General features: G+C 46.9%; 4 protein-coding genes across 9 annotated transcripts in view; 2 read left to right on the top strand and 2 right to left on the bottom strand.

Moving 5' to 3' along the window:
- The window catches only part of Nf2 (neurofibromin 2), a 94,093-nt gene extending 90,160 nt beyond the window's left edge, over nucleotides 1-3,933 (bottom strand). For 2 of the 5 annotated variants that reach the window (XM_038318997.2, XM_038319013.2), the window contains exon 1: nucleotides 3,356-3,933. In XM_038318997.2, coding sequence (XP_038174925.1) covers nucleotides 3,356-3,469 — 114 coding nt within the window. In that variant the 5' untranslated portion in view covers nucleotides 3,470-3,933. The remainder of the gene's footprint in view (nucleotides 1-3,355) is intronic. The other 3 variants (XM_038319004.2, XM_038318978.2, XM_038318987.2) reach the window with 2 other exon arrangements.
- A 23,684-nt stretch (nucleotides 3,934-27,617) lies between these two features.
- Nucleotides 27,618-52,444, top strand: Nipsnap1 (nipsnap homolog 1). The gene is made up of 10 exons (XM_038319959.1): nucleotides 27,618-27,763; nucleotides 40,915-41,042; nucleotides 41,260-41,305; nucleotides 41,576-41,670; nucleotides 47,172-47,242; nucleotides 47,385-47,525; nucleotides 47,791-47,822; nucleotides 48,139-48,233; nucleotides 49,993-50,076; nucleotides 51,406-52,444. Exons 1-10 carry the CDS (start codon nucleotides 27,666-27,668, stop codon nucleotides 51,468-51,470), a joined length of 855 nt encoding a protein of 284 aa, XP_038175887.1. The 5' UTR covers nucleotides 27,618-27,665; the 3' UTR covers nucleotides 51,471-52,444.
- Nucleotides 52,445-53,186: 742 nt separating this feature from the next.
- Nucleotides 53,187-89,957, top strand: Thoc5 (THO complex 5). Of its 2 annotated transcripts, none has more exons than XM_038348434.1 (20): nucleotides 53,187-53,255; nucleotides 55,577-55,695; nucleotides 59,477-59,620; nucleotides 61,065-61,178; nucleotides 61,305-61,402; nucleotides 62,955-63,101; nucleotides 71,140-71,254; nucleotides 72,958-73,090; nucleotides 75,117-75,194; nucleotides 76,458-76,498; nucleotides 76,725-76,824; nucleotides 77,386-77,494; nucleotides 79,753-79,854; nucleotides 80,482-80,578; nucleotides 81,191-81,305; nucleotides 82,233-82,336; nucleotides 82,459-82,546; nucleotides 85,479-85,594; nucleotides 87,059-87,249; nucleotides 89,769-89,957. In XM_038348434.1, exons 2-20 carry the CDS (start codon nucleotides 55,600-55,602, stop codon nucleotides 89,830-89,832), a joined length of 2,052 nt encoding a protein of 683 aa, XP_038204362.1. In that variant the 5' UTR covers nucleotides 53,187-53,255; nucleotides 55,577-55,599; the 3' UTR covers nucleotides 89,833-89,957. The 2 variants fall into 2 exon arrangements, with proteins under 2 accessions (XP_038204362.1, XP_038204363.1); XM_038348435.1 differs by lacking the exon at nucleotides 53,187-53,255 and adding an exon at nucleotides 53,309-53,459.
- A 6,354-nt stretch (nucleotides 89,958-96,311) lies between these two features.
- Nucleotides 96,312-105,819, bottom strand: Nefh (neurofilament heavy chain). The gene is made up of 4 exons (XM_038317752.1): nucleotides 104,937-105,819; nucleotides 102,758-102,957; nucleotides 101,750-101,874; nucleotides 96,312-98,346 (listed from the first exon to the last, which is right to left on the bottom strand). Exons 1-4 carry the CDS (start codon nucleotides 105,817-105,819, stop codon nucleotides 96,312-96,314), a joined length of 3,243 nt encoding a protein of 1,080 aa, XP_038173680.1.
- Between the last annotated feature and the right edge of the window lie 16,681 nt (nucleotides 105,820-122,500).

A 122,500-nucleotide genomic window follows, 5' to 3' on the forward strand; every position in this document is an offset into this window, starting at 1 on the left:
CTCACTAAAACCTAGTACTCTCAAGACTGCCTTCAGGCATGAACTTTCCCACTGTGTTTCAGGTTGTTGGACCCTGAAGTTCATCTACTAGGAGGAGTCACCCCAAGAGACCACTCTCACACTGCAGTTGATGTAAAAGCAAGAGGATTTAATTCTGTCATGACAGGGTCTTTCAGCATTCGAGAAGCCAAAAGACCCCAAATAGCTGGTATAGGCTACTTTTAAAGTAAAAGCCATAGAAACAAGGGGAGGGGGAAACTCGTCTGAGGCACAGCGAGAGAGTGGTTGCTAGATGGGGGGGGGGGGGAGAACATCTGTACATCTGTGAGTCATCCTAACCATATCCGAGGAACTGAGTCAGTATCCCCTAACCAAGGACGAGGAACTGAGTCAACATCTAAGGGTTATCTTGCCCCAATTCCAATAACTGAGTTCTATTTGGAGAACATTCACAAGGACTCGGGGAGATGGAAAGTTCCCAACATTCCAGTACGTGCATGTGTAGTTGTTAGGTCTTTGGTTCCCAGAGAAGAGGGGAGCACTACTGCTGAGAGGCCTTAGAGTTGTCCTAGAGTTTTTCATGGTGAAGTTATGTCCTCTGGGGTAAGATTAGGACAATCTGGGTTTTGTGTGTTTGTGGGTTTGGTGCTAGGGGTTTAATCTGGGCCACTTGCAGCAGCTTTATTAGAGCTATCCCCCTAGTCAACAACTCTGTTTAAGTCCAGCTCCCTCTATTCCTCAGGCAAAATCTGAACCAGGATTCTGGAGATGGGGAAAGGGATAATGGCAAGCTTTTCTCTGAGATGTCCCTTTCCCCACCAATTCAGGACCGAGTTTTTGGTGGAAAAAAACACAACAGGGTGAGGTTTCAAGTTGCCTTTTCTGAGGTCAATAACCGCCTCACAAGTCAAGGTCAAGGAAAGAGCAGTTAGGTCCTAAACCTGAATATGCCACACCCTGTTACACGGGTAGGGGCTGGGTAGAAAAAGGCGGCTCCACTCTCCAGGACACCTTCCTAAGACTCAGCCAGCCTCAGCAACAAGGACGGAACCTATCTAACTCATCCGAAGGGGGAAAGAGGCCTTGCCAGTCTTGAAGTCTTTATTCAAACTACTGCCTCTCCTTACTGAATTTCCACTGATTCCTTGCTGTAACAGTTGTTCACCCTTACAACTATTTCCAAAGCGTGTTTTCAAAAGAATGTTCTCTAGTTTTGGAGTAGAATATGTCAGTGGAACTCCTGATACAGTCAGCTAAAACCAAAGCTTAAGAGCTGAGTAGTTTGTTCCAACAGTTCCAAGAGCCTGTAAAGCTGAAATGACTGACTACTACACAGCCATGTGTACAAACAATCTGGTAACTCCTGACTTACTGTCACTCCTACTAATGTTGCTGGGTAGCAGAGACTAAATTAAGTACCATCCTGACTAAAAGCTTAGTCTAAAGCTCAAAATCTTGAGGCACTCTACATATATAAGAAGGAAGGAAATATTAAAGGTTTTTTTCCACTTTTTTTTTTTGGTTTTGATTTTTCACGACAGGGTTTCTCTGTGTAGCCATGGCTTGGCTGTTCTGGAACCGTTTTGTAGACCACCCTGGCCTCAAACTCACAGAGATCCACCTGTTGCTGCTTCTGAAAGCATCACCACCGCCCCTTTCAGAGGCTATTGCCACATTCTGTAGCCCATGCTAGCCTTGAACTCTTACAATCCTCTGGCTCAGTCTCCTAAGCACTGGGTTTACAGGTTGTGAGCTGACACACCTGGCCAAAAATATTTCAACAAACTGTTAAACAATAAAAATTAAAAAGTTAAATAAGATGGGGGCAATATCAACCAATCAAACAATTCTTTCTTTGATCAGATACCAGCTGAGTGTCCTTTAATTGAATTCTGACACACTATTTGGAATTAAATCGCGGGTTAAAGTGTCAGCCACACAAGTTGGCCTCCTGTGTCTGATGCCAAGCACAGGCTTCTGACTAGCAACAAACTGAGGTGCCACACTCCCTCTTTGGGTTCAGTTTGTTTAGTAGAGCACCTCACACTCATATTTACCTATTTTTTTTTAATCAGAGATATTACAAGGGACACAAGATATTACCAGCTTAAAGTAAGGCATGTGGGAAAGGGTGCAGAGTTGTATGCCCACTCCTAGTACACATGTTCAGATGGAAGCTCTATAAACCCCTTCCTTTCGGGAGTTTATGGAGACTTAATTATAAAGGCATTATTGATTAAATCACTAGCCTTTGGTGATCAATCTAACCATCAATCCCATCTTGAGTGAAGAATTGAGAAGTCCCAACTTTAAGGATGCTAATTAAGCCTTTCTGACAACCAAGCTGAATCCTAAACTAAAGCCAACTTATTAGCACGCAAAAAGAGACTTATTACTTTGGAGATTTCAAGGGTTTTAGAAGCAATGAGCCAGGAAAACAGATCAAATATATTCCAGGGTCATAATCCTGACTGATTTTTTGGTGGTTGTTTTGTTTTTTGAGAGTTAAATGTATAAATGTCTGTGGATATAACCCAGGGATGGAGTGCTTGCACAGCATACACACACACACACACACACACACTTTCAACAAATGATAGCTATTATCACCATGTTAGAAACACAAACATAAACACACACACTTTCAACAGATGATAGCTATTATTACCATGTTAGAAACTACGGAAAATAAACGTCACTTTTTCCTCACAGTTTTTCCTAGAAATTTTAAAGTTTGGGACTGGGAAAAGTACAAACTTTCAACAAAACTAGGTGCAACATTTTGTTTTGTTTTTGTTTTTCGAGACATGGTTTCTCTGTAGTTTTGGAGTCTATCGCGAAACTAGCTCTGTAGACCAGGCTGGCCTCGAACTCACAGAGATCCGCCTGCCTCTGCCTCCTGAGTGCTAGGATTAAAGGTGTGCACCACCACTGCCCGGCTAGATATAATTTTTAAGATCTAGCGTACATAATAATTCCTAATGAAAACCTCCCTGGAATATTAAGCGCAAGCCCTACACACTGTAAACTAGTGCGTTACTATGGAAGATTCCAGTTTTTTCCAATAACAAATAAATGAGAATAACTTTCAAGAAGTGCCAAAACCAAGAGACCTACGTTTTGTTTTAAAAAGGCAGCAACTAGCTTTAACTTGTGATCTGGGCCTAGAAAGTCCTTTCCGGTTCTGACCATCTCCACCCTTGCCCAGAGATGGTATATACAAAATCCCTCAAGCTTCCACCTCGACTGTCACTGCAGCGAGGGCGCCCCGTGGGTGGGGACGCGCACTCTGGCCGGATAGGCAGGGATTCCGCGACTCTCCGCTCATAGTCCGTCGGGACTGGCGGCCGGTTACCTCGCAGTTGAACTCCATCTCGGCGTCCATGGTGACAATCCTCACAGTGAATGTCTTGGGCTGCTTCCTCTTGAGCGAGCTGAAGCTCATGCGGGAAGCGATGGCTCCAGCCATGGCGCAGGGTTCTGGCCTGGGACCCTCTCACCCCTAGGCCCGCGCTCTGGGTCTATTAGCCCCCCTGGAGGAGCTGCACAGGCCTCAGGGCCACCATGGTGGCCGGCTGGCCGGCCCGAGACAGACCTAGGCTGCGTGGGTCCCCAGCGGCCACCATGGGCCGCGAGGACCCGGCCCTCGGAGCGGAGAGGCGAGTTAAGGGACAGTCTCTGACGGCAGCGGGGACGGGACGCGGGCAAGAGCGGGCGCGGCCCGGCGCTCGGAGCCTCGGGCTGGGGACGTCCGGGGACGCGCTGGGTAAGAATCCTAGACGGCTGCGGCGCGGACGCCGCGCGCCTCTCTGCGGCCCGACGGGGGTCGCGGGGCCGCGCCGGAGTCGGGAGCGCACGCAGGCGTGCGCGTCTGTCACCGGCTCGGCTCCGCGCGCCCTCGGGAAGAGTCCTCCAGCAACCCCCACCTCAGCGACCCGCCGGGCCCCCGCCCCGCCCTCAGGCCGCTCAGAATGCTACACACGGGTGCAACCTAACCATGTCTCAGACGCTGTGATTGGCTGAAGTGCCAAGGAAGGCGGGACTTCCCCTCCGTCCCGCCTCCTCCAGGGCCACTTCACCAATTGAAAGTTGCACTGAGCCAGGGGCGCGGGGTTGTGCTCGGAGTTGAGTGGCTACAGAGGCGGTCATTCCGAACGCTTTTGTTCGTAAAGCGTACGCCTACTCTAGCAAGACTGGTGGAGAAGGCGCAGGCCTTTCCCGGGAAACCTGTAGATTTCCGGGCCGCACCTCATGAGGTGCTTCGTGGATGGAGACCGCCCCTAGAGAAACGCGTGGTCCCGCCGAATTCCTTTTTGGCCCCCACTTTCCTGCCTGATCCTCCAGCTTCTCTTTACGAGAACTGCAGTTACCAAAGGGATCGTGATTGCCCTTCCTTACCTTCTGGAGTAGTTGAGGAATTTGAAGCTTGTTTTAATACATACAGCAAGCTTTTGAAAGGTGTCTGACACCTACTAGATTGAATCCTATGAAACTGAGATACATCAAAAAGGGTGAGAAAAATGAAAGCGTTTTCATTGTGTCCTCTGCATTTTTTGTTTTTCCACACTACATACAGGTAGTACTTGTGCCTTATTGTCATCAAATGTTATGTATGTATAGGAGAATTTCAGCTTTCTAGGAGAGTTGTAGAGTTTTGTTTGTTTTAAAGATCTATGTCCCAGTTACTGTCCTGTTGCTGTGAAGAGACACCATGACCAAGGCAACTCTTCTAAAAGAATGCGTTTAACTGGGGGCTGGCTTACAGTTTCAGAGATTTAGTCCATTATCATCATGGTGGTGTTCATGGTGCTGGAGCAGTAGCTGCGAGTTATATCCTGATCTGTAGGCTTAGAAAAAACAGATGCTTGGCTCAGATCTTTTTGGTTTGGTTTGGTTGGTTTGGTTTGGTTTGGTTTGGTTTGGAGACAGGGTTTCTCTGTAGCTTTGGTGACTGCCCTGGAACTAGCTCTTGTAGACCAGGCTGGCCTCTTGAAATCAGAGATCTGCCTGCCTCTGCCTCCCGAGTGCTGGGATTAAGGGCATGCTCCACCCCCATCCCCCAGTGGGTGGCTCAGATCTTGAGAGATAAGGCTAGAATGGATCCTCGGTCTGCTCTAACCCAGAGCTGCTTGCTGACTGGTGTGCTGCCCTGGGTGAAGCTTCCAACTTTTCCTTGTTGACGGTTCAAAATATAGGGAGTGGGAGCCAGGCAGTGGTGATGCACACCTTTAATCTCAGCACTCGGGAGGCAGAGGTAGGCAGATCTCAGTGAGTTCGAGGCCAGGCGATCTACAGAGTGAATTCCGGGACAGCCAGGACTGTTACACAGAGAAACCTTGTCTCGAAAAAAGCCAAATACACACACTCACTTGGAATGGGGCTAAGAAGAACAGAATATAAGAATTTATATGTGGGCTGAAGAGATGGCTCAGTGGTTAAGAGCATTGCCTGCTCTTCCAGAGGTCCTGAGTTCAATTCCCAGCAACCACATGGTGGCTCACAACCATCTGCAGTGAGTTCTGGTGCCCTCTTCTGGCCTGCAGGCATACACACAGATAGAATACTGTATACATAATGAATAAATAAATATTTTAAAAAAAGAATTTATATGTATGAAAATATCATAATGAAACCCAGTTTTGTATGTACAGAAAGTTTAAAAGGCATTATATAAATAACAAGATTGGATTTCTGTAGTATTCAGCAGACTTTGCTGTTATAACTGTACCATAGCATAAGTCTTGCTCTTCTAGAATAGACCCCTGGAAAGAAATTGTTGTATGGACCCACCGGAGAGGATGCCACCAAAATGATCCTTCAGGGGACTGTGGGCTTGGTGTGGGAATATATTTTTATTGCTTCAGTTTTTCTCTGCTGATGGGAAAACCAGGTTGGATTCTTCCCTGGGCTTCCTGCAGAGACAACAAATAACCCAGGGCCAAAGATACTGCCAGTGAATAAGTGATTTGGGGAAGCCACTGAGGAGAAGCAAAAGGAAGTAGCTCACACAGCAGGAGCTAAAATATAATGTTGATGGATCAATAATAGTTCATTTTTATAGAAGATTTCCTAGGTGCTAGACTCAGGGCTAATCTGCAAAATACTCTATTCAAAGTGCCTGGGAAGATGTCCAGATAAGATAGGCAGTTGTGAATCTCAAAAGAGAGGGTCAGGAATGAAAACAGATATAATGGGGGCTGGAGATGGCCCAGTGATTAAGAGCATTTAGTGCTCTTCCACAGGCCCAGAGTTCAATTCCCAGCACCCAAGTGGGACAGCTCACAACGGCCTGTAAATCCAGCTCCAGGGGATCTGATGCCCTCTTGCTGGGCTCCTCAGGCACCTGCGCACACACACACACACACATGCACACGCGCACACACACACACACACGTGTGCACATACACACACAAACCTAATTACAAAATAAAATGGGTGAGGTGGCTAAAGAGATGGTTCTGTGGTTAAGAGCACTGGCTCCTCTTCCAGAGGACCCGGGTTCAATTCCCAGCAATTATTTTAGCTCCCAGTCATCTGCAACTCTAGTTCTAGGCCATCTAAATGTGGTACACAGATAAACATGCAGGCAAAACACCCATACACATAAAATAAAAAATAATAGTTTTAGAAAAATAGGAGCTGCAGAGATGACACAGAAGGTAAGAACACTAGCTGTGCCAAGTATGATAGTGCATGCCTTTAATCCCAGCACTGGGAAGAAGGGAGGGGAGGGAGGATCTCTGTAAGTTTGAGGCCATGTCAGCTAAATTGTGAGTTCCAGGGCAGCCAGGCATACATAGAGAGGCCCTGTCTCAACAACAAAACAAACAAAAAACAAAAAAAGAGAACACCACTAACAACAACAAAAGAGCACTGACTGCTCTTCCAGGGTACCCAGGCTTGTTTTCCAGCGCTCGTCTAGGGACTCACAACTGTCTGTAACTCCATTTCCAGCAAATCCAATGCCCTCTTCTACGAACTCAAGCACCAGGCACACAAGTAGTGCACAGACATGCAAGAAAAACACCTACCCACATAAAAAGTTTAATTATAAAGTATCTTTAAGGAATTGGAGAGATGGTTAAGCGGTTATGAGCACTGATTATCCTTCCTGAGGACCCAGGTTCAATTCCCAGAACCCACATGGCAACTAGTTAATGTCTGTAATTCCAAGATATGACACTCTCACACAGACATACATACAGGTAAAACATCAATGCACATAAAATTGTAAAAATCTTTAAATAAAATAGATATGGCCATTTGTTGTGGAATATTATTTTAACTATGTAAAGATGTGTTACATTTATTTATGCTGTGGAATACTACTTTAACCGTGTAAAGGTTATGGGACATTTGTTTAACAATGTATGAATGTGTGTTTAATTATGTAAAGCTGGGTTGCATTTGTTTCACTTTGTCTGCCTAAGACACCTGATTGGTCTAATAAAGAGCTGAATGGCCAATAGCTAGGCACAGAAAGGATAGGCAGGGCTGGCAGGCACAGAGAATAAATAGGAGGCTCTGGAAAGAACAAGAACGTGAGAGGAGAAAGGAGGAAGGAGAAGAGAGCAAGGGACACACCTGGGCTAAGACGCCAGTAAGATGTACAGAAGGAAAGAAAAGTAAAAAGCCCCGAGGCGAAAAGAAGATAAAGAGAAACAGGCTAAAATAAGTTAAAAGAGCTAGCCTAAAAGGAGCCTAAATTAGGTCCGGGTCATGATTTGGGAGCCGGTTGGTGAAAAGCCTGGTACAGCTCTTCTTGAGGTGATGCACACCTTCAATTCTGGTACTCAGGAGGCAGAGGCAAGTGGAGCTTATGAGTGCCAGGCAGCCAGGGCTGGAATGAGATGAGATAGCAAAAGTACACACAGAATCCTTTCAGTGGAAACACATAGAATAAGTGTTTTTTGCAATGTTGATGATGTAGCTCAGTTAATTCTTTTTTTTTTTTTTTTTTTTTTTTTTTTGGTTTTTCGAGACAGGGTTTTTCTGTGGCTTTGGAGCCTGTCCTGAAACTGGAACTAGCTCTGTAGACCAGGCTGGTCTCGAACTCACAGAGATCCGCCTGCCTCTGCCTCCCGAGTGCTGGGATTAAAGGCGTGTGCCACCATCGCCCGGCTAGCTCAGTTAATTCTGTGTTTGCCTAGCATGCACAAAGTCCTGGGTCCATGGTGCTGCAACCCTATGATGCTAGCACTCTAGGTGAAAACAGGAGGTTCACAAGTTCAGGGTCCTCCTCAACCATGCCGTGAATTTAACGCAGACCAGTACTTGTATTTCTAATGACCAGTTAAATAACATATTGTGATTTACAGCCTTTTAAAAGTAAAGTAATCTGTATACATCTTATAAAAATTGAAGCCAGGTTTGATGATGCACGCATATAATTCTGTCACTCAAAAGGCTGAGGCACTAAGGATGGCAGGAGCTTTGAGGCCAGCCTGTGCTACATAACAAGAGCTTGTCTCCCAAAGGGGAATGGGAAGGGAATGAGTTGGGCAAGTCTGAGGAGAGAAGTGAAGAGTTGGGGCTGGATATGATATCAAATACATTGTTTGCATGTATGAAATTATCAAAGAATAAATGTAAAAGGAGTTTTAAAAAATCTCTACTTGCCGGGCGGTGGTGGCGCACGCCTTTAATCCCAGCACTCGGGAAGCAGAGGCAGGCGGATCTCTGTGAGCTCGAGGCCAGCCTGGTCTACAAGAGCTAGTTCCAGGACAGGCTCTAAAAAAGCTGCAGAGAAACCCTGTCTCGAAAAACCAAAAAAAAAAAAAAAAAAAAAAAAAAAGAAAAAGAAAAAAAAATCTCTACTTTTGGAGATAAAGGCAGGTGGATCTCTGAGTTCCAGGCCAGTCTAGTCTATGTGGTGAGGCCCTTTCTCCAAAAATGAAAAGAAGCTGAGGAGGTGGGTCAGTTAGTAGAGTGCTTGCCTTGTTTGCATAATGCCCTGGGTTCAATCCTCAGCACCAAGTAAACCTGTGCCAGTAATTCCAGCATTCTAGAGGAACATCACAAGTTTTTTTTTAATAATTTAATATTTACTTATTATGTATACAATATTCTGTCTGTGTGTACAGCTGCAGGCCAGAAGAGGGCACCAGACCCCATTACAGATGGTTGTGAGCCACCATGTGGTTGCTGGGAATTGAACTCAGGACCTCTGGAAGAACAGGCAATGCTCTTAACCTCTGAGCCATCTCTCCAGCCCGGAACATCAGAAGTTTAAGGTCATCCTCCCTAACACAGTTTCAGGCCGACTTGGTATATATGAGTTCCTGCATCTGAAAAAAAAAAAGGGGGGGGGGGGGGACAGAGGATAGGAAAGAAAAGAGGAAGGGAATGGGGCAAAGATAAGGCTGCAGTGTAAGGGTAGAGGACTAAGCTAGTGAATATGAGGTTAAAGCCTATCTCTGCAGCAAAATAAAATCAAAAAGAGCCAGTGAAATGGCTCAGTGGGTTAAAGCCCCTGCTGGCAAGCCTGGTGACCTGAGTTCCGTTCCTGGGACCCACATGGTAGAAGGAGAAAAGGAAGTCCCAAAAGTTGTCCTCTGACCTGGGCAGTGGTGGCACGTGCCTTTAATCCCAGCCCTTAGGCAGATTCCTGTGAGTTCGAAGCCAGCCTGGTCTACAAGAGCTAGTTCCAGGACAGCCAGGGCTGTTGTTACTCAGAGAAACCCTGTCTCAAAAAGTAGAAAAAAGAAAGTTGTCCTTCTGACTTCCACAGGTGTGCTATGGCATGCTCAGACTCTCTCTCTCTCTCTCTCTCTCTCTCTCTCTCTCTCTCTCTCTCTCTCTCTCTTTCTCTCTCTCACACACACTAGTAGGTAAAGGTAAATAAATAAATGTTAAACAGAAAACTATCTCATTCTGAAATGGCCTCCAGTGGTCCATGGCCTTAGATAATACACAGCTTCGAGTTGGAACAAACCCTATGAATTTGGCAGGATAGTAGTCCTCTTGTTCTTTTTATGACAAAGGGATTTCAACATGTGCAATCTCTAATCTTTTGTGTTTATCGAAAGAGGCTGTGGTAGTGCCTTTGGTAGGATATGCTGAAGAGGCAGAGGCAGGAGAATCACTAGTTTGAGGATAAGCCTGAGCTACACACACACACTTTAGGCTGAGAGATGACTTAATAGCACTTGGTGTTCTTTCAGAGGATCCACATTCAATTCCCAGCACCCACATTGTAACTATAGTTTCAGCGGATCTGAAACCCTTTTCTGACTTCCTCAAACAGGAAAAATGCACGTGGTACACAGACGTACATGCAGGTAAAACATTAATATAAAATAAATCTTTTTAAAATGTCTTTTTTTTTTTCAAAAGGTGTGATAGCGCATGCTATCCTGGAACTGCTGACCAGGCTAGCTTGGAACTTGGAGATCTGCCTGCTTATGCCTTGTGACAGCTGGGATTAAAGGCATATGCCACAAATTCATGCAAGCCAGCCTTTCTTTTCTGTTTTTTTGGTTTGGTTTGGTTTTTGTTTGCTTGTTTGTTTTTTTTGCCTGTGTAACTCTGCCTTGGAATTCACCCTAGAGACAAGACTGGCCTCAAACTCCCAAGTGCTGGGATTAAAGTCATGTGCCATCACTGCCTGACTCTCTCTTCTTTAAAAATTATTGCTAGGTGGTGGCATATGCCTTTAATCCCTCCCTCAGGAATCAGAAGCAGGCAGATCTCTGAGTTCAGGCCAGCCTGGTCTACAGAGGGAATTCCAGGACAATCAGTGCCACACAGAGAAACTCTATCTCTGAAAAGACAACAATGTATTTCTGTTTTGTGTCTGGGGCCTGAGGAGACAGAGAAGTCAAACTCCTGGAACTGGAGTTACAGGTACATGAAAGCCTCCATGCAGGTGGTAGGAACTGAACCTGGGTCCTCTGCTAAAGCATTCTTAGCCTTTGAACCACCTCTCCAGCTTCCCGAACTAACTTTTAAAGGGATCTAGAAGTAGAAGAAGAAAGAAGCCAGAGTAACATATTCCTGCTGGCTGGGAAGAGAGCAAACATTTAAGTTTTGATCTTTCTATGGGGCCTGAGAACAAGGAACTCTGGGTGGCCCCAGGGACCCAGGAATTGTCCCTAGCCAATAGTGAGAGGACACAGACTCTCAGTCCTGTAGTCATGAGTAGGTGGTTTCTCCAATAATCTGAGTGAGTTTCACAAACCGCCAGGAGCTCCAGATGCGAACTGTGGTGTCGCTGACACATTGTGTCAGTCCTCTGAAACCCCGAGTGGAATTCCATGTTAGACAAGTGGATGCTTGGGTGCTCATAGGTTTAGATGCTACTGAATATGTAGCAACTTGTTACCTAGCAATAGAAGCTTGAAGTGGCCAGAAAGCACAACAGACTTGAATATGTATAATCCACTGGCATTCACGAACTGTTTATTGCTTTATGGTTTGCTGATTTTCTATTCATTAACATGCAGAGCTGGGTGTGGCGCTGTAGGCCTGTAATCTCAACACCTGGGAAGCCAGGGCAGGAGGACTGACAAATTCAAGGCTGGCTTGGTCTCCGTCCGTGGCAAGTCAGAGCCCAATCAGAGCTACAGAGTAAGACCCTGCCCAAAAAAAAAAAAAAAAAAAAAAAAAAAAAAAAAAAAAAATCAACCAGTAAACAATTTTTTTAAAAAATTTATTTTTTTTTTATTTTATGTGCATTGGTGTTTTGCCTGAAAGTATACCTGTATAAGAGTGTCAGGCTCCATGGCACTGGAGTTATAGACAGTCATGAGCTACCATGTGATTGCCTGGACTTGAACCCAGGTCCTCTGGAAGAGCAGTCAGTGCTTTTAATCTCTGAGCCATCGCTCCAGCCCCAGTAAACATTTTTTAAATGTCACAAATATATTCCATATTATTAAATATTCTATGATATATTTTTCCAAGAGTTGCACAGAACTCATGTAAGCAATCTTGTTTTCTTCCTAGAATTTGCTATTAGGAGACTCAGGACCTCTGGCAGTTTTACTAGGCTTTCCTTATGTCTGGCTTCACTCTGTTCCTTCTGCCCTTGTTAAATTTGTGATGGCTTTCCCCTACCCATTTTACTGTTTATTCATTGTGCTAGTTTTATGTCTAAATTTACAAATCTCTTGCTTTAAGACTCTTTTGGGTTTTTTTTCTTTTTCTTTTATTGAGACACGTAGCCCAGGCTGGCCTCAAACTGAGGATGACCTTGAACTGATCTTCCTATCTCCACCTCAAAAGTGCTGGGAATACAGACTTGTACTACCACACCCTGTTTTATGTGGCCCAGGTAATGGAATCCAGGGCTTTGTGCACGTTAGGTAAGCACTACTCGCCCATCCCTTGTTTGTATTTTTTAGGTTAATTCTTTATACTGTATCAATAACTAAGTGATTTTTTTACTTGGTTTTTTGAGATAGGGTTTCTCTGTGGTTTTGGAGCCTGTCCTGGAACTCCCTTTGTAGACTAGCCTGGCCTCGAACTCACAGAGATCTGCCTGTCTCTGCCTCCCAAGTGCTGGGATTAAAGGCGTGCATCACCACTGCCAGGCCGTAAGTGATTTTTTTAATGATTTATTTTTGTTTTATGTACATTGGTGTTTTGCCTACATGTGTGTCTGTGTGATGGTGTCAGACCGCCTGGAACTGGAGTTACAGACAGTTGTGAGCTGCCATGTGGATTCTGGGGATTGAACCTGGGTTCTCTGGAAGAGAAGCCAATGCTCTTAACCACTGAGCCATCTCTCCAGCCCATGATTTTTTTGAGACAGAGTTTTACTATGTAATCCTACTAATCTGGATAGCCAAGAATTTGCTGTGTAGATCAGGCTTGTCACGCAGAGATCCGCCTGCCTCTGCTTCCTGAATGCTAAGATTAAAGGTGTGCACCACCACACTCAGCGCACAGAGTTCTTTTTTACAAATACAACATGGACTGTTTACATTCAAACTAATGTTAGGAGATAAAGAAATGGCTTAGAGGATAAGAGCATGGGCTCATTTTTCCAAGAACTTGTGTTCAATTCCAGCATCCATATGGCAGTTTACAACTGTCTGTAACTCCAGTTACTGTGAATTCAACACTCTCATCTTCTGGCCTCTGATAAGTGGCCACTTATCTGCACAGATAAGGTGCACTTTTATGCATTATGGCTAAATATTTATAAGATAAAATAAATAAATGGTTTTGTTGTTGTTTTAGTGTTTGTTTGTTATGAGACATGGTTTCTGTGATACTACTCAAACTCACAGAAATCCACCTGTCTCTGCCTTGCAAGTGCTGGGATTAAAGGTGTGCGCCACTACCGCCTGGCAAATAAATACTTTTTTAAAGGAGTTGAAGTCAAATGAGTTCAACGCCATCCTGGTCTACAAAGCAAGTTCCAGCACAACCAGAACTGTTCCATAGAGAAACCCTGTCTTGAAAAATGAAAATAAACCAACAACAAACAAACAAAATATAGTGCTTTCCCTGCTACCTTTGCTCAGCTTGCCTTAAGTTTGACTTCTTACTTCCTCACAATATAATGTTCAGAGTCACAAGAGTGTTCTCCTGGAGCAGGGCAAGTAGTGCATGCCTGTGGTCCCAAATGTTAAATGGGCCAAAGTAGGGTGATAGCTTGAACCCGGAATGGGAGGAGAGCATGGGAAACATAGTAAGAACATGTGGCTTGTGCTGAGAGTGTGAAGTGCTTGCCTAACATACAGGCTGGGCTGGGTTCAAACTCCAGTGTCAGAGGTAAGTAGATGAGAAGACAGACAATCAGAGGGGTGAGCAGAAGGATGGTTTGAGCCCAGGAATTGAGAACTGTAGTTGTACTGGTTAGTCTTTGTTTACTTGACACATCGTAGTGTTGTGGAATATTTGTTTACACTATGTGAAGATGTGTTTTGCTATCGTGCCTTTTGATTGGTTTAATAAAGCTGAATGGCCAATAACTAGGCAGGAAGAGATTCGGCAGGATTTCCAGGGACAGAGAGAATTTTGGAAAGAAGAAAGGTGGAGTCGCCAGCCAGATGTAGAAGAAGTAGAACGGGCAGTATGGAGATGAGGTTACAAGCCTTGTGGAGAACATAGGTTTAAAAATGGGTTAATTTAACTTAGAAGAACTAGTAGGAACAAGCCTAAGCTAAGGCTGAATTTTTATAATTAATAAGAAGTCTCCATGTCATTATTTGTGAACTGGTGGTCCCAGTGAGAAAGTAGTGCAACATAGTAGAGTCAGCTGAGAAAGGGAACCTCAGCTAAGGGACTGCCTCTCTCAGATGGGCCTGAAGGCAAGTCTGTGGGGCATGTTCTTGGCTGATGATTGATCCAGGGAGGGCACAGCCAACTGTAGGTGGTACTTCCCCGAGACAGGTGATCCTGGGCTATGTAAGAAAGCAACCTGAGCAATCTAGTAAGCAGCATTCTGTCACGGTCTCTGATTCAGTTCTCGCCTCGAGTTTCTGTCCTGGTTTCTCTTGATGATGAACTGTAGCCTGTGCAATGAAACAAAACCCTTTCTTCCCCTGTTGGCTTTGGCCAGTGCTTTATCACAGCAACAGAAAGCAAACTTGGAAATAGTACATTGTGCAAATGCGGTATGTACAAGGAGGGGAATCCATATTGCCTCGGATAAGCCCAGGACCATGAGGTTGACACAGAGCAGGTCAAGCACATGATGATCAGTAGTGAGACAGAACATGTGAATAATCACTGTGTTACAGCCTGGGCTAAATGATGAGGTACTAGTCCCCAGATCCAAAAATAAACAATAAAACAAAGCTGTTTGGCAAAGTGATAGACATCAATAAATGGGCATTTGGGAAGAGTGGGGCTGAGACGGGATCATGTGTTCAGGGGCGGCCTGGACAAACAAGACATGGGGAGAAGGAGAGAGAGAGAGAGAGAGAGAGAGAGAGAGAGAGAGAGAGAGAGAGAGAGAGAGAGAGAGAGAGAGAGACAAAGAAAGAAAGATGGCTGGTGTCTAGCTCAAGAACCACAAATAACATTGAGATATTACATCTCATTAAAAAATTTTATTGATATTTCAACAATTTTCCACTACTGTTCCTGTAGCATTTAGTTATTTCTTTCTCCTTCCTCTCCTACAGTCCATAATACTTCTATAGTCTTTCCATGTATTTTATGACCTTGACATTTTTTTTTCTTTTGTTTTTTCAAGACAGGGTTTCCCTGTGTAACCATCCTGGCTGTCTTGAAACTCACTCTGTAGACCAGGCTGGCTTCTAGCTCACTGAGATCCTCCTGCCTCTGCTTCCCAAGTGTTGGGATTAAAGGCGTGTGCCACCACTGTGCACCCCCACTGTGCGCCACCACTGTGTGCCACCACTGCACAGCAATGCTTTTTTTTTAAAAAAAGGGTCATCCAAGTATTTGCCAAATGTCTCTCAATGTGACTTTTCTTCTATTTTCTAATATTCTGGAACTTTGTTTTGGTTTTGGAATCAGTGTCTAAACAAATAGCCCATCCTGAGCTGGAATTCAGTATCCCCTCCCTCAGCCTCCCAAGTAGTCAAGAATGCACACTCAGTTCTGGGTATGCTTCTATGAGCCGAATCCTATTACTTCGTGGATGGCATGGAGAGAGAAGCCACGTAAGGAATTGACCTGACCCTTTAAACATCCCTGGCCCAGTGATCTCTTTGTGATAGGGATGCTTTTCCAAAGTGCCATTCTGAGGCACTGAGTTGATTTTGTTTTGTTTGAAATAGAATCTCACTACGTAACCCTGCCTGGCTTAAATCTGCCTGCCTCTGCCTCAAGAGGGCTGGGGTTAGATTAAGGCTTGCATCATTGTAGCTGAGGCACTGAGTTTGAAAGAAAGCAAGCTGCAGCTAGTAACTTTCTATGGGAAGTGCTCTTCTACACTGTAAAGATTTGTCATTCATATTGGGTTAATAAAATGCTGATCGGCCAGTAGCCAAGCAGGAAGTATAGGTGCAACAACCAGACTAAGAGATTGTTTATGAATATTTATTTTCATTTTAAAAGGGTTGGTTATAAATGATTAATAGTCACAGTCAATTTTAAAGAAAAAGAAAAATAAGGGGGATATGATATAGAGGTGAATGCTTTGTGTTGGTATGGATTTTGGTCTATTGATACAAATTTGGGGAGAAAGAGAGTTAAAAACAGTCACATAAAGATGGAAAATACACAGAGAGTCTGGATGTTATCATGCTTTCTTTGAATTGTTTGACTGCTAAAGAGCAACAGCTGCTAAAAGACATTTGATTATAAATGCTCCAGGATTAATCCAACCTATATATTTTGAAAATGCCTTGACTTCAAAATTTAAGTCAAAAGATATGTTACTTTGGAGAGGAGGTTTTGCTTTTGTTTCCACAGAAAACGAGAGACCGTGGATTCATTCTGGGTTAAGAAAAATAAGGTTTGATAGAGGAAGACCCCTGAAAAATCTCCAGTGGGACCAGATGGCCCAAATGATCCAACATTTCAGAGCACCCCTGTTGTAGTTTCCTCTGAGTTCTGCATCCAGAACAGCTTCAGGACTGCTGGCTGAGACGATCAAGCCTCACGGAATACTCCAGTCAGAACTTGACCATAATCCTAAATTTTCTTTGTGTCCTTAGGAGATTATCAATCCCCAATCAGCAGGAAGTAACCTAGAAAACTACGTCCACATTCCCAAAAGTAACTTCCATGTGAAAGTGTTGGGGACTGCAGACCACCAGACACTGAATTTCTTGTAAACAAATTGTTTTCCTCTGCAGGCTGCTCAGAGCATAAGACCCTGATGGCAGGGGAGTGGCTTCTGATGAGTCTGCAGCTGAAAGATTCCTGAGATCTGGGGTGTGACCAGAGCCCTATATAAACTGCACCGAGCATAAGGTTGATACTCTTGTATCAAGGATGACCTGTGTCCCTATGTCTCTGTCTGTCTGTCTCTGTCTGTGTGCAGGCCTAGTTGCCCGTATCGCGTACCGTCCCATAGTGCAGGCGTTACAAAAGAGCAGTGGCAGGGAGCCGGTGTTGGGAATCCAGCTGCCCCTTGCTCAGTTGTGGTCAGAAAATGTTAGAACCAGGCGGTGGTGGCGCACGCCTTTAATCCCAGCACTCAGGAGGCAGAGGCAGACGGATCTCTGAGTTCGAGGCCAGCCTGGTCTACAAGAGCTAGTTCCAGGACAGGCTCTAGAAACTACAGGGAAACCCTGTCTCGAAAAACCAAAAAAAAAAAAAAAAAAATGTTAGACTCCAGACAAGGAAGTCTGTATGCCTTCAGCTGCATGCTGTTGAATACTGTGAGGGAATCTTGCTCTGTCCGGTCCTGCCCTGCCCTGATCACCTAGAAGGTGAATCATCCCTTTGTTCCATTTATCCTGTCCTGGCTCTGGGCCCACAGTTTTTTAAGGATAGCATGTTACGGGAGGAAGAAGCTACTGTCTAATCCATAATTTACTGCTGTTTCTTTGTTCCATAAATTTATATTTTGGGTTTTTTTTTTGTTAGTTTTTAAGGCAGGGTCTCACTGTTTGAAATGAGCTGGCCTTGAATTTAAGTTCTGCCTCAGGCTCTTGGGTGCTGAAATTATAGGCATTCATACGAGGCTGATACTCTTGGGTCTTGGACTGATACTGTATTACTTTTCTGGGCCAGTTGTACCAAAGCACCCTAAATGGGTCACCTAGAAAAACAGAATTTCAAGCAGATGATTTGGTCCAGTGGGTAACACTCTTACCATACAGCAGGGTATGAGTTTGAATCCCAGAACCCATGTAAAAGTCAGGCAATGGTAGGGTTCAGAACTATAATGCCAATGCTCCCGCAGAGACATGGAGACAAAGAGAGAGGAGAATCTCTGCAAGTCTGAGAGCCTCGAGAGATACTTGGTGTATGAAGCACCAAACACCAAAGAGAAGCTGCCTCAAACAAGGGAGAAGGCGAGGGCTGACACCCAGGGTTGCCTTCTGACCTCCACATATGCTGTGCTAAGCATGCACTCACATACACACCCATACAAACACAAGGAAAAGAAAGGAAGGAGGGAGGGAGGGAGTTTCTTGTCTCACTCTGGAGGCAGTAAGGCTGAGGCGGAGGTGTCAATCAAGACTGCATTTCCTCTGATGCCTACAAGGGGAAGGACCTGTCCTCACCTTTCCAGCGTCTGGTAGCCCTAGACATGGGGCAGCTTGGCTTTATCTCCAGTCCTCACAAAGCCTCTTAGATTTCTTCACACCATTTTCCCTTAGTGTTCGTCTGCCTCTGGTCAAATTCACCCTCTTTATTATGACCCCTGCTACTACTGCTCTGACAAAACATCATGACTAAGCAATTTATAAAAAAGAAAGCATTTACCGGGCTGTGTTGGCACATGCCTTTAATTCCAGCACTCCGGAGGCAGAGGCAGGCAGATGAATCTCTACAAATTTGAGGCCAGCCTGATTTACAGAGTGAGTTCCAGGACAGACTCCAAAAAGCTACAGAGAAACCCTGTCTCGTAAAACAAAAATGTTTTGTTTTGATCTCAGCACTTGGGAGACAGAGGTAGGCGGATCTCTATGAGTTCGAGGCTAGCCTGGTCTACAAGAGCTAGTTCCAGGACAGCTACAAAATAACCCCCCCTAAAAAATAGGGGGGGGAACATAGTGAATGTGCACAGGAGATGCTCTTAGCCACTGCGGCTAAGGATGAATCCTGTCAGGACCCCAAGAGCAGGCCAGTACAGATGCCTAGATACTAGGGTTCCTCCCTTTTCTTTTATTATAGAAAGGTGAGGCGTTAGTGAAGGATAGCAGGTGAGGTGGGCATGAAGACGCTGAGTTCTCAAGACTACTTCCTGCTGACCTGGGGAGGGGGAGGGCGTCATTTATGTTTGGGGAACTTGGGAAAGCTGGGGTGCTGGCCGTGTCCTGGAGTAACTGGCTGTTTCTCTTCACTGTCCAGGCTCCGTAGAACGGTCAGGCGCCGCCTGGACTTAGCAGAATGCTGTTCGAGGTGGATCCAAATCAACTCCCTAAGACTTAAAGTGCCTGATCCTTTCCCATCAGCACAGCATCACCCGACATGTTTGATGGTCTTGCCCCGCAGCTCTGTGGCCGACAGCTGGTAATCCTGCAATAATAGCTGATTAGGGATGGTCAGGGGTCTCCAAACACATCACAGTGGGAGCAAGGAGGTGCATGACACAGTTGCCAAAGATGAGGCAGAGGAAGATAGAGAAAGAAGATCCAAGGCCTGGATAGGCTGGCATCCCAGGGATCCAGGGAGGAACAGACTGAGTGGACACAAGCTGTTTCAGTTCCCCCTCATGCAAGTACAGGGGCCAAGGGCTCTGAGCCTGAGAGACACAGTCAACTGATATCAGGACTTCGAGAAAAGCCAGAAGGCAGGGAAAGGACTGTGCTCCAGAAAGGAAGCCTCACATTCAGGGATATGGTAAGAGGCAGATTGTAGGAGACAGCCATTATAAGCTAAATATGAACAGATCACCCAAAGGAAATTCTTTACTTCCAACCATTATCACTTGCCAGAGTAGGAGTCAGCCATCCATAAGTTTAATAGAGGCCTGAGTCTCAGTATTTTACCCTGAAGCAATACCTTGTTGCAGAAAGGACCATAAACTAAGATTACCTGGGCACCACCCAAGAACAGACTATCCAAAGGAAATGCCTAATGTTCCAAGCGCTGTAGATAGGACCACCTGCCAGCACACACTCACCAGGACACCCCTAGACAAATGTGAGCCAATCAGGGGTCCTGAACCTCAGAAAGCCCTCACCCCCACCTTTACTACTATAAAAAAACAACTCTTACTGAGCTCGGGGCTCTCCGTTTATTTCAATACGTTAGACGTGCGGAGAGACCAAATTTGCAAACTTGCATAAAATAAAGACTCCTTGCTTTTGCATACGGGACTCACTCTCTTATTGGCTTTGGGGGGACTTCGCGGATTTAGGCATAACACGGGCAACCCTGCCAGAGACCCAATTGCCAGTACTGACGGCAGTCAAAGTCATCAGTGAACGAGAAAGCAGGTTTGTTGCAGGTGGAAGAGAGCGGATGAGAAAGCAGTATCTGAGGGGTATTTAGGCCAGATCTGACTGCAAAGGCAGACGAGTTTAGAAGCCCTAATGTCGGGCACTGAGTGCAAAAGTTGGAGGTATAGATGATGTCAAAATTCCCATGAGTGAGGCAGATAAATGAGACTCAAGAATCTCTAATTCCCAGTGTCCCAGGAATTCAGAGAAGGTTGATTTCGAGAAGACACAGGCTTCTCAGGGATTCATCATACACAGAGCAGAGGTCAAGGGCTCCAAGCCTGAGAGCGCCATGGTTGCCGGGTACCAGCCCTTGATGAGGTCAAAAGGTGAGAAATCACTCTCAAGAGAGACGAGTCCTCACCTGTGTAAATGGCCATGGGTGGAGAAGAGGGGGCTCACCAATCAATCATGCCGGTGTTTAATGGAGGAGCCCAGTGATCTGTTAGAGAAGTGAGGTTGTTGTATGTGGACCAGGTTCCAGGGTCCTGTTGTGCCTCAAACTGCACCGGGCTGAAGGAAGCACCAGGAGAGCCTTTCCTGATCAGGGAACCAGGGTTGTAATTTAAAAAGTGGCATGAGAGAGAGAAAGATGCTATGCAACAGAGTTCACTTGGAGGGTTTTTTATTAGGGGAAAGGGAACATAAAAGGGGTGAAGGGAGACAGGAGCAGCAGAAGAGAAAAGAGGCAGAGAGATGGGGGGTGGGCGGGGCTCTTTTAAAAGGGAATGTGCACGGGAGGTGCTCTTAGTGGCTGCAGCTGAGGACAGGCCGGTACAGATGCCTGAATATTAACAGACATACTCTCGATCAATAGTATCACAGGTCACACGGGTGGCCCAGTCTTCATCTTAGTTTCTTTTGCTTCTTTCTTTCTCCCTTTCTTTCTTTTCTTTCTTTCTTTCTTTCTTCCTTTCTTTCTTTCTTTCTTTCTTCCTTTCATTTTTGTTTTGTTTTTGTTTTTGTTTTTTGAGATAGGGTCTCTCTGGATAGCTCTGGCTGGCCTGAAACTCACTCTGTGGACCAGGTTGCCTCTGTCTCCTGAGTGCTGGAATTAAAGGCGTGCGCCACCACTGCCCGGCTCATCTTAGTTTCCTTATCATATCCAATACCTACTCTGCATATGCTCATATGATGCTGCTGTCTCTATTCAGTTTAAGTGAATGACCGATAGACTAGAGTCCAAGCAAACTATGGCAACAGTCAGATTCACTCAGCAGAACCCATATTCAAGCTTGCATTTCCAGACTAAGGTGGTGCCATCTTGTGGCAATAGTGTGTGCACACAGTTGATAATTCATTCCAAACCAACAGCTTTGAAATTGTTGAATACCTGAGATAAGTTTGGGGGGAGCACTTGTATTATTTATCACTTCCACACAATGGATTTTATTAATATGCTTATGTAGAACTATGTGAAAGTTGCAATATTCATACATGCATAAGATGTCTGGGAACAAAGGGCTGGGCTTAGTCTTGTGGCTCATGCCCCAGCAGAGGCATAAAAGCTTTCTAGGCACCATCTCTCCTGTTTGGGGTCCCACGGGAGCTGGAGGATACAGTTCTCTGAGAGCAGTTGTGCCTGAGCAGAAAAGCCCATCAATAAGGAGCAGGTGACAGTGCCACAGCTGGGTAATCTGTCTCCGTGCTCTGCTGTAGCCTATTCGCTGATGATCTATTTGTCCCAGGGAATAGATGGTGGCAGGTTTGTCCATATTTCACACTTATGAACCTGCCCGCTCCTCTCTGCCCAGTGCTGCTCATCTGTCTCTGTCCCTGGCTCCTCTCATTTCATTCCGTGAGTGGACAGCAGGCCTTGGCAAAGAGTTATGAAGGTGGATTCTTAGAGGGTGGCTTAGGAAAGAAATAAAGAGAGGAAGGGGAAAGGGAGGGAGGGAAGCTGAGAGCATGGGTTGTTCCTTGCAGAAGAGGCAGGGATGGCTGGGAGACACACCCAAGAGATGCCCCAGACATACGGTGGGCAGGAAGGCACCTCAGAGAACAAGGGGATGGATGGGAAGGTAGATAGAGATGGATGGCCTGAGACAGGAGGACTTGGGGATGCTGGGGAGGCTTGCTTGCAGAAGACAGACCGAAAGGACTGGGGGTAAAATTCTTGCTTAGCATTCTTGTTATGCTGGGTTCTACCTTCAGACCGGAAAAGGGAGGATATGATGAGCTTAAGCTGAGTCTAATTCAAATCATTAAGTTGGACCTTCTGTAAAACCTAATGTAGTAACCAATATGCCCTTGGCATTCTTGGATGTTGGCATTCACACTTGGTACTAAAAATTGAACTTAGGGTCTTTGTATCCTAGGCAAGTGTTCTACTGATAAACTAGATCCTCAGCCCTCTTTTAACTTTTTAGTTTGAGATACAGTCTCACTAAATTGTTCAAGCTGGCCTTGAACTCACTCTGTAGCCCAGACATCCTGTGTACTTGGGATCCTCCCCACACAGGCTCCTTGTAGCTGGGATTAGAGGCCCAGTTGGTATTCACACTCTTGTATAACTCCCACGCTGATCCGGCCCCACATGTGTAACCAATAGGGTGGGTAGAAATGACTGAGTGCAACCTATTTCCAAGTCATTGAGGATATCCTCTTATTCTCACTGGTCTGGAAGAAGCCAGTTTCTATTAGAGAATACCCAAACAGCCTGCTGGAGAAAGAACTGAGACTATTAACTAGCATTAAATTATATGACTCACCATGGATGGTCATTCTCCAACCTCAGTGAGGTCTTCAGGTGACCATAGCTCGAGCTAACATCCTGACTGCACCCTTTTAGGTATCCCTAAGCCAGCATCACCCTTGTTAACCCCTTCCTCTGGAATTCTGCTCCCTCAGGGCCTTGAGAAATAATGTTTTCTTTTGAAGTGAGGATTTGGGATAATCTGTTCCATCATTATTGGAAATAGCCTAGATTTTTATTTGAGGAGTTTTTGTCCAACTGATTTGCTGGTCTGAATACAGTGTCACTGAGCAAGACCAGGTTCACAACAGATGATCCTTCAGCAGCATTGCGTGTACTAATAGAGCAGCTCAGCAAGCAGGGCGTAGAGCAAGGAGAAGATGCTGGGATGGTGTTGTACAGTCTGGATTACTATTTTCTTGGCCTGTGTGGGTCCCTGGGACAGGAAACTTTCTGTGCTAAAACAGACACATTCTGGTATAACCTGGATCATGTTGGTCATTGTCACTAGGGTAGAGGAATGGGTATTGAGGTTACTTCTGTAGTTAGCTACCATGCATCATGGTTCCGATGAGTCTGTTATCCATTGCTTTAATAAAATAATGGAGGATAAGTACTTGAAAAGACAAAGAAATGTATTTATTATAATTCTGAAGTTCAAGGTTGAGGGACTGTAGCTGGAGAGGTCTTTCTTGCTAGCCAGGACTCCAAAGAGCCAAGAGATGACATAGAATATCATATAGCAAGAGAAAGCCAAGACAATCAAACTTGTTTACCTTTCTGGGGATAAAAATCCAGGCTTCATACATGATGTAACATGTTGCAAGGAGGGCCTGCTTGTTCGGTCGCCCAGCTAGCTTAGCCTCAAAATAACCACCCAGAAACTCTATTGATTAAAACACTACTTGGCCCATTAGCTCTAGCTTCTTATTGGCTAACTCTTACATCTTATTTTAACCCATTTCTATTCATCTGTGTATCACCATGAGGTCATGGCCTATCAGCAAAGTTCTGGCATGTCTGACTCTGGCAGCAGCTCCATAGCGTCTCCTGATTCTGCCCTTCTTTATACCAGCATTCATTTTAGTCTTTCCCGCCTACCTAAGTTCTACCCTATCAGGCCAAGGCAGTTTTCTTTATTCATTAACCAATAAAAGCAACACATAGACAGAAGGACCTCCCACACCAGTAACAATGGGCTATACCCTAGTCTTACAATACATCTATTCTCTACTGATATACTGATCTAATTCCTCAATAACCCACTAATCAATTAATTCATGAATTGATTAACCATTCATGAGGTCAGCATCCTTACAACCCCATCACCTTCCATTTCCAATGTCATTAATATATAAGTTTAAGGACCAGGACTTCAACACATGAAATCTGTGGAACAAATACTCAAAACATTTCATATGGAATAGAGAGTAAGACCTGCCTTCCCTCTCTCCTAGTCAAGAGTGGAATGTTCCAGAGCCAAACTGTTTCATCTTTCTTTCCATCCATCTCCAGCTTTGGTTGAGGGAGGAAGGAAAAAATACTTCTTAGAAATGCAGAAATTGTGCTGTAGTGGCACATGCCTTTAATCCCAGCACTCTGGAAGCAGAGACAGGCCAATCTCTGTGAGTTCAAGGCCAGCCTGGTCTACAGAGTGAGTTCCAGGATAGCTAAGTTTACATAGAGAAACCCTGTCTCAAAAAACCAAAGCAAACCAAAACAAAAAAGGAATGAAGGAAGAAAAGAAGGGAAGAAAGAAAGGCAAAGATTCATAAGAAAAGCTGCAGGTCAACCCTTCATTCCTCTTTCCCTTCCTCCTCCTTCTCTCCCACCTCAGCAAGGTTGAAGCATTCAGAAGCTCCAGGCTTCATGCCAAGTATAGTGGTTCATGCAGTAATGTCAGTATTTAGGAAAGGAAGGCAAGAAGATTACTGTGAGTCCAAGGTCAGCCTGGGCTAGAGGGAGATCTTGTCTCATAAAACAAAATGAAATGAAATCTTGGGGTTGAGAGAAGTTGTTACCTTAGGCCGGCAGAGCCAGCACCTCCTGTCCATGTGTTTTATTTTGTGGCTTGATTCTCAAGAGCCTCTTTTAGTTACACAGTCAAAGGTCAAGGTCATCAAGACTACCCATTTCAATTTATTTTAAAAAATGATCCCTTGTAGTGAGTGAAATAGTGTTGCTGGTAATATCCAGCTTTTGATTATTTTGTGATTGGATTGTACTTTCATGCTGGAAGTTCCTTTGTAGTCAGCCAATTGTATTCATGGGTTCTGCAGTGGTGCAGAAGAGCATTGTGAGAAGCCAGATGTGGGCCAGATGTGGGTCCTGGAAACTGGATGTTAGACTCTCCGCAAGAGCTGAGCCATCTCTCCAGTCTGTTTTACTTATTTGTTTGTTTGGTTTTTTTTTGTTTTTTGAGATAGGGTTTCTCAGTAGCTATGGAGCCTGTCCTGAAACTTGCTCTGTAGACCAGGCTGGCCTTGAACTCACAGAGATCCGCCTGCCTCTACCTCCTGAGTGCTGGGGTTATTGGCACACACTATCATCATCCAGCCTTTCCAGTCTCTTGATTCTGTTTTTTGTTTGTTTGTTTTGTTGTTTTTTAAAGACAAGGTTTCTCTGTAATTTGGGAACCTGTCTTGGAACTTGCTCTTTAGACCAGGCTGGTCTTGAACTTACAGAGATCCACCTGCCTCTGCCTCCTGAGTGCTGGGATTAAAGGCATGCACCACCACCTGGCCAGGTTCTTGATTCTTAAAGGAAAGCACATCCTACCACATGACAACAGCAATGTCTCCATCTGGTGATCCTCCATCTAACCAGCTGTGTTTTTCCTGAGGGGCAGTGGTCTGGGAACCCTGTGGAGATAACACTGACTTCTAAAATGAAGAGACCACTCTTTCTCCAAGTCCAGCTGTGTCTCTGATGCCCTTTGCATGCTTCACTTGGCTCACACAGAACTCAAGCTAAAGGCTGGCAGCCTGCTATGTTAGTTACTCTCCTCAACTCTGACTGGTGCTGCATTCATTTTGATGGTTCCACCTGCTGTGACAATTGATTCTGACTTCTGTTTATCATATTGATACTCAGTTTCCTTTGTAAACAAATCACGCAAAGTAAGTTGTATTCATTGTATCATCTTAAGAAAATTCAAGGGGAGGCCTGGAGGATTGATCAGAATTAGGTGCCCTGGCTGCTCTTGCAGAAGACCTGAGTTGTTTTTCGGCACCGTCACTGTGGCTCATAACCTGTAACTCCAGTTGCAGGGGACCTGATGCTTCTCGCTTCCTCATGCCCTGCATGTGTTTGGTGCACATATATTCATTTAGGTTATACATACACACGTAAACTTTAATAAAAGATTTTTGTTGTTTTATGTTTTTGTTTTTGAGACAGGGTTTGTCAGTGGAAGAGCCCTGGCTGCCCTGGCGATCTTGTTTACTTCCAATATCCAGGAAGATAATATATGTTTTTCTTTGGGTTCACCTTCTTATTTAGCTTCTCTAGGATCACGAACTATAGGCTCAATGTCCCTTGTTTATGGCTAGAATCCACTTATGAGTGAGTACATACCATATTCCTCTTTTTGGGTCCGGGTTATCTCACTCAGTAAAGTGTTTTCTATTTCCATATGATGGTCATTTTCATTCAAACCAACACGTAGTTTAAATCTAAATTCTTGGGTTGGGGCTAGCTCAGTTAGCCTGAAGACCTTACTGGGATTCCCAGCACATCCCAGGAGGGAGTTGGTTCGTAACCCCAGTGTTGGGGAAGCATAGACAAGAGGATCCTCAGGGCTAACTTGCCAGCTAGCCTAGTTGACGGAGGGGTGAGGGATGGCCACTCCCTCTGCTCTGGAGGTTTCAGTCAGCAGTGATTGGATATTTGTCTGTTATACTAGGTCTTGCCTATCAGTTGGTACAGATAGGACTGTTCAGTCAAATTTTGGTGTTCCAAGGGCTTAAGTGGGAGCTACCTAGGCAGACTCACAAATTTGAAGGAGTCAGGAAGTTAGTTATGTCCTCTGCAAGTTCCTGACCCCAGGCACACAGAGTGGGAATCCTGTCAGTGGGTTGGCATTTTTTTTTTTGGTTGGTATATCTCTGCCTTTGGGTCCCCCAGGGGTCAGCAGGCTTTCCACCTCTGTTTGTGTGGGCTGAGAAATCAAATATAGGAGCCCCAGATGAATAGATGGTGGAGAGAAAGCTTTTTTAAAAAATTATGTAGCCTTCATTCTCTTGTCTCAGTTTAAGTGCTGGGATTACAGGTGTAAAGCATCACACTCGGGCTCTGGAGAGAAAGCATTCTGCTTTCCCAGAGCCTTAACCGCCAGGCTTAAATAGCTGAAGAGATGACTCAGCTGTTAAAAGCCGGTACTGCTCTTGGAGAAGAACATGAGTTTGAATCCCAGCACCCATTAGGATACCTCAAACCTCCTTTAAAACTCCAGCTCCGGGATTTCGGAAGCCTCTGACGCCTGTACACACACAAACGATTAAAAATGAAATAAATCTCTTTAGACGTTAAAAAAGTAAGTGTTGGAGAGTGTCTGTTCTTTTGATGAGAAAAACACTGCTGATGCCTTGACCCAGAACACACACTACGTGTGAAGTCCTGCAGGGGTACCACCCTCCAGTACCCTAGTAGGAAGGGAACTGACAGGCACACATAACTTGTATACAATTTTGGGGTATGCAGACCCTCTTTGGTGTGTCCTCCGAAAGTCCAGAACTTATTGTTCGACGCCCGCATTTACCGAGGTGAATTCTAAGGTACAGAGTGGGGAAAGGGCTGTTCAAGGGAACGGAGCCAGTTAGCTGCAGAGCTCCAGGAGCTCCGAGGTGTGGCAACGGATTTGGAGGGTTCCCATTTGACTGTTCTTGAAAGGTAGGCTGGCGAGGCGGAGGCGCGGCTTTATCTAGCCCCGCCCCCTCCACCGGGCTGGGGCGTGGCCTTCCTGCGACCTGCTCTGGTCCAACATGGCTCCGCGGTTGTGCATCATCTCTGCTGCGGTACGGCGGCTGCTGGGGAAGCAGGGACCCCGCGCTGGGGATCTCGCGGCTGCGGCTGCTGTGCGGTGAGAGGCCGAAGGGGCCGACCGCGTGCCCGGAACAGGGGCAGGGGAGGGGGCTGGAATGAAGAGCAGACTCTTGGGTTTAGAATTCAGGGGTTAGAGGAGGAGCTGTCAGAATGAAGGCCTGAGGAGAGTCTGAGAAAGAATGAGGGAGGTGAAAAGATACGGGTAGGGTTTTATTTTTTAAGCAGGTTCACACTACATGTGATTCGAACTCGGAATCCTCTTGCCTCGGCCTCCTAGATATAACTGGCGTGCATTATCATGTCTTGCTGGGCAGGTTCTTTGTCCTGTTTAGGACCTGGGTCTGGGCTGAGAATAAAAAATGAGCTGAGTGGGAGGGACAGGTCTTGAGCACTGGAGCGGGGAGTGGGGGAGCGAAAGCAGAGGATAGTGGCAGTAGCCCTCTAGGCTGTCCTTTGTGATTTAGCACGCGCTGGGGGCTTCTGGGCCCCTCAGGAAGTTGTAGGAGGAAGGCGAGGACTAGGGTACAGTGGGAATTTCCAAAGTGGTCCCTCACCCTGCACTGTACAGAGGGTCGACAGAAGGGGGTGGAAGTTGGTCAAGGTCAGTCTACGAGCCGTGTGGAGGCTGCTCTGGAGGTAGGACCCAGGTCTCATGATGCACCCTGCACTTTGCACCACCGCTGGTGGAGAGAGGCTCGGCTCTGGCCGTAGGGCTTGGCTACCCCTGACTGGCTCTGGGCTGCTCCTCCCTCCTCCGTGCTGTGCCCTGTGCTAACCCTATCTCTGAATTTATCACCCTGAGCACTTCTGACCCGGTGCTAACCTGTCCTTCCCTAGTCGGTCTCCTGTTTCTACAGCCCCTCACCCTCACAGGTTTGAGGACAGGATAAGCGCAAAGAACATTTGCTAAAGAAAACACCTGTCCTCACACCTGTGGAAAGGAATCCGCGCTCCTCCTGCCCCAGCCCGGGAGTGAAGCCATAGAGTCCCCCATTAGATCACTGTGCACGGGAACTTTTGGAAAGCGGAGATATCGGAGTTGGACTTGGGTCCGTCACCTCCATGCTGGATAAAGAGGGAGAAGCTGACATTGGGAAAGAGCCTGGGTTGTACCTTGTAAACAGCCTTTTGTTGAGGGATGACCTTGGATAGAGGGAGGAACCAGGACTTGTCTGACAGGATTGTTTTGTGTGTCTGGGTAAAGAATCCAGGAGCTCAGGTACACTAGGTTGGTGCTCTTTCTGCTTATTAAACCATACTATCTCTAGACCTCATTGGATTGTTGAGGACTGAAGAAGCCATGTTTGTGTTACCCATTGCCCAAGCCTGGGCCTCAAGCAATTTCTGTCATTGTGAGAGTTGAAAGGATATCCAGAAAAAATAATCTTCTTACATTAAAAAATTAGTTTGAGCCTGACGGTGGTGGTGCATGCCTTTAATCCCAGCACTCAGGTGGCAGAGGCAGGCGGATCTGAGTTGGAGGCCAGCCTGGTCTACATACCCAGCTCCAGGACAGATGGGACTACATAGAGAGACCATGTCTTACAAAATAAACAAAAAACAATTCTTTTGGGGACAAGAGAGATGGTGTAGCACTGGTTGCTCTTTCTGAATACCCAGGTTGATTCACAGCTCACACATGTGACCACTTACAGTTACATCTGTAACTCCACTTCCAAGGGATCTGACACCCTCTTTGGGCCCTCATAGGTTCCAGGTGTACAGGTGGTGCACAGACACACACACACACACACACACAGAGGCAAAACACTCATGCATAACATAATCTAAAAATTATTTTCTGTGGATGTGCAAATGAACACTTGTATTTGTGTGTGTGTGTGCTTACGCACATGCATGTCTGTTCTATGGCACATGTGGCTCCCAGGGATCTAACTCAGGTTGTCAGTCTTGGCAGCAGGTGCCTTTACATCTCACTGGCCCAAGATCATCTGGGTTTTTTCTATAAAGAAATTTCCTTTTTTAAATGTGTGTGTAGAGAGGAGAGAGAATGAAAACGTGCACAGGAATGCAGGTGCCATTGAGCTATAAAAAGGAGCTAAATCCCTTGGAACTTGAGTTCCAGGCAGTTGTGAGCTGCCCTACTGATGTGCTGGGAACCAACTCTCGGGTCCTCTACAAAAGCAGCTTTGTGTTCTCTTAACCACCAAGCCATATCCATCCACAAGATCATCTCTGTTTTTTGTTTTTATGAGACAGGGTTTCTCTGTGTAGCCCTGGCTGTCCTGGAACTCACTCTGTAGACCAGGCTGGCCTTGAATTCACAGACATCTACCTGCCTCTGCCCCCCGAGTGCTGGGATTAAAGGCATGTGCCACCATTGCCTGGCACAAGATCATCTTTAGGAGACCATGTTTTCCAGATGAATGGAGATACTAAGGCTGAGAAAGGAACAGTGGTAGGATCTTTAGCGTGGCAAACACCCAGAGGTCACAACGGGATGGGGGAGGGGTTACAGGCACCTGCTGCTTCTAATGTGGCAATCCTGGATGATTCTTGGTGAGCCTTGGTGTCTTTCTGTTACAGTGGGCATGGTAATCCCTGCTATGAGCTGTGAAGACACGCAGCATTTACCTATGATGCTTACCCTTAATGGTTTGCATTATTATTATTATTATTATTATTATTATTATTTGCCCTGGCCCCATATTGAGACTCGAGACCACCTCTTTTTGTTGATCTTCAGCCTGCTCCCTATCTTTCTGGAGTCACTCTTGAGGCTGGCAGTTCTACCAAAGACCTGTGGTAAAGACACTTCATGGCAAGCGCTTCACTTGATGAGCCAGCTTGCTGGCCTCTCATTGTTTCAAAATTTTACTGTAAAAGGAGGGGTGAATATAATTAAAACATACTGTACAAAATTCTCAAAGAAATAATAAGTTAAAAATAAATGTATTGTGAGGATTAACTTATAGTATGTAGTAGCTGCTCAATAACCAATGCTATTATCCAGTGTGCATACTTGTACTCATGTCACTGGTAGACTGAGGCAGGGGGATCATGAGTTAGAAGCTAAGCCTGGGATATATAACAAGATTATTTAGAGATAAAGAAAGAAAGAAGGAAAGAAAGAAAGAAAGAAAGAAAGAAAGAAAGAAAGAAAGACGTTCGTGTACTCCTACACTAATCTTGTTACCAACAAGCCTTTAGTAGTCATGGTGGCTCTGCTTGTTTTTATGTGTTTGTGATGTGTTTCCCCCTGTGACACTGGGGCCTGAACACAGGACCTCATGTGTGCTAGGCAAGCACTCTTCCACTGAGCTACACCTGCAGCCCCAAACCTCGGTTCTCACAGCCGAAAACACCTCTCTCTCGATAAGCAGAACTGTGGCAGCCAGCTCCAATTGAGAAGATGTTTCAAGACCTAGAGAGCTGAGCATCCCAGTCTAGAAAGTTCCGAGGTTCTCGAACCTTCACACTTGGAGAGGCATCAGGCTGTTGACTTCACTTGCCAGTGTGAATGTGACGTCTATGATACCGTTGCCTCAGGAGATGGAAATGTTCTCATCTAGGTGGAATAATTTCTGAGCTATTGTGGCAGAAGCACTGTGCTAGGTCACTTAGGGAATGGAAGGAAGATAGTCTGCGGCTCGCTATATCGCTGTGGGAAAAGGAGGGCTGTGTGAAACTAATGAACAGCCGAGGTGAAATTGGGTGAGTCCCATGGTGAAGGGTTGGACTGGTCTCTGGAGCAGCTCTTTTTGATTCTTCTCAGGACTGGGGTTGAACTTAGGGCCTTGTGAATGCCAGGCAAGTGTTCTACCACAATGCTGTATTCCTCGCCCTTTAACATTGCGTTTGAGACCTAGTCTCATGATGTTGCCCAAGCTGGCCTTGAACTCCATTTGTAGCCCAGCTCTAAGGTGAACTTGGAATCATCCTGTTTCAGCCCTCTGAGAACTGGGAGACCACAGGTGGCTTCTACCATTCCTTGCTATATAGGCCCTTGTTATTTATTTGGTTAGGGTTTTTGTTTTAAGATTTTAAAAATTATTTGCTTTATTTATGTGTTTGTTTGCTTGACTTTTCATGTCTCCTGGAGCCTGCAAAGGCCAGGGCTCCTGAAACTGGAGTTGCAGGCTGTTGTGAGGTTCCTGGTGGTGCTGGGAACCAAACTCAGGTCTGCTGTAATAGCAGTTATTGCTGTTAATGGCTGAGTCATCTCTCTGGCCCTTGTTTTGTGTTTCTGATACAGGGTCCAACTTTGTAACCGTGGCTGGCCTGGAATTCTCTCTATAGACCTCACAAAGATCTACCAGCCTCTGTCTACTGAGTGTTGGGATTTAAGGTGTATGTCACCAACAAGCCCAGCCTATTTTCATTATTTATTATGTGTGTGTATATATGTGCATCTGAGTGTGAGCCAGATAGGCCAGAGGGGTGCATCAGGTTTCTTGGAGCTGGGTTCTCTGGGGCTGGAGGTGGTTGTGAGCCACCAGGTATGGGTGCTGGGAACAGAACCCAGGTCTTCTGCAAGAGCAATAAGTGCTCTTAATCACTATCCACCTCTCTAGCCCCATTGGTGTTTGTTAGACTTGTTTTGGGGGCAGGGTATATAGCCCTGGTTGTCCTGAAACTTGCTATGTAGATCAAGCTAGCCTTAAACTCATAAAGGTTGGGATTAAAGATATTTGCCACTAGCTGAGCAGTGGTGGCACTCACCTTTAATTCCAGTACTTGGGAGGCAGTGACCAGCCTGGTCTACAGAGTGACTTCCAGGATGCCAGGACTGTTACACAGAGAATCCTGTCTGGAAAAACAAAAGCAAAAACAAAATAACAAAACCAAAATCCAAAAACAAAAAAAGAGATGTTTGCCATTATGCCTACATTTTTAGGGTTTTTGTTTGCTGCTTGTTTTTTCTTGGAGATAAGGTCTCATATAGCCCAAATTTACTATGTGCCTGAGGATGACCTTGAAATATTATAGGCATGCTTCACCAAATCTGGCCTTTGTTGACTTTGAAAGCTCAGATTGGGGTTGGAGAGATGGTAGCAGTTAGCAGTGCTTGCTGTGTTACAGTGAGACCCAGATTTGGATTCCACACCCATGTGACGAGCTGGGTGTGGTCTCATGTGCCTGTAGCCCTAGTACTCTAGTGGACAGAGACAGGACGATCAGTGGGGCTTGTTGGCTGTCAGCCTAAGGGAGGAAAAAGGGCAAGCTCCCAGTTCAAGCAGAGACCCTGTCCCAAAGGAATAGAGGAGGAACCAGATGCCCTTCGCTTGTGTGCACAGATGTGACAATACCAGGAACACACACCAACACTCTAAAATGCAGATTGTAGCCATGCATGGTGCATGCATGTAATTCCAGCACCTCCAGGCTAGAATTTAAAAATTGGATCACCAGTTTGAAGCCAGCCTGTCATGTGTAGGTAGTTCCAGGCTAGCCTAGGATAGTGAGACCCTGCCCCACTCCCATAAAAAGTTAAATTGCTGGACCTGCCTCATAATCCCTTTCCCTGAGTTTTTGTGCAGTAGTCTGTGGGGGAGCCTGAGATTTCTGAGAAAGTTCTTAGGCCATGCTGAGAGTGTTAGTCTGAGAACGCTGCAGTAGGCAAACCTAGCTCCAGAATTACCATATTTAAAGGAGAGCTAGAATTGCAAATAGAGACTCAGAGATATTTGGACTTTGCTTTGTGGGCACCAAGTAGAGGAATGGCGTGAAAAAATAAGACTCTATGGGCTGGGTGGTGGCTGTGCATACCTTTAATCCCAGCACTCAGGAGGCAGAGGCAGGTGGATCTCTGTGAGTTCGAAGCCAGCCTGGACTACAGAGCAAGTTCCAGAACAGGATCCAAAGCTACACAGAGAAATCCTATCTTGGGGGGGGGGGGGAAAGAAAAAAAGCCTTTATGGTTGGGGAGATAGCTAAGTCTGTAAATGCTTGCCGTGTAATCATGAGAACTTGAGTTCAGATTTCCAGCATCCATGTAAAAAGCCAGGCTTGCTGGGAGGTGGTGGTGCAGGACCGGCTTTAATCCCAGCACTCGGGAGGCAGAGGCAGGCAGATCTCTGAGTTTGAGGTCAGCCTGATCTACAGCCAGGGCTACACAGAGAAACCCTGTTTCCAAACAAACAGATGCCAGGTGTGATGAGTGGCTGTAACTCCAGCGCTGGGAGGGAGGAAGAGACAGAAGGTTCCCTAAGCTTGCTGACTAGATTGCCTTGCCACATTGAGGAGCTCCAGGTATAGTAGAGACACTGTTGCAGAAGCTTAAGGCGGAGAGTGGTAGAGAAGATACCCGCACCAGTCTCTAGTGCAGATGCTTTTGTTTGTTTGTTTTTCCAAGATAGGTGTCTGTGTAACAGCTCTGGCTATCCTGGAACTCACTCTGTAGACGAGGCTGACCTCGAACTCACAGAGATCCGCCAGTCTCTGCTTCCTGAATGCTGGGATTAAAGGTGTGTGCCACCACCACCTGGCCACAACGGCATTTTAAAGAATGGGGTGTAGGTCGGAGGTGGAGTGCTTGCTTGGTATATGCCAGGCCCTGGGTTCTGTTCTAGCCCTACAGGAACAAAATGCTTTATAAAGGTTAAGGGGCAGATTAAGAAAAGGAGGAAATGGGAACGAGGAAATCCATTAGGAAGTTAGAAGTAGCATGTTACTGTAGGCCTTTTCTCTTTTCCCGGTGCTCTATCACCTATTTTGTAGGTGAGAATCATGAAGCTCGGCTAGCATGGAAACCTGGGTTTGTCCAGGGATACTGACAAGGTTTTAGTCTCTGAGCACTAATTCTGCTGCGATGGTTGGAATGGAAAGGTCCCCGAGTCTGAGTCCACATTCTAGGTCAGGGCTTCTCTTTACTTTTAGGCTTTAGTCTTTGTCTGGCCATCTGTCTGTCTATCTGTTTGCATCTATGCCCCATTCATTTATTTCCCAAACATAGATTGAGTTTGTGCTGTGTGTTAGCCTTGCTCCGGTTACTGGAAACACAGCCGAACATACCAGATCCACCCTTGTGAGGCTGCATCTGGTGAGGAGACAAACAATAAATAAATAAACTGTAATAATCAAACAGGTTTTTTTGGTTTTGGTACGTGATTTTTTTTTTCTTTTTTCTTTTTTGCAGTGCTGGACATCGAACACAGGGTGTCATGCATGCTAGGTAGGCAGATAGTATCCCATGGATCTGTTTTTTTTTTTTTTAAAGATTTATTTATTAAGTATACAATGGTCTGCCTGCATATGTCCCTGCAGGCCAGAAGAGGGCAGCATATTTCATTACAGATGGTTGTGAGCCACGATTGGTTGCTGGGAATTGAACTCAGGACCTTTGGAAGTACGGCCAGTGCTCTTAACCTCTGAGCCATCTCTCCAGCCCTCTCCCATAAATCTGTATGCCTACCTCAGGCATAGGGTTTTAGATGTTTCTGCAGTTCTTGACCTGGGGGTTATAACTCCTTTGGTGGTCGAATGACCTTTTCATAAGGGTTGCATACCAGATATCCTGTATATTAGATCTTTACATTAAGATTCATAACAATATCAAAATTAAAGTTATGAAGTAGCAACAAAAATAGTTTTATGGCTGAGGTCACCACAACATGTAGAACTGTAGTGAAGGAACTTTCTGCAGCTTCAGGAAAGTTGTGAACCACTGCTGTAGAAAAAACAAGGGAGCAACGTGGGAAAGACTGGGCAGGGCAGGGGTAGGAGAACATCAGGAATTCACTAGAAAAGCAAAATTTGAACTCTTAAAAATGTGTACTTTGGGGTTGGAGAGATGGCTCAGTGGTTAAGAGCACTTGCTGCTCTTGTAGAGGACCTGGGTTCAGTTCCCAGCACCCACACAGTGTAACTCCAGTTCCTCCCTAATGCTCTTTTCTGGCACCTATGTGATGTACATACATACATACATCCAGGTAACACTCATACACATTAAATAAATATATCTCTTAAAAAATAATGTGCTTGAGGGTGTTGGCTTGAAATGGAGAAACTCTCTGGGTCTGAACAAGTCCCTTATTAGATTTTTACTTATATAATAAAACATTTCCAACACCTGGGGTTGGAGAGATGACTTAGCAGTTAAGAGCACTGGCTGCTCCTCCAGAGAACTGGGTTTGATTCCCACATCCACATGGTGGCTCACCGCTGTCTATCACTCCAGTTCCAGGGGATCTGATATCATCTTCTGGCCTCCAAGGAGCCAACATGGAAGTGGTGCACAGACATACATGCAGGTGAAATATCTGTATACATAAAATGAAATTTAAAAATTACTGTAAAAGAAAAGAGCTAGCTGGGTGGGCTGCTGTGTTTTGCTTACTCAACTGTGGGGAAGCAGACCTGCAGAATTAGAATGGCAGGAAGAGAAGGAAGGCATCAGAGCTCCAGGGACCTCCCCTGCCCAGCCTTGAAGCCTCCGGGCTTGCTTTTCAGGACTGGCCACTGGATATTTACCTTGGCCACTAGTGATGTTAATGAGTTACTGAGAGCTTAGCTTTGGAGCAAAGGTCTTGGTGGGCAAATAGAGCCACTTTCCTCCCTGTCACAACCTTCTCCTGGGGAGTCAGTCACACCATTCAGAGCAAAGGCCATGCCCTTCAGTGTCCCTCCTGAGGGACTGGTTGTCAAAGAAAGTGCTGTTCTCTGATGTTCCATATTCCCTTGGCAAGTTCCTTAAACTGTGAGCTTCTACTTCATCCTGAAGGTGGCAGTAGTAGAACCCACGCTCTAAGGGTTGCATGGCTTCATGGAGATCCTGCAGTGAAGTACACAGAGCCTGGCTCAGGCACCCTAAGTCACCATGCATCCCATCTAAGGACACTTGTCCTTTTGCTCTTTGCTGTGAACAAATACATGTACAATAACTGAAGGAGCCCATGGCGTTAGATGTGTTTAAGCCAGCTTTTAAGCCAGCTTTCTTTTCTTTTCTTTTTTTTTTTTGGTTTTTTGAGACAGGGTTTCTCTGTAGCTTTGGAGCCTGTCATGGAACTAGCTCTTGTAGCCCTCGAACTCACAGAGATCCGCCTACCTCTGCCTCCCAAGTGCTGGGATTAAAGGCATGCACCACCACTGCCCAGCTGAGCCAGCATTCTTCTCGCTTTATGAAACGCTAACCATCTTCCCTCTCTCAGGTAAGCAGCAGAGTCCTCATTGCTGTCAGCTACTTTTCCCGTGACCAGATACCTGACAAGGAGCAGCTTAAGAGAGAAGGGCCTAGGGCTGGCTTAGTGGTTAAGAGCACTGACTGCTCTTCCAGAGGACCTGGGTTCAATTCCCAACACCCACATGGCAGCTCACAGCTGTCTGTAACTCCAGTTCCAGAGAATCTGACATTGTTATACCAATGCACATGAAATAAAGTTAAATAAAGTTTTTTTTTTAAAAAAGACACACACACACACACACACACAGAGAGAGAGAGAGAGAGAGAGAGAGAGAGAGAGAGAGAGAGAGAGAGAGAGAGAGAAGGGCCTACTGTGTTTGAGCATACAGTCCACGATGGTGGCCAGAGCCTGATGTGGCTGCTCAGTAGGCTTTCCCCCTCCCCTATTTCCTCTTTTATTCAGTCTAGGTCTCTAGTCACTGAGTCGGGCGAGTCTTCTCAGTTAAGCCGCCAGAAACACCTCACGGACATGACCAGAGGTGCGTCTCCTAGGTTATCCCAAACCCAGCCAGGTGAACAATGGCGATTAGATATCACAGCCTTTGCTCCTGCTCTCCTGCTGTAGTTCTAGTTCTCTGCTAGCAGCTCTTGTCAGAAGATAAGAAATGGAGCCGGACGGTGGTGGCGCACGCCTTTAATCCTAGCCCTCGGGAGGCAGAGGCAGGTGGATATCTGTGAGTTTGAGGCCAGCCTGGTCTAAGAGCTAGTTCCAGGACAGGCTCCAAAGCTACAGAGAAACCCTGTTTCGAAAAATAAAAAAAAAAAAAGAGAGAGAAAAGAAAAGAAAGAAAGAAATAGGAGCCTGACTGTTTAAGGAGGTGTTGAAGTTGAGGTGTTAGGGGCTGAAGCGGTTTTCCTAATACAGGTAGAAAACAGTTGGGTCTATTAGGATCTAGTGTTAGTTATTGGAGAGAGGAGAATTTGAAGGGCTCCTTTGAGAGGAGGTATAGTTTTGTCATAGACTTGATATGTTGGGACAAGCAGTTGGTCAGGCTTGATTGAACTGAGTTTTTTTTCTAGAGTTTTATCAGGCAGAGCAAAGAGTAAACATCTGTGAGACCTGTATGTTGTCTTGGAATTGGGGGTTTGGCAAAGGTACACTATTGATATCTCTAATAGAACAGTAAAGCCGCATGATTAAAGAATGCCTATTGGGTTGGGTATTGTTGACACACGCCTTTAATCCCAGCACTTGGGGGGCAGAGGCAGGCAGATTTTAGTTTAGGCCAGCCTGGTCTACAGAGTGAGTTCCAGGACAGCCAGGGCTATTAAAAGTTTTCCTGTGGGATGGGACCTCTTGTGGCCACAATTCAAGTGAGCCTGGCTCACTAGGCCAACATTTGACAAGACTGCACACTGCGCTGGTGAGTGAGGCGATAGAGAGAAGTGAATCTGGGTTACATTTGACTATGAGAGTGTTGGGAGAGGTGTGAAGCCCACGGAGCTAGAGTTCTGTTGGAAATATGGATAGAGGGAAATTATTAATTGCATCCGTTTAAATAAGTGGCTGAGTAGGAAATGCACTCCAGGTAGGAGTTGGGGCAAGCAAAGGCAGTAGTCTTCCATGAGGGTCCAGTGGTGTTATTTGAGGAGTTTATGGGTCTTTTGGGGATGTTAAAGCAGGAGGGACCAAGACCAGGAGGAGCAGAATAACATGTCAGAATGGTTAAAGATGACACTATTCGGTGATTTCAGGAAGGCAGGTAAAGAGTATGACACTAGTCATCAGGAAAGATGTGGCCAAACCCTAGGCCAAGTATAGGTCCCAGAGCTATTGGAGTGAGGGATGTGAGATCTCTTTTTAATTATTTAACATTATTTATTTGTTTTATGTCTGTGGGTGTTTTGCCGGCTTGTATGTCTGAGCATCATGTGCATGCTTGGTGCCCTGGGCGTTCAGAAGAGAGCACCAGATCTCCTGAGACAGGAGGGATAAACAGTTGTGAGCTACCATGTGGGTGCTTGGAATTGAACCCAGGTCCTCTGGATGAACAACCAATGCTCTAACTGCTGAGCCATCTCCAGCCTGGAAGTGAATGTTTTGTTGTTGTTTGTTTCTTTTTTGAGACAGGTTCTCTCTAATAGCCTTGACTGACCTGGAACTCACTCTATAGATCAGGGTGGCTTTGAACTCACAGAGATTTGCCTGCCTCTGCCTCCTGAGTACTGAGATTAAAGGGGTGCATCTTCACACCTGGGTGTGAGATCTTGAAAGTGCAGTTGGGAGGAAAACTGGGCTGAGTAGTGTGAACTTAAAGAGCTTCTAAGAGTTATATTAAGGGGGCTGGAGATGGCTCAGTGGTTAAGAACATTGGCTGCTCTTGTGGAGGACCCAGGTTTGAATCCCAGCACCCACATGGCAGCTCACAAACATCCGTGTCTCCAGTTCCAGGGGATCTGACACTTCTGCTGACCTCTGTGGGGTCCTGTTAGCACATGTTGCACAAACATACACTTGGGCACACATGCACATAAAATATCTATATAAAAATAAAAATAACTAGATTAATCATTTCAGCCTTTTCAGATGATAGAGGGTTGCCAAACAGGCATGGAGAGCATACCATAATTTTGATGCTTTCATTTAATTCTTAATATTGAGAAGGAAAGCTGAGCATTTTCAGACTGTAGGCATGGGGTGGAAGTGGGGAGGGGCAAAGCAAGGATATGTTCAAGAGAACGGTGGGTGGTGGCCCGTCAGGCTCCCCCTTCTCTCTCCCCTCTGCTTTACAGAATTTGCTTCTTCCATTGCATCACGACTGCTGGGACTATTTTATCTGTGGCCATCATGCTAGGGGAAAGCGGTGAGGCTTAGTTGGGTTTCCTGAGAACGTGGAAGAGCAGGATTGGGGATTAAGGTTGGAGTGGAAGGCTGTTGGCTAGCTTGGTTGTTATCCTGAGAATGTCAGAGTGGGCCTGGCAATGAATAATGGGCACTTCAGTTAGAAGCCCGGTTGTTTCTAGTAGGGTCAGAATCTCTGAGACACGTCTAATCAGGGCAACATGGGCAGTGAGGAGACCCCTTCCTCTCCAGATGACTGTGTACACATGCCTTACGTGAAAAAGAAATTACATTTCTGCCCTTGGTGAAGGCAGTTCTGCCTTTGAGGTTATTACCCAGAAAAAGTCCAGATTCTAGGACCTCAGTTGAGCTCTGTCCTGCCACCATGAAGCTGTCAACACCTATGAGCCAGGTAGTCTGGGGTGGGGGTGTTGTAAGGGGGCTCAAGGTGAGGATCTGGTGGTAAGTTTTGTGATAAGTTCTGGAGTTTGTGCAAAGGTTGGGTATTTGTTGACTCTGAGATCCAGTAGAAGGCGCTTGAACTGATATTGTCAAGGACCTGATGGAACATATAAACTGTCATACTGTTCCAGGGTTAATTTGGAGTCTTTTCCAGCCACAAGGGTAACAGTTGTCTCATGCCATGGGGGCTAATGACTTGGAAGGATATACGACCGGGCTCCCCGAGGGCCCTAGGATTCGAGTTCAGAATTCTGGGAATTCTGTTCTCTCTTATTCATGTACAGAGAAAAGGGCTTGGTGACACAGGAAAAGCTGCTGCTGCTGCTGCAGAAGTCGTGTAGGATGTTAGGGAACAGGAAGAAGGAACTCAGAATGGCAAAAGGAAGAATTTTGGCTGCTTTGAGGGAGTAGAGTGATTGTTTGCCTTAGGTGGACCAGGGTCTTTGTCATCACAAGGGTTCCATCTGGTGAGCATCAGGCAAGGTGAGTTTGGGGGTCCCTCCTCTTAGCAATAGATTGTGATATGTGGCTGGAGAACCCCTGGGCAGGGACTGAAGGGAGAGAGGTGGGAGTCACAAATTCTCTCCTGGTCTCCTGGGCCCTACAAGGATACAGATGCAGACTGAGCAGCTGGAATCTCTAGAAGGCCCAGGTGATGACACTGCACTCTAACTGCCGTGGGGTTCCATGGCCCTGTGTTCAGAAATGTAGGGCATCAGGTCAAGGAGCAGCACACCGGCGCAGGGGGATGGCTAGGGATCCTGTGTCTCCACGTGGCCCTCTCAACCTCTCTGTTCTGCAGCTTCTATTCCAAGGACAGTGAAGGCAGCTGGTTCCGCTCCCTCTTTGTTCACAAGGTGGATCCTCGGAAGGATGCCCACTCCACTCTGCTGTCCAAAAAGGAGACTAGTAATCTCTACAAGATCCAGTGTGAGTAGCTGCTAAGCTGGCTAGCTGCACCTCAGGTTTCTCTTTTGTGGGTGGGTTCGGGGTGAAGAGCTGTGATACTGGAGATGAGAGGATGAGGATCCCTGATGCTGTCCTGAGATCCTTGGCCCTATTTGGGACCTGCTCACCCGAACACATACATACAAGCGTATGTAAGTACCGTATGCATTCACTTTCTGCTCCCTGTCCTGTGTTGCAGTTCACAATGTGAAGCCCGAATGTCTGGATGCCTACAACAGTTTGACGTGAGTCCTCCCTCTACTGTTCCCAGCCACTGTTGGGAGGTAGGGGGTTGGGCCCCCTTTCCCCAAGAAACCCTTAAATCATTCTCCGCTTCATTCTCCTGCCAAAGTCAAAGGGTGTGGATTCTAGAGCTGGAAGCCTTAATGATGTCTTCCCCATCTACGTTTCTTTGAGAAGAGGCAAACTCAGCCCCGGGGCCCGAGTTGGAACCTTTACCTCCCGGCCCTTAGTGGTCAGTGCAAGCCCCGCTCCTTCTTGTGCCCCTCCCACAGGGAGGCTGTGCTGCCTAAGCTGCACCTGGATGAGGACTACCCCTGCTCGCTTGTGGGCAACTGGAACACATGGTATGGGGAGCAGGACCAGGCAGGTGAGCTTCCCTTGTGCCACCATGGCCACCCAGTCCGGGTCTCCAGCAGCTTGCATGTCTGATTGCCCTCCTCTCTGCCGGCAACGTCTCTGGGGGTTTGGGGAAGTGTGTTTCTCTCATACCCCTTTGCCCCACTCAATCTCTTGTGGCTCCTCCGTGCTCTCAAGCCGCCCATGGGGCCCTTGAGTCCTTCCTTGCCCAGTCCACAGTCCCACTTCACTACCCCCTCTGCTCACTGTGCTGCCGGCCTGTGATTCGTCAGCCAAGACAGAACGCCTCTACTCGCCATTCTGGTGGCTGAACTGAAGCGATTTTTTCTCCCTTGCCTGCTTTACTTGGTTTGATTTCCCTGTTTTTTGTTTTGTTGAGATGGGGACTCACTGTGTAGTCCAGAATGGACTATAGGGCGTACTCTTCCTGCCTCAGCCTCCTGAGTACTGAAATGATCTGATCACTTGGCTTTTTATTTTTTTTGATTTTGGTTTTGGTTTTTCAAGACAGAGTAGACCAGGCTAGTCTTAAACTCATAGAGCTCCATCTGCCTCTCAAGTGCTGGGATTAAAGGCATGTGCCATCACACTTGACTTATGTGTCTTTTGAAATTATTTTCAAATTTCTTTATTTGGTGCATGTGTATACATGGTGCGCATGTACTGTGGTGTGCCTGTGGAGGTCAGCGGACAATGTTCTTGTCTGCACCTTGTTGAGGCAGGGTCCCCTTTGTTTCCGTGTGCACTGTGTGCGCTCCAAGCTAGATTTCAGCTGTGCATGTGTGTGCCTCCATACCTAGCTTTCTCACTTGGGTTCCAGGGATCAAGCCCTGATTGTCTGGCTTACGTAGCAAGAGCTTTTGGCTGCTGAGCCTTCTTACCAGTCCTCGCCTGTCTTATTGTTTTATATTTTGGTGTAGGCATGGCATCCTTCTGAAAAACTGGATTCTTTGCATTTTTTTTGCTGGATCAGGTACTAACATTGCTGGGTCAGTCTCTATCCCTGGCTCTGACCTTCACCTCTTCATTTCCTGATCATGTGTCCTCCCTGTAGCTACCGAAATACTTCCTTGCCTTCTCGTATGCGTGAGTTTTGGGGGGGTCAGGGCTATGTCTCTTTGCAGTACTTAGTACTCAATATAAATATTTCCTCTCCTTAAAACATTTCATGCTGGGAGTAGGATAGGCTAAAGCAATGGCTCAGGGGTTAAGAGCACTGGCTGTTCTTCCAGAGGTTTCAGGTTCCATTCCCAGGACATACATGGTGGCTGGCAAGTGTCTCTAACTTCAGTGACAAGGGGATCTCACACCCTCTGCCGGCCTCCACAGGCATGCATGCACATGGTGCACAGACATGCATGTAAGCCAAACACCTATACTCATAAAACTCAAAAGTAAATAGTCCCTCAAAAACTTATTTTCAAAAACTTAATGCTGGGACCTGGAGTGGCGTCTAAGCAGTTAAGAGCACTTTTTGCACTTGCAGAGGACCTGAACTCAAATTCTGACATCTAACTATTACACAACCATCCATAATTCCAGTTCTAGGGAATCTACATCATCTTCTGAGCTTCATGGACACCAGGCACACACATGGCACACACACATGCATTTAAGCAAAGCGCTCATACGCATGAACTTAATCTTGAAAAAAAATTGTTGTTTTAAAAGCTTCTGCTGACTGACTGACTCCTGTAATCCTAGGATTTAGGAGACTGAAGCAGAAGGATTACTGTGAGTTTGACGACGCTCTGGTCTACAGAGTGAGAGCCACACCAGCTAGGTCTACAGAATGAGACTATGTCTAAAAAGTTAAACCCAAACTTAACCAAAACAATCAAAAAATTCACAGCTCCTCAGTCATCTTTGACGCATTTCGGTTGTCCGCTGAGTCTGCCATTGATAGGCAGCTGTAAACATTTCCCGAGTACAGTCATTACAGACAATCCTCTGAGCTTCCCTTGCATACACCCAGCAATGGGGCCCATCACCCCATAAGCCAACCTGTCTCAATCCTGATAAATGTGTGTTTAATAAAAAACAACCTGTAAACCTAGTGTGTGTACACATTTGTAATCCCAGTTCTTGGGAAGTAGAAGCAGGAGGTTCACCATAAATCCAGGGCCAGCTTAGTCTACATATCAAGTTCAGGCCAGTGGGGCCTCATAGAGACCCTGACTCAAGAAATAAAATAGGAAATCTGAACAAAGAGAGCTCCGTAATTACTTGTTCTGTGTCGATGGCAGACATTAACTGATAATCAAGAGACAAGCCATTTGCCTTCAGCTTAGTACTATGGTTTCTCTAGTCATTGGTCAGCTTGACTGGCAGTAGTGGAACTCCTTGCATTCTATTAAGAGTTTACTTGTTGAAGCCAGGTGTGCTGATGCATGCTTTTAATCCCAGTACTGGGGGGGGGGGGGATGGAAGAGGCAGGCAGATCTCTGTGAGTTCAAGGCCAGCCTGGCATACAGAGCGAGTTCCAGGACAGCTAGGGCTATTACACAGAGATACCCTGTCTCGGGGCAAAAAAAAAAAAAAAAAAAAATGTTTACTGGTTGAGCCAGGCTTGGTGGTACATGCCTGTAATTCCAGTTCCTGCAAAAATGAGGCAGGAGAATTGAAAGTTTGAGGCCAGTCTGGGCTATTTGGAAATACCTTATCTAAAAGAAAACTAAAACCATGTTTGCTGTGAAATGGATTTTGGTTTTATGAAGCACATCCTACATGACGTACATCTTGAGACTTATATCCTCTATGAAGTCATCAGCAAAGGGATAAATATTTGAAGACACTTGTCCAAACCACCAGTCTGTCTTCTCTAGGAGCCACTGTGATTATCAGAGACTTCTTTCTTGGCTTCTTAACTCCTCACATTAAGTTGGCCCATTTCACATAGGTCACAATCTTAGTTTGCCATGATATGACAGATTGCAATCCATACAAAAATCATGGTACTTCCCTCTGAAATTGACCCTTTAAGCCATAGGGTCAGGCCATTTTGCAAATGGGAAAATCAAGGCACCAGTAAAGGCAGATGAGGAACAGGTTACTTGGGCAGTAACAGAATGTGTGCTATCAATTCCCGGGTCAACTGGTTACCCTCAGCCCTAGCATGCCTCATCACCTTCTGGGGGCCTTCTGCCCTCCACAGCTGTGATCCCCATACTATGTCCTTTCCCTCCTTCTTTCTCTCCTTTTCTGTCTCTTCATCTCTCTCTCCCCCCCCCCTCCTTCTGTTCCTCTCTTTCCTTCACTGGTGATTGACCTGGGCCTCACGTATGCTAAGTTCATGTTCTCTCACCGAGCAACACCTTGGCTTACTGGGAGTCAGGTTAGCTACCTAGGGTGGCCATAATGAAATACCATAGCCTTCAAGAGCCGGATGCATCCCTCAACTTAGGAATCCAGGGGCAGAAATCAAGGTACTTTCTCTGTCTGGACTTCCTCTGAGGCCTCAGGGAGAATTCTTCCTGCCTCTTGCAACTTCTGGCTGTTAGGAACCCTTGGCATTCTTTGGCACGTGGACACATCAGTCCGAGCTGTGTCTCCTAAGCCACATGTCCCTTGGTGCACATCCCCCCTTTGATAAGGAGCACCAGACTGGATTGAAGGTCTATCCGGTGTGTAGGCTTAACTCAGTTATCTGCAGGGACCTGTTTCCAAACAAGGTCACATAGTAAGGTTCTGGCAGTGCCTGGATTTTTGAGGGACTACTATTGAAGCTAGCAGAGATTATGATTGGGGGAAAATCTACACAGAGTTCTCAGTGGGAATGAGCTGGCCTCTCACCGAAGCCCCAAGGGGTCTCTCTAATTACAGTCTCTTGAATATCCACCAGGAGTTCATATGTATGTTGGCATCTCTGTATGTATCCTCCTACCCCTAACCACAGGCTGGTGTATTTGGGTATCCCAGTCCTTTCCCTCCCTTACCTTCTTTCCTCTACCCCTTTTTACACAGCTCAGGCTGACCTAGAACCTTCTGATCCTCCTGTCTCCATCCAAATGTGTCACCAGTTGAGTTTTATGGGAATATGATCCCAGGGCTTTGTGCAGGCTACTAGTTGAGCTATATCCCCAGCCTGCTTCCTTCCTTTGGAAGGTAAGGTCTCCCTCTGTTACTCAGATATTGGCTCAAGGCATCATCCTGCATCAGCTTTCCAAGTGGCTGGAACTACTATGTATGGAGATGTGTCCCTGTCTCCACACATAGCGGCAGTTTTTGTTTTTATTTTTATTTTTCTCTTAAGTTCACTGCCTTGGAACATTCTTGTTTTGTAATTGTTTGGTTGGTTGTGTTTTGCAGTGCTAGAAATGGAACTTAGGTCCCCTGCTGTTGTTGGTTGTTTTTCTCTTTGGGCCCTTATGGGCTCTTTTGAAGGATCCGTCACCCAGCTCACAAATAAATCACATCACAGAGGCTTTTTATTACTTATGAATGCCAGGCCTTAGCTTGGCTTGTCTCTAACCAGCTTTTCTTATCTTAAATTATCCTGTCTACCTTTTGCCTCTGGGTCTTTACCTTTCCTTACTTCTGTGTTTCTTGCTTTACTCCATGGCTGACTGTGTAGCTGATCCGACATCCTCCTCTTGTTCTCTTTCCTCCTCCTCTTTCAGCCTTCTTGTTTCTCGTGTTCATACTCTCTGCCTGCCAGACCTGCCTATCCTTTCTCCTGCCTCACTGCTAGCCATTCCGCTCTTTATTAGACCATCAGGTATTTTAGACAAGCAAAGAATCACAGCTTCACAGAGTTAAACAAATACAACATAAAGTCAACACATCTTTACATCACTAAACAAATGTTCCACAGCATAAACGAAAGTAGCACACCTTAAAATGATAATCCCCAACACCTACTATTAGGCAAGTGCTCTACCACTGAGCTATAGCATCAGCTTAGAGTGTTCTGTTCAGCCCTAGTGTTCCTAGGGTGGAAGACACTCAGATCATCTTTTGTTTGGTTTTGTTTGTGATGCTGTAGATGAAACCCAGGTCCTTCTGCGTGCCAAGCATGTGTTTTTATCAGTAGCTACCTCCTATCCTCATCTAATCCTCTTTTTTTAAAAAGATTTATTTATTTATTATGTATACAACATTCCTTCCATGTGTGCCTGTAGGCCAGAAGAGGGCACGAGATCTCATTATAGATGGCTGTGAGCCACCATGTGGTTGTTGGGAATTGAACTTAGGACCTCTGGAAGAGCAGTCAGTGCTCTTAACCTCTGAGCCATCTCTCCAGCCCTCATCTAATCCTCTTGTTGATGCTATTTTAGATATGTTGGTGGGATTTTGTGAGTGAGGACATTGAGTCCTAGAGGGGTCAAAGAATAATACCTAAGCAGAACAAAGCTAGTGGTCTCCTGGGCTTGCATCTAAGGTCATCCCCTCACCCAATGCTACTCCTCACTGAGACCCCTGCTCTACTACTTCATACACAGTTCAGCTTTGGTACTGGTTAGTCAGGCAGGCTCTTGGTAGCCCCTTAACCTGTATCCCTATCCCCAACAGTGCACCTATGGCGGTTCTCAGGTGGCTATCCAGCCCTCATGGACTGCATGAACAAGCTAAAAAACAACAAGGTATCCCAGCATCCTGTGTGCATGTTGCTTCCAGCCCAGCCCTGTGTGGAGGGGAGTGTGGGAGATTCCTCTAACCCACAGAGCACACTGACAGGGTAGCATAACCCCCCTGGCTACTGTGCCTACAATGCCTTACATTCAGGAGTACCTGGAGTTCCGAAAGGAACGGAGCAAGATGCTGCTGTCCAGGAGAAACCAGTTGCTTCTGGAGTTCAGCTTCTGGAATGAACCACAGCCCAGAGCTGGTCCCAACATCTATGAACTGAGGACATACAAGCTCAAGGTACCTGGCTTCTGACAGAGCCCCTCTTGCTTGCTTTCTTCCCCGCTGTTGTATTGCTTTGTAAGAACTCAGGTTAGGAGGGCCTGATGTTCCTCCCTCCTTAGGAGCTCAGAGCAGAGAGAGGTATGTGCATTCCTGTGCATAGCTGCACACCAGGCGTGAATCAGGCCCCTAGCTCCGAGGAAGACTAGTTTCCCATCCTTGCCCCTGTGATGTTGGGAGTCCTAGGCGGTGCTCACTTCCTCCTCCTCTGGATCTCTTTCAGCCAGGAACCATGATTGAGTGGGGAAACAACTGGTAAGTGGGAACACTCATTTTGGGAACGTGGTGGTCCCTCCTGCCCTGCCCCATTTGGCTCCCAGTGGGCTTTCTCAGGACATGTTACAGGGAACCCAGCATGCTCTGTTCCTCCCAGATCTCAGAGAAGGAGCCACCTGCACAGTGCAGACTCTGTAGAGGAAAGTGCTGCCAACCAGTCAGCAGCTGCACCTCCAGAATCCATGCCCTGGGCCCTACTTTGATCCCACCCATAAAGTGTGGCCAGTGAATCAGCCTGGGCCACCTTGAGGGACCATTGGCTGGGCCTCTGTCCCATGTTCTCTGCTGTCTCCAGGGCTCGGGCCATCAAGTACCGTCAAGAGAACCAGGAGGCAGTGGGAGGCTTCTTTTCACAAATAGGAGAGCTCTACGTGGTGCACCACCTGTGGGGTAGGTTGGAGATGCTCAAGGGGCCCCTGTTTGTCCCCTGTCACTCGTAAAACATGTGGATGTGTTTGTGTTCCTATTGCTTGTATATCCTAGCAGAGGAAGATGCAGGCTCAGACAAACTAGAAAAAAGGACCCAATTCACATGATGATAGATGCTGTAGGAGACTAGGCAGGGGACGACAGCAGAAAGAAGCACAGGGAGCCGAGTGGAGGTAGTGCATGCCTTTAATCCCAGCACTCAGAGGCAGGGCTGGTTGATCTCTGTGAGTTCAAGGCCAGCCTGATCTACAAAGCGAGTTCCAGGACAGGCTCCAAAGCTACAGAAAAACCCTGTCTCGAAAAACAAAAAACAAACAAACAAAAAAAGGGGCTGGAGAAATGGCTCAGCAGTTAAGAGCACTGACTGCTCTTCCAGAGGACCCAGGTTCAATTCCCAGCACTCACATGGCAGCTCACAACAACTGTCTGAAAATGCAGTTCCACAAGATCTGACACCTTTACATCAATGCACCTAAAATAAAGTTTACAAAAAAAGCTAAATACATTTAAAAAACAAAACAAACAAAAAAACGAGAGAGAGAGAGAGAGAGAGAGAGAGAGAGAGATGAAAGAAAGAAGCCCAGGGACCTTGTGGTTTGGATAGAAAAGGTCCTTCTGGAGGGTAAAATACGGGTCCTGAACTGAAGGCGAGGAAGCCAGCTGAATTGCTGGGGGAAGTCGCAGCAGAAGGAGCAGCATGTGAGAGGCCTTCACTGAGTGGGAAGGAGGAGGAGGACTTGGAGGGAACTGGGAAGAGAGTATGTGTATGGGATGGATGGAGGAGGACAGCCACCAGATCAGGTTGGGCCTTGCAGGCCGTGGGAATTTATCATGGATGATAAATAAAATAAAATAAAAATAAATAAAAGCTGGGGTTTATCATGGATGTGGTGGGTGGAGGCAGCAGCAGCATCTCGGTTCTGAAGCTACCATGTGCTTTGCCAAGAGTGCCTGGTAGGGAAGCAAGGTTGGAAACTGGGCATGGGAAGGTGCTTGCTTTAGTGCACCAGGTAGGCATGGGCTGGCTTCAGGTAGTGGCAGTGGTGTGCTCAGACAGATGAACTGGCCTAAAGATTGAATCGGTGGGACTTGAGATGAACTGCTGGAGGAGAAAGGAGAGCATTCAGATTCTATCCTTTTCTAAGACAAGGAGGTCAGGGGGAGCAGCTAGGTCATGGGATTGAAGTGTAATTGTGGCCTCTGGGAGTGTTATATTTAGGATGCTGGTGTTGAGCCAGTCAAATGGTAAAGGCATTTGCCACCAAACCTGACAACCAGAATTTGATTCCCAGGACCCTCATGGCAGGAGTGATCTCACTCCTGCAACTTATCTCCTGACCATCATATATTCCTCACTCTGAATAAATAAATAAAAGCAATAAAATTACAAGATACAGATGCTCCCAACTAGAAATGTCACATGGGCACCAGATATAGGAGTTCACAGGAGAGTTTGAAAGAGGAAATAGAAAGGAATTGCCACATACATATATGCTTTAAAATCCTTAATCCCTACCACAGGGCCTTTGTACATGTGTGTGCTGCTACTGCCCAGTTGAAATTAATCATTTTAGTGTGTGCAACTGGATGATATTGACAGTTTAAGGAGGAGTACCTAGGGATGAAGAGATAGTAGGGCAGGGTTTAGAGCAATGGAAGGGTCCCTGTGCTGAGGAAGGAATCAGATTCTCTGAGGAATAAACCTGTGCCTTTCTCACAGCCTACAAAGATCTGCAGTCTCGGGAGGAGACTCGAAATGCGGCCTGGAGGAAGAGGGGCTGGGATGAAAACGTCTACTATACAGGTGGGTGTCCGCTCTGCAGGTGGGTGTCCGCTCTGCAGGTGGTCTGCTCTGCAGGTGGGTGTCTGCTCTCCAGGTGGTCTGCTGGGAGATAGAGGAAGCAGATCTCTACAGGCAGCTGCAATCCCTTGGTTACCTCCAGTGTGGGAAGACACTGTTTTCTTTGTTTGTTCTGTTGTGCGCCATCACCCACCCAACTTTTTCTATTGCCTTTCGCATTACCTTGCTGTATTGCCCAGGCTCATCCTGCATGGATCTTCTTCCTCAGTCTTCCAAGTTGCTGGGATTGCAGGCATATACCACTGTGCCCAAGTAGGCTTTTGTCTTTGTTAGTGGGGTACACATTCCACATGATACAATCCGCCCTGAGGCTTTAGGACTCACACAGGCAGGTGATCTCTATGTGAGATGTGCCCCCTGGGTCGGCTGTGCCCCTCACAAATAGTAATGCAGATGCTGTCTCTGCGGGGAAGTGCTTTGCCCTGATCTGCCATCAAAACATACAGCAATTTCTTGAACCCACATAGAGACATAACATTACAAAAAAATAGGTTAAATTCTTTTTTAAAAAATCTGACCTCCTGGGGACTTTCTGTTGACACCCATACCCCCATGGGCATGGCCTCCCTAGCTGTATGAGGGGCAGTTGCACTAAATCAAGCCTCAGCCTTTACAGCTCTCACCTTGCCAGTGTGTACCACTACAGTTCTCTTTGATCTTTGGTTGTTGGTGTTGGAGGTGGAGTCCAAGACCTCATACATATTCATCAGCATTGCCCTCATCACAGAGCTATGCCCTAGGCCTTAGAATTACTTTTTTGCTGGGCAGTGGTCCAGCAGGCCTTTAATCCCAGCACTCGGGAGGCAGAGGTAGGCGGATCTCTGTGAATTTGAGGCCAGCCTGGTCTTACAAGAGCTAGTTCCAGGACGGGCTCCAAAGCTACATTGACCTCCCCCCACAAAATTCTTTTCTTCAAATCTTCCTATGCTATCTTTAATGTGGCTTGCCCTTGCTTTTATCTTATTTGGTTTAGTGTGCTTTGTTTGTTCTGGAAGCGAGGGGAGAATCCAAGGGCTCATACATGCCAGGCAGCTGCACTACCACTGAGCTCCCTCTCAGCCCTATGGTAGTTTTTTTTTCCATATACATAAGAAAATGAATAAAATTTTCTACAACATCCAGCTCATTACCACATAAATCCTTATGCTTTTGACCTTTCTCAGAAGTCAGAAGGGACCTCTTCCCATCACAGGTTTTGAGAGTTTTTAGGCAGGAACCAAGAGTACTTGGCTTGCCTCAGGCACCTGGTAACCTCTGCTTCTCTCTCCATAGTCCCCTTGGTTCGACACATGGAGTCACGAATCATGATCCCTCTGAAGATTTCCCCTCTCCAGTGAGGCTGGCCCTGCCTCCACCTCCTTCCTTTCCTTCTTTGGATCAACCTGGAACAGAGGAACTTCTAGGCCTGCTGGCATAGTTTTCTCTCAGCTTTGGAAGAATTCTGCTGAGTTGTGTTCAGCTTGGAAAAGCTGTTTCCTGAGAACTTACAGTTCTGTCTGTACCTGCCCCACCTCTCTCCCAGGCCGGAAGACATTTCAAATTCCCGTAATGAAGAATAGCAACCTTTTAGCCATTCACTCATTTCCCCGAGACTCCTCGTCTCCAGGCCGTCAAGTCCCCAGCTAACACTGTGGACACGGCTTAGTTTCCTAACAGGTGGCATAACTCGTAGTTAAGAGGTGGGGTGTGATATCAAACCAGGTATGGCCTCCAGGAACTCCCTGGTCTCTACTCGTTAAAAAAGCAAGTCTGAGCCTTAACAATGTGGAACTGCCATAAACTCTGAAGTCATCGAAGTCAGGAGGAGACCCAGAATTCTGAGAGGGGCTGGGAAAAGGATAGAAGGGAGGGAGGAAGACTTAGGTACGTGAGACAGACTTGAAGCAGGAACCCAGGAGCTGGAACATAGGACTCAGCTTTTGGGTTTGAAACACAGAATTGAAAGAGACCAGAGATGACAGAACTCCTTAGGGAGAAGGCCCTAAGACAGATGGAGAGGCTTAGCCATTCTTTCCTATAATGCAGTTAAAACTGGAATTTGTGTTCCAGCTCTTCTGTACTTTCTCCTTCCTCCAGGCAAAAATACAGCTTGAGACCTATATTCCCATCTTGAATTTCTTCCCCAAGTTGACATTCTGTCAGCCAAACCCTTGTTTTACAGAACCACCAGGCCTGAGGAATGGGTTCAGTGATTCTGGGGTCTCCTCAGTGACCCCCTTACCTCATGAACCCCAGCTTAGCATGGTTTTGTTACTGTACCACGGAAATGTGCTGGGATAGTTGATGGAACCAAATTAAATATTTACTGTAAGTTGTGTGGTGTCTTCCTTTGTGAGGGATCTCAGCAGTTGTTTAAGGCGGGGAAGCTTCCAGTTGGCTGAGGCGTACCGTGCCCTTGATCTCTTAGAAAAGACATCTTCATCTTCACCCCAGGGCAAGAGAAGAAACTTTCTGCACCACCCGGTATTCATACACATTTTAAGCCCCAACCAAGTAGAATTTACTCCAGAAATACCAGGGATAAGAAACAACTTAAGTTTTCAAATACTACATTAGAATAACGATTTTTGTCTTTGGAAAATCAAACCTAACGAAGAAAGTGATTCACTTGTGGAAGGCAGAATAACTGCCGCCTTCGGTGTAGTAACTCTGACAATGTCAAGAAGTCAAGTTAGAGCCGGGCGTGCGTGGTGACACAGGCTTTTAATTCCAGTGAGGCCAAGGCAGGCGGACCTCCGTGAGTTAGAGATCAGCCTGAACTACACAGCGTTAAAGCTCAGCCAGTGCTACAGAATGAGACCCTGTCTCGCACACAGGAAGCAAATCCACTAGGGTCCAAGCTATGGCACAGCGACATTCCTGTGCTTCCTTGAGCATATCACAAATTCAGGTAACTCGGCGGAGGGGAACGGAACACAGGCTCTTGGTCCTCTTCGCCACAGTTTCCCAGTTTCAGGGGGTCAATTAGAAAGGTTTCCCAGCCGCTTATCCGCCTCTTCCTTGCTTCCCATGCTGCATCTGGCCTTTGTATCTCACTTCCGGCCAGTAGCTCGTTTGTTCCGGTTCTCTATGGTCGTGAGCCGGAAGTGGCCGCCTGGCTGGAAGGCGTGAGGAACACTGTGGTGAGCGAGAGTCGAGTGTTGTGGTTTGGGGTTGCTGGTCGGCGCGGGGCGCGCGGGGCCTGAGGTGCCGACGGAACGACGCGTATTCCCCGGGCTGGGGTGCTCTCCCACGGGGCTCCCGCGGGGCTCGTGGTTGTTTTCCCCTCCTGGGACTAGCCGGAGCTCCATCCTTTCAGTCTCCGGGGGGTGCTGAAGGCAGTGGAGGTGCTAACACCTTCCTTATGGTCCTTTTGCGTGTGTGTGAGGGGAAGCGCTCCTGTGTGACGTTGGGATTCCCAGGTTTTCGATGCCACCTTTGTGGCTTTTGTCAGATGAGCCCGCCGCTTGATGAACTGTCACTCGCAGCCGCCCTGAGGCCCTTCTGAGAGACCGGCGCTCTCTTCACTTAACGCCGCATACAACTGCAGGGAGTCGTAGTGAAGAAAGATTAGCGCATTTATTGCTGCAGCGTAAAGCCTGAGAGCAATAAAAACAAAATGCGTACCTTAGGAGGGGAGGGAGGCTGGGCTTTTCTTTCTAATGTCCCCTCTGTTTCTTAGCTAGCTGGCCGGACTTAGTTTAGTTGTTTCACTAAATATTTTATTTATCTTATTTTTAAGAAAAATAAAACAAGATTTTTTTTAAAAAAGTTACATTGCAAAGGCCTAAGTAGTAAGAAGAGGTACCACTTGCCTTTTCTCAATGAAGTTTTAAACACTAGAGTCCATTCTGACCGGTAGCTCCCCCTGCCGGCTTCACATTCACGGAGATCCTTCTGCCTCAGTCAAGTGTGGTTACTGATGTGAACAGCTGTGCCAGTCTCAGCCCATCCTCCCTCCGTTTTTTCCTGTGAGACAGGATTTTATTATGTGGTCCCCGCTGACGTTTAATCCACCATGTAGCAAAGGATGATCTCGAACTTCTTGTCTTCCAGCCTCTACCTCCAGAGTGGTTTTGGCAGGCATGTCGCAGACAGTTTTCTAAGGTCCAGGAGCTCAAACCCAGGTCTCTGGGGGAGGCTAGGCAAGCACTCCACCAGTTGGACTGCATTCTCAACTTCACAGTCACTTTCTAAACTTAAACTGACTTTGGTAGAAAACTTGAGGTCTGTGTACCATAAACAGGAAACTGGTTGCACTTGTCTTATGATAATGCATAATAAACAAATAATAAAAACAGATGGTTATTGATAAATTCCGCCTTAGTTTCCCTGTCCAAGGCTCTGAGAGAGAATCCATTTCTTATAAGAACCTTGACACTTGTAAATGCTAACGACAGAGTAGGAAACTAGATGTACTTGAAGCAATCAAAATTTGTCTTCGTGATTTTTGTTTTTTGAGACAGTGTCTCACTCAATATGTAGACCAGGCTGTCGTCAACCTCACAAAGATCCATCTGCCTCTGCTCCCCACCCCCAGAGGGCTGGGATTAGAGGTGTCCACCCATCACACTTGGCCAGAACTTTTCTTTTTAAAGTTGAAAAGGGATAACACACAAGCCGTGCAGTGGTGGCTCATGCCTTTAATCCCAGCACTTGGGAAGCAAAAGCAGGTGGATCTCTGTGAGTTCAAGGCCAGCTTGGTCTACAAAGCGAGTTCCAGGATAACCAGGGCTACACAGAGAGACCCTGTCTAGAAAGACAAAGGCAAAGAAACATGAAAAAGAGATAACACGACATGGTCACTCCGAGTTATAATCTTAGCACTGCTGAGGCTGAGGCGGGAAGGTCTCCAAGTTGAATTCTGGAAAATCTTTTTGTTTGACAGAGTCTCTCTTTTAGTTAGTTTGGCTATCTGGTTTGTCTTGGTTAAGAATCCGCTCTTTCATTGGCATTTCTTTTTTCTCTTTTTAAAAATGATTCATTTCTTTTAATTTTATGTACTTGTATTTTGCCTGCATGTATGTCTGTGTGAGGGTGTTGGATCCACTGGTACTAGAGTTACAGACAGTAGTGAGCTGCTATTTGGGTGCTGGGAATTGAATGTGCGTCCTCTGGAAGAGCAGCCAGTGCTTTTAACTACTGAGCCATATCTCCGGCCCTTTTCTTTCTAAAAAAGAAAAAAATACTTTTATTAATTCTTTGAAAATTTCGTACAATACATTTTTCAGTTATCATTTTTAAGTGTATATGTTTTGCCAACATGTATATCTTTGCACCACATATGCAGTTGGTATTTACAGAGGTCAGTTGGTATTACAGAGGCACTGGGGTGCCCTCGAACAGGAGTTCTAGATGGTTGTGAACTGTCGGCAGGGTCCTCTGGAAAAGCCACAAGTGCTCCTAACTGCTGAGACATCTATCCAGACCTCTGGGAAATCTTTAAAAACTTTCTTCTTAATAGCTCTCTGACCTGAAAGAGCAACAATGTCATCAGAATCCAGCAAAAAGCGGAAGCCCAAAGTGATCCGAAGTGACGGAGCCCCAACTGAAGGGAAACGGAATCGATCTGACACAGAACAGGTAAAGTTAGCCGGGGTTCTGTGCTGCTTGAAAAGTACAGACTGGCCAAATGACTGTCCAGGAGTGTGCAGGAGCTCAGGACACATGTCCAGAGACTTCCGGTTGTCCACATTAGACCAGGTAACTAGAATTCCCATGATATGACAAAAGATGAATATTTGCATCAAGTGCAAATATTGAGTATGATCAATACCTGCACAGAGAACATGTTCTAGCATGCTGTTCCCAGATTTCCTATGGTCCTAAGGTTTGCTTGTGCTAACTGCACAGCTCTAGAGTTTCCAAGACCAAGAGATTTCATTCTATTTTGTTATTTTGAGACAGGGTTTCTCTGTAGCTTTGGTGCCTGTCCTGGAACTCTTGTAGACCAGGCTGGCCTCAAACTCACAGAGATCTGCCTGCCTATGCCTCCTGAGTGCTGGGATTAAAGGTATGCACCACCACCGAGCTTGGCCCAGGAGTTCGTGTCATCAGCAGGGTCTTCTATTATCTATTCTTTTATATTTTTTATTTTTATTTTTTATATTTTATCTATTCTTCCATTCTTTTATCTGTTTCTCTGTCTTGGAATCTGTCAAGATTATCCACTATGTAGAAAGTAGAATTTTTTTGCTTTCCTTTATTTGTTTGTTTATTGAGAAAAGGTCTTGCTCAAATAGCCCAGGTTAGCCTTGAACTTGCTATGAAGCTGAGGGTGACCTTGAGTTTCTGATCCTGTTGCCTCCACCCCATCCCAATAATTTAGCTGTTTTGATTGTTTTTGACAATTTTATTTTAATTTTAAGCATATGGATCCATGTCTTTGCACACATGTGTGCAGTGCCTCTGGAGGCCAGAAGAGGGCATCAAATGCCTGGCCCTGGAGTGAGATGGTTATAAGCTGTTGTGCAGGTCCTGGGAATTGAGTCAGGTCCTTTGGAAGAGCACTGGTTGCTGCTAACTGCTGAGTTATCAGCCCCAGGCTGATTGGTTGGTTTCTGTTGTTTTGAAACAGGGTCTCACTATGTAGTCAAGGTTAGCTCCAAGCTGGAGATATCTTGGGTCATCATTTGGATATACTTGTATTACTGGTGTGTGCCACCACAGCTGGCTTGTTTATTGAAATAGACTAAGGAAACAAATCAGATTAAATTTAAATTAAAAAGCAACATGGGCTTATGTCCCGATATTTGTTTAACTCACAGGCACAGTTTTTTGGTTTTTTTTTTTTTTTTTTAGACGGGGTTTCCCTGTGTAACTTTGGCTGTCCTGGAACTCACTTTGTAGACCATTAAGCTCACAGAGATCCGTCTGCCTCTGCCTCCCAAGTGCTGGGATTACAAGCATGAGCTACCACTGCCTGGTGACTTTTTTTTTTAAAGATTTATTTATTTCTGTTTTAGTGCATTGGTGTTTTACCTGCATGCATGTCTGTGTGAGGATGTCAGATCCCTTGAAACTGGAGTTACAGACAGCTATGAACTGCCATGTGGGTATGGGAATTGAACATGGGTCCCCTGGAAGAGAAGCCAGTGCTTTTAACTGCTGAGCCATCTCTCCAGCCCCGGTAAAAACATATAAACAAGTGCAGAAAATAAGTCCTCTTTTACCACCCAGAACTCATTAAAAAAATATTTTTTATGTGTTTTAAGTTTTTTTGCCTGCGTCATGCGTGTGCAGTACCTGTAGAGATCAGAAGAAGGTGCTGGTTCCCATGAAACTGGAGTTACAGACAATGTGGGCCACCGTGTGGTTGCTGGGAATTGAAGCTGGGTCTTCTCCAAGATCAGCAGGTGCTCTTAACCACTGAGCTATTACTCAGACTCTCTGAATTAATTCTAATACATTTAAATGATAATTTATGGAAAGAATAAAGTGAAGAGAAAATGAAACACAGTTTTTCCCCTTAGTTTAAGGAAATCAAAATTAATGTAGAGATTTTCTGTGTTTGCTCTGACTATAGCATTGTTAATTTGATTTTAGGTCTTGTGCTATAGTCCAAGCTGGCTTGAAGTCAACATTGTCCTGCCTCCATCTTCCAAGTGCAATGATTATAGGAATAGGCCACAATGCCTGACAAATAGTGCTTTTTAAGTTTTTTTTTGTTTTTTTTTTTGTTTTTCGAGACAGGGTTTCTCTGTGGCTTTGGCGCCTGTCCTGGAACTAGCTCTTGTAGACCAGGCTGGTCTCGAACTCACAGAGATCCGCCTGCCTCTGCCTCCCGAGTGCTGGGATTAAAGGCGTGCGCCACCACCGCCCGGCGCTTTTTAAGTTTTTGTTTGTGTATATATGTTCATATGTGTGTATGCACACATTGCATGTTTCTGTCTGTAGGCTGATATTGGGTGTTGCTATTTGGTGTCTTCTTTAACTACTCTTTACCTTATTTATTAAGGCAAACATGTTTATCTGGATGTGAAATTTCCTTAATCAGCATGGACAATGTGATCCTAGCTTGTTTAAAAATAAAAATTCACAGTATTCACAATTAAGTTGTTTGGGGATGAGAAGTGAAATTACAGGCCATTAAAAAAATCTGTTGTCTATATTTGGGGTATGTGGCACTAGTGTACCATGGCATACATCTAATAATCAGAGAATAGCTTGTGGGAGTCATCTCCTTCAGGTCTGGCAGTCCAGAACTGAGGTCATTAGGTTGACCTCACAGGCCATATTTTACTTTGTTTTTGATATGTCTCTTTTCTGAATTCTTTTTTTTTTTTTTTTTTGGTTTTTCGAGACAGAGTTTCTCTGTGGCTTTGGAGCCTGTCCTGGAACTAGCTCTTGTAGACCAGGCTGGTCTCGAACTCACAGAGATCCGCCTGCCTCTGCCTCCCGAGTGCTGGGATTAAAGGCGTGCGCCACCACCGCCCGGCTCTTTTCTGAATTCTTGACATCAGGTATGCATTATTCCATAATCAAAAAGACACAGAGGTTCCTATTTTGAAAACAAGAAAAACATTTTAGGGGCTGGAGAAATGCCTCAGCAAATAAGAGCTCAATTAAACCTTTTGCACCTAAGTTAAGCTCCTAGCACCTGTATTTGGTGGCTTAAATCCCCTATAGCTCCAGCTCCCAGACCGCCCAATGCCTTTGACTTCCACAAACCTATAACCACTTTCAGATATACACATATGCATAATTTTAAAATACTAAACAAATTATTGCCAGGTGATGGTGGTATACCATTAATCCCAGCACTTGGGAGACAGAGGCGGTTCAAGTAGGTTCAAGGCCAGCCTGGTGAGTTTCAGGAGAGGTTCCAAAGCTACACAGAGAAACTCTATCTTGAAACCAAACCAAAACAAAACAAAAATAAGTTATTGACCAACCTGGTCTACAGAGTGAGCTCCAGGATGAACAGGGCTGTTGCACAGAGGAAATCCTGTCTCAAAAAAAAAATCATAAATAAATAAGTAATTGAAAATTTTACTTGAGAATCTCTGGGTGGTAGCTCATGCCTTTAATCCAAGCACTTGGAAAGGCAGAAGCAGGCAGATCTCTGTTCAAGGACAGCCCAATCACGTACAAAGCAAGTTCTGGGACAGGCAGGACTACACAGAGAAATCCTGTGTTAAAAAACAAAACAAACAAAAAACCCCAAAACAACAACAAAAGGACCAATTCCATAAATGCCCTGGTTTGGGGTTTCTCTGTAAAGTGGCCTGTCATGGTGTAGACCAGACCGGTCGCACCAGCACTGTAATGTTCTTACATATAGGAGGCTCTTGTTCTTCCTGTCTGTGATCCTGGCAGGGAGACTTCCACCCTCTACCCAGACCCTTTCTCCTTTCCTCCCCAGGAAGGCAAATACTACAGCGAGGAGGCTGAGGTTGACCTGCGGGACCCTGGCAGAGACTATGATCTCTACAAGTATACTTGCCAGGAGCTGCAAAGGTTGATGGCCGAGATCCAGGACCTGAAGAGCAAGGGCAGCAAGGATGTGGTAAGGAGAAAGGCTAGGCATGCTAAGCCTGGTGTGTGTCTGCACAGCTGGGGCTCCCTTTGCAGCCACTAGGTTCTTCCTGATCTTGTACTCTATCCCAGCTGTGATTAGGGTTGGAGTCAGGAGCCTCCAGAGAGCTGCCTATTAAATTGTTAGTCCAATCTCCTATCATAGTAATAAAAGTACAGTGTTGCAGTGGTGCACACCTTTAGTCCCAGCACTTGGGAGGCAGAGGCAGGCAGATCTCTGTGAGTTTGAGGCCAGCCTGGTTATACAGAGAAAACCTGTCTCAAAAGAAACAAAAAAAAGTACAAGATAACTTTTTTCTATGATTATAATTTAATATTATCTATTTAATATTTTTTACATTTCAGGCATTCTGCTAACTATTGAGAAGTATGTGCAAGTAAATCATAGAGCCCAAAATTGTCTTGGATGTTAGATGAATTGGGCAGATATAAAACAAAACAGTATATCTAAAAATGAGATTGGTGGGTTAAAGAAGAATTCACTTTTTCCCAGCAGTCTTACTTATTTTCATGTATGATGACCAATATTGTCAATATTATTACATTCTATAGCTCTATTATTAAAACTGATAAAGAGCCTTTCTGTCTGGCCGAGTCATGCCAGGCTGAGTGGCCACCATCATAGGGCTACCCACAGCTGGCCTCGTTCCAGGAGGGAGACTCGGGGGAGGTGGGATCATGGGCCTTTGCAGGAGGAGGAGGAGGAGGAGGAGGAGGAAAGAATGGAGCTGGAGGTATCTTTCCGTGTTGAAATGTAGCCATTGTGTTGTCAGGCTCTGGGCCTGCTCTTCCATCTGTTTCTGGTGTTAAGTCCTTCACATTCTCTCTGTGTTTCTGACCACTGCCGTGTGTCTCTCTCACAGATGGAGAGCCATGGCTAAGATACACATCACAGACCATGCCATGTGTCTCTCTCTCAGATGGAGAGCCATGCTAAGATACACATCACAGACCATGCCATGTGTCTCTCATAGATGGAGAGCCATGGCTAAGATACACATCACAGACCATGCTGTGTGTATCTCTCATAGATGGAGAGCCATGGCTAAGATACACATCACAGACTGTGCAGTGTGTCTCTCTCTCTCAGATGGAGAGCCATGCTAAGATACACATCACAGACCGTGCAGTGTGTCTCTTTCTCAGATGGAGAGCCATGGGTAAGATACACATCACAGACCGTGCAGTGTGTCTCTTTCTCAGATGGAGAGCCATTGGTAAGATATATACCACAGTAGTCACAATAAAACTTAGGCATGCTGCTCTGCAGACTGATGGCTACGTGGTCAGTCTTCTGTTTCCAGGCTCCCTTTAGAGTCTGTTATGGCCCTGGATGGTGTTGGCTTGGCAGCAGCTAGGGTCTGAAGGAATCTGATCCATCATCTGTTGGTCTTTACCATTTTCTTTGTGCACAGGCCATTGAAATTGAAGAAAGAAGGATCCAGAGCTGTGTGCATTTCATGACTCTAAAGAAGCTTAACCGATTAGCCCATATCAGGTTAAAGAAAGGAAGAGATCAGACCCATGAGGTAGAGTTGAAATTAATAGCTTGACTATTCTGTCCCCACTGTAACTGACTGACCCTTTGCCCCTTCTCTGACTTGCTGATGCTCAGTCTTGCCCTAAATTGCCCTGCTCACCTGGTCTTCCTTCAGGCCAAGCAGAAAGTTGATGCCTACCACCTGCAGCTGCAGAACCTGCTCTACGAAGTGATGCACCTGCAGAAGGAAATCACCAAATGCCTGGAATTCAAGTGAGTTTGGGGGACAGGGCTTTGATGTACGTGTGGTAATGCTTGTTCTTCGTAGCCTGGTGTGAGTGATCCCTTTATAGGAGCATCAGGAAGCTTAAAGACTGCAGGATTTGGGGATTACTTTGAGTGAGAGAATCTCAAGCAGTCATTTCAAACTACACAAAGAACTGTGGAAACCTCTCTGGCCTTTTGCATTTTGGGCTCAGCACTTGTTAAAAGCAATTCTTTCTCCTCAACATGTATTATTATTATATCTACGTACTGTGCTAGAATACCAGCACCTACTTGCTCTATTGAAAAAATAATGTACCTGTTGGTCAACATTTCTCTCTTCAATATTATTTTTGACACTGACAGTTGAAAATGTATAAAAACAACATGAATGTGATGTTTTGATGGAAGCTGACAAAGTCAGAATATAATAGAACTCAGGCAGGTGGCCACAGAGAAGGATCATGAGCTCTGGAGTTAACGTCCAGGCTCTGCCCTCACTAGCTGTATGATCTTGGACACATTGGAAAAAGAGCCAGGCAGTGATGGCGCACAACGTTAATCCTGGCACTCGGCAGGCAGAGGCAAGTAGCTCTCTGAGTTCGAGGCCATCTTGGTCTACAGGGTGAGTCCCTAAACAGCCAGGGCTACACAGAGAAACCCTGTCTCAAACAAACAAAAAAGAAAGATGGGAAAAAAATAAATTATAGCTAATTTATATAAGTAATGATTTTTAAATGGAGATAAAATCCCCATCTTTAAGAACTAGATGAGGTGAGGATAACATATAATAGGTGCTTATTTTATTTTTAAGATTTTTCTAGACCATGTTTCTCTGTGTAGCCCTGACTATCCTGGAACTCACTCTGTAGACCAGGGTGGCCTTGAACTCACAGAGATCCGCCTGCCTCTGCCTCCTGAGTGTTGGATTACAGGTGTGTGCCATCATCGCCTCACATGGTGCTTATTAATGTATGGTAACTCTGATGCTTATTTCTTCAGGACCTGAGCACTCAGTTACATGAACCCAGTACAGAATCAGGCTTTTCTTTTATAAGGATACTTAGAAACAAGCAGAAATTAAAACCACTAGATTTTTTTTTTCCATATCCAGTTCTGCCAGTCTGGCTTTTTCTAGTCTTATACTTATTCAGTGAAATGTCTTAAAATTAGGTGTAGACGCCTAGGCTTATTCCTCTGTGGTGAGGTGACGTGTCTTATCTTGGTTTCAATATGATGGCATGAACCTAGACTATGGGAATTCTGAGTTTCTTGGCTAATAGTTTTCCTGTTCAACCAGGAGACATTTGTAAATTCATCAAGCTTCCTTCTCAAGTATTCAACTAATTTGTTGACAAATAGATTGGGCAACGTGGACAAATGCCTTGTGGTTGTCACTGATAGCCTTTGCCACACTGAAATGTCTATCATGAGCACTTGCTGAGAGAGTTCCGGGATCTCAAGTAACTGTATGTGGGCTGCATGGGGATCAACTGCTCCTGGAAAGTCACAGTTTGGGGTCCTGAAAATGGCTGCCTGATAACTTAGTTTTTGCTTACAGGTCAAAGCATGAAGAAATCGATCTGGTCAGTTTAGAGGAATTTTATACAGAGGCTCCACCAAACATCAGCAAGGCTGAAATCACCATGGGAGACCCCCACCAACAGACCTTGGCCCGTTTGGACTGGGAGCTGGAGCAGCGGAAAAGGTAGAGCTTCCTCCTCCCTGACCTCATTAATCACACAAGTTGTAGGGCTGGATTATACAGGCCCATATTTCTACAGTGTATGGCAGTCAAAATTCTAAACAACCCGACAAGGTACAATTTGCATCTGCCACACACAAAAAAGTGGTCGCCTAGCCCTTTGATAGTGAGACAAACTAACGTCATCCGAAGCAAATGGTCAGGATATGCTAATGTCGTTGTGCTCCTTTGTGATTTAGGGAGGTTGCCTGGGAAAAAGTGTTTTTCAGTCTATGTGACAGAGCAGGCTAGATAGAAAGGCGAGACTAAATGGGCATAGAAAGGTGTGGGCGTGACCACAGTCATTCTCCTGGCTAGCTAGAAAACAAAATGCTAATGAATTTCCCCCTTGGTTTATGTTTCGGTATAAAAGCTGTTTGGAAAATAAACCCGGGTAATTTTCAGGATGTAAATTCAAGACTTCATAAAGGACCCCTAAAAACTCCCTCCTGATAAAGTCATGTAAGTTGTGTTTTTATTCCCACACCTCCACTCTGGTTCAAAAAATAATTTATGTCGGGGCTGGAGCCTGATAGTGCTTGATCATGACCAGGATAAGACAGAATGACCACCAGGACCAAATCCCAGTTCTCATTAATTCACAGTGGTGTTTTCAAAGTTGACTGACCTCTTTCTGCGCTCAGTGGTAGAATGTTTGCCTACCATGCACAAGGCTCTTGGCTCATTTCTCAAGACCATAAGTAAAAAACTGCACTGGAAGATGGATCAGTATTTGGACCTGAATTTGGGTCCCAAGCATATGTGAAAAAGCTGGATTAAGGGGCTGGAGAGATGGCTCAGTGGTTAAGAGCATTGCCTGCTCTTCCAAAGGTCCTGAGTTCAATTCCCAGCAACCACATGGTGGCTCACAACCATCTGTAATGGGGTCTGGTGCCCTCTTCTGGCTTGCAGACATACACACAGACAGAATATTGTATGCGTAATAAATAAATAAATTAATTTAAAAAAAAAAAGCTGGATTAAGTGGCATGAGTCTGGGGTGTAGAGACTGGTGGATCCCATGAAGTTTCTAGCCAGCCAACCTAGCCTAATCAGTGAGCTCCAGGTTCAGTAAGAGACCCTGTCTCAAAAGTTGGACATGTGCATGCATGGATGAGTACCCTCACATGTCCATGCACACATTTTGTAAAAATTATAGTGATAAGTAGGAAATTATGGGGAGAGTCATAGAGAAAAGTGGGGGTGACAAATAACAAGATATGATGAAGCCAGGTAACGCGTGCCTTTAATCCCAGCACTCGGGAGGCAGAGGCAGGCGGATCTTTGTGAGTTTGAAGCCAGCCTGGTCTACAAGAGCTAGTTCCAGGGTAGGCTCCAAAACTGCAGAGATACCCTGTCTTGGAAAAAAAACAAAACAAAACCAAGATATGATGATATCCATGTATGAAAAAGGCACAGTGAAATCCATCTCTTTGTTTAGTAACTATTAGTTATTTCCCTTGATTCTGTGACAAAATCACTTAACAGAAGCACCTTGAGGGAAGGGCTTATGTTGCCTTGCCTTTGAAGATGAAGAGTTGGTCCCTGTTCCTAGTCAGGAAGAGAGCAATGTATTCCTGATTGCTGGCTTTTTCCTTTTTATGTAGTGTAATACTCAAGCCCAGGGAGTGATGCTGCCTACTTTTAAAGCTTTCCTATATTTTAATTGTGTGTGTGTGTGCAAGCATGCGCACTCACACCCATGCATGCAGGGGCCAAAAGAGAACATCATATCCACCCTCCCCCCGCAAAGAACTGGAGTTACATGTAATGGTTGTGAGCTGCCTAAAGACAGTGGGTACCAGAAACAGCCCCAATTTTCTGCAAGAGTCGCAGATATTCTTACCTGCTGAGACATCTGCCCAGCCCTGCTATCTTTAGCATGAGTTTTCCAACATCTGTTAACCCAGTCAGATTCTCCCTCAAGGGTATTCCAGGAGAGTCATCTCTTAGGTGATTATAATTGTGTGTGTGTGTGGGGCGGGGTATGCTCATACATGGGGAGGTGAGAAGACAACTTTTATTTCATTCCTTCAGCAGTGGGTTTTGGGAAGTGAACTCCAGTCATCAGACTTGAGCAAGCTTTTTGACTTGTTGAGTCATCTTGCTGGCCCTCTAGGAGATTCTAGATCTCGTCTAGTCGGGTCAGTATTAACTATCACAACCCCGTCCTTTGTCAAGATGACACCAGGTCTATCTATATCGCCTACCTTTGTTATCATAGGCTCATAGCCATTCCATAATGCAGAATATATCCAGTCCAAGCCGGGCGGTGGTGGCGCACGCCTTTAATCCGAGCACTCGGGAGGCAGAGGCAGGCGGATCTCTGTGAGTTCGAGACCAGCCTGGTCTACAAGAGCTAGTTCCAGGACAGGCTCCAAAGCTACAGAGAAACCCTGTCTCAAAAAACCAAAAAAAAAAAAAAGAATATATCCAGTTCATCTCTAAAAGTCCCCATAGTTTTTAGCATTCTTAACACTATTCAAAATCCAGTGTCCAAAGGCAGGTTTTTCTATATTGCCTCAGCTGGTCACAAACTGCTGCACAAGCCCTCTTCTTGCCCCAGCTTCCCAGTGGTTAGAACTACAGGCATGCTACTACCATGTCTGGGCATAAAGGTAATTTTTTCCTTTGAAATTGTAACACCTGAGGGGCTGGAGAGCTGAATCAGTGGTTAGGAACACATACTGGCTCTTCCAGAGGACCCGGGTTTAATTCCTGTCACCTATTTAAGCTAACTCACTTTCACCTGTAACTCCAACTCCAGGAATCTAATGTTTGTCATCTTTGGACAGCTACACTCATGTACATAAACCTCCAACACACACACACACACACACACACAAAATTTAAAAATAAAATCTTAAAAAATGTTAATAACTGGGCTAGAGAGATGGCTCAGCAGTTAACAGCATTGCCTGCTCTTCCAAAGGTCCTGAGTTCAATTCCCAGCAATCACATGGTGGCTCACAACCATCTGTAATGAGGTCTGGTGCCCTCTTCTGGCCTTCAGGCATACACAGACAGAATATTGTATACATAATAAATAAATATTTTTTAAAAAATGTTAATAACTGAGAACTAAATTAATTTTTTCCTTTTAAATGATTACTATTTTTATTTTGGGTGTTTGAGATAGAGTTTCTCTATGTAGACCTGGCTGTTCTGGAACTAGCTCTTGTAGACCTTGAACTCACAGAGATCTGCCTGCCTCTGCCTCCCAAGTGCTGTGATGAAAGGTGTGTGTCACCACCATCCATCATGGACTCCTAACATTGTTTTTAATTTTACCTTTTATTATTGTGTGTGTGCATGATGTATATACCATAACAAGTGTATGGAAGTCAGAGGACAACTTTGGAGTTGGTTCTCTCCTTCCCCCTTTGTGAGTTCTGGGATTGCTCTCAGGTTATCAGGCTTGTACAGCAAGTGCTTTTATCCACTTACTGTGACTCTGAACTTCTGCTCTTCCTGCCTCCGCCTCCCAAGTGCTAGGATTATAGGTAAGCACCATGACATCTGGGTTTATGTGGTGCTAGGCAAGCACTCTACCAACTGTACTATGTCTTAAACTCTTAAATAAACACCTTTGTTGCTGCTTGTCCTTTTAGTGTTTTTTAAGACAGGGTTTTTCTGTGTATCTCTGACTGTCCTGGAACTCACTGTGTAGACCAGGCTGGTCTCGAATTCACTGAATCAGCCTGCCTCTGCTTATCTTGGTTAGGATTTGATTTCTATTGCTGTGATAAACACCATGACCAAAATTGACTTGTGGGGGAGGGTGTGTTTCAGCTTACAACTCTCAGGTACAGTCTCACTGAGGGCAGCCAGGCAGGAGGCTGCAGTTCTTACCTGGAGTAGAGACAATGGAGGAAGCTGTTACTGGCTTCTTCCTCTTGGCTTGCTCAGCACTAGCCCAGAGGGTGGCACTGCTCACAGTATGCTGGCCCTCTCCCAGGCCAATCTGATGAAGGCATTTTCTAGACTGAGGTTCCTCTTCCAGATAACTGTGGTGTGTGTCAAGTTGATTTAAAAAAAAAAAAAAAAAAAAAGGAATCAATCTCTCTGCCTGCAATGCTGGGAATCCAATCTAAGTCTTCATACGTATTAAGCAAGTGCTTCACCACTGAGATCTAACCATGTAGGTCTAACTCTGAATTTTGTATTTTCCACATCTGTAAGCTAGTCTTAAAAAACTTTGTAAGCATTATTTCAGAAGGTTGTACCACATTCACAATCCTAGGCATAGAAAAATCACAAAACCATTCTTCTTTCAGACATTTTAGGTTGTTTCCATATTGTACTATCATAAATAATGCTCCTTACAAGGTGGTTTTGTTTTTGTTTATTTGCGGAGGTGGGGGTTATTTTGTTTTGTTTTTGGTACTGGGCTTGGAACTCAGAACCTCACGCATGTAAACGAGTAGTCTGTCACTGCACTGCACATAGCCCCAGACTAGTTACACCCTGTTTGTTTGTTTGGTGTGAGACAGGGCCTTGCTCTGTGACCAAGCTGGCCCTGAACTCACTTTGCCACTCAAGTAAGTCTTAAATTTGGAATCCTCCTGCTTCAACCTCTTGGGAGACTGATGTTTCTGATTTGCACTCTCACTTTTTTTTTTTTTTTTGGATTTTTTTGTTTGTTTGTTTGTTTTGGTTTTTGATATCTTTTTTTCTTTCTTTCTTTCTTTCTTTCTTTCTTTCTTTCTTTCTTTCATTCATTCATTTTTAAATGATTTACTTATTTTTACTTTATGTGCATTGGTATTTTGTGAAGGTATCAGATCCCCAGAAACTGGAGTTACAGATAGTTGTTAATTGTCATGTGGGTGCTGAGAATTGAACCCGGGTCCTCTGGAAGAGCAACCAGTGCTCTTTACTGCTGAGCCATCTCTCCAGTCCCCTTCGGATTTTTTTTTTTTTGAGACAAGATTTCTCTGTGTGGCCTTGGCTATCCTGAAACTAGCTCTATATACCCCCAGGCTGGCCTCATACTTACAAAGATCTGACCAACTTTTCTTTTTTAATGTTTTTATTTTATTTGTTTGGTTTCTGTTGTTCTTTTTTTAAATAGGTTTTTTGTTTAGTTTCATTTTGTTTTTTGTTAAGACAGGGTCTCATTATTATAGCCTTGGCTGGTCTGGAACACACTATGTAGACCAGGATAGCCTCTCAAATCCACCTGCTTCTGACTCCTAGATGCTGGGACTAAGGAGTATGCAACTATGCCTGGCTTTTTAACCTTTTTTTGTCTTGTTTTAGGACTTTTCTTTACTAGTTATAAATAGAGTATCCATTATATGTAGTTTGATCCATGTTTTTCTGAGAATTTAATATATATATATATTAATTTTATTAATAAGTAATATATATATATATACTTTTTTCATAGTATACTATATAGTTAAAGCCCTTCTATTATGGTGACTTAACTCTTAATTTGTAAGATTTCTAGGGTTTTTTATTGACCTGTCTGCTGTTTTTATTGCAGAAACACCTGTTTCTGTACTTGCCTTTGACCCAAGTTATGAATCTAGTAAGCGCAGAGTATGCTTCTTAGGGGGTTATATCAATATTTTGCTCTGGTAGGGCCAGCATGTCACTCTCCTGACTGTCCTCTATGTACAGTCTGCTTTAGAATCCATTCCTGCCAGCCTCACTCAAAGTGTGTGGGTGTCATTAAGTCATGTAATTGCCTCATCTGATATGTGAAAAGTTGGGGTCTAGCCTCCCAGGTAACGTGGCACAGAGACAGCAGTTAGTATTCCCAGGGTTCATGGGCAAGACCTCAAGAAGTGTAGGCATGGATTCATGGGCAAGTAACCTTAGCTGAATCAGTCACTTTGGGTAAGCTGTGGTTTAAGAGGAGTCCCAGCTGCTCCTGTAAGAAACCCACACCTGCATCAGGTGTCATGCCATCCCTAAGCCTCTCAACTTGTTAAATGCCCTGGCTTAAATCTGCATTAAAGTCTTTCTTGAGCATGGGGAGCTGCACAGTTGATGAAGTACTTACCTACCCTGCCCAGAGCCCTGGGTTTGATCACAGGAACTGCATATAACCAGGTGTGGTAGTTTACTCTGTAATCCCAGCACTGGAGAAGGTGGAGGCAGGAGGATCCTACGTTGATAGTTATCCTAGGCTATCATGAGTTCCAGGCCAGCCTAGACGATGTGAGACTGTTTTAAAAACAACAAACTTTTCTTGGGCTGGAAGTACTTGCTCCCATGCCTGAGGGCCTGAGTTTAGTCCCTGGACCCCAAACGGTGAAAAGAAAGAACTGACTTTCCTAAGTTGTCCTCTGATCTCCATGGGCATACATGTATATATGTGCACTGTGTGTGCACACACTAAATAAATGCTTTTAAGAATTAAAAACTTTTTAAAAATTTTTAAAGTATCTTCTTTTCATGGGGCTGGAGGTTAAGAACACTGACTGTTCTTCCAGAGGTCCTGAGTTCAATTCCCAGCAACCACATGGTGGCTCACAGCCATCTGTAATGAGGTCTGGTGCCCTCTTCTGGCATGTATGCAGACATGGAAACTAACATTGTATACAAAACAAACAAACAAACAAATAAATAAATATTTAAAAAATATTTTCTTGCTAGGCCTGGTAGTATAGATCTTTAATCCTAGCTTCTTGGGAGGCTGGGTTAGCCTGAGCTACAAAGGGAGCTCAAAGTACTCAAAGAAAAGGTTGTACTAGCTAATTTTTTAAATATTGTTTCCTTATGACTTTATATCTTCTTTTTGAAAAATATTTATTTATTTTTATGTGCACTGATATCAATGTAAGGGTACCAGATTCCCTAGAACTGGAGTTACAGACAGTTGTGATCTACCATATGGGTACTGGGAATTGAACCCAGGTCTTCTGGAAGAGCAGCCAGTGCTCTTCACCCCTGAGCCATCTCTCCAGCCCTGTGCTGACAAATTTTTTTGTCAATTTGATACAAGCTAGAGACATCTGAGAGGAAGGAACTTCACTGAGAAAATGCCTCTTTAAGATTGGCCTGTAGGTAACTCTGTGGAGCATTTTCTTGATTTATGATTTATGTGGAAGGGTCCAGCCTACTGTGGTAAGTTCTAGCCCTAGTTAGGTGGTCCTTGGGTGTATAAGGAAACAAACTGAGCTGGCAGTGGTGGTGCACTCCTTTAATCCCAGCACTTGTGAGGCGGAGGCAGGCAGATCTCAAGTTCAAGGCCAGCCTGGTCTACAAAGCGAGTTCCAGGATAAGCAGAGCTGTTGTACTGAGAAACCCTGTCTTGAAAAACCACAAAAAGAGAAATAAAACAAACTGAGCAAGCTGCGGAACCAGCCAATAAGCAGCATTCCTCTGTGGCCCAGTTCTGCCCCCCCCCCCCCCATTTCTAACTTGAGTTCCTTCCTAGAATTGTAAGATGAAGTAATCTTTTTCTCCCTGAGTTGCTTTTTGTCTTGTTTTATCACGACTAGAAGCCCTAACTAAGACAAAGGTTAACATGTATAACTTAGTAGAACCCTGTCTCACAATGAGAAAAAGAGGAAGGGGAATGAAAAGGAAAGGAAAGGAAAAAGAAATGTCTAACGTCTGCGAATGGTGGCTCACATTTGTCATCTTGTCCCTTGGAAGACTGATGCAGGAAGCTTGTCATGAGTTCAAGACCAGCTTGACCTTGTTAAATAAAGGGCCAATGACACAGCTCAGGGGTTTATTGCTACCGAGCCTGACAACTTGGGTTTGATCCCTGGAAACCACATGGTAGGTGGGTTATTCTCTGACTTCCACATGCATGCCATGATACATGTGCTCTCACCCTGTCCAACACACAAAATAAATAGATGTAATAAAAATGTTTTAAGTCAACATATTCAAGGATTTATGCAATTACTAAGTGTGATGGTGCTCGTATGGACAAAGGACCCAGCACACAGTGCTGGCTGTCGTTAGAGTGATCTGAACCACTGTGCTGCAGTATCCCTGCAATGCCTTGGAGACAACGCCCTGTGTGCCCCTGCAGGCTGGCAGAGAAGTACCGCGAATGTCTGTCCAACAAGGAGAAGATCCTGAAGGAGATTGAGGTGAAGAAGGAGTATCTGAGCAGCCTGCAGCCTCGCCTCAACAGCATCATGCAGGTGAGCATGGCTCTGCCTTCACCACAGACCAGAGGCCAGCTCTGGCATCCTTGTCAGCTTACACTGAGAATGCTTTTTCTGGGAAAGACAAGTTATGTTCTGGAGTAAAGAGATACTGGCTACTGGGTCCGGAGCATCCACACTCGTGCCCAGACTGTTGCCTGTCTGTAGCTTTGAGGTAACACTGTCTCAGTCGTTAAGTTCAGTTCACCCCTTCCCTGCATGCTCCTCACCAGCCTGCTGTCCCTAGGCATGTAAACTTGCTTCCTGAGAACATCTAGTAGGTTCACTTGATACCTCAGGGGCTGATGGTGAAAAGTGATCGCTCTCTAGAAAAAAGAACTTGACTCAATTTGAAAAGCTGCCACTTTAGCCATATAAAATCTCCCTCTCGCTCACTCGCTCTATCTCTGTTTTTCTGTCTATCTATAAAATGTGTATGTATATATAAACACACACACATATTTGTGTATGTGATCTTATTTTTGTTGGTTCGTGATGCTAAATTTGATCTAAATCCTTTTAATTTTATGAAGCAAGATAAATGGCTAATAGAGGAACTTTGTGAAAGGATTCTAGGGAAATTATAAATCCATTTTTCTAGGAATTGGCAAGTCTGCCTTTCTTTCCTTCGTAGGCATGGAATTAGAACTGTTAACAAAAATGTATTTTTATAGTAGAACTTCATAATAGAAAAAAAAGGACATGAAGCTGGGCTGGTAGTGGACCTAGGAAGTTGAGGCAGGAAGACTGTGACATTGTGGCCAGCTTGGACTGAATAAAGAGCAGGCTCTAGACTCCTTAGACTACATTGCAAGACTATTTCTCAAAAAAAAAAAAAAAAAAAAAAAAAAACAAGAAACTGAGGATGGTGGTAAATGCCTTGAGGCCAGCCTGGTCTGCATAAGAGTTCCAAACTAGCCTGTTCTACATAATGAGTCTCTGTTTCAATTCAGCAAACACAGAGAAAGGGAAAGATTGGGATGAAGGGGAGCAGGCAAGAGAGAAGATAAGAATGGAAATTAGCAATCAGGTTGTATTTAACACTCTAGGCCCTTTGTGTTGCTATATATTATGTTTAGTGCAGCCCTAGTGTTCGATAGGTTGTGTGGAGCGTAGCAGCATACCATTCACAGAATAACTAGAGAAATGATCTATTACTAAACAATCATAGTTCAGTTTCATTTGTGTGCTTTGGTTTGTAGTATCTCTATATGAAGATTTTATACACACACACACACACACACACAAGGGTTTTGTGTGTTCTTAGTAAAAAAAAAAATTCAGTCACACCAAACCATTAACAGTTACCTTGCCAATTGGGAGGTTTTGCTTTATAAAATAAGCTTGAATATACCTTATATCTCTTTTTTCCTGTTTTTGTTTTGTATTGCTTTCTCTTGTGAGATAGGGTCTCTTTCTCCTTCTCTAGTCCTGGTTTTTGGAACTCCCTATATAGACCAGGCTGGCCTCAACCTCACAGAGATTGCTTGTCTGTGCATCCTGACTGCTTTAGTCCCAGCTCTTGGGAGGCAGAGGCAGGCGGATCTCTGTGAGTTCAAGGCCAACCTGGTCTACAGAGTGAGTTCCAGGATGGCCAGGGCTACCCCAAGAAATTCTGTCTCAAACAAAAAGCAAAATAAAACAAAACTATCATAAAGCATCCATGCAGATAGACTGAATTTTCCTTTTGTTGCTTGCAGGCTTCCCTCCCAGTGCAAGAATACTTGTTCATGCCATTTGACCAGGCACACAAACAGTATGAGACTGCTAGGCACCTGCCACCTCCCCTCTACGTGCTCTTTGTTCAGGCCACTGCATATGGGCAGGCCTGTGGTAAGTATGGGGCTGGGCAGGGAGGGAGCTGTGGGAGATGTGGCCGTAGTGAGAAAGCACTGTTTGCCCAAGAGCCCTCAGGTGACAGATGCTTCCTCCCCTTTGCTCCTTCAGCATGGATGCTTGAACCAGCTAGCCTGGGGCTTGACTAATGTGATGGACATCTCAGAGTGGATACTTTGAATCTTTATGAACATGGCTGTATAGCTCATTGGTACAGTGCCCAGGCAGCCTATGTAGGCTCTCAGATGCTCACCCCAGCAAGATATACTTGGCAGGTGGATCAGTGTTTTCTTTGTGTTTTGGGGGTGGGATGCTTGGTGAATTCAGGTCCTAGGCAGCATTCCCAGGCTTCCATTCCACATCCCCTGAATTGGCCTGCATGACTTTACGGTGAATTACCGGGGGAAAGGACATACCCCCAGTGTGCTCAGGACAGCCTGCGACTCCACTAAGGATTTTAGGTTTTGATCTGCTCCGATGCAGCTTTCACTTAGCACTAAACTTTTCTTCTTGTTCACACCTTGCCCCATGGCATCAGAAGGCATATACTATACCTGTGCATGCCCCTGTCCCAGCCATGGCACCAAGACATTACTGTGTCTTTTCTTGTGTCTTCTTGGTCCGTCTCGTCCTCTCCTTCCCCTTTGTTCTCTTCCGTTGCCATCATCAGCTCATATGAAATCCTCCTCCCAGCCCCCTAGACAGGGTGAGTAACTTTCTTTTGTGTTTAAAGTTCTACTGTTTCCACTTCTATTTTCCTGTTGAATTCAAAACTAAACTATTAAAAAGGATATTGTAGGTAAGGAGTGTGGCTCTGTGGTAGAGTGATTGTCTAGCATGTGGAGGGTGAGTGTGACCCCCAAAACAGTCTCCAGTGCTCACTTGGGGTAACCGGCTTGTTTGGGCTGGGCTGGGCTGGTTTGTGTATTATTTCCAGATGTAAAGCAGTAGCTGGATATTGGGGGGAGGCTTTCCTTCTTTATAGTGTAGCTGGGAAAATGGTACCAGGGTTCCGTGATGTTCTTACCCGTGAGACAGAGGAGGAGGAGCTGCAGTGCATGAGACAGAGGAGGAGGGGCTGCAGTGCAGCTTAAGCCCTGGATTCCCCCCACCACAACCAGGGGAAAGGACAGAGCAAGAAGTGTGTCTTATTTGCTCATAGCGGTAGGATCCCAGAGTTCCGCATCAGGCAGAGTGGGAAACAGATTGATAACTGAGTGGTCGAGAGCCAAGCCCAAAGTGAATCAGCCTGGAGAGGACTCTGCTTCCTGAGTGTGGTTTCTCTGCATGTCTATAATAATAGTATGCCCCATTCAGTTGTTGTGAGACTAAAGGATGCATTTACTTATTTATTTTGTAGTGCTGGGGATCAAAGCCACAGCCTTATGCTTGTTAACTGTACTCTTCTGTGCTACATTCCTCACCCCCAAAACTAATGTAACTAAAAATTTAAGCCTTAGTTCATTTACCTCCTGCCACTCGACTAACAGTTGCTGTTTTCCAAGTTGCCATTTTTTAGCTATGGAAACTGAGCCTCAGATCAGTAAGTTCCCTTCCAGGTCACAGATCCGGGAATGAGTGGACAGGAGTCAGGTCTGGGACTAGGCTGCCGCATCCGTGTTCTTACCTCCTCTTCTCTGCTGCACTGTAAAACGAGACAGTGCTGAACACAGACCTTTCTACAGAGAGTGCCCCATCATCTCCGGGGTGTGGACGGCTGTGGGCCTCCGGGAGAGAACTTTTTAGGACAGTTGGTGGAAGAGGCTGTGGGGTGACAAGCCCGGGGTTTGCACATCTCAGGGATGTGTAGCTGCGAAGCAGTACTCTGTGTTTTATGTTCTTAGTGAACCATAGAGAACAGATTTTAGTTCCTATTTCCTTCCTCTGTGTGGAGTGAGTGAGTTTGCCCTCCCCCTCAGTCAGCAAGGAACGGGGGCAGGTGCTGAAAAAGCACAGCTGCTTTGTTGGCTTGCACTCAGCGACCTCCCAGCAGCTTTCCCAAGAGGCCTTTTCTTACCTCCAGATAAGACGTTGTCTGTGGCAATCGAAGGCAGTGTGGATGAAGCCAAAGCTCTCTTCAAGCCCCCTGAGGACTCTCAAGGTAACATGGGGATTGGGATACCTCACCCAAGGATACTAAATAGCTGGACTGATGCAGTGTAGCAGGAGGCTTGACCTTAATGCCAGTTTTATGGTAAGCCCAAGATAACTCAGTTCCCAGAATCACGAAATGCAGCCTTTGGATTTTATCCCTAGCACTCACCAGCACTTCGACCCTGAGGAAGGGTTACAGGTTAACGCCTATAATACCCAAATTCTGGAGGTTGCAGTAAGAAAATTACCAGGCGTTTGAAGCCAAACTGGTCTATAAAGCAACTTCCAAGCCATCCAGGGTGACATATTGAGACCCTGTCTCAGTGCCCCGGCTCTCCTAAAAGAATGATAAATTCCTCATATAACTTAGAAATTTCTCATATTCTGCTCATTCCCATTGTGTGGGTTACATGAAAGAACAGTCTTGATTTGGGTACACAGCAGCCTTCTGTACAGACACCTACTGTTATTTATGTTGCTCTTACCACCGTCCCACCAACAAAGGACTTTATGCTCCATAGATATGACATTTCAAAGACTCTTGAAAAGCAGGGCTGGAGGCTGGGGAGATGGCTCAGCAGGTGAAGTGCTGCTGCCAGCATCAAGATCTGAGTTCTGATCCCAGTACCCACATCAGGAGCTGGGTTTGCAGTGCATGCTTTTAACTTCAGCGCTGAGGTGAAGAGAGGCAGATCCTGGGAGTTAGCTGGCCAGCCAGGCTAGTTGGAACATCCAGCTCGGTAAAAGAGTGCCTCAAAAATAAAGAAATAAGCAAGCAAGTGGGCATGGCAGCACCTACCTTTAACCTCAGCACTCAGAGGCAGAGGCAGAGGCAGAGGCAGAGACAGGTGGATCTGTTAGCTTCAGGCCAGCCTGGTCTACAAAGCAAATTCCAGGACAGTCAGGGCTACTTAGACTCTGTTTCAGAAAAACAAAAATAAGGTGGAGAGATGATTGATGAGTGCATTCTGAGTACAACCTCTGGCATCCTTGTGTGCTCATATGGGCAAGTTCACACACACACACACACACACACACACACACACACACAAAACACCACACCGAACAAAACAAAACCAGGCTGGCTGATAGGTTTCTAAGTCATTCTTTCTTTACATTATGTTTTCTATACCAAGTAAGAAGCAGCCAGTTAACTCACTCCTTATTTGAAGGAAGTCTGGGTGGACCCCTCAGTCCCTGTGGTGGAGGTTTGTCTTAGGGAGCCTGTGCAGTTGCCTCCCTTCTCACTGCCTTCCCTGTGTGTCTTCAGATGACGAGAGTGACTCCGATGCTGAGGAGGAGCAGACCACGGTGAGCCCCATTTCCTGATTTGGGAATATTGCAGCCACGCTGGTGTTTTCAAGGAGCACAGTCCTCAAAGCAAACCGACGAATCTGAATAAGTGTTTGCTGGGACAGGAGTCTGGCAGCTGGGTACCTGGGGCAAAAGGTCACAGGCAGCTGTGCTGAGGCTCTGGGACATAGAGATGCGAAAGGGAGATTCATATGACTTATGCTTGTGTATTTTCTCTGTCCAGAAACGGCGTCGACCCACTCTTGGGGTTCAGCTGGATGACAAACGCAAGGAGATGCTGAAAAGGCACCCACTGTCTGTCTTGCTTGATCTGAAATGCAAAGGTCTGACTGCATTCTCTTAATTCTAATAGTGCCTACGAGCTTGGCCACTTGTTGGTGCAAAGGGTCCAGTAAGCTCGAGACTCTGCATTTAATATTTCAATTTCCTATTTATACTTTTCCTCCTTAAAAAATTTTTTTTACTGTGTATTTATTATATGTGTATGTATGTGTATATGATTGTATGCACATACCACTGCAGCAGTCACATACAAGTTAGAGAACAGCATGTAGGAATTGATTCTTTCTACCATATGGGTTTCAGGAATTGAGCTGAGACCATCAGGTGGCAAGTGCCATTACCCTCTGAACTGTCTCTCTGACCATTTTTTCATTTTACATGGAGTCATGCTTTTTTAGTTTATCCTTTTGAGATGGAGGTTGGTGGCATCCTTACTATGTGGCCCTGGCTGTCCTAGACCTTGCTCTGTAGGCCAGGTGGCCTTGAATTTAGAGACCCTCTTGCCTCTGCCTTCCAAGAGCTGGGATTAACTATATGCACCACCACGCCTGGCCTCAGATGTGTTGATTCATAAATGATCTCTTCTCTCCCTGCTCCTCTAGACAACAGTGTGCTTCATCTGACTTTCTACTATCTCATGAACCTCAACATCATGACAGTGAAAGCCAAAGTGACAACCGCCGTTGAGCTGATCACCCCCATCAGTGCAGGGTAGGGGGAGGCACTGGGGATGGGGCATGGGTGGAGATGTGGTGAGAGCCCCTGTTCGCCAATCCTCCCTCTGACTATGAGAAGATCCTTTCCCATGTTGACCTATGTTCTTGTGTCCCCACGACATGGGAGTCCTGGCACATCACTGAGATATAGAAGTGCTCTCTGATTTACATTCGTGAAGCTCTTTACACAGCAGATAGAACAAGTGATAACAGCATATTTGCTTGTGGGGCAGAGCCACAGGCTTTTATAGCCAGCAAAATGCATGTAAATGCATGAATGAGGTATGGGAGACATGACCAAATTGACAAATTTTGGCTCCTCTTTTCCCATTTCTGTCCCAAGGGACCAGGATTTTTGTTTCCCTGCTCGGTTCAGTCCCTAGGGTTGTTCTTAACTTGGTGGTAAGTAGAGGACTATAAACAGGCAGCGACAGCATCCCAAGGAAGCCCCTGACCATGGTAGTCTTCTGCAGTCTAGAGAAGAACAGAGGACAGAAAGAACCTGGAGGTTAACTAACCTACACTTAGAGGATCACTGCCCTGGCCTGGTCCTGCTGTCAGCTGGAGAAAGAACACTGAGGTGAAAAAGCATAGGCCTAGTGCGTAGTGGAGCAGAGCTCTGCCTGTCCCTTCCCATTCTGCCAGATGAGAGGCGTCTGTCTCCTGGCTGTAGACCCTGCAAAACTTCTGGCCGCTGCAGCCTTTTGCTGGGTGATGCCTGGCAGCATGTTGGGCGCAGTTGACCATGCTCCCAGCAGAGGGAGTCCAGAGCCTGGTTCTTCTAAGTTCCACATCTCAGCTGGGTCTTTCATTCACTGAGCAGTTTGAGGACACTCTTTTTGAGAGGGTGTCACTGTGTAGTCTTGCTGGCCTAGAACTTGCTTTGTAGATCAGGCTGGCTGGAACTTGCTGTGTGTACCAGACTGGCTTCCAACTCATAGAGATCCTGCTATTTCTTGAATTCGGGGTAGTGGGGCCTGGGCTGTGTAGTGTCCAGGCTAGGATATATAGTATGATAAGACTGGTTGGTCCGCAAGTCCAGGGATCCTTGTTTCTCTACCTCCTCAGGGATTATAGCTGTATGCCGCTGTACCTGATTTTTATGTGGATGTGGACATCGAACTCATACTTGTGCAGCGAGCACCTTACCAACTGAGTCACCTTCTCAGCCCCATTGGATAATTCTGGAAGGGAGAATTTTAAAAACAGCAAAACAAAACAAAATACTAAAGACTCCTGTTCTCAGGAATCAGGAAGTTGGCTTATTAGTAAAAGCACTTGGTACTTAAGCCTGATGACCTGAGTTCAGTTCCTAGAACTCCTGTAAAACACCAAGTATGATTGTACCTGTTATCTCAGTGAGAAGGGCATTTGGGGCAGGAAAATCAGCTGGAAGCGCTCAGCCCAGCTTGCCTGGCGTACACTGAGCCATGGCAGAAGCAGGAAAGCTCCGCCTCGATAAGATAGAAGACGAGAACTGTCTCGTAGATGGATTTCTCTTTGGGCCACCAGCTCACAAAAATGACAGAGACAGAGACTAATTATTAATTATAAAAGCTGGCCTATAGTTTACGCTTGTCCCACTAGATCTTATAACTCTGCCTTCTTCTCTAAGACCCTTCTGTCCCTAGAAGTCCTGCCTAACGTCTTCCTGCATAGCTATTGACCATTCAGCTTTTTATTAAGCCAATCACAGTGACATGTCTTTAAATGGTGTAATCAAATATCTCACAGCACTGACTACTAAAAATTGTTCTCCGTGTGCCACAGTGCATACGCCTGAGCACAAAATAAAGAAAAAAAGCTATACTTTCTGATCAGATAGTGTTAACTTTGGCCTCTGTACTTGGTAGCATCATGAATGTCACTGTCTGACCTTTCAATGCCTTGATTTTATACCTTGAGAAATGGGATGAAAATCTCTGTTTCATAATATTTTGAGAGTCACTGACTTGAAGCACTGAAAGGATTTGGTACACAGGAAGCAGACAATGAAAGATGATGGTAGAGCCCAGTGTGGTGGCGCACGCCTCTAATCCCAGCACTCGGGAGGCAGAGGCAGGTGGATCTCTGAGTTCAGGACAGCCAGGGCTACACAGAGAAAGCTTGTTTCCAAAAATAAACAACAAAAAGATGGTAGGATGGTAGTTGACATCTTAATAGCTGAGTGGTACATTGCCACTGGCAGATGCCCAAGTGCACTCTGAGGCACCGTGTCGACTGGCGTTCTCACCGCAGTCTTGTCTTCTGTAGAGACTTGCTGTCTCCTGACTTGGTCCTAAGCTGCTTGTATCCTGGAGATCATGGAAAGAAAACTCCAAACCCAGCCAATCAGTATCAGTTTGATAAAGTTGGGTGAGTAAGCAGGCTAACACCTTCCGTTCTTCTGTGTCTGTATCTATTAGTTCAGGCCAAACTGGAGACCTGGTAGGCCCAGAGGACCTTGGGGCTGCTGGGGACATCTTTCTGTTCCTGCATAGAAGGCAAAGGGATGTCATGGAAAGATGAAATCTGGAATATAGGGACATGAGAGTTAGGGATATGGCTCAGTAATGGTATGGTGGGTTACATCCCTAGACTGCCAAAAACAAAAGACAACAAAACAGTATAATTAAAAGGAATGGCATCTTAATTTTCTTGAGTACTCAAGATTTTAAAAGTTATTTTATGAGTGGATAGAGCAGAGAAGAGGCCAATGGCTGCCTTTTCGAGCTCTGCTTCATGAGGCAAAGGTTCTAAGGAAAAAGATGGGATATTGGAGATGAAGTTTCAAGTAGAGATTTTATACAGTTAAGGAGTTTGAACTTGTGGACTGGGATTGGCCTGTCTGGAGGCACTGGGGAGTGCCCCAGGGTACACAGAAGGACTGTGTCCTGGGGCTAGGCAGTACTTGGGATTGAGCCTAGGGCCTGTGTGAGAACTCTGCTCCTGAGCTGTGTTCCTAACTCATAAAATTATTTTATTCTGTCTTCTCTTTTGCAGCATCCTGACTTTGAGAGACTATGTTCTTGACTTAGGTCACCCCTACTTGTGGGTGCAGAAGCTGGGTGGCCTCCACTTCCCCAAAGAGCAGCCCCAGGTGTGTAAGCTGGCTGAGGGTCTGAAGCTCTCCTCTTCCTAGACAGATTCCAGAAAGGCCTCTCATAGCTTCATAGGGTTGTGATCTAGCAGAGAATCTTCCTTTGAGGCTGTGTTCTGACCTCCATCCACTCAGGGCACTAAAATACCTTACCCTAGTCTTCATGTGTTGAAATGACTTGACCTTCCCTAAGAGCCTGGTAGCCTTATTTATAAACCAAAGATAACTTGGTCTTGCCCCAAGGTATACCACAGTTACAGCTTTTGCTGCTGTTGGACTTGTGTACAAGGCTGCTACAAATGAGAATGGGCAAAATCCCAGGGGCTATACACTATAGAGTCCTGCCTTTTCTCAGGAGCTGGTCCCAGGGGCTATACACTATAGAATCCTGCCTTTTCTCAGGAGCTGGTCACAGCCTCATGGGACCCCAGTATCTTGTGTTCTTGCCAGGGCTTAGCATCTGACCTGTTATGTAGAGAAATACTGTCATTCCCACACAGCACCCACCTTGGGACTGGCTGTGCAGTCTGACTGGTCCTAGGAGAAATGGAGGTCCCTGGAGAAAGGAAAGGGCAGCTCTCACATGTATCTTTCACTGTCATTCACTATTAGCACACGGTGATGGCTGACCACTCAAAGAGCGCCAGCCATATGGAGACCACCATGAAATTGCTGAAGACCAGGGTACAGTCTCGCCTGGCTCTCCACAAACAGTTCGCATCTCTGGGTAAGCTGGTGCAGGAAGTAGGGCCTGACAGCCACTCAGTCAACATAGGAATAAAAGCCACCTCCTTTCCCTCAGAACTTATGAATCCTGTTCCTAGCCTTACTGAGCAGTGGATGGTAGGGGCAGTGGGGAGAGCGGCAGGCCCATTCAGGCAGAGGTCGAGCTCCCTGCAGAAGCATCAGTTCTGTGCCAGACCTCCCAGAAGACACCGTAGCCATTGGCACAAGTTCACGGGTTCATCCAGGCAGCTTATCCTAGGTCCATGCTTTACAGATTCATATGCACTTGGCAGTATTTAATGAGAGTCTAATTTATGCTGGTACCCCATATAGCCTGAGGGGAGAAACAGTGGGACCCAACTGGAGACGACCCCTTTCCCGCCTCCAGGCCAGTTCTTTGGTTCCATGTGGGCACTGAGCTCCAGGGCAACATCCCCTATCCCTCAGGCCTTGCTCCCTACTCAGCATTGCTAACATCGCCAAGGTTGGATGATTGTCATCCAGAGCATTCCCTGTGTCGGGTATTTGTTTACTGAAACACCAGCAGGGAACTGACACAGAACACTGCAGTTGGTTTTTCTGTCAAGGTCAGCTCAGCCCTCTTAGCTATTTGATCTAATTAACAGTTCCTGCTGCAGAGGCACTGACGCTAGTTGTGGCTTCAGGGATTTGTTTTACTAGACGTTGTCTGCATTAAGGATAAAGCACCCATGAATGCAGGTGCTGGGTCTGACCGCAGGCATATATAGTCCTGCATGAAGTGGATGTCAGGTTGAAATGCTTCTCTATTCCTGGTATGTAATGAGCAGGTACTTCTTAAGTAATTAGGTGTACTGGACAAGTGTCAAGGCCACCATAGCCCTCCAGCAAGCCACAGCTGTGCTACCTGATTTCTACCTATAATGCCTCCTGCCTTGCTGTCTTTTAGAACATGGCATTGTGCCAGTTACCAGTGACTGCCAGTACCTCTTTCCTGCCAAGGTTGTTTCTCGCCTGGTAAAGTGGGTGATAATTGCCCATGAAGATTACATGGTAGGTAGAACTGCAGCCCCTGTGACCGTGTCACCCCTCAGCTCCTGTCTTCCCCACCTCCACCCCCGCCATCAGGGCAGAGGCTTTAGGGGAGCAGCAGTTCACCCTGGTTCTTGTTCTAGGAACTGCATTTCACTAAGGACATAGTAGAGGCAGGACTGGCTGGGGACACCAATCTCTACTACCTGGCGCTTATTGAAAGGGGAACAGGTAGGTGATCGCTCTACTGACCACAGGGCTCTCCAATCAAGGGGGGCTCTCAAATAGCACGCATGCCTGGAGGTTGCCTGGAAGAAGCAAAAAGACCCTAGAATCCTCTATAGAGATTTCCAGCACTGGTGACCAGGGAACCACTCTTTCAGTGAGGACTTGTTTTATAACACAGCCACACACGTGTCATGTCAGTGAATCCTCATGCAGTCGCTGGGGTGGTGGGCTCATCCATTTTAGAGCTGCGTCAGTCATGGCCGACTCTCAAGCTTGGTCTCACCCCAGCTTGGTTTTATCTCTCGTTTTAGTTCCCTGTAGGGGCAGATCTCGTATCTGTGCTCCACACAGAAGGGTAGGGCTGTTACTCTGATTGTAAGTTGGGTAACAGAACCTCCCTCCCTCTCTGGAGCCATGCAGATGTCCTGCTTGAGCTGTTAGCTGTCCTCCTACCCCAGCCTCACAGCTGTGACCCCTGAGCTGAGCAACTGCCTGTGGTCCCGTATTAGTCAGTATTTTGAGAGATACAAAATCCCTGGACTAGGCATATGATTCAGTGTTAGAACACTTGTTTAGCATACCTGAGGCCTTAGATTTATTCCCCAATACCACAAAAGAGAAATAAGATAAGTAAAGCAAAATTAAATTCCCAAAGCTGGAAACGTAAAAGAGAGCTTACTCAATACTCTTGAGAGTTTGTTACAGTTTTTGTTACATTTATTTAGTGTATGTGTGTGCACTCGGGTCTAAGCAATGCACACACACGTCTCAGAGGACAACCTGAGGGGAGTCAGTGCTTTCCTTCAGTCTTACGGGTTCTAGGCATCAAACCCGCGTCATGAGGCTTAGGAGCAGCCACCCCTACCTACTGAGCTGCCTCACTGGCTGTGTATTTTGTCTTCTTGAGAAAGAGTCTCACTGTGGAGCTCCAGCTGGTCTAGAACTCACTGTGGAGCTCCGCTGGTCTAGAACTCACTGTGGAGCTCCAGCTGGTCTAGAACTCACTATGGAGCTCCAGCTGGTCTAGAACTCACTGTGGAGCTCCAGCTGGTCTAGAACTCACTGTGGAACTCCAGCTGTCAGAACTCACTGTGGAGCTCCAGCTGGTCTAGAACTCACTGTGGAGCTCCAGCTGGTCTAGAACTCACTGTGGAGCTCCAGCTGTCGGAACTCACTGTGTAGACCTGGCTGGGCTAGAACTCAGAGATTTGTCTACCTCTGAAGTGCTGGGATTAAAAGTTTGTACCACCACGCTCTTATATTTTTGTTTTTGAAATCAGCGCAGGCTGACCAGACACTATGTAATCGAGACTGACCTTGAACTCCTGATCTTCTTAGGCTCCAGAATCCTGAGCTTGCACACATGGGCCCCCATGCCTAGGGTAGCTCAAATATTTGAAGACTTAAAATCCAAGATGACCTAATGACTCTCTAATGAAGGGCTTCATGGCAAATGAAAAATAAAAAGATGTTTAGAAGAAAGCACATGGTGAAAAGGAAGCCAGAGTGGTTTAGGAGCCATGATTAGTCTGTTTTTGGTTGTGAGCCTAGCCTTTAACCAGAGTCCCATGAGAAGTACCGTGATCCTTTCAGATGATTTAGAGTCTACTCCTCACAGTCTGAACTTTGCAGCAGTACATGGGAACAACTTCTGGTATAATACCTTTGGGTGGCCAGGCGGTGGTGGCGCACGCCTTTAATCCCAGCACTCGGGAGGCAGAGGCAGGCGGATCTCTGTGAGTTCGAGACCAGCCTGGTCTACAAGAGCTAGTTCCAGGACAGGCTCTAGAAACTACAGGAAAACCCTGTCTCGGGAAAAAAAAAAAAAACAAAAACAAACCTGACTGTAGTGGTATGCATCTGTAATCCCAGAGATAGGAGAATCTTCTGGAAGCTCCAATAAGTACCATAGCTGTGGAAAGGAAAGTCCCTGCCTCAAAACAAAGTGGAAAAAGAGAAATGTCTCTTGAGAAACAGTCCTCTGCCCAAGTGCACTCTGTGGCATGCTTCTGCACTCAGACACATGCACACGGTACCTAAGTTCATCTTAACAGCAGCAGGGATCAAAAGCACTGGGGGAAATTAGTATATGAAGAGATTTTGCTTAGTGATTATGAATGCAGATTTGATACTAGGCAGTTCTGATTATACTCAGTCTTGTGCTTTTGTACCTGTTTAATGATAGAGAAGTTTCTTGAAGCCTCACTTTCCTCATATCCTCACGTAAATTGGATTTGAGAGGCTGGGAACATTTGCCACTAGTCCTACTTGGGAATCAGAAGCAGGGGGACCAGGATTCAAAGTCATTCTTGGTTATAAATTGAATTTTAGAATAGCCTGGGCTGTGTGAGACTCTTAACAACAACAAATTCTTAAAAAAAAAAAAGGGGGGGGGGCGGCCGTGGTGGTGCACAACTTTAATCCCAGCACTCAGGAGGCAGAGACAGGCAGATCTCTGAGTTCAAGGCCAGCCTGGTTAAAGGCCCTGGCTGCTCATCCTGAGGACCTGAGTTGAATCTCCAGTACCTTCATGGCAGCTCAAAACCATCTGTAACTCCAGTTACAGAAGAAGCATTTGCTTCTTCGGGCTTCCAAAGGCACTGTATACATGTTGGTGCAAAGATACAAAGATACGTAGAGGCAAACAACCAACCACACACAAACACACACAGTTTTAAAAATTATAATGACATTTCTCGAGAGCAGATTTAATCCATTGACAAATACCAGTAAGTAAAGCAGCTCTTGGGAAGAACCAGAATTACTCTGCCTTACTCTCAGCAACCTGGCAGTTCTGTTAGAGTCTAAAACAGCACCCATATACTTGGCAGCACTTACATTAGTGGGAGACATTTGTGTTGACTTCGGGTACAGTATGTAGACCACCATGGGAAGCTGGGTGGTCACTGATTTTCTCCCTTTCCCCTGTTGCCAGCGAAACTTCAAGCTGCTGTGGTGTTGAACCCTGGCTATTCCTCCATCCCACCCATTTTCCGACTCTGTCTAAACTGGAAAGGGGAGAAAACCAACAGCAATGATGACAATATTCGGGTAAGACCCACATGTGTGTCAGGAGGAACATGGAGAACCCCTAGGAAGGTGGCCAAGACTGCAGGTGTGGAGGCCATGGGCACTGCTGCAGTCCCAGGAAGGGCCTGACAGGATTTATAGAATGTGCTCACCCCTCCATTTCCCCGGAGCCCACAGCTTTTCCCACATTCTTAGCTGGATGCGCATCCTTGCACCACTCCAGGGATTTGGGTCTACTGAGGGCCGAGGGACTGAAGAAAAGACAGACACACAGAAACCTAGAATCAGGCTCTGGACTAGAGAAACCTTATTCCGCCTCCAGTCCCAGCATGCTTATTACATAAGAGTTGAACATGGAGGCCGAGTCAGGATGCACAGACGGACCAAGGAGGCAGATTTAGGTAATCCCAATAGGAGCAGGCTCTGCAGGGAGCAGTCTCCAGGCCATAAATATCTAGGGGGTTGAAAGTAATGGTTGACATTTTCTAAACACACTGTCAACATTCCCACTTGGAGCAGAAGGGAAGGCTTTGCCCTTCCTTTTAGCCTTGTGGGGGAAGGGGAAGGCTCTGCCATACCTGCATGGATGTGAGGTTAGGGTCCTTGCCACGGCCAGCTCATGTCAACAACACACATTCACTCAGCGCTTTATACATGTTATTCTGGATTTCATGCACTTGGTATCCTCCAAGGCATGGTGCTACACACTTTTAATTCCAGCACTGGGGAGGCAGAAGCAGACAGATTTCTGTGAATTCAAGCCCAGGCTGGTCTACATAGTAAATTCCAAGCCAGCCAAGGCTACGTAGTGAGGCTCTGCCTCCAAAAAAAGTCAAAAGGTTTTCTTAAAATCTTGTCACCACCTTGGGCTTCTGTGAGAGGGTAAATAAATTCAGAAACATTATGGAAACACTCAGATTCAATGGCCGTGAGGATGCTGAGGCTGTTGCTAAACTCGCACCTCTTGTTGGGATTTGGTAGTCTTATGGCCATAGAGCAGAAAACCTAATGCCTTCTGACTTGGGGCTTAAGATTCTTCCCCTGCAGTCCTGTGTTTCTGCTGTAGGCGCTTAGGGGAAAATGTGATAATCAAGAGTCTCTGAGCCGGGCGGTGGTGGCGCACGCCTTTAATCCCAGCACTCGGGAGGCAGAGGCAGGCGGATCTCTGTGAGTTCGAGGCCAGCCTGGTCTACAAGTGCTAGGTCCAGGACAGGCTCTAAAAAAAAAAGCTGCAGAGAAACCCTGTCTTGAAAAAACAAAAAAGAAAAAAAAAAAAGAAGAGTCTCTGGACAAATCTGTGGCACTGCTCTGTGTGTACAGCTTCTGTGGGTGCACACGTGCTCGTGCCTGCCTGCACCATGCCCTCAGGGGCCAACCGTAGCTCTTGTGGTGCCCTCAAGCTCAGCTCTGGGGTAAAAGCCTGGCCAGTGTGCCCATCCATACTTAGGAAGGAAATGCTGAGGTTCTGGCTTCCTACCCGTACAGGCTATGGAGAGCGAGGTCAATGTGTGCTATAAGGAGCTCTGTGGCCCTCGACCCAGCCACCAACTCTTGACCAATCAGCTGCAGCGGCTGTGTGTGCTGCTGGACGTCTACCTGGAGACTGAGAGCCATGATGACAGTGTAGAGGGCCCCAAGGAATTTCCCCAGGAGAAGATGTGCCTGAGGCTTTTTAGGTGAGTAGAAGGATGGGCTCTTGTGACTTCTCATGAGAACATGGAAGAGGTCAGAGCCTTCCTTGAAGACTAGGTCTCATTGGACAGGGCCTGGCACAGAGGACATCTGTCTCTATTCATAACAGAAAATTCTGCTGCCATATTTCCAGGAAGAACTCGTTTTCTCCTTCCTGAGACTTCCCTGCAGCTGGCTCACCTGTTCTTGGTCACCCCTGGAGAAGGTCACCCATCCAATGAAACTACTGGGCCATGCTAAGAAGCTTTGACTAACTGTGTTTTCTGTGGGAAACAATAGGGCCTGATTACTTTTGATGTCCAAGGGAGCACTTTAAGTGGTGCACCCCACAATCTTAGTGAGTTTGCTGGTGTCTTCAAGTGTTCCTCCCTCAGTGAGACCAAGTCAGTGGGCAACCAGGCAGCACAGAGAAAAACCAAACCAAAACAGCCCATCCAGAAGGCAGGCAGTGAGCATAGCACACTAATGCAGAGCAGTTCATCCTGCCTGGCACTGAGCCCTGGCTCTAGGGCTGAAGAGGAGCTCAGGGTGACTGAGATCATTTGAGTCAAGTTCCTGGATGATTCTGCTCCAAGTTAGGGGCTCCAAGTTAGACCTGTTAGCAGGCCTTGGTACCTGGTGTTTGGAGTGTCTGGAATTGTAGTACCTCAGGCTAATTTTCCGTTTTCTTGGGTATTGGGGTCTCCTTTCCTGTTTGTCCCCTAGCATATGTTTTCATTCTTTCAAAACTAGAGATTACTTCTAGGGCTCCCTTTTCTTTTGGGCAAGGGAGTGAGGAATGTGAGGGTATTTGAATTATAATTTGTTGTAGTCTATCAGGCCTGGTGTCATGGCTCATGCCTAAAATCTTAGCACTTGAAAGCTGGAGGCAGGAGGATTGCCATGGGTTCGGCCTTGGCTACAGAACAGATAAAACAAAAGCGTTCACACCTTGCTCTCAGTCTTATTCTTGAATAGCAAGTTCTGACATCTGGGAAGGTGTCCAGCCTCCTTCCTGTCTGGCACCTTCACTGTCCTGGTTTATGGTGTTTGATAATAGCCAGCTCCAGCCCTGAGTGGCTGCAAGGCAGAGCTGACCACTATTGCCACTCTGAAGCTTGTTCCCTCCAGTGGGTCTGTGTGAAATCTCAGCTCTTTCCACCTCTCCACCTGCTCTAGCACATTTGCAGGCTGGGAACCCCACCCAGCCTGTGCTTGTTTTCTCTTTCCTGAGGTGTTGAGCTCCATCAGTGCTCTGGGGGTGGTAGCATCAGAGTTGATGGATGGGGTTGCAAGGTTCTTGACCTGGAGTGCTGGTGTGAGCAGTAGTAGACCTGAGGTATGTCTTGGACTGAGACTTCGCCACTCTGCCTAGGTGTACCCCTCTGGTTGGAGGTTTATAATGTCATAGATGATCCAGGCTGAGACTTCAGGTCTAGCTCCCACCTATGAGATAAGGATCTCTGCACTTAATCCTCCAAGCAGCACATACTCCATGTGTTAATGGAAAGATTAAATTGAGATGGGGATGTTACAGTGCCAGCACAACACAGGCTGGATAAGCCCTCAGCCACTGAGAAGGTTTAATTCCCTTCAGCCCTGGTGAAGAATAAAACTTTCCTCACTCTTTCCACCCCTGCTGTCTTACTCACACATCCCCCATTACTTTTCTATTGTGATGGACACATAAACAAAAGCAACATGGGTAGGAAAGGGTTTACTGCTGTAGTCCTGAAGAGAAGGTGGGGCAGGAACTGAAGAGACCGTGGAGGGTACTGCTTACCAACTTGCTCACTCCACTTGCTTCTCATTTGACTCTGACGTGTGTAAGCTGACAAAAAACTATCCTATACACATCCTTACTCCCTTAGACCAAGTCCCGGAGGGTCACCTTCTGTAGCTGTTGTTGGCTGTCAGTCCTAGACAGACATGGGGAGGAAGAAGTCCTTTTTGTAGATGTTTGTCTTTGTGTAGAAGTCCCTCTGAGAGTTTTGTTGAGGACCCATTTTCCTGCTCTGATTTTCACTGGGAGGAAGCCTGAACATGGGTCTTGCTCTGCTTGGCCATGAGTCAGCCTTCCTGGAACAGATTTTGGTGTCAGACCTCTGGTTTTTGTTTCTGTTGCTTCCTGGCTGTATATTATTGTGCAAAAGTTTGCTTCCTTTGCCTGTGTCTTGAGCTTTAAATGTACTTTTTGCTTTTTCAATTATAGGAATCTAGTGTTCATTGATAAAGTTATAAATAGTGATCCAAAAAATGAGAATGTTCATGTTCTGTCCCCGAAATATCTGCCACATTAAGGGATCTTTCAGGCTCACACATTTTGCAAGCATATAGAGACATTTTTATGAAAATGGTGTCACAACCAGTGTGATCTGATTTTCTCACTGTGCCCTGTGACTAAACCATGCAGTTGTAACATTTCCCCCATGACAGCTACATGGTGTTCTCCTGTGAGTGAACTGTAACTGATTTTATCAGTCCAGAAGGCATTTTATAACTGTCCCTTTTCTTGTTTCTCTAGGGGTCCAAGTAGGATGAAGCCATTTAAATATAACCATCCTCAAGGATTCTTCAGCCACCGGTGATTCCCTCTCTAACCTGTCATTCCCCAGAGCCCAACCCTGGGTCCTGCACCACTGCTTTTTGCTCTGACCACATGTTCTTGTTATTTTCCAAAGACACCAGCAGATTAAAATGTCACCTGACCAAATGGCCTTTGTTTGTAACTACTTGGGCAGTCTGGAAGAGCAGGTAGACCATGGCATGAGGACCATTTCTGGATGTGCTTTTTTTTGTTGTTTTGTTTTGTTTTGTTTGTTTGTTTTTGGTAGGGTGTGGGAGGCTCAAGACAGAGGTTTCTCTGTGTAACAGCCCTGGATGTTCTGGAACTCGCTCTGTAGACTAGACTGGCCTTGAACTCAGAGATCTGGCTGCCTCTGCCTCTGCCTTCCAAGTGCTGGGATTAAAGGTGTACGCCACCACCAACTTCCCGCTTGGATGTGTTTTTTGTTGGTTTTTTGTTTTGTTTTGTTTTGTTTTGTTTTGAGACAGGATTTCTCTGTAGCTTTGTTGCCTGTTCTGGAACTCTGGATATGCTTTTTAAAGGTGACTAAGAAGCCAGGCAGTGGTGTCACACGCCTTTAACCCCAGCACTCAGGAAGCAGAGGCAGGCAGATCTCTGTGAGTTCAAGGCCAGCCTGGTCTACAAGGTGAGTCCCAGGACAGCCAGGGCTGTTACACAGAGAAATCCTGTTGAGGCATGTGCAGAATGACTACCGGTGACAGTACGCTGTCATAGTGAGACTGAGACCAGGCTGGCCACACTGCCCTGGACGTGCTCAGAAGCTAAGCGAGGTTAGGAGTAATCAGCACTTTGGATGGAGAGCGAGACCAGGTGGCACTGGAGGATCCTTATGACAGGGACTCGATGACTTCCGGACTTCACCAGAGGTGGAGACCCACAGAGCTGCACACAAGATTCCGTCTCAAAAACTAAAATGTTTTGACTCAAAGGTTAGGAAAATGATTGCAAAACTATCTGTTCTTGGGTCTAGAAGTGAAGCTCAGTGCAGAACACTTGCCTAGTATACTGAAGGCCTGGGGTTCAGTCCTCAGCATGCAAAAAGAGCAGCCTTCCTTGTCCTGAGTTTTCTTAGACACTTGTCTGAAGAACTCTGCTCTCTGCCCCAATCATACTAAATTCACAATTCACCTTAAGTAGAATAGGGAGGCTGGAGAGATGGCTCAGTGGTTCAGAGCACTGACTGCTCCTCCAGAGGACCCGGGTTCAAATCCCACCAACTAAATAGTGGTCACAACCATCTATTGTGAGATCCAATGCCCTCTTCTGGCATAAAGTGTAGAATACAGGGCTGAGAGTGTAGTTCAGTGGTAGAGCACAAGCAAAGCTCTGTCATTCCTCAGCACCAAAAAGAAAAGAACCAGGATACACAGATAGAAAAATATTTAAGAATTATTGAGGGTCACACCTTTAAGTACTCAGGAGGCCAAGGCAGGCAGGTCTGTGTGTTCAAAGCCAGCATGGACAACATTTTGAGTTCCAGGACAGTTGGAGGTCATATAGAGAGACCTTGTCTCAAAAACAAAACAAAAAATTAACAATTATTCTATGGTTGTAGGCTACACATATAGCTTAGTTGACAGAGTGTTTGCTTAGAATTTATGAAGCCCTGGATTTGATCCCCAGCAACACATAAACCAGCTGTAGTGGTGAATCCTATAATTCCAGCATGAGGTGGAGTTGGGAGGAACACATTCAAGGTCGCTCTCTACTGTGCAGGAAGTCTGAGGCCAGCTGGACTACTGAACACATTATTTCAACAATAACCATTCTATTGTTAGAAGTATAATCTGGTTTGCTAACTCAAAGGCAAATTAATTGTGCCTTTTATTATAGTTCCAGGCAAGATTTTCCAAGCTTTTCATCTCTGAGGAACAGTGCAATCAATCCAGCACTTTGCAAATACGTCTACTCATACTAGATTATCCTTGACAGCATGAACTTCCTACATGGAAACTGCGTTTTCTGCCCTTTCTGCTGAGTATCTCAAAGGTTTTGGGGAGTGCAAGGCAATGGTGGCACACATCTCTTATCCTAGCACTTGGGAGGCAGAGGCAGGTGAGTTGCAGGCCCACCTTGTCTAAGGAGCTAGTTCCAGGACAGCCAGGGCTACACAGAGAAACCATGTATTGGGGGTGGGGAGAAGAAGAAAAAGATTTTGGGGAGCTTGGGGCTAGAGAGATGGTTCAGTAGTTAAGAGCATGTACTGCTCTTGTAGAGGCCCCCAAGTTTGTGGTGTGGCTTACAATTGCCTGTAACTCTAGCTTCAGGGGATCCAGTGTGTCTGCCTCCGCAGGCAGCAGCACTTATACACACACTACCACCACCTTACACACACTTAAATTAAAACATAAAGTTAAGACAAGCCGAGAGACTCCAAAACCTGCCAAGTTCTTCATTCCGGCAAGAGCAGAATGGTCCCTTAGGGTAGCCTTAAATGTCCAGCATCAACACCTCGCCACCCCACACTGCCCCCATTCTCTGACTACCAGAGGAAGGCCCTCTTCAGCCAGAGGCCCTCAACTACACAGACTTGCCTATCTACAAGCTGATCTGAAAAGCACTTTTTTCCAAGTGACTCAGCTGGCCTAAGATGGACCAAGGAAATATTTTTAACAAGCTCCCGAAATGCATTTTGCCGTAGCCTTTCTGTGAAGGCATTGTACTTTTGTCCCTTCTCTTCCCTCATTTTTCTAGGCGACACAGAACACAGGAGAGCCAGTTTTTCTAAGCAGCTCCTTCTCTGCTGTCTTATGCAGCCTGAGCTTCTGAGTGCTTTTCTTCCTGACCTATTTGTCTGGGACTTTGTCCCTGCTGGCATCTTCTTGGTCTGGCTACTTTCAGGCCTGTGTCTCACTGTCTGTGCTGAATAAGATTAAAACAGGGCCTAAAATTAGTTCCTTTAATGGCCCCTGCATTGCAGCCACCACTTTGGTCTTGTCTGGAAGACAGCCAAACTGACTCAGCACAAAAGCTCACCTCTAGAGAAGCAGGGACTGGGTTGAGAGTGCTGGGAGGGGCTCCACTTGCTGGTTACAGCTTGTCCCTAGCAAAAGAGCCAGCGGAGCAAAAGAATCTCTTGGACTTATGAAGAAAGGTAACAAAACAGACTTGATAATCAGCCTCTTCAGAATGTTTAGTGGAGCTATCTAGATAGGGCAAGGACCTCGCAGCTGCTTTTTCTAGAACTGCCCATAGTCTTTGCAGTTTCTGAGCTGGGACACACTTCAAGCTGCAGCCCCTGCCAGCTTGCTTTGCACCAGGAAACCCCATTCATGTTCCTTGCCTTTTATTTATTGCAGTGCTGGGGATCCAGTAATAGAGTGTCATGCTTACTAGGCACTGAGCACACCCCTCAGCCCATCTGTCTTAGGGTTCCCATTGCTGTGATGAAACAACATAACCAAAAGCAAGTTGGGGAGACGGCCTCACCTGGCTTCCTCTGTGTCTGGTGACAGCTGCAGACTGAGCCTTTCCTCTTCCCAGAATTCTTCTGTTCTGCTCATCCTGCCAGTACTTCCTGCCTGGCTACTGGCCAATCAGCATTTTATTAAACCAGTACAAGTGGCAAACCTTTACAGGGTACAAGAGCTTGTGGCACAAGGGACTTTGCATGAATGAGGGCAAGAGTCTCAAGATGGGAGATTATCCTGGGTTATCGGTGGGCTGATGCCATCAGAAGGGTGCAAAGACAGAGACTAGAGAACTAGAACTGAGAAGAAGACGAGAAGAAGAGGAGGCACACAATTGGAAAAATATACCTGGAAGATGGGGGCCTGGGCCACAGCAAAGTCAACAGGGTAAGTCTTCTAGGCTGGGCCACAGGGAAGGTCAACAGGATATGTCTAGGCTGTGCAGGCAGCAAGCTTTCTTCCTTACAGGCACTTCCCAAGGCAAAATCCTTTTTTAATCCTTACTTAATACAACACCAATGTATTATTGGTGACTCAACAGTTAATCACTAATTCTTTTAATCCACAAACCAGCCAAATAGCTTTGGGCTCCCACCTCACTGTTTCTTCATCATTTATTGACCTTGAAAATGGGACTAAGGATATAGCTCCATTGGTAGAGAGCACACACTCTGGATTTGATCCTTGGGACTACATAAACCAGGGGTGGTGGTACACACAGAGAACCCCAGCCCTTGGGAGGTTAAGGAAGAAAGATCAGGAGTTCAATGTCATTCTCTACATAGTGAATTAGAAGCTAGCCTGGACTACACAAGACCCTATCTCAAAAGAGTGATGCCCGCAGACTACAGATGTAATATGGCTACCCTTCATATTTGTCATCCTAAGAAATTCTGGGGTATTCAGTTGACTGACATTTTTAGACAAGCTACATGGCGGGGGGGAGGGGACCAGGTGAGGTGGTATATGCCTGTAATGTATTCAGAAGTCCTTGCTGAGGCAAGGACTGTTAGTACTGATTTTATTTCTTGCCTTTCAGGTCTCCACTTTATGTGCAGATGTGGCTATGTACTAGGGCATATGGATGTCTGATTTCTCCAGAGCAGACAGCTCAGAAAATTAATGTTCAGTTGTCCTTGACCATGCTGATAAGTGGTTATTTGCCAGGGACCAAGGTGCATGCCTATAATCCTAGCCCTCAGAAGGTGGAAGCAGAAATTCAGGGTCATCCAGGAACATAACAAGTTAGAAGTAACCCTGGGATACATGAGACTGTGTCAAAAAATATTTTTATCTGAGGTGATCGCCCTTGGCATTCCTTTAATAATTCAGTCTTTGTGACAGATGGAGATGGGTGCCGAAGATGATGTGTGGCTCCTAGCCTGGAGTGTGAGCCAGACTCGGGTGTGGTGAGGGTGGGGCTCCTTCCCTGCAGTACCACCATTTATTTTTGATCATAGCGACTACTGCTTTAGTCACTGTGTTATTCAGAGCTCCTCTGTTTGTAAAACGGTGTCTTTAGCCCAAAGAACGCTGGTAAAGAAGGGGATTTATCACTTCAAGGAATGGCCACAGCTGTGGGTTGGATCATTAGGAAATCCACCATAGGTATCTTGTCCCTGTTCATTTCACCTTCTCTCAGACTATCTTACCATAGGAATGGAAACATGACTCCCCACAGCTCCTGACTCACATTTCATGACCAAGTTTAAAATCCCAGAAAAGAGGTTCACTGGCTATTCTGCGTCAATCCTCAGAGTGGCCAGAGGAAGGAAATAAGAAACATTATAGCTGAGAGCCACCTGGTGGGTGGGGCAAAGGTGAGGAACAGAGAAGCAACTCCTGGGAGAGGTGCTGAGCAAGCAAAATAAGGGGTCATGCCAGTCCCACCAAGGATTTAACAGTGAGGGTGCCATGGAAACCTGGAGGACTGTAGCTTTCAGAGCCAGGTGTAGTGGTAGATTCAGGCAACTCCAGACATTTGGGAGGGAGAGACAGGAATACAAGTTCAAGATAACCCTGGGCATTTAAGCAAGACGCTGTCACAAATAAAACTATAAAAGGGGTGGAAGTTGGGAATGAGAAAGGTAAAATCCATGCCCAGAGAAGCACATTGGGTGTAAATTAGGTGATTGCTGTAGTCTTCACCACAGATGAGTTAGCCATGTGTGGCCTCTTATATAAGGTACTTCTTATGGATCCTCCTGAGGCTCACTGTTCCCAGGCATCCCAGCATCCATGTACAAAGGGTAAACTGGGGCTTGGCAAAGCGTGGACTTGCCTATGCCTCCCTCTCAGATTGTGACATCAACAGTGCACAGTCAGGAGTCTGCGACTCCCAGGTGATGCTGATGAAGGTGATCCATGGACCATATGTAGGAATGATGCCCCAGGCCACCAGCACAGATCTGGTATGGCATCCAGACCTCCCGTCCCTGTCCCTAGCCTTCCCAGGGGAAGAGAACAAATAAGAACAGCCACAATTTTATTTCAGAAGCACTTGGTTTTATTGCACGGAAGCAATTGAAAGTGGACTCCAGTGGAAAGTGCACCCTGGCATGGTTCTGTGGCCAGCGCTTCACCTGCTTCCCCTGCGCAGCTCTTCCGGGAGAGTGCTGGGGAAGGGCCTGACCACTCCTTTGGAAAACAAGAAGGCATTCGGGAATAGGTTACATTTCAAGCATGATGCATTTCTAACTGCTCATTCATTATTGCGGCCATCTGTCATTGTACATACAGGAAGTAAATGCACTTATTTGGAAAGGAGGGGGCAGTTTTTAGTCAAGTGGTTTTCATGTAGCATTCAGCATACATCACGTTCGGCTACAATAAGCTATCATAATTGTCCATCACCTGAGGTGGGCTTGGGATGTGGGGGGTCAGGGCTCAGGGTATCTTCTCTTGCTAACTTAATCCTACTAGAAATTCCTGTTTGGTGAGGGCAGGCCCATCATCTAAACATTGCTGCTTCTTACAGAGAGGAAAGGAAGAAATAAAACTTATTGCACTGACCCTTAAGTACCGGGACCCTCCTGAGTGTCTTTGGCTGTTCTGGTGTTCCTGTGTCAGCCTACTTCTCCCCCGTGGCAGTCTTGTCCTCTGCGGCCTTCTCTGGGGGCTGGCTATCTTTTTGGTCTGTGCTAGAGGATTTTTCTGCCTTTTCTGTCTTGGGTTTGCCAGGCTCTTTGGAAAGGCTCTTGTCATCCTCCTTGGCCTTGGCCTCTGTCTTGGGCTTCTCCTCGGGCTTCTTGGACTCTGTGGCCTTCTCTTCCTTGCTGTCTTTCTTCCCTGGTGCTGCTGGCATCTCTTCTTTCTGTGGCTTTTCCTTCTCTGCAGGTTTGCTGGGTTCTTTGGCCTTGGTGTCATCTGCTTCTGCCTTGGGCATCTCTGTCTTCTCCTCCTTCACCTCTGTCTTGGCAGGAGTCTCCTTTTCTGGGGTCGCTGCTTTTTTCTTCTCTCCAGACTCTTCCTTCTTGGCTTCCACTGTAGCGGCCTTCTCCTCCACCTTGGGCTTTGTGGCCTCCTTCTTGGGTGGTTCATCTTTCTTGATCACCTTCTCCTCTGTTTTTGGTGTAGCAGGGGTCTTCTCTTCCTCCACTTTCTTTGGGGGTTCTCTGGCTTTCACCTCCTCCTTCACAGGAGACTTCACCTCTTCCTTCTTGGGAGCTTCCTTCTCAGGAGCCTTGGCATCTTCCTTCTCAGGGGACTTGACTTTCTCTGGGGACTTGACCTCCTCCTTGGCAGGACTTTTGGCCTGCTGGGGAGATTTGGTGTCTGCAGGGTACTTTACTTCCTCCTTCCCTGGAGTCTTGGCTTCTGGAGATTTCACATCAAGAGTCTTGGCCTTCTCAGGAGACTTCAATTCCTCCTTCACTGGGCTCTTAGCCTTCTCAGGGGATTTTACCTCAGCTGGAGGCTTGACCTCTTCCTTCACAGGGGACTTGGCCTTCTCAGGAGACTTAACCACTGCTGGTGATTTTGCCTCTTCCTTCTCCGGGGACTTGGCTTGAGCTGGAGATGTTGCTTCTTCCTTGACTGGGGACTTGGCCTTCTCTGGAGATTTTACTTCAGCTGGGGACTTCACTCCTTCTTTTACAGGAGACTTGGACTCCTCAGCTGGGGATGTTGCACCTTCCTTCACAGGGGTCTTGGCCTTCTCTGGAGATTTTACTTCAGCAGGAGATTTTACCTCAGCTGGTGACTTGGCCTCAGCTGGAGATTTTACCTCAGCTGGTGACTTGGCCTCAGCTGGAGATTTTACCTCAGCTGGTGACTTGGTCTCAGTTGGTGACTTGGCTGCAGCTGGTGACTTGGCCTCAGTTGGTGACTTGGCTGCAGCTGGAGATTTTACCTCAGCTGGTGACTTGGTCTCAGTTGGTGACTTGGCCTCAGCTGGTGACTTGGCCTCAGTTGGTGACTTGGCCTCAGTTGGTGACTTGGCTGCAGCTGGAGATTTTACCTCAGCTGGTGACTTGGTCTCAGTTGGTGACTTGGCCTCAGCTGGTGATTTGGCCTCAGTTGGTGACTTGGCTGCAGCTGGAGATTTTACCTCAGCTGGTGACTTGGTCTCAGTTGGTGACTTGGCCTCAGCTGGTGATTTGGCCTCAGTTGGTGACTTGGCTGCAGCTGGAGATTTTACCTCAGCTGGTGACTTGGTCTCAGTTGGTGACTTGGCTGCAGCTGGAGATTTTACCTCAGCTGGTGACTTGGCCTCAGTTGGTGACTTGGCTGCAGCTGGAGATTTTACCTCAGCTGGTGACTTGGCCTCTTCCTTCACAAGAGGCTTGGTTTCCTTTTCTGGAGATGCGGCCTCTTCTGCAGAGGGAGATGTTACTTCTTCTCCTCCTTCTGTCTCTTCTTCACCTTCTTCCTCCTCTTTGGCCTCTTTTTCCTCTTCTTCTGTCACTTCTTCAGTCACCTGGATCTCTTCTGTCTGCTCCTCCACAATCACTGTTTCCTTCTCTGACTTTTCTACCACTTTTATCATCTCTTCACTTTTGACCTTTATGTGAGTGGATGTGGAGGGAATTTTCGGGAGTGCCTCGGTAAGAGAGAAGGGACTTGGACCAAAGCCAATCCGACACTCTTCACCTTCCAGAAGCTTTCTGTGGAATGGAGAATGAGACACACCATTCATTAACTCAGGGCAGACTTGCGGGTCTGCACTCTTCCTTGGTTTCTTGGAAGCCCCACTGCATTCAGTGACAGGGTTTGGTGAAGGCTATGAATGAATGGCAGGAATTTCATTTTCATCCCTTTTTTCTTCTTTCCTTCCTCTCTCCTCCCCATTGCTCTCCTGGTTTTCTCTGGTGCTGAGGACTGAGCCTTGTTGAGAACACACTCTCCACTAGGTCACAGGCTCAGCAGGAAGCACTCTGAGAATGGAGAAAGTTCCCGTGGCCACCCACAGAGCCTGACCTTGGGGGCTGCACTGCTGTTTATGGGAGGAAATGTCTCCCTAAAGAATGTCCTCAGTAGAAAACTCCTACACGGACAACTGTCTCTTAACTAAAACATAATTTAAGAGAAAGTTGGAGGGTTTGGGGTTATGGCTCAGTGGTATATTGCTGGTCCAGTGTGCATGAGGTCCTGGGTTTGGAAAAAGAGACGTGACTACTGGGACAACAAAGTTGTGTATAACCTCTACGTGCACACACTGCACACACATACTGTACACACACACTGCACACACATACTGTACACACACACTGCACACACACTGCGCATACACACTATACACACACACACTGCGCGCACACACTGCACACACACCCTAAGATGAAAAATAAATCCCTCCCATAGCTGAAAGAAAAAAAGCTGGGAACAAGTAAGCCCATACTTATAAATTTAGTTTGGGGTTTGGGAATATTGCCGTTTCGAATTATCCCATCACCTTTTGCAGGCCATTCTCTGGGATCTGTCCTTTCACTTAGCTACTCACAAGGGGGTGACCTTACCCAAGCTACCCAGACTCCTAAGGGCTCGCTTTCCTCATTGGTAGAGAGATGACTCCAGAGTCCTTACCTCAGAGGACTCTTTCTGTGACATGATGACTATTAAAGGCTTGGCAGAGGGCCTGCTTGGGAAGAAAGGGGGTCTCCCCTAGAACAGTGTTTTCCAAGTGGAACAGCTGACATTACCCTGGCTCTTGGTAAACTACAGATCTCAATCTAGCAGCCTGGGGCAGAGCCCAAGCCTGTCTTTCTAACCCAAAGATCACTCTGATTCCTGGTTAGTGCACGGTACTAAGTAGCAAGATTAGACCAGAGCAAGGAGGTAGGCAGTCAAGCGTCACCAACAAAAAAAAAAGGCCTTCATGATGTCAGCCCTGCTAGGGCTCATCTTTGGGAACTGCTCTTCTCATGGCTGCCATGCACTGTGCCCAGGAGAACCCGCGTAAGCCGGATTTCCCTATGAACGCGACTGGCTGAGCCTCCCAACAACCCATGGTATGCTTGCTGTTTCTGTCATCTCTGCCATCCTTGCAAGGAATAAAGGCCTAGTGAGCTAAGGTGGGCTTATAATGGTTCCTGACTACCCAAATACCTCTTTTCCTCTAAAGTCTCTGACTATCTGGGTTTGGGGTAGATAAAGACTTTAAACTGTAAGTCACAGTCAGAAAGAAAACAAGTCACTCTTGAGCCAATGAGATAGCTCAGTGGGTAAGCACACCTACCATCGAGCCCAAGGAGTTGGGAAATTTGATACTCAGGACCCACATGGTAGAAGAAAAAACAAAAACAAAAACAACTCCCCAAACTGTCTTCTCCGCATACACACACATACACATCCTCAAACCTCCATACGTGTGTGCATGCTGGCACACACACATATACAAATAAAATATAATTAAAAGAAAATAAGCTTCTAGAGCTCTGCCTCTTGGGAAGTGGAATAGCTGTGAGGGCTGAGGGCAGGGACGACGAGGCGTCCTGTAAGGGGTGTGAGTCTGAACTGGGATGGGCGGAGACGAGCGCTGCATACGCAATGCTCAATGCTCTAACCATCCTAACCTGTTGATTTAAAATGCTTAAATGGCAAATTTTAAAATTTTAAATTTTCTCTATATAACAATCTGGCTGTCCTGTCTCCAGAGTACTGGGATTAAAGATGTGTACCGCCTCTGCCCCAGCATGATAGGGGTTTCAAACATTTTTATTTTATGATGTGGGGGGGGGGGGTGGGTACATGTCTGCATGCATTGTTGGCGAAGATCTTCAGGAATCAGTTCTCTATCTGCAGTAGATTCTGAGGTCAAACTTAGGCCCTCAGACTTGTATAACAAGTGCCTTTACCCACTGAACCATCTTGCCTATCACGTACCATTAAGATATAGTTTACTATAATTAGGACTGGAGGGATAGCTGAGCCGTTAAAGTTCAGGCTCACAACTGAAATACTAATGGCTGGTAAGATGGCCATGTGGGTAGCTGTGCCTGCTGCACCAGCCTGAACGCCTGGATCCATACCCCAGAAGCCACGTAAAGGCTTAGTTAAGTTCAGACTCAACTAAGTTGTCCTCTGGCCCCCCCACACACAACACAGCACATGCACACGCATGCACACACTCACACAAACACTAATAAAAGATAAAAACAAATAGAAATACTTTTGTCTTAGGCTATGGTAGACCACACCTTTAATCCCAACCCTTGGGAGGCAGAGGTAGGTGGGTCTGCATAAGCGAGACAGCAGCCTGGTCTACATAGTGAGTTCAGGGCCAACAGGGCTACATAATAAGATCTGTTTTAAACATCAAAACAAGACAAAATAAAAACCAAAAGACTTCTGTCTCTAAAAAGTAGCAGGCTACCTAAACATAACGTAAACTGAAGGCTTAGTACTTTGTGGGAAGACAGGGCTCTGTGCAGCATGAAGGCTCTATGAACACAGGGCTCTTTACTCCCTTAAAGCTCTAAGAACATAGGGTTCTATACTGTCTCAAGGCTCTGAGAACACGGGGCTCTATACTGTCTCAAGGCTCTGAGAACACGGAGCTCTATACTATCTCAAGGTTCTGAGAACACGGGGCTCTATACTGTCTCAAGGCTCTGAGAACACGGGGCTCTATACTGTCTCAAGGCTCTGAGAACACGGGGCTCTATACTGTCTCAAGGCTCTGAGAACACGGGGCTCTATACTGTCTCAAGGCTCTGAGAACACGGGGCTCTATACTGTCTCAAGGCTCTGAGAACACGGGGCTCTATACTGTCTCAAGGCTCTGAGAACACGGGGCTCTATACTGTCTCAAGGCTCTGAGAACACGGGGCTCTATACTGTCTCAAGGCTCTGAGAACACGGGGCTCTATACTGTCTCAAGGCTCTGAGAACACGGGGCTCTATACTGTCTCAAGGCTCTGAGAACACGGGGTTCTATACTGTCTCAAGGCTCTGAGAACACGGGGCTCTATACTGTCTCAAGGCTCTGAGAACATGGGGCTCTATACTGTCTCAAGGCTCTGAGAACACAGGGCTCTATACTGTCTCAAGGCTCCTGCGCCATCTCACCTGTAGGCAGCAATCTCGATATCCAGGGCCATCTTGACATTGAGCAGGTCCTGGTACTCTCGGAGCTGCGCTGCCATCTCCCACTTGGTGTTTCTCAGCTCATTGTCCAGCTGCTGAATAGCATCCTGTGGATGACAGATCAAGCAAGTCATCTGCCAGCTGGTACTTGGCCCCTCAATTCCAGGTAAGCTGGAGCCACCCTGCTCAGCCACCTGGCTGGGGACAAAGCCCCACCCTGTCAAAACTGTCAAAATAAATCTAGATCAGAAATCTCAGCCTGGGGAAAGACCTGGAATGAGACCAAAGACACTGACTCAGTAAGTAAAATGACGGGTGAATTTTTACAGATGTCTTAGACAGTGCTCCATGGAAGGATTGAAGTGTATCCCCGTGGTAGAACACTTGAGTAGCATCCTACACAGGGCCCTGGGGAAGAGAGCAGTTTTAGCTACTCTGTTTTCTTTCTTTCCAAAAGTGCCTGCAAGTGTCAGTGCCTGGCAAGTGTCTGCTCTTTGATTACCTGCCAAGGCAGAGGGTCCCCAGAAGCATCCTAAGTAGAGATGAAACTTCTTCCCACGGGAGCACTGCTTAAAGTGAACCTTTACAACTATCTTTTGCCCCTGCATTGTCTTTCCAGTTCCCAATGTTTCTGTAATCATGTTTACTTTTTTACCCAGTCCTAAGAAAGTGACACTTTTCTCCCCAAGGTTGTTTTTGATCAAAGAAATCTGCCAAGGCTGTCCCTCCAGGCTACACCCACAGACACTGGCGACAAGTAATAGAATACCTACTCTACCAAGATTAGGCTGAGCATTTATATTTAAGAGGTAAATTATTCATTAGGTGCTAGGATGGAGCCCAGGAGCTCACGCATGCTGGGAGGGCAAGAACTCTACCACTGAGCTATACCCCTGCATATTGGTGATCTTCACAGTCTGCAACACTGTGATGTCTGACTCAGAGACCAGGATCCTTCACTAAGAACGTGATTCCCCTCCTCCTGCTCACCTGGTAGGAGGCAATGTCTGCCTGATGACGGTCCTCTAGCTCAGAGCGCTGCCTTTCCAGTGATTCCTTGGTGCTTTTCAGCGCCTCCAACTCTGTGGTCCTGGCTTGCAGCTGCCGCCGGTACTCTGTTATCTCCTCCTGTGCCAAGCGCATGGCATCTGTATTCACCTTGGCTGCCTCCGACAGTCGGTCCAACCTCACTGAATAAGGGAGGAACCAGGGCACAGGGTTAGGCACACCTGAACTTGGGTTCCAAGCTGGGCTCAGATCTGGAAGGTGACATACATGCGTTGAAGATGTGCCAAGAGCCGGGCGGTGGTGGCGCACGCCTTTAATCCCAGCACTCGGGAGGCAGAGGCAGGCGGATCTCTGTGAGTTCGAGGCCAGCCTGGTCTACAAGTGCTAGGTCCAGGACAGGCTCTAAAAAAGCTGCAGAGAAACCCTGTTTTGAAAAACCAAAAAAAAAAAAAAAAAAAAAAAGAAGATGTGCCAAGGTGTTAATCCACCCCATCCTAGGACAGTCCAGGAGCTCTTGTCCAAAGCCCTCCAGCTAGTGAGTGGCAGGATTCAAATTTAGTCTATTTGGTTTTGAAAAACAGACTGTCTCTCCCTAAACTCAGGAGAAAGGAAGGGCCAGGCAGAGTTCCTTAACAAAGGGCTGGCATACTGAGGGGTTCAGGTAGGAAATCTAGCCATGAGGTCTAATGCTCAGCTGGGGTCTGCAGGCTTGTGGAAGAAGTTAGCATCCCTGAGTCACGGGACATGAAAGCTGTGGGAGTGATCAGTTACAATGTAGTCATGGTAACTCCTCGCAGATTTCTGCAGAGTCCAAGGTCACAGGGGAGCCCAAGGCCCGTAGTCCTTCTCCCCTTCCTCTACCTGACTTCATTCTCTAGCACAGCAGCTTCTGAGCCAATCGAAGCCGTACAATGGCCTTTGCCACCAACTGGCTCCTGGTTCTCAGATCATCCAGTGCAAATCAGAAATCGGTCTTAATCTCCTGAAAGGGAACATTCCACATTCAAGGGTTGACCCTGGTGGAAAGAAAGAGGCCAGCTGGTGGGGACATATATCCTTGGTGAATGCTCTGCTTGGGTGAAGGGCAAACCTAAAAGAAGCGTTCCCCTCTGGGAGGAACCTTGCTGCAGGGACGGGGGAAGGGATGGTTCACTGCCACTGCAAAGGCTTGGAGCATGGAAAGGGAAATTCCAAGCATCTAAATCCCGGTATTCCTGGCTTTCCCTGGTGTTAGCAAGCTTTAAAATCACCCCAGTGAGGATTCTCGGCTACGATGGATCACAGACAGCCTTGGACAGCACCGCAGCTCTGCACTCTCCTCCAGAATAGTGCCCACGGTTATAGAGACGGTGTCAGAGAGGATTCTAGAAAACTCAGTGACTCCATGCCCCAGTCCCCAAAGAAACAAGAGCCAGAGAGGGTCAGTGTTGGTCAAGGTCACCTTGCAGCTACTGGGCGGTAATTCAGGGCAACTGCAGCCTAGCCTGCTCAGAATCCCTGGGAAGTTGTGGGAGAAAGGGAGATGGGAGGTCCCAGATTTTGAGAGGAGAAAGGGGAAATTTAATAATAGAGGCTGCCTCGGCCACTTGCAATCATGAGGTCCATGTGCTGGTTCCATACTGGCTAGAAAGGGTGTGAAAATAAAAGGCTCCTTTCATCTTACACAGACGATTCCTAAAGTGGGGGCATTATGTTATGTACTGAGCTAGTAGTACTGAGGAAGAAGCATGGTACGTGTCAGCAGAATACTCCTGTGCCACCCTCTGCGAAGGGTGCGAGAAAGGGTGGGCAGAGTTGGCAGGGCAAGCGGGTACTGGTTACCCTGGAAGTCTAGATGGGGCTTGTTCAGTTTGAAAGGGAGACTGGTCTGAAACTGGGGTCCGTCTAATAGTGTGGAAAACAGAGGGGTTAGCTAGCTCCAACGTTTAAGTACAGATATAAATAATACGAGGGTCGTCAACTAAAGGAAAATCCAAGGTTGGGGCGCCCCAAGGGAGAGCCGGAGTAAAACTGCTACTTTATGAGGCTGCATATGCACTCTGTAGAGGGTCCAGCAGCTTTAGGGAGGACTCCTTGGTGAACCATCATATGCTCACTGGCCCGCCAGGGAAGGGGGGAGAGGAGAGGGAGCGACCCCCTCCCAACCCACGCATCCGCGCACCTCGGAACCACTCCTCCGACTGCAGCGTGCTCTGCACCGCATGGCCTTCGAGCTGCGCACGGATCTCCCGCAGCGCCGACGTCACGTCGCACTTGAGGGCGTCGCGCGCCTCGGCGTGCGCCTGCGCTTGCGCGGCACCGCAGCCCTGGATCTGCCCGAGCAGCTCGCCCACCTCCTCCTGGTGGTGGCGCCGCAGGTAGCCGCACTCCTCCTGCAGCGCCTGCGCCTTCTTCTGCAGCTCCACGCGCGCCGCCTCCGCCTCCTGCGCGAAGCGCGCTAGGGCGCGCGCCGCCGCCTCCGCCTCCTCCCGCTGCCGGGCCTCTTCGTCCAGCCGCTGGCGCACGTGCGCGATGTCCTCCAGCAGGTGCTCCTGCTCCAGCCGCAGCTGCCCGCGCGCCGCCCCCAGGCGCAGCACGGCGCCGCGCATCTCGCGCACCTCGCGCTCGTACAGCTCGCCCATGGCGGCACGGCCGGCTTGCTGCTGCCGCAGCGCCGCCGCCTCGCCCTCCAGGCTGCGGTTGTGCGCCTCGAGCTGCCTCACCTTGTCGATGTAGCCCGCGAAGCGGTCGTTCAGAGCCTGCAGCTGCTCCTTTTCGCTGCGCGCCGCCGCCGCCGCCACCACGCAGCCCTCCGGCCCGTTGCTTAGTGTGTCTAGGGAGTCGGTGCTCGAGGCGGCGCCGGCTCCGCGGAAGCGGCTGGGCGAGGCGGACACGGAGCTCACGGACGTCCGCGCCCACGAGTGGAAGCCGCTGGAGGAGCCGGCCGCGGAGCGCGGACCGCCTGTGCCCGCCTTGCGGCCCAACGCATAGTGCAGGCTGCCGCCTCCGTGCAGAGGAGCGAACGGGGCGCCCAGCAGCGCATCGGCGCCGCCGAAGCTCATCATGGCCGGAGCAGGTGCGGCCGCCGGCAGAGCGGGAGCGAAGGGCCGGGCCGGGGCGGGCAGCACTGCGGCAGCTCCGGGACGCCGGCTCTTTTATATCCGCGGTGGCCGCGTCCGGCCCCTCGGCAGTGGGGGGCTGGGGAGGAGGGCCCCGCCCTCTCCACCTCCTCCCCCGCGGTCCCGGGCCGACCGGCTCCGCCGCAGTGAGAGGGGCGGGGCGGGGGGGGGGGGACCCAGGAGTGAAGGGGAATCGTCGCATCGTTAGCGAAGCCTCCCGAGGTCAGACCAAGGAGTAAAGGACTTCCGGAGCGGACAAGTGCAGACCTCCAAGTGCATGTAGGAAGACCCTTATTGGTGTGCTCAGAATTAGAGGGCCCCTGAAATAGGGAGAGGGCTTGAGAACTGATGAGCAAGGTGCTTGCGAGTTGAAGCGATGGGAGACTCCGCAGTGATTAGTATGAGAGGACCCCTCATGAGAGGCGACACAAGGTTCCCTAATAGAGAAGACCTTGAGATGAGGAGTACAGAGACCACAACTACCCATGGAGGGATTCTGAATGACGTTGCATGATGGACGCTACCGAGGATAAATGAGGACCCCCTAGCTGAAGGTGCAGTGTTGTGAGCAGCCACCCAAGAGGGGCTTAAGGAACTCTACCGCTGACATCGGGGTAGAAGAGGGGGGCGTGGAGTTTGAAAGGACTGCAGAGCTACGCTGAGGGGACATGGGAAACTGCAGAAGGAGAAAGGGAACACAGGATGGGAGGGGAACTTGGTGCTCTCCAAAAAGTCCAGTGGTCAAGACCGGAAGTGGAGACTGCGTCTTTTCCAGCAAGGGAAACTGCGAAGAAACAGAGGGTCTCTGCGTAGACAGAAAGACCCTGCTGAGTGTGGAATCAGAGAAACACCGAAGCCAGGTTCTGCAAACAGGGCGGGGGAGGGGGTCAGCTCTGTGCTTTGCTAGCCGAGTGACCTTGTACAAATTGTATTCTCTCCTGCTTGATTTTCCCTTGCGTATAACAGGCAAGATGCAACTCCAAACCCCCAAGTGCTCCCAGGAGCTTCCTTCTCGGGGAGTCTCTGGCTGAATTTTGAGAAGGGAGCCCACATTGACAGTGGATTTTTAGCACCCACGTTCTCACACCTGAGAAGTTTCTTTCTCCCTTCCTTGCCCGATTTTTCTCAGTTTCATCTTTTCACCCCATTCCTAGCCCCACAATAGATAAGCCTGTACCATAGGCTCCCTTCATGATCCCGAGGAATTGTGGGTCGCTTTTCAGGTCCAAGTCTACCGCCCTCATGAGCCCCACAGAGGAGTCAGGTAAAAAGGCGGCGGAGGGGCTCAGTCTTGGAGGCCTTGCTGTGTTACAGGGCTGGCTCATTCTTGGTTTGGTCTTCCTGTCAAATGCCGCATTAGTGGAGGCTTCTGTGCCGCTACCGCTTCAGCACCAGAGACAGAGACTACGGGGCGAATTGATCTAGGCCTTTTAAGAGTGGAGAGGTTCAAAGCTCTACCAGGCTTCACCCTTGTGCTGTTCGGGTGGGAACTCGGGTGGGGTGGGATGAATCATACCGCGGGGTCTCGAAATGACCTATTCTTGCATGTAAGTGACCCACCCTTGCATGTCCTGTCCAGTTCCCGGCTTTCTGTGAAGATCTCCCATACACCTCCTGTACCGGGAGCAGAGAGAACCCCACTCCAATGTCCACTGACAGGTGCTGCGAACCAGTGCAGATTTCTTCAGATCAGAACTTCTTCCAGGAAATTACCTCAAGTCCTACTGCACCCCACTTTACTGTGGTTTTCTTTCTAGAGGGATCCTCAAGACCAGAACGTGGCAGGTTGACTAAAAAAAGACCGCTGCTGGTCCCTATTTCCTTGCCCTCTGTTTTATTCCCAGCCTCTGGCTGCAGGCTGACTTGCTAGGGAAGTGATGGCGCTGTCCCTTTAACCACGTTTTACTGGAAGGAGAGTGCACTAGGGAGGAGGGGGAAGGGAGTTTCTGGTTTTTCATGGCGAGGCAGAACAGAACATGATGAAGCATTTTCCCAATTTAAAGGGGTCCAGTCATCGTGCTGCTTGCAGGACCAGAAGGGCTGGTTGGCAGGTGTTGTTGAAAGGATGAGGCACTGAAGAATGTCACCGGGGAGGGGGTCTGGGTAGGGACCCCCTTGCATCCAGATTGTTCCCCGTTTGGTTTTCATCTTGCTTGGAATTTTGCCATTAGATCCTTGTTCTTTTGAACAAAGATTCTTCAGCTGTCTGCAGAATGTGCATGATTTTCTTGGGTGTGGGAAGTCTGGTAAGCAGCTGATAGCAAAAAAAAGGAATGAAGGAAATGTGGGGTAAAGAGGTGACCGTCAGATTGCACCAGGTGTGAGTTTTGTGGCTATAAGATGGGCATGAATGCTAGTCCCCTGGTCAGTCCTTCAGCCTCACCTTCAGAAAGCTGTCTGTGGCCTCCATCACCCGTGCTTACGTCATCATCCCCTCCTGGGTTCTTTGGTTCCCTGGTGCTAATCCCTGCAGTGCACTTCCAATCTGTCATTTGTCCTGGGTTCTGTGGTCCCCAGTGCTAATCCCTAGCAGTATCCTTACCAATCTGTCATTGTGAGTGGATGGATGGATGGATGGATGGATGGATGATGGGTAGATGAATGAGTGAATTATATCAGTTCTCTAGCAAAGCATGGGATTCAGCAAGAACTAAGAATGGTTCTTTTCTGAGACCTTGTGGTTCAAATTACTTTTGCCTCCCTTCCTGCATTGTTAACATTTAGCAGTGAATAAGGCAACATCTATACATCCGTCCACTTATTAAGCCTCTGTTGTGTGTGATAGGCACACATTAGATGATGATGTCATTGAATCTGGAAGTCTACCTTCCCAGGTATCCCCTGGGGACAATTCTCAGTCCTTCCCAGATCTCAGCCCAGAATGTCCCGGGGTAGGTTTAAGATGATTCCAGGTGTGACTTGGATCCCCAGTATTCCCTGTTATAGATTTAGTTCCCAGGAATTGCCATCAGAACATGGTGAAAATTTTAAGGAATTAAGCCCTGCTCAGAGGTCTTTAGGAACTGTGGGCCTGCTCCTAAAGGAGGCTGAGACCTGACTCTCCTTCCTCTCCTCTTCCTCCCATCTCCCTTCCTCTTCTCCTCTTCTCATCTTCCTCCCTTTCTTCCCTTCCCCCTTTCCTCCTCTCTTCTTCCTCTTCCTTCCCCACCCCGTGTTAGTGAGAGTTTCTATTACTGTGATGAAATACCACAACCAAAAAGCAAGTTGGGGAGGAAAGGGTTTATTTCCACTTCCACTTCCACACTGTGGTCCATCAGTGAAGGAAGTCAGGGCAGAAAATCAATCAGGACAGGATCTGGGAGGCTGGAGCTGATGCAGAAGCTATGGAAGGATACTTCTTACAGGCTTCTTCCTAGTGGCTTGTTCAGCCTGCTTTATTATAGAACCCAGGACTGCCAGCCCAGGGGTGGCACCTCCTACCATAGGCTGGGTCAATCACTAGTTAAGAAAATACTTTACAGCCAGATTTTAGGGAGGCATTTTCTCAAATGAGGTTCTTTCCTTTCAGATAATTCTAGCTTGTGTCAAGTTGACACTCTCTTTCTTTTTGGACAGGGTTATGCCATATAGCCTAGACTAGCCTTAGAGTCTGTCCTTCTGTCTGCCAGTCAGTGGTGGTGCATGCCTTTAATCCCAGCACTTGGGAGGCAGAGGCAGGCGGATCTCTGTGAGTTCAAGGCCAGCCTGGTCTACAAAGTGAGTTCCAGGACAGCCAGGAATGTTACACAGAGAAACCTTGTCTTGAAAAACACTGAAAAAAAAAAAAAGAAAAAAGTCTGTCCTTCTTTCTCAGGCTCTGAGTGTTGGTATTACAGGCATTTTTATTGGTTTGTTGAGGCAGGGTATTACTAGGTATCCTAAACTGGCCTTGAACTCTTGATCTCCTATCTCAGCCTCCTGAGTGCTGGTATTAGAATCATTTTTGTTAGTTTTTGAGATAGGGTCTTAGCTTTGCCACCCAGACTGTCTTTAAACTCTCGATCCTCCTGCTTAAGAGCTTGGATTACAGGTGTGCACCACCAGGCCTGGCATCTTAAGAGCCTGGATTACAGGTGTGCACCACCAGGCCTGGCATCTTAAGAGCTTGGATTACAGGTGTGCACCACCAGGCCTGGCATCTTAAGAGCCTGGATTACAGGTGTGCACCACCAGGCCTGGCATCTTAAGAGCCTGGATTACAGGTGTGCACCACCAGGCCTGGCATCTTAAGAGCTTGGATTACAGGTGTGCACCACCAGGCCTGGCATCTTAAGAGCTTGGATTACAGGTGTGCACCACCAGGCCTGGCATCTTCATTGCTTTTTTTACTTCATCACACTGCCTTACCACGGAGTCAACCACATGATGCTGCACGCTGCCTTACCACGGAGTCAACCACATGATGCTGCACGCTGCCTTACCACGGAGTCAACCACATGATGCTGCACGCTGCCTTACCATAGAGCGTCAATCACCTTACCACATTGCGCTGCCTTACCCCAGAGCACCAACGCAGGGGAATCAGCTGACCCTGGACTAGAACCTCCAAAACTGCCATCCAAGATGAACCTTTTTATGAATATGATGGCTATTCCTCCAACAAAGTGGAAGAGAGAAACCAGATGTGATGACTTACTACTGCTAGCACTTGAGAATCTGAGACAGCAGGATTGCTCTAAGTTCAAGATCAGTCTGGGCTACATAGTGCATTTCAGGTGAGCTTAGACTACAGAGTAAGAGGTGGGAATGTCATGGCAAAGTATGATGACAGAGTCATTACAATGTGTCTTCCCAGAGCCTAGTCTTGGGAATCTTCCTGAGACAAGAATATATGCTGAAGTACCTGAGCTTATTTGCCCTTGAGCCTATCTTGCTTCAAGTATCTCCCAGACAAAGTCCCAGTGGCCCATGGTGGAGGACTCACGTTCTGCTGTCCCAGGGCTGCTGCCTGCTTTCCATGGTCCTGGCTGGTGTTCCTTGAGACATATTTGCAGAGTGGAAGATAAAGCCGTGGCCTTCCTTGTGAGTGCCCACCAGGTACTGCTGCCACCACTTCTCTCATTCAGTATTGCTGGTGAGTTCTGATAACTCAGAAAAATGAGGCTGCAGGGAAAGGGGCCCCTTCCCTCCTGTGTGTACAGCAGAAAATTTTCATACTATATTTATTGTCTCTGGTGCCGCCTCAGTGGTACTCCACTGCGTAGGGATCCTTCTTATTTTACAGACTTGTAGACTGAGGCCTGGGTGGGCTATCAGAGTTAACTCAGTAATATAACAAATAGAACCCAGAGGCTCAAATCACTCTCAGCCAGTACTGCACCACCCATTTCTCCTCCACAGTAGAGGCCCAGATGTCTGGGGCGGGGGAATGAGAAGTCGGAGGAGGAATGGCAGCTTTCTGGAGCTGAGGTGGGGGAAAGGGTTTGGCCTCTGCTGTGAGTCTTGTGACTCAGCATCAGTGTGCCTGGTTTATATTTTGTTTTTAGTGTCAAGTGTTGGGGTCAGGCCCTCATGTGTGTCAAGAGCTTTTTGTTTAAAAAAAAGAGTATTGCATTTTGTATTAGCTACTTCTCTATGACTGATAAAAACATGACCAAGGCAAGCTATAGAAGGAAGGGATTATTATGATTCAATCTAGAGGGATGAGTCCATCACAATCAGGGAATCGTGGCAGCAGGAACAGCTGAGAACTCACATCTCAAGCCACAAGCAGCAAACAGAAACCTCAAAGCCCACCCTTAGGAACACCCTTTTCCTCCAGCAAAGCCACACCTCCTAAGTCTCCCTAAGTGGTGCCACCAACTGGGGACCAAGTATTCAGGTGTCTAGGAATATGGGGGGCATCTTATTTAAAACACCACATGTTTACCTCCTTATCTTTCTTTATGTGTGTGAGAGAGTGCAGGTGCCGCACACTGGCTCCAGCATGTGTATGGAGGTCGGAGGAAAGCTTGGCTCTCTCTTTCCTGCATGTGAGTTCCAGCACTCAGCCCTACCTGCCTTTCCTTCCCTTCCTCTTTCCCATATCTGGTAACGTATGCTGGCCTTAAACTCGTATAGAGCCAAAATTGACCTTGAACTCATGATCCTTCTGTCTATACCTCTCAAATACTTGTCTCTATTTCTCAAGAATTTATTGCTGGGCTGTGGTGGTGCACGCCTTAATCCCAGCACTCGGGAGGCAGAGGCAGGCGGATCTCTGTGAGTTCAAGGCCAGCCTGGTATACAAGAGCTAGTCCCAGGACAGGATCCAAAGCTACAGAGAAACCCTGCCTCAAAAAAACAAACGAGAGAGAGAGAGAGGAATTTATTGCATTTGTGTGTGCGTGTGCATGTATGTGTGCGTGGACTGATGCTATGGCGTGTATGTAGTTAGAGCATAAGTTAGTTCTTGGCTTGGCAGCAAGTGCCTTTTCCAACTGAACCATATCAGTAGCCCAACTGTTTCTCTTTTTCTGACTAAGGAGTACCTTGCCTTCTCTCACGCACTGTAAGTTTTGTACAGAGAAGTATCTGTCCACGTTATCCACTGTGGATTTCCTCCAGTGCTTGGAATAGTGGTTGCATACAGTAGGCGGAATGGCAGCAATGCTCCGCCTGGCTAGCGGTAACACTTCAGCACCAGGCATGCGGACAGTGTCCCATCTCAGCTTGGCAGGGCAGCCACCTCACAGGATGCATCCAGCCCCTGTAGTCATCATTGCTGATGCGCAGGCCCTGCCCACTCTGCCACCTGTAGACTCGCCTTTTCTGGTTCAGCAATTTTATATCTGTGAAATCTGCTTATTTGTTTTGTTTCTTTCTCTTCAGAGGCCATTATATGCTACATCCTTCGACTCTGTCCTTTATCCCTTCCTTTCTCTACTTCATCCCCTTTCTCCTCTCCCCTCTCCTACTTCTCCCTCCTCTTCCCTCCCCTCCTGTCTTCTCCTCCTTCTAGCATGTGCCCCCTCCTTTCTCCTTAGCCTTCCTTCCTCCTGTCTCTCTTCCCCCTTCCAACCTCTCCTTTCTAAGATGTGTCCTTGTTTGGCCAGACTTAAATCTGGTCTGTAGTAACGAGGAGGTAGCCTCCCCACCTCTACACCCTTTGGGAAATAAACTGCAGTGACAGAATTATGTGCAGTTTTGCATCTTCCCTCGTAGCTGCACCCACGGCCTCACCACTGCTGGACACCCTAGTGCGATGAAGCCTTCAGTAGTTCTGCATCCAGCCCACACATCAGATGCTCTGGGACTCGGTAGAGAGGGAAGCTGAATTCTCCTCGAAGGCTGGTGCTGGTGGGTGGGTCCACAGGTCTGGCTCCCCCCATACCCACCAGCTCCAACACCTATTCTGGGATGTTTGGGTTGAGTGGCTTGCTGACTATGGCTTCTAAGATGAGGAGTGAAACAGTCTGTCTGTCCTGAGGGACCTTCATCTAGTGACTCAGTAGGGCTTGCTCATCACAAGTGCTTTGCGGGTCTTAGAACTCTTCTTACCGGGAGCAAGGGGCTATGTACCAACACACATGAAGCTTGTGGTCTATGGGAAGGGAGAATGGTATTTGTTTATTTATGCTAAGAGTCAAACACAGAGGCCTTCCTCATGCAGCTAGCCAGTGCTCCTGTACCTCCAGTTCCTGGCTTTATTTATTTTTCGTTAATGATATTATTTTATGTGCTTGAGTGTTTTCTGTGCATGTCCGTCTGTACTGTGTGTGCCTGGTGCTTGAGGAGATCAGAAGAGAATGAACGGTCCCCTGGGACTGGATTTGTGGATGTTTGCGAGCTGCCGCATGGGTCCTAGGAATTGAACAGGTCCTCTAGATGGGCAGCCAGTTTTTGTAACCTCTGAGCCTCTCTTGTTTAATTGCAAAGCAGGATCTTACTGCATAGCTTAGGCTGGCCTCAAGTTCTCTATATAGCCTAGGCTGGACTCAAATTGTTCCCTCTCTGTCTCTGCCATGTTCTGGGATTGTAGACATGTGCCACCACCCCTTGCCAGTGCCTGTTTTTATGCCCACCCTTTCATACCTGCAGCCCTATAAAGTAAATTCTGTTACTATACCTACTTATACTCTGAGAGATTGGGTAACTTGCCCCAAATCACACAGCTAGAATGTGTGTAAACTGGGACTCTAGTCCGGTCTCTGGGCTGGGCAGCAGATATGCTCAGCCGTGAGCATCACACGTCACTTTCACAGGAAGGTCCAGTGCAGCCAGCCCTTCTCCGTTCATTACAGCTGCCTGGAGGCTTTGCTCTGGGGTTCATCCTGGCACCTTTCAGGAAGCAAGGGGTGTTGAGCAATGGCTTTGGGCTTTCTGCTTTTAGGTTTTTATCTTTTTTAGGTTGTCTTGGGAGGCATGGGAGAGGGAGAATTCCCAGGCAGCATAGTCAGGAAGTCAAAATGGTGATGAGCTTGGCTTCCTGATATGCCCAGTCCTGGAGACGCCTAAGTCCAAAGTGATGATGAGGGTGATTGATTTTCACAGTGTAAATCTGAGTCATCCAGGAAGCAGTTGAGCGGCTTCAGCATGGGAGCACCTGCCTCCTTGTTCCGGCTGCTGACATGTGGTACCAGCAGCAGCTCTGTCAGAGGTACAGGGTCATCCTCCTGCAGAGTGGGACACTGAGGTCAGAGACAAAATGTGCCTGACAAGGTTGCCTGGAAAGGGGCTAGGGTGGTGGTGGCCAGCCACGCTGATGCTTAATTCACAGTCCAGAATAGGCAATGCCAGAATTTAGAGGGAGTTGTTGGAACTTGAAATAACTAACATTTGGCTTAAACATTCATTGCTGGCTGGGCATAGTGGTGCACACCCTTAATCCCAGCACTTGGGAGGCAGAGATACCAGCCTGGTCTACATAGTGAGTTCCAGGATAGCCAGAGCTACAGAGTGAGACCCTGAAAACAAAATAAAGCAAGAACAGACAAACAAGAAAATTTTATTCCTGGTGCTCAAGTTTAACAGGTGAACAAGGCAAGACTGGGCTTTGAACAAGGTCTGTGGGAGCTAGGGGTGCAATTCAGCTGGTCCCCTGCACTACTTCAGCTGGCCATGGTGGGCATGTCTATAATCTTAGCTCCTAGGAGAAAGAGGCAGGAGGATCAGAAGTTTAAGGTCATCCTCAGGTCACAAGTTTGAAGATGACCTTGGATACATTAGACCCTGCCTCATACAAATAAATAAATAAGACTCTGCAACCCCAGGTTGGGTGGAGATGAGGCTTGTCCTTCCTGGGACCGCACACTCTGACTTGTCACTTCGCAGACAGGCTGTGTGAGGACATAGCCTGACAGCAGTGTGGCACTTGGCTAAAGGCAAGCAATGCCAGCGTGGAAGACGTGCCAGGAAAGTGTCTGAAGTCTGCTTCAGCCCTGACCACACATACTCACCCCCACCCAAACACAGTCATACGTGGATATACACATACAAAATACTCTCCTTCATTCAGTACTCTTTGTCATGCTGAGTCCCAGGCTCCTTCATTCAGTACTGTGTGTTATGCTGAGTCCCAGGCTCCTTCATTCAGTACTGTGTGTTGTGCTGAGTCCCAGGCTCCTTCAGACTATCTAGATCAGAATCTCTGAAGCGGTCTAGGGATGTTCCTTCTAAGCCAGTGCCCCTAAAGCAGAAGTTCCTTTACATCTGGTCTCACCTACCCATCCAGACCCTGTAAAGGGCCATGCTATAAAGTATCACACACACATTACTTCATTTTGATGCCACAACAATGCAGCAAAGCTTTGGTGCCAGCTGGGGTCTGAAGAGGTGAAGTCACCTGCCAGCACAGGCTGGGAGTGTAGCTCCATGGGGCAGTGCTTGCTAGAACCCATGAGGTCCTAAGTCCCATCCTTAGCGTTGAAAGAATGGCACCTGCCAAATACAGAACTAAAATTTGAAATTTCACACCTGGCTTTGGAAGACCCCTGTCCCACTCGAGAGCTTGTCTTCTCCCTGGATGCCTTCCTCATCCTCTGTGTGCCTCTTCCCTAGTGCTGTATGACCTGCTCATTTCCCGAGTGTGTATCCTGGGACCTAGGTAATGGTCCTTCCCAGCCCATGAGCCTTCGGGAGCAGGGAGTGATTCTTGCATCGAGGGGCCCAGGATGTGGGCATGAGTGGGCATTAATGAATGACTGGTGGGCAATCCCAGCTGAAGTGCTCCCACAGGATCAGCTTGTGGGCAAGCCTGTAGTGTGTTTTCTTTTAAAAAAAATATTTATTTATTTATTTATTTACTTATTCATTCATTCATTCATTTATTATGTATACAATATTCTGTCTGTGTGTATGCCTGCAGGCCAGAAGAGGGCACCAGACCCCATTACAGATGGTTGTGAGCCACCATGTGGTTGCTGGGAATTGAACTCAGGACCTTTGGAAGAGCAGGCAATGCTCTTAACCACTGAGCCATCTCTCCAGCCCTGTAGTGTATTTTCTTAACTAGTGATTGGTAAGGGAGGGTCCAGTCCATTGTGGGTGGGATCACCCCTGGGTTGGTGGTTCTGGGTTCTATAAGAAAGCAAGCTAAACAAGCCACAGGAGGCAAGGCAGTAAACAGCACCACTCCATGGACTCTGCATCAGCTCCCGCCTCCAGGTTCCTGCTCTGACTTCCCTCAGCAATGGAGTATACCCTGAGACTCAACGGAAATAAATTCCAAGTTGTTTATGGTCAGGGTATGTGCTCACAGCGAGAGAAACCCTTAGACATCAGTGCCTGGATTGCAAGCTTGCACCACCATTGTCTACACACTGTGTGTGTGTGTGTGTGTGTGTGTGTGTATACCTGGGCTAAGGATAGGATGTAAGGCCTCATACACACTAGACAAGTATCTTACCACTAAGCTACACCCTGCCAGTCTTCCATCTAGAATACTTTGTAGATGATTAGACAACTTGAGATTCAGCAAACTACATCTTCTGAGTATTTCTCTCCCCTCCCCTCCCTCCCCCTCTCCTCCTCTCCCCTCCCCTCTTCTCCTCCCTCTCCTCATTTTCATCTTGTTCCTCCTATTCTCTGTCCTCTTCCCCATCACACTACTGGACATGACCCTTGGGACTTACACACAGTAGCAAGCTCTTCCCCCAGGTTTGAGAATTTCTAGTGAACATAAAATTTGCTACCTTACTGAGCAGATCCTTGGTGATGCATCCAGATGTTTGCAGTGACCATAGTGCTTGCTCCCTGTGTGATCTAGAGCCTCCCTCTGAAGTCGGACTAACCCAAAGCTGGATGCCAGCGCTACCACTTCTGGCTAGGCGTCTTAGGCACCATCTTCTTTCTGGGTCTCAGTTTCTGCCTTTGTCAGGTGAAGAAATTATGGTTCCAGTGGGAGCCACTGGTGTTGCTGGGATTAAGGAGAAAACTCAGTAAACAAAACTGGTGGTGGGTGGGGGTGTCTATGTTGTCTGGACCCTGGAGGAGTTCCTAAGGCTTTGCACTCCCTGACTCCCCCCTCTGGGGCCATTATGATAGTGTCAGGGAGAAGGAGGACAGGTGGGGTCCGCTGTGGAAGGCCTGATGGCCGTACTGCGTTCACAGCAAGTACCACGGGCAAAGGGCACTTCTGCCACCACATCCCTCTGGTAGCAGTGAGTGTGGGACTAGGGTCTCCCAAAACTGCAGGATCAGATGGGTTAATTTGCTTTGTTTTGTTTTTCAAGACAGGGTTTCTCTGTGTAACAGCCCTGGCTGTCCTGGAACTAGCTCTTGTAGACCAGTCTGGCCTTGAACTCACATAGATCCATCTATCTCTGCCTCCCAAGAACTGGGATTAAAGGCATGTGTTCTCGCTGAACCTGGATTTGCTGATTGAACTAGCTGGCCAAAAAGCCCCAGGGATCTTCCCACCACCCCTCCTCAGGGCTGGAAGTATAGGTAGGTACACACCACCATGCTAGGATCTTGACGCAGGTGCTAGGGATTGATAAAACAAATTTAGTTTAGGTTTGCTTTTTCTTCTTTGTGTGTGTGTGTGTGTTGTTTTGTTTTTCAAGACAGGGTTTCTCTGTGTAGCTCCGGCTGTCCTGGAACTTGCTTTGTAGATCAGGCTACCTCAAACTCAGAGAGCTCTCTGCCTCTGCCTCTTGAGTACTGGATTAAAGGCATGCAGCACCATGCCTGGCTGCCTGACAGACCCTTCACACATCGCAGAGACACTTACACATCCGTGTTTCTGTTACACTGTTCACAGCAGCTGGGCTGTGGAATCAGCCTCGAGGTTTATGTCCCCAGCAAATGTATGAGAAAAGAAAGTGGGTCATACACACTTAGTCACTGTTGTATGACTGTGAGGAAATAAAATGACAAAGGCAACTTATAAAAGAAAGAATTTAATTGGGCATATGGTTTTAGAGGGTTAGAGTCCATGATGGCTGAGCAAAGGCATGGTGGCGGGGAATAGCTGAGAGCTCACATCTTCTTAATCTACAAGCAGGAGGGGGGAGGGAGTGAGAGGGAGGGAAGGAGGGAGGGAGGGAGGGAAGGAGGGAAGGAGGGAGGGGAGGAGAGAGCTAATTTTGCTTGGCATGGGTTTTTAAAACCTCAAAGCCCCCGATCTTGTCACACACCTTCTCCAATAAGGCCACACTTCCCAATCCAGCCCAAACAGTTCCGCCAACTGGGGCCCTGAGTATTGAAATATATGAGTATGGAGGCCATTCTTCTTTTTTTTTGTTTTTCTTTTGTTTTGTTTTTGTTTTTTTTCGAGACAGGGTTTCTCTGTGGCTTTGGAGCCTGTCCTGGAACTAGCTCTTGTAGACCAGGCTGGTCTCGAACTCACAGAGATCCGCCTGCCTCTGCCTCCCGAGTGCTGGGATTAAAGGCATGCGCCACCACCTCCTGGTGGCCATTCTTCTTCAGATCACTATAAACACAATGACACCATCTTCAGCTTGAAGGAGAATGCACTTACGGCACAGCAGAAAAATGGATGGGACCGGAAAACATGTTAAGTGAAACAAACCAGCTGCAGAAGGACAAACACTGCCTGTTCTCTCTCATTTTGTAAATCTTAGACTTTGCTTTATAGGATTTTTTTTTTTGAGACAGGGTTTCTCTGTGTAACCCTGGCTGTCCTGTAATTCACTCTGTAGACCAGGGTGGCCTGGAACAGGGAGACCCATCTACCTCTGTCTCCCGAGTGCTAGGATTAAAGGCATGCACCACCCCAAGGCCTAGTATTTATTTCTGTATTTTTTTCTCTTTTTGTCGTGTGTGTGTGTGTGTGTGTGTGTGTGTGTGTGTGAGAGAGAGAGAGAGAGAGAGAGAGAGAGAGAGAGAGAGAGAGAGAGAGAGAGTTGGTATGTGTATATCAATATAACCAGAAGCCAGAGAAATCAGTCAATCCCGGAGCTGGAGTTAGAGGCCATCGAGCTACCTGATGTGAGTTCTGGGAAATGAACTCAGGTCCTCTGGAAGAATAGTATGAGCTCTTAACTCCTGAGACATCGCTCCAACCCTGGATCCTAGACTTTACATAGATGTGTAGGGTCTTTTATATATAACATGGAAGTAAAGCAAATGGGGAAGGGAGAAGACTTGAGAGTTTTGGAGAAGAGAGTACGAAGGCTGAGTTTGTTCAAAGTACATGCTGTACTTGCATAAAGAAGTATGACACTCCTCCCTGTACAACGCATGCTGATAACAGCCATTGCTAGAAGAATTAGATGAGAAGCTACATGTCTGGTACATCATGAACATACCCAAAAATGTTCTTTACTCAGGTGTTTTATAGATAAGCCTGGAGAAGTCTGCGAGGAGGGGAGGGGCCTGGCCTGTATCAGCTGCAGGGGAAGGGGAGGGAGGGCTAGCAAGCTGTGTGCCTCCCTGGGCTTTTTCTCATGTGGGAATGGGCTGGCTTTCCAGGTGCTGGCTAGATCAGACCATGGGTTGGCTGGGGATTGGCACCTCCTCTGCCCAGGGGTGGCTTCCTTCGTCCCTTGTAGTTGTTCTCTTGGGGCTAATGTCACTCAGGGCACTCGGCATGAACAGAACAGGAATATCCTGCTGGCGCTTGGAACCCGGGAGGACGCTGGCAAGGTCCCTGGGTACTGAGATGGAAATACCTTGCTACAGCTGTGTGGGCCATCACTGCTCAGGCTTGGTTACCTTCCTGTAAATGGGCACTTACTAGAGCCCCCTTGTCAGATCGTCCTGGGGATCATGGAGACTGGCAGTGTCTGTACTTCAGTGCCTATATTCTCTGCTCCCTGTCCTGCCCCAGAACAATATTCTCAGTTGCTGTCAGAAAGTGATCAGCATCCATGAAGTGCCTTTTGTGACACCGCCCCAGCCACCTTGGCAGTGAGTTACATCACAGTCTGTCTTGTCCTGGATTCTCATCTTCCCTTTGGCCTCTCCCACCTGGCCCCTCCTAGGCAGGAGCCCCAGCCTGCTTGTGGTCTGCCTGTAGGGCTAGCTGCGGAAGTCATGGCTAGAGCCCTTCCTCCTGCCTCTCCTTCCACCTTGCCGCAGGGAAGCTCACCAGGCAGCACCCAAGGGCCGCACTGAGCTGGAACCATCTGAGCGCAGCTCAGCATTAACTTGCAAGTCCCTCCTTCTGCAAAGCCAGGGCCACCATGGAGGCTCTGCTGGGCCCTGGCCTTCTCCCTGCACTGCACCAGTGGCTGCAGGGCCTGATCTATGGCTCTGTCTGGGCTCTCTCCAGGAAAACTGCTGGCAAACCAACCCTTTTGAAGAGTTCTGTAAGATCCCTGTGTACAGACAGTCGGGTTATTCCAAACCACAGCCTGGGCTGCCCGGGGGGCCTCCAAGATGTTAGGGCAGGTTGTCCCAGCATAAGTTGGCATGGGTGTCTTTCTGGGGGTGGGGGTGGGGCTCTGTGCCTCGTTTTTTTCCCATTTGTCCAGGGTAAATGATTGGGAAACTGGCTATCTACTGATAGCCATACTTCTGAGTCCCCTCCATGTCTCTTTACCCGTGAATCCTTTGACCAAATTGTTTCTGCATGGATCAATGATAACTAGGCAGTCAGGAGCTGACTAGAAGGAGGTGTACAATGGTGGAAAAGGAGAGGCCTACCCAGCCTTGGAATCCTGTGGCATCAGGCAGGACTCCTGACTTCCTCAGTGCTTCCAGCCTTCTCATCCAGAAAAAGAGTCAACCCCAGCTATTAAATTAGGACCCCTGTGCTGGACTCAGCACTAGCAGGTGACAATAGCCGTGGGTCTCCTGCTCCCTCAAGGCCCAGCCCAGTGTCCTCGAGCTCCATTCACAAGGCTCAGACCCAAGCTCCCGCCAACAGCAGGAAGATGGATTGTGGGTATCTGTGGTGGACAAGGTAGCGGTGATATAGCACTTGGGTGGTGGTACAGCCAAGTGTTCTAGGTGACCCCAGCTCCATTATGGGAAAGAAGAGGGACATTGGAGTGGGTCCCAACACTGAGGGCCTGTGAGGAGGGCATGGGACTTCCAAGAGCTTGACAGTCTGTTCTTTGATGGCATTGTGCTCCTGTGGAGGGCAGTCCTAAAGCACCTTCCAGCAGTACCTTGTTCTTAGCACAATGACACTACCTGGGCTCATTTTAACAGAGAGGTTACTCAGCTGGCCCAAGGCCACCCAGAAGATATGTGGTTTAACCAGGATCTGAAGCTGCATAGTCCCGGTAAACACGGCGGTTCTTCAGGCTCCCAGTGTTCTCGAAGCCATCTTCCTACTAGTTCTGGAATAATCTGTTGAGTCTCATACTTCTGACCATTGTTCTTGCCAGCCCATACCTTTGCCCATTCCTGACCCCCTCTTCACTAGTTCATCCACTCACTGCTGGTCCAGACTCCACTGTAAGCCAGGCATCATGGCACATGCCTTTAATACAGTTGGGAGTTCAAGGCCTGCCTCAGCTACATGAGACCCTGTCTCAAAAAAAAAAAAAAAAAAAAAGTTGTATTAACTAATACTCGGAGGCAGAGTCAGGTAACTGTATTCCTGTATACATAAATATGACCTACCCAGTCTGTTACTTGTGTGTATATGTTTTCAGGGCTGATCAGTGGATACTAGCTAACCAATTGCTGTGCTCTCTCTTGGGGAAGACTGTGTCTTCGCTCAACACTCCTCTCTTGTTCAAAGCATTTGCCAGTATTTGGCTCTGCCAAGAGACTGGAGCCCTGATCTGCACCCTCCATACCCTTGTACTTAGCCTGATTGTGGAACAAGGAGATTGCTGAAAAATGTTGAGTCACCCATTGCCAGATACTCTGTCCTCCTTGACAAACAACCAGGATGAGTCTCCAAGTCGTTCTAAACAGGATCTTATTCTCGCAGACAAATCCAATGTGTGGTTATCAGAGCCTGTGAGATGCCTTCCATTCTAGGCTGTTTGTGGCTTATATTGTGTGCCCACCATGTCCTGGCAGCAATATGGGCCGCTGAAGTCTTTGGTGCTCACCCCAAGTTCCAGGTTCCTCCAGCGGCTGCTTCGCCTTTCCCAATGGCCAGCTTCCTGGCCAGCTCTGCTGGCCTCACACTCTGGCTCACTGTCCTGGTCACTGCTGTATTACAGGACTTCATCAGGTTGTAGGGGGGGTCACCCTTCAAGTGGATACTTGACCCCACTCCCACCGTCCCACCCCCCCCCACCTCCTCACCCCCGGTGGATGAGCCTCCCTAGGATTCTCC

This window comes from Arvicola amphibius, chromosome 1, assembly GCF_903992535.2.
Source record: "Arvicola amphibius chromosome 1, mArvAmp1.2, whole genome shotgun sequence".
NCBI lineage: Eukaryota > Metazoa > Chordata > Mammalia > Rodentia > Cricetidae > Arvicola > Arvicola amphibius.

Bases quoted from the DNA above. Each gene is read 5' to 3' on its own strand.
- Thoc5 (XM_038348434.1), top strand. From the start codon at position 55,600: ATGTCATCAGAATCCAGCAAAAAGCGGAAGCCCAAAGTGATCCGAAGT. The intron at 61,179-61,304 runs GTAGAGTTGAAA...GTCTTCCTTCAG, and splicing joins GAAGAGATCAGACCCATGAG to GCCAAGCAGAAAGTTGATGC. The intron at 81,306-82,232 runs GTAAGCTGGTGC...GCTGTCTTTTAG, and splicing joins CAAACAGTTCGCATCTCTGG to AACATGGCATTGTGCCAGTT.
- Nipsnap1 (XM_038319959.1), top strand. From the start codon at position 27,666: ATGGCTCCGCGGTTGTGCATCATCTCTGCTGCGGTACGGCGGCTGCTG. The intron at 47,526-47,790 runs GTACCTGGCTTC...GATCTCTTTCAG, and splicing joins TGAGGACATACAAGCTCAAG to CCAGGAACCATGATTGAGTG. The intron at 47,823-48,138 runs GTAAGTGGGAAC...TGCTGTCTCCAG, and splicing joins ATTGAGTGGGGAAACAACTG to GGCTCGGGCCATCAAGTACC.
- Nefh (XM_038317752.1), bottom strand. From the start codon at position 105,819: ATGATGAGCTTCGGCGGCGCCGATGCGCTGCTGGGCGCCCCGTTCGCT. The intron at 102,958-104,936 runs GTGCGCGGATGC...TCCCTTATTCAG, and splicing joins GTCGGAGGAGTGGTTCCGAG to TGAGGTTGGACCGACTGTCG. The intron at 98,347-101,749 runs GTGAGATGGCGC...TCCATTCCACAG, and splicing joins ATCGAGATTGCTGCCTACAG to AAAGCTTCTGGAAGGTGAAG.